A 118,522-nucleotide genomic window follows, 5' to 3' on the forward strand; every position below is an offset into this window, starting at 1 on the left:
TGACACTGCCGGTGTATCATGTGCTGTACTGCGCACCAGGCTTCCATGCGGGACATGTACAGAGGATCCGGAGTGGTAAGTATGGGGGTTTTGGGGGAGCACCGTGGCGGACTCCGCTGCGATATTCTGCTGGCGGAGACCGTCATGGCCGTGAGCATGAGCCCTTAATCAACTAGTAATAGTTACAGTCCACTTGATATCCACCAGCAGTTCAGTAGTGAAGAGCAACACATGATGTGACCGAGAGGACAACGCGGGAGAACAGAGAGACTTAGGCCTCCTGTCCACGGGCAAAAGAAGAATTAAAATCCGCAGCAGATTTTAAAGGAGATGTCCCGAGGTAGCAAGTGGGTCTATACACTTCTGTATGGCCATAATAATGCACTTTGTAATGTACATTGTGCATTAATTATGAGCCATACAGAAGTTATAAAAAGTTTTATACTTACCTGCTCCGTTGCTGGCGTCCTCGTCTCCATGGAGCCGACTAATTTTTGGCCTCCGATGGCCAAATTAGCCGCGCTTGCGCAGTCCGGGTCTTCAGCTTTCTTCTATGGAGCCGCTCGTGCCAGAGAGGGGCTCCGTGTAGCTCCGCCCCGTCACGTGCCGATTCCAGCCAATCAGGAGGCTGGAATCGGCAGTGGACCGCACAGAAGAGCTGCGGTCCACGAAGGTAGAAGATCCCGGCGGCCATCTTCAGCGGTAAGTATTGAAGACGCCGGACCGCCGGGATTCAGGTAAGCGCTGTGCGGGTGGTTTTTTTAACCCCTGCATCGGGGTTGTCTCGCGCCGAACGGGGGGGGGGGTTAAAAAAAAAAAAACCCGTTTCGGCGCGGGACATCTCCTTTAACTCTTCTCCTGCCCGCGGATCCGTGCCCCATAGGGATGCATTGACCACCCGCGGGGTAGATAAATACCCGCGGATGGTCAATAAAAGTGATTTTAAAAAAAATGGAGCATGAAAAAATCTGGACCATGCTCCATTTTCGTGCGGGTCTCCCGCGGGCTTCTATTGAAGCCTATAGAAGCCGTCCAGATCTGCGGGAGACAAAAATCAGATTTTACTCACCCGCTCCGTTTCTTCTCTTCGCCGCAGCGCCATCTTCTCTCAGTTGCGGCCGGATCATTTTGCTTCGGGCCGGCGCATGCGCGGGTCACGTCACCGACGTCATCCTGCGCATCCGCCGGGCCGAAGAAAGAAGATCCGGCCGCGACGCAGAGAAGATGACGCGGCAGCGAAGGAAGGATCCGGAGCGTGCGAGAGGTGAGTTAATTCTGATTTATTCTTATTTTCAGCGCTCATATCCGCGGGGCAGGAGGGACCCACTGCAGATTCTCCATGGAGAATCCGTAGCGGGCCTGATTTTCCCCGTGGACATGAGGCCTTACACAGGCCAAGTTATCTGCGGTTCTCTGGTCCCAGAAACGACTCTTGAACAACTCCATCAACACTCTACCGCTCCACTCTCACAGGATTTTGTAGAATTGCGCTTTACACCGCACAGCGGGAAACTCGCACTTATTGCGACACTTTTCATATACTCCACTCCACATGGGGAAAGAAGGAGGGATTAACGGCATTAGCAGTCTATCTCTTCAGCCACTTCCATCTCTTCTTGTACCTAGACTGAAGGTGTCTGAGTACAGGCCAAAGTCAGTCCAAGCTCACTTTCCAACTCTCACTGGCTTCTACTCCTGACTTCCACCATGACACAACAAACACTCACATGCAACTCACATCCACATATATATAAAACAAGGTCACATGACAGACAAAGAGATACTTTTCCAGACATATCCCAGACAGTAACCTATTCAGTGCTGCAAAGGTGCAATACACATCATATTCATACACATAGGAGACAGTGGAAATACACATAAGCACAAGACTACATCGATCATTCAGACACTTACAGAACATATGCACATCATCTTCTGTACACTACAGTGATGCTGGGCAGGTGAGGCCACTACAGGCTGCTGGGAACTGGAAACCAGTGTAGTGACCCAATACAAGCTTTCCTGGCCCCCTCCGTGTCATACATGTAATGTCTTGTCTTGATGCACTGTGCAAAATGTCTTGTCATTCTGTTCTGTTTATTGAAGAGCTGCAGTAAGTGATGGGTTAATGTCTGCAAAATATGAGCTGTCTGCCTGTGAATGTAATAATTCTATATGTGGCATGAGAGAAGGTATAAATGTGTGTGCTTGAGAGCGGGAAAAGGTTCCATCTTCCAGAGCTGCTAGGAGATACAGAGGCACATGGGGGCACCTTCAGCCCTCATGTGTTGAAGATGGAGGAAGAGGAGAGTTTCCCGGAATGCGTGTCTTCAGTTTCAATTGTAAGTGAGCCCCAAAGAGAGAGTGAGCAGAGAGCAAGTCTAGTCTGTCAAGGCCTAGTGCAGAGGAACGCAATCGTTTGTCTTATACACCCGCATGTTCTGAAGTCTGGGACCGCCGGTGGAGGTACTGTCCTGTCAGAGTGTCTGTGGAGTGACCCTACCCCCTTCCTTCTCTGGAGTGTTCCCCTTCCAGGAGCGGTACCTGACAGATAACTTGGACTGCAGGACTGGTGTTATCCTGAGTTTCCTCCCTGACCTCAAATCCTCTGTCTTACCTGCACTAGTGTATCTTGTGAATTTATGCCTTGTACTACTAAAGTAAAGTTTACAGTAAAGTAATTTCCAGGCCCTGGCCGTTCCCGTGGACCTGAGGTACTTAAACTGTCTGTGGCTCATTTATTTACTCCGCCGATCGTCATGCCAAGGGGTATCGGAATGGTGGCGTCACATGTGACAAATTCCTCTGCACCTGTTACCCTGTTTATTGCGCATCTCCATGCTGGGAAGAAGCCCAGCGCTGCCCTGGCCTTGGATATGTGCGACCCTCCGGGAGGGAGACAAATCCAGATGCTCTGCCGGAAACCAGCCTGGAAGCATGCCCAAAAAGTGTGTGTGAGAGCGCCCCTCTGTCCACAATTTCTGCAACATAGGCCATCCTCATTTCTAAGTCTACTAGCTAACAGAGCTCAGGTAAAATAGCATCTCATATTTATCTTCATCTGCACCTCTAAAACGCTCAGACCTTTAGTAGAACATCCAGCTGGGCGATACGATTTCTCCCACTTCTCTCCCAATTCCTTTCCTCAGCTTAACATATGCATCTTTTTAGATAACTGGTTATTACCCGTCAGGATATCATAAAAAGATCTAGTTTCTGATTTCCCTTCCATAGGTTCCAAAACGATCTTTTTTATCATTTCAACAGTTTTTGACTTTATATATAGGGACTTTTTTTTAAAGAATTCACTCTAGAGTAATTAAATATATCCTTTTGCGACAGTCTAAATTTCAAGCAGAGTTCATCAAAAGATAGTATATAGAGATGATCGAGCACGCTCGGATAAGGCAGTTACTCGAGCGAGCATCGCTCTTCTCAAGTAACTTCATTCGCATCCGAGCAGGCTCGGGGGGGGGCAGCGGGGGGGAGCTCTCTTTTCGAGTAACCTCCTTCCAAACTTTAAACGAAACTAGCATAGGAGGAGACATATTCATATCTAATGCCTTTAACTCCGGAGACCCCGACATTGCTTCCCATAATCGATCCATTTAAAAGGGCCTTTACTTAGTTGGACTGCTACTGGCAACTGCTCCAGATCTAACTCGGAATGCCTTGTGCCATACATATTATATATTGATCGGTGGGAGTGGCTGATTCTCCAATGTGTATCCAGGTCTCCTGACTACCCCCAAATGATAAATGTCAGAGGAGGTAAAGATCAGGAGGTTGGATTTCCAAAGCCCAGTCCTTTTGTTCTCCCAACACTACCTTCAAAACATATGTATGGGGGTGTCGGGTGAGAAAGCTGTTGTCCAAATAAGCATTCGTACGGCAGCTCTCTAGTGTGTATGGCCAGGCTTAGACCCCGCCATTTAGGGCTAGGGTGAAACGGAGTAGCCTGAGACCCACAGTAAAATTGTACTATTATGTTGGTGACCTACAAGTGTATTCCAGGCGCATTTATGTGTCCGTAATACAGACGAGTGTCCTGTTTGACTATGGGTCTTCTGACCCAAACTCTAAGCATCTAGCTTATCTGTTTTGGGAGTAGTTAAACGGAAATGATGAAAGGAAGCAAATAGATAGCTTTTCGTTTGTTTCTGTTTTCCATTAACATAGTATGTTAGGCTGAAAAAAGACAAATGTCCATCTAGTTCAGCCTATTACTCCCCTCAGCCACAGTGTTGATCCAGAGGAAGCCAAAAAAAATCTCAATGAGGTAGAAGCCAATTTTCCTAATTTAAGAAAAAAATTCCTTCCTGACTTCAAGTCTAGCAATCAGAATAATCTCCGGATGACTGACCCTTCTGAAGTAATCAGTGATATAACAAATAATATTGTAACCCTTGAGAAAGGCATCCAGGCCTCTCTTGTACTCTATTAGTGAGTTCGCCATCCCTACGTCCTCAGGCAGAGAGTTCCATAGTCTCACTGCTCTTACAGTAAAGAACCCCTTCTATGTCGATGTAGAAACCTTCTTTCCTCTAGATGTAGAGGTGCCCCCTTGTTACAGTCACAGTCCTGGTATAAACAGATCATGGGAGAGATCCCTGTATTGTCCCCTGATATATTTTTTTACCTAGTTATTAGGTCGCCGCTCAGCCATCTCTTTTTCTAAACAAAATAACCTCAATTTTGATAACCTCTCTGGGTATTGTAGCCCACCCATTCCATGTATTACTTTAGTTGCTGGCCTTTGTACCCGCTCAAGCTCTGATATGTCCTTCTTGAGTACCGCTGCCCAAAACTGTCCACAATATTTTATGTGTGGTCTGACCAGTGATTTGTAAAGAGGAAGAACAATGTTCTCATCATGCGCCCCTAGATCTCTTTTGATGCACCCTGTGATCTTATTTGCCTTGGCAGCAGCTGCCTGACACTGGTTGCTCTAGTTAAGCTCATAGTTAACTAAAATCCCCAGGTCCTTTTCCATGTCAGTGTTACCCAGTGGTTTCCCATTTAGTGTGTAATGGTGACATGTATTTCCTGCTTATGTGCAGAACCGCACATTTATCAGTGTTAAATCTCATTTGCCACTTTTCTGCCAAATCCCCTAATTTATCCAGATCCATTTGCAACCGCATTCTGTTCTCTCTTGTGTTAATTACTTTACATAGTTTTGTATCATCTGCAAATATTGATATTTTACTGTGTAATCCTTCTACCAGGTCATTAATAAATATATTAAAAAGAATAGGGCCCAGTACTGCCCCCTGTGGTACCCCACTAGTAATGGTGACCCCTGTAGTACCCCACTAGTAATGGTGACGCCTCCAGTACTTCTCCCTGTTGTACCTACCCCACTAGTAACGGTGATCCAATCAGAGTAGCTACCATTATTAACCACCCTCTGCTTTTAGGGTGCTGCTGCATCTTTGTGCTTGCTTGAGCATGAGGCAAAAGACTTTTCTAAACTTAGTGCTTAACATTTGGATTAGATCTCGTTTTTCTTCTTTCTCTTAGCACTTACTCACACGGGCAAATATCTCCCACAATTCGCGGTGCTAAAAGCCCATTGATTTCTGTTGGGCCACTCACAAGTGGGTTTTTTCACGTATAAAAAAACAGAGCATGCCCTATTTTGGCACATATTATGCCCCAATATAGGCTATGGGGATATAACATAGTCCATGTACATGCGTATTTGCTGTTTACTGCGTATTTTACGCTTGACACATACACCCCTGTGATCCCTAAGGGTGCCTTTACACTCTTCAGTAGTGCATAGTGACTAAATTTGATCATCATTCAAAGGAACTGGTCACGTCCAATAAGCACCACAAACTAAGTTATGGTGCTTATATGAAAGGAATGTGGAGTTTGGGGGTGTACTTACCTGGCTCCACATACCCTCACTGTCACCCCTGGAAATCAGAGCTCGTTACTCACACTTACTGAAGACAGGAGTTATGCTCATGGATCAAGCTCCGACTTCCAGAGGTGACAGCATGGGAACGGGGAGCTGGATAAGCATAAAAAGTACACAGCTGGACTTCATTCACCTGTACTATAAGTGCCATAACTTATAAGAAACAGTGTTTCTACCCCTATAGTTTACAGAATTGGTGACGAAATACCACTAAGAAATGACCAGACAGTAGAAGTCAATGTAGAAATCCACACGACCTTACAATAATAATAATACAGTCATCATATATTGCTTGTATATGTCACTGTGATCAGTGGGGTCCAACCTCTGGGAGACCCTCCAATTCTTAGAATGACGTGGACACAGGGCTGATGTAGCATTGCGTCCCTTTCACTCTTTTACCTGCATATTGGGACTCCCATCCACCCAGCTCTACAGGAGACTGTGGCCAGCCCTATTCACTTGAATGGGTACAGCTGCAGTTCCCTGCATAGTGGATGGCTGGGGCACTGCTATGCAGGAAAAACGTGAAGGGCACGCAGAGCTAAATCAATTTTGCATCCACTTCATTCTCTGGAGGTCCCAGAGGTCGTACCCTACTGATCAATAACGCTTTACATTTTCACATGCTTTAGGGTGAATGCACACCGGCGGATTAGAATTGCAGAATCCGGAGTGGGCGTCCAACTCCGCAGCTATTACCACCCCTAGCATGCAATGCAAAAATTATTCTTCATGCACATGAGCGGAAACCAATTGCTGTTTCCACTCACGGATGAAAAATCGCAGCTTGTTTCCTTTTCCTGTGGATTTCACACAGACGGCTTCCATTGAAGTCAATGGAAGCCGTTGGACCCGTAACCTGTCTGCAGTTGACATTGTGGACAGGCCGCGGATTCCGCAGCAAAAGCAGGAGTTTAAAAAAAAACCTGTACTGCACATGTCCGACATCTAGCTGTGTGGACCATCCGAAGTACAGAAAAGAAGAAAATACAGATATGTGCGGATGCCAGCTGGGCACAGGGTCGGATTCTGCTGCGGGCTCCCGCATGCGGAATCTGACCCGCCCGTGTGCATACGGCCTAAGGCAGTGTGCGGCTGTATCCAGTGTATGTATGCGGATAGTACTAAGGGGTTTTTCCCATCTTTGCTAATCATGGCTGAGTTGGCAATACATCTCTGTATGGTAGCCCACTCGTTCGTTTCTGTACTCCTAACCCCCCCTAGCCACTGCATACACCCAGGCCAAGGGTCAGTTCCTGACATAGGTTCGGGTGTCATAGGTGGGACCCACATTTATTAAACCTTTATGCCCTTTTAAGTGTGTCTCCACTTGTAAAATGATTTTTCTCATTAAGAGAAACTAAGTAATTTTGTAGATAGGATACATCATTTCTTTTTGTTAACCATTAAAATGTAACAACAAGCATTCAAATCTACTTATGAGTCTTCATCAGGTAATACTAACATATATCTGACGAAGCATATATACAGTGGATATAAAAAGGCTACAAACCCCTGTTAAAATGCCATGTTTGAAAATCTGACGAAGATGAAATGTTTTTTCACCTTCAATGTGACTAAAATAACGTGGTTGCATAAATATGCACACCCAAAAGATCCACAGATCTTCAATGGGGTTCAGGTCCGGGATCTGGCTGGGCCATTCCAAAACTGTGATTTTCTTTTGGTGAAGCCATTCTTTTGTTGATTTGGAGGTCTGCTTTGTCTTGTGCTGAAAGGTGAAATTCCTCTTCATCTTCAGCATTGTTACCGAGGCCTGAAGGTTTTGTGCCATAATGGACTGATATTTGGGACTGTTCATAATTCCCTTCACCTTGACTAAAGCCCAAGTTCCAGTAGCAGAAAAGCAGCCCCATACATCATGCTGCCTCCACCATCCTCACTGTGGGTATGGGGGTCTTTGGGTTATGTGCAGCGTTGGCTTTGTGCCCTAACATATTTTTTTGAATTATAGCCTAAAAGTCCAACCTTGGTCCCATCAGACATAACACGTTCTCCCACATACTTTTGGCAGAGTTAATGAAGGTTTTGGTAAAACATAGCCGGGCTTGAATGTTTTTCTTTGTTAGTAAAGGCTACCATCTTGCCAACCTACCCCACAGCCCAGATATATAAAGAATACGGGAGATGGTTGTTACATGCACTACACAACTAATACTTGCCAGAAACTTTTGCAGCTCCTTTAATGGTGCTGTAGGCCTCTTGGTAGCCTCCTAGACCAATTTTCTTGTGGTCTTTTCATCAGTTTTTGAGTGACATCCAGTTCTTGCAATGTCACTGTTGTGCCAAATTTAATCCATTTCTTGATCACCATTTTTATTGTGTTCCATGGTATATGTAATGCCTTGGAAGTGTTTTGTTCCCCTTCTCCCGATTGATACCTTTCAACAATTGGATCCCTTTGATGTGCTGTAAGTAGAGATGAGCGAACCTACTCGTTTCGAGTAATTACTCGATCGAGCACCGCGATTTTCGAGTTCTTCCGTACTCGGGTGAAAAGATTCGGGGGGCACCGGGGGGAGGCGTGGTGAAGCGGGGGGTAGCCCTCTCTCTCTCCCTCTCCCCCCCACTCACCCACGGCGCCCCCCGAATCTTTTCGCCCGAGTACGGCAGTACTCGAAAATCGCGGCGCTCGGGCGAAAAAGGGGCGTGGCCGAGTAGGTTCGCTCATCTCTAGCTGTAAGCTCTTTACGGCTTTTCCTGAAAATGTGAGGAAAATCCTCCTGGAAGAGCTGAACTTTATATGGGGTAAATCAGAATCACTGTAAATAATGGGAGCAGAGTACTGATCACTATGTAACATGAGTTTAAATGTGATTGGCTAATTCTGAACACAACTGTAGTGGCCCAGAGTTAACGGGGCCCCTCCATAAGTATGAATTTGTTTGTCATGTGCAATTGTATTGTCAGCATCTTCAATGTGTGTGCATTTGATGTGTATTGCACCTCTGCAGTACTGAATGGGTTAACGTCTGGGTTATGTCTGGAAAATGTATCTTGTTGCATATCACATGATCATGTTTCATATATGTGTATGCTAGGATGCTAAGTTGGGGAGTAAGCCAGAGTCAGTCTAAGAGAGAGTTTTGCCAAGGGTCTTCTTGCCAAGACAAGACTGCAAGAGTCTGAGTTGGAGTCTGTAGAAGAGGAAGCTCTTTAGTGAGTAGGAGAGCTTGTGCTTTGTCCTTCGAGGAGCTCCAGGATGGAAGAGGCTGAACGATGGCTTGAGGTGTGCCCTGGGCCCAATTCACTCAGACCTCCTTACTTTTAATATGGAGGACTGTGAGAACGAGAGGAACTGCCAGGCAGCGCTGAGTGCCCTTCCAAATGTGAGTGTTGACCGGTAGAGAGCTGGAGAAAGAAAGAGGGTGGCCGGGAACAGAACCTCGCAGATAATTAGGACTGTGGACTCGTCTGTCATCCTGTGAATCCTACATGTCACACCACTATTGTGTCTGCAACGATGTCCTGCTGGCTTATGTAAAGTTTTGGACTGTAACAATTTATTTGAGTAAATGAGCTTTACCAGTTCCCGGTTTTGCTCAACAAAGTTATCCCCGAGTGTGGACTATTTATTTCCTAACTTCTGGATTCACCACAGAGGATGGAACTGTGGCGTCACGAGTGACAAGGACTTAAGGTACACCTCAAACTAGGTTTTCCCCCATGAAACTCCACCAGCAGTAACTTAGTTGGGTCTCATGCTATCCCCCAGGGGAGGAGATGGTAGAGCCCTGTGACAAGGCCTCAATCTACCCCATTATCTCCTCGGTTGTGGGCCCGCTCCTCGGACGCTGCACAACCACATCCCCAAATATAAGAGGGCATTACCATTAATGTAACCACATTATTTTTATTTTTGCACCCTAAAATAGTCAGTTTGTTTTTTTCATGGAAATGTACAGATAATGGGTCACACTAAAGGTGGAAATAAATCTGAAATGATTCATCATCTGTTACCATGCGGCGGCTGCGGGTCCTTCCGGGGCGCTGGGTCCCACGGTTGGGGCACGTCCCCTCGGCTTTTTGTCCGGCTGCCGGGGGCATGGGTGGCTGGTTTGTGCTGTACGCACACGAGCTCGTGGGTCTGGGCGGCGCCGTGCGTGCGTGCACGCGCCTGAGATTGCGGATCCATGCACTAGCTCCTGTGTATTGGATCCTGCTGGGAGGTAGCGCCTCCCTCTCTCCACCCCTGGACGGAGGCTTCTGTTTATAAGGCTGACAGTGAGGTGCATTCACTGCCAGTTATAGGTTTCTGTCAGTGTGCTTGCATCTTGCCTGTGTCAGTCTCCTGTTTATCAGCTTGTTTGCTTGATCTGCCAGGTTATCCCATCTGCCTCGGTCAGCGGGTATTTTCTGTTGGTTTTGTTCATCTGCCCTTCCTGTCGGCATTCTACCCTGTTCCATCTTGGTACGCCAGTCCTCCCTCTCGGTCCCTAGCTAGAGTAGGGACCACCGCCCAGTTGCCCGCCTGGGGTTAGCCAGGAGTGGAGACAAGTAGGCAGGGACAGGGGTTGCGGGTAAGTTCTAGGGCAACCCGGGCTGGCGTATCATTGGGTAGGATACCGTAACATAATAACTGGCCCTTAACATTGCCCAGCGGGTTTTGTTTTTTGCTCTCCAATGGAGGCCATGAGTACCCTCGCAAGTCAGTTGCAGGATCTAGTGGTCGTGATCCAAGACCTGTCCGGTCGTATGGTGGCCCAGGAGCAGCGGGTGTTGGCGCAGGTTTCTGCCGCCCTGTCTACCCCTGAGCCCAAGTGTCCTCTCCCTGAGGTGTTTTCCGGGGGGAGATGTAAGTTTTTTGTTTTTCAGCAGGCATGTAGACTATATTTCTGGATGCGGCCCAGATCCTCCGGTTCAGAGTCCCAGAAGGTGGGATTGATTATGTCCCTACTGCATATTATTGATTATGTCCCCCCCAGACATGGGCCTACTCCTTACCCGAGAGTTCGGCTTGCCTGCAGTCTGTTGATTTGTTTTTTCGGGAACTAGGAGTTATTTTTGATGTGCCGAACCAGGCGGGGTTAGCAGTATCTCATCTCATGGCGTTACATCAGGGGCAGCAGTGTGCTGAAGACTATTGCTCTAAGTTTAGACAGTATGCCGGTGAAACCTCCTGGAACGATAGCGCCCTCAAAGATGTGTTTTTGTTGGGTCTTTCTGAGGCTGTCAAGGACCTACTTATTTCCCATCCCGCTCCTGCAACACTTAATGAGGCGATGGAATTGTCAGTAAAAGCTGACAGGAGGCTGAGATCTAGAAAAAAGGAACGTCAGGACTGTAAAACTAGGGAGTCCTGCAGACCCGCTCCCACTTCTCCCATGCCAACTCCTGGTGCCGAGCCTATGGAAGTGGACCAGCTAAGTCCCATGGAACGGCGACGGTTCCGGATGACTCACCGTCTTTGCGTCTACTGTGGGGAAGCCGGACATCGGGTAGTGACCTGTCCACAGAAGCAACAGCAACATCAATCTGAACCGGCGGAAAACTACAGATCCTAGGCAATTGTCAGGAGGATCGCCTAGGATCACAGGTACTCCCTAAGTTGTTGGTGCCTTGTCAGGTTGGCTTCCGGAATTTTAATCGGTCCGGTCAAGCCTTTATTGATTCGGGCGCGGCCACCAGTCTGATTAATTTAAATTTTGTCAGACCTCTGATGACCAAATTCTCCAGGCTAAAGTCCCCCATACACTTTACTAGTATTGATTCAACCCCCCTGTCCATAGGTGTTGTCCAATGGAGGACTCCCATTCTACAGTTCACTGTGAGTGTTCTCCATTCTGAGAATCTGTCCTTCGTGGTTATGGAAAAGATGTCTGTTGATGTGGTGCTTGGTATGCCCTGGTTGGCACTGCACAACCCCCAATTTGATTGGTCCACCCGGGAATTGACACATTGGGGGGTCATCCTGCCATAATCACTTAACTACTATATCCATGTGCTCAGCAGATACCATGCTTGTCCCGGAGTATTTGTCGGATTTTCAGGACGTATTCTCTAAGAAACTGTCTGAGAATTTGTCTCCCTATAGGGAGTGGGACTGTGGTATTGATTTGATTCCCAACAGTCCCATCCATAAAGGAGCCATTTTCAATTTGTCGGGGTGTGAGCACGAAGCCCTTAAGTCCTATATCTCAGAGTCTCTGGCCAAATGACATATCCGGCCGTCCAGGTCCCCTGCTGGAGCAGGTCTCTTCTTTGCAGAGAAGAAGGATGGGTCATTGAGGACTTGTGTGGATTATCGGGCTTTGAATAAAATGATAGTGAAGAACCAGTGCTCCTTGCCCCTGATTGCGGACTTGTTGAATCAGGTGGTAGAAGCCCACTGGTTTTCCAAATTGGAGTTAACGGGGGCTTACAATTTAATTTGCATTGGAGAAGGAGATGAATGGAAGACCACGTTCAACACCCTGTTAGGACATTTTGAATGTCTGGCTTTGCCCTTCGGACTCAGGGATTTATGAACGCGGTCTTCCATGACTTCCTGGGGGTATTTCTGGTCATACATCTTGATGACATTCTGGTGTATTCTCCAGACTGGGATTCACATGTGCGGCCCCTGAGGTTGGTTCTGACCTGTTTGCGTGAGTACCAACTTTTTGTCAAGTTGGAGAAATGTTTATTTGGTACCAAACAAGTATCTTTCCTGGGTTATGTGATTTCACCCACAGAGATTCAGATGAAGTCTGATAAAGTAGCAGCAATCTCCCAATGGGTCAGACCAGACAACCTTAAAGCTCTCCAGTGGTTTTGGGGTTTCGCAAATTTTTACCGTTAAGTTCATTAAGAATGATTGCGTTATTGCTCAACCCTTAACCGATCTTACAAAGAAGAGGGCCGACGTGGTAAGATGGTCATCTGAGGCCCTAGAGGCTGTTAGTCGTCTAAAAAGAGCGTTTACTACTGCCCCTGTGTTAGTACAGCCGGACGCACGGCGACCATTTTTCGTTGAGGTACAGTTAGGGCCAGAAATATTTGGACAGTAACACAATTTTCGCGAGTTGGGCTCTGCATGCCACCGCATTGGATTTGAAATGAAGCCTCTACAACAGAATTCAAGTGCAGATTGTAAGGTTTAATTTAAAGGGTTGAACAAAAATATCTGATAGAAAATGTAGGAATTGTACACATTTCTTTACAAACACTCCACATTTTAGGAGCTCAAAAGTAATTGGACAAATAAACATAACCCAAACAAAATATTTTTTTTTCAATATTTTGTTGCGAATCCTTTGGAGACAATCACTGCCTTAAGTCTGGAACCCATGGACATCACCAAACGCTGGGTTTCCTCCTTCTTAATGCTTTGCCAGGCCTTTACAGCCGCAGCCTTCAGGTCTTGCTTGTTTGTGGGTCTTTCCGTCTGAAGTCTGGATTTGAGCAAGTAAAATGCATGCTCAATTGGGTTAAGATCTGGTGATTGACTTGGCCATTGCAGAATGTTCCACTTTTTTGCACTCATGAACTCCTGGGTAGCTTTGGCTGTATGCTTGGGGTCATTGTCCATCTGTACTGTGAAGCGCCGTCCGATCAACTTTGCAGCATTTGGCTGAATCTGGGCTGAAAGTATATCCCGGTACACTTCAGAATTCATCCGGCTACTCTTGTCTGCTGTTATGTCATCAATAAACACAAGTGACCCAGTGCCATTGAAAGCCATGCATGCCCATGCCATCACGTTGCCTCCACCATGTTTTACAGAGGATGTGGTGTGCCTTGGATCATGTGCCGTTCCCTTTCTTCTCCAAACTTTTTTCTTCCCATCATTCTGGTACAGGTTGATCTTTGTCTCATCTGTCCATAGAATACTTTTCCAGAACTGGGCTGGCTTCTTGAGGTGTTTTTCGACAAATTTAACTCTGGCCTGTCTATTTTTGGAATTGATGAATGGTTTGCATCTAGATGTGAACCCTTTGTATTTACTTTCATGGAGTCTTCTCTTTACTGTTGACTTAGAGACAGATACACCTACTTCCCTGAGAGTGTTCTGGACTTCAGTTGATGTTGTGAACGGGTTCTTCTTCACCAAAGAAAGTATGCGGCGATCATCCACCACCGTTGTCTTCCGTGGACGCCCAGGCCTTTTTGAGTTCCCAAGCTCACCAGTGAATTCCTTTTTTCTCAGAATGTACCCGACTGTTGATTTTGCTACTCCAAGCATGTCTGCTATCTCTCTGATGGATTTTTTCTTTTTTTTCAGCCTCAGGATGTTCTGCTTCACCTCAATTGAGAGTTCCTTTGACCGCATGTTGTCTGGTCACAGCAACAGCTTCCAAATCCAAAACCACACACCTGGAATCAACCCCAGACCTTTTAACTACTTAATTGATTACAGGTTAACGAGGGAGACGCCTTCTGAGTTAATTGCAGCCCTTAGAGTCCATTGTCCAATTACTTTTGGTCCCTTGAAAAAGAGGAGGCTATGCATTACAGAGCTATGATTCCTAAACCCTTTCTCCGATTTGGATGTGGAAACTCTCATATTGCAGCTGGGAGTGTGCACTTTCAGCCCATATTATATATATAATTGTATTTCTGAACATGTTTTTGTAAACAGCTAAAATAACAAAACTGTCCAAATATTTCTGGCCCTAACTGTAGATGCATTTGAGGTGGGGGCAGGAGCTGTATTGTCTGAGGAAGTCAGTGGGAGGTCCAGGCATTGCCCATGTGCGTTCTTTTCATGGAAGTTTAGTTCGGCAGAACGTAACTACGACCTGGGTAACCGTGAGTTACTGGCGATTAAATGGGCCCTAAAAGAGTGGTGACACCAACTTGAGGGGGCTAGACACCCCATTACCGTGTATACCGATCACAAAAACTTGGTATATCTCGCCAATGCTAAAAGACTCACAGCTCGTCAAGCAGAGGGGCGTTGTTTTTCGCCAGGTTTAATTTTGTTGTGACTTATATTCCAGGAGAGAAGAACGTGAAGGTAGATGCCCTCTCACGGAGTTTCGGGTCACCGGAAAGTGAGAAAGTTACTCCTGAGAATATCTTGGCAGCTGTAGAATCTAACCTCGTCCCTCAACTACAGAACTGTCAGCAGAATGCTCCTTCAGGGGCGCCAGAGGGCAGATGGTTTGTGCCAGAAACCTTACGACTCAGAGTTATTGAAGAATCTCACTCATCGGTTTTCGCTGGTCATCCGGGGGTACAGGGGACTCTGGATCTTTGTTCTAGATCTGGTGGCCAGGCATGCCTCAGGAGATCCTCGAATTTGTTAAGGGATGCTCTGTCTGTGCACGCAATAAAAGTTGTCGGCATCCTCCGGAGGGTCCTCTGAGACCGTTACCGGTACCTTCTCGCTTGTGGTCGCAGGTATCGGTAGATTTTATCACCGATCTACCGGAATCTCAGAAGTTCACCACTATTTTAGTGGTTGTCAATCAGTTCTCTAAATTGGCACATTTTGTGGAGTTAGAGAAGCTACCTTCGGCAATAAAATTTTCTAAGATTTTTGTAAAAGAAATCATTCGCCTACATGGGGTTCCCGAAAACATTGTATCTGATCGTGGGGTTCAGTTTGTTGCGCAGTTTTGACGAGCCTTCTGCAGAAACCTGGGAACGTCGCTTTCCTTCTCATCAGCATTCCACCCGCAAACCAATGGTCAGACTGAGTGGAAGAACCAAGATTTAGTGCAATATCTACGGTTGTTTGCTAGCGTAAGAGCTCATCAGTGGGCAGATTTCCTGCCGTTGGCAGAGTTTGCGCTAAACAACCGCACTTGTTCCTCCACTGGGGTATCTCCATTCTTTTGTGTATATGGGCAGCATCCTCACTTCCTTACAGCGATTCCTTCTCCGTCTGACTGTCCTGCAGCTGAGGTCACCACAGATACGCTGCAGGGAGTATGGAAAGAAGTACAGAAAAACTTGGAAGCAACGGGGGCTCATATGCAGTTGCGTAGTGGGAGGAGTCTGTTAGTATCTGAACCTTACAGGGTGGGGCAGAAGGTGTATCTGTCTTCTAAAAATCTCAAATTAAAGGTCCCGTCCTTGAAGTTGGCGCCACGTTACGTGGGGCCCTTTGTCGTCACACGTGTTGTGAATCCTCTCCCCTATGAACTGGACTTACCAGCTACATGGAGGGTTCACAGGGTTTTTCATAAGTCTTTATTGAAACCTTTTGTCCCTTCGGTGACTAAAATGTCTCGGGTGCACCTCGCAGCAGTCAAGACAAGGACATATGCTATTCTCATCAGAAAATTGGACAAGAATAGGACATGCTGCGATTTATTTTCTTTCTTGGACTATTCATCCGAGTAAAATAAAGCCCCCGTGCATACACACATATGGCTGGCTGCCATTTCTGATTTTGAACTAAATTTGCTGGTACAAAAATCTGACAGAAATCTCGTCCATGTGCAAGTAGCCTTACATGTGGATTTTGACTTGGATAGTGTTAAAATACCCAACTGCACCTTTGGGCCCATGCCCATGATCTTAGATCCTAGCAATGCACCGGTTCTGGGTTCACCAATATAATGGTTATGGTCATTCTGAATTGACCAGAGGGACAATACTTGGCAACTGCTGAGACCTAAAAGGATAGTGTTCTGGCCTTTAAGGCTACAGGGCTTGGCTGTAACAGGACTGCTGATATTGTTCTGGGATTTCCAGAAAATCTACTTTGGGCTGCTGGTTAGTCACACAGTGGAAGTCAATATAGTGTTCAAACAATTATTGTTAAAAAGGAGCTGTCAGACTTCTGGGACTTCCACCATTATCAAGACGATGGGTTCCAAGTTCTTATTCCTGGCTTGCGGTGAGTAATTAACACTCTATACAAATATATGGGACCATTGGGAACAGCCCCATTAGGGTATGCCCACATAGGGTGGATTTGCTGCGGACCTTTCACATTGAAAATCTACAGCATTTACTTTAGCAGCAATGTGAATGAGATTTCCAAAATCTCGTTCTCAAACCGCAGAGAAAATCCACCCCAAATCCATGTGGAAATCGACATGTAGTGTTGAATTTAAAAAGCATGTCAATTAGCTGTAGCAGATTTCCAGTGCCGATTCCACCGCTTCAAATGTGGGGGTGAACTAGACATTAACCCTTTCCAATCCACCGTCTGATGTCTAAAGACATTCTGATTGAAGGCTGTACAGTTTCTGATGTCGGAAGACATCCGGCAGGGTATTCTTACTGTATATTACTGGCCGCTCTGTTGTCGGGGGCCTCTCCAGCATGTCTAATACCACAGTACTGGTTCTAGCCAGCAGATGGTGCCATTGTATAATGGCAGAAGGAGAAAACCCCCTAGGAAACCCTGAATCCAAAATTGGATTGCAAAGGGTTAAAAGTAGTGCAGATCCACTGTGGACTCCGCAGTAAATCCGCCCCATATTTCTTTCAGGATGACAGACACACTAAAGATACGTACCCTTAACTATTTCCAAAGATTGCATACATTTCTGTGGAGGGGCAACTTGTACCAGTAACCTATAATACTTACATTACTGTGACATAAAAAGGCTGCAATATAAAGGGTGCGCTCCCACATAACAGGTACCGCCTGTGGCTGCCAATGGAAGCGGGATCCTACCGATAAGGTCGACAGGTTCATGTGGTTATTAGTAGCAGTGGAACCTGTTATGAAAGTGCAATAAGCACTGTAAAAATAAGCCAATGCGCGCTTAAAAAAGTATGAATTATTCTGCAAAAACAGTATTCAGGTGTGTGCAAATATACTTACCCTCATGTAAAGCCGGCCTAAGGGCGACTTCTCAAAAAATGACAAGTGCGGTTTCCAAAATAAAAAAAAAAAAAAAAATTGTGTGTGGTTATTTGAGTCAAAGCCAGAAGTGCATCCAGCAGGAAGGAGGAGTAAAAGTCCTTACTTTATAATCATTTGTAATCCATTTCTGACTTTAGTTAATAGAGATGAGCGAGCACCAAAATGCTCGGGTGCTCGTTACTCGAGTTGAACTTTCAGTGATGCTCGAGAGTTCGTTTCGAGTAACGAACCCCATTGAAGTTAATGGGCGACTTGAGCATTTTTGTATATGACTAATGCTCCGCTAAGGTTTTCATTTCTGAAAATCTTAGTAAATCACCAAAGTCATGTAAAAAACACAGAAATGGATAGGGCAGGCGAAGAGCAACATGCAGGGCTGCATTTCGGGCTCCGAGGTCTCACTATTAAGCCACAATAGTGGCAAGAGTGAGACCCCCCCACACACACACACACACTGTCAGCATAACGATCGTTCTCCTCTGCCACAGCTGTAACAGCTGTGGCAGAGAAGAACGATGTTAGCCCATTGAATTCAATGGAGCCGGCAATACAGCCGGCTCCATTGAAAGCAATGGGCTGCCGGCGAGCGCGGGATGAATTTTCGGGAAGGGCTTAAAAATATAAGCCCTTACCTGAAAAAGAAAGATTTTAGTGTAAAAAAGAATAAAAATGCAGGCACTCTCTTCAATGGAGCCGCTGCTGCTGCCGGCGACTCCATTGAAGACAATGGTCCGCTGGCACACCTGAATTCTTTTTCAGGGAAGGGCTTTACGTATAAGCCATTCCCTGGAAATGAATTAAAAGTGATTTAAAAAACAAAAAAAATAGATACTCACCTCCCTTCAGCTGCCGGGGCACAGCCGCATCTTCTCCTGCTGTCCCCTGCACTGTGGTGCTGAACTGCTGTCATTCAGCTGAGTGCTGCGCTGAGCCAATCAGAGGCAACACTCACCCATTCATGAATGGGTGTGAGTGAGATCTGCCTCTGATTAGCTCAGCGCTTAGCCAATCAGGGGCATGTCTGACTGACACCCCCTTCACACCCACTGCAGGCCGGCCGCGCTGAACTCCGTCTGCCGGGACCAGGTGAGTATATATATTTTTTTTATTTTTACACATTTCTGGATGAATTGCAGGGAAGGGCTTATATATTTAAGCCCTTCCCGACAATTCATCCCGCGATCGCCGGCAGCCCATTGCTTTCAATGCTGTATTGCTGGCTCCATTGAATTCAATGGGCTAACATCGTTCTGTCGGGACAAGGTGAGTATATATTTTTTTTATTTTTACACATTTCTGGATGAATTGCAGGGAAGGGCTTATATATTTAAGCCCTTCCCGACAATTCATCCTGCGATCGCCGGCAGCCCATTGCTTTCAATGGAGCCGGCTGTATTGCCGGCTCCATTGAATTCAATGGTCAGTGCTCGTTTAATCGAGATGAGTACCGCGTGGTGCTCGTCTCGAGTAACGAGCATCTCGAGCACCCTAATACTCGAACGAGCATCAAGCTCGGACGAGTATGCTCGCTCATCTCTATTAGTTAACAAAACAAAAAAAAAACCCACCAAAACCTGCGTGAAAAACTGCAAATGCGTTTTAAAAGCCACCCTCACAATGGCCTTGTGTAAACGCATGCAGCGATTGAATAAGAATTGTTTAGTTGTCCATTTTCTGCATGTAGAAAACCAAATGATGCGCCGTTCAGTGTAAACAGCAGTCGGTCACTTCTAAATTTCGGTCTGCTTACTATGAAGGGAGGCGAGCGGGGTGAGAATGCTGCGCAGCCCACGGTTTTCTATTCTGGCGATACTTGCTCACATGTAATACCACAGGAGCGAGCATCACTGGGACAAGTGTCAGTCAGGGGCTAACTATAGGGGATGCAGAGGATGCGGTTGCACCCGGATTCAGGAGCCATAAGGCCTCTCTTCTCCATATAGGGAGCCCGATATTATGAATAAAGCATTATATTTGCGGGCCCAGTTATAGATTTTTGCATTGGGGGCCAGATGCTTCAAGTTACGCCTCTAGTGTCAGTCATTGCATGTCCAACAGCTCGTTCCATGTAAATGGCCCACAAAGCAGTGTGTTGTCAGTGCCTGAGAAAGCTGACTGTTACACCTATAGTTAGTGCCCATGGAGGCAGGAATGTATTTGGACACTGCAGAAAATCAGCAAATATGCAAATACTGGAGTTTGCCGAACAGCATGCTGGGAAGAGCATGGGTAAAATAAAGAGCTGCTCATTTTGTAATAACTATTCATTCATCCAATCGAACCCTTGTGGGACGAACTGGAGCGACGGGTACGACACCGCAACCCACGCCCATCTTCACAACAATCTCTTCTCACAGCCTTGTATGAGGAATGGCGAGCTATTCCTGCCCGGACTTACAGAGAACTTGTGGAAAGTATGCCTCGCCGTGTTACCGCTGTAATACAAGCAAAAGGAGGGCCGATATGTTACTAAATAGGATAATAAAGCACTTTCTAAAAAACATGCAGTGTCCAAAATACTTTTGTCCATGTAGTGTATGGGCTGTACCTGGCGGTATACCACAGACTGTCTGTTTATGGTCAAAATACAGCCAAGCTGAACTTTACCCGGACTGTCATTTGCCATATGGCACCCCCATTGCGACATCGTGCAAATGTATTCATTTTCCCATAGTACCGTAAATCTGAAGATTAAAGGTGTTGTCCCGCGCCGAAACGGGGTTTTTTTTTTCAACCCCCCCCCCCCCGTTCGGCGCGAGACAACCCCGATGCAGGGGTTAAAAAAGAACACCGCACAGCGCTTACCTGAATCCCCGCGCTCCGGTGACTTCTTACTTACCGGTGGAAGATGGCCGCCGGGATCTTCTACCTCCGTGGACCGCAGCTCTTCTGTGCGGTCCATTGCCGATTCCAGCCTCCTGATTGGCTGGAATCGGTATGTGACGGGGCGGAGCTACACGGAGCCCCATTGAGAAGAGAAGAAGACCCGGACTGCGCAAGCGCGTCTAATTTGGCCATTAGACGGCGAAAATTAGACGGCAACCATGGAGACGAGGACGCTAGCAACGGAGCAGGTAAGTGAATAACTTCTGATAACTTCTGCATGGCTCATAATTAATGCACAATGTACATTACAAAGTGCATTAATATGGCCATACAGAAGTGTATAACCCCACTTGCTTTCGCGGGACAACCCCTTTAAGAGTAGGGATCTGCTGGGTGTTCTGGACAGCAGGAAGGTTTTCCTTTTGATACAAATTAAATACAGCCTGTGTGTATTATAGAAAATAGTTTAATAGTATTATTTCCATAGCACAGCAGGGATTCGGTGGACACATACCCTCACATAGTCTACAGTTTGTACAGTACTTGGCACTTTCAATATACCAAACCATTTTTATAATGAATATATAGAATATTTCCAGCAAAAATATACAATAAAGTGTTATATAGTTTACATAAAATGTATGAAGTGCAATGGAGAACACAGATGCAGGCTAGAAAAGGACAAAATACAGTAAACCTTTGTGCTCTCATTAAGAAATCTTTGAGATGTTCCTCACACACGTATGTTACATATATGTGAATGACTGCAGTGTAACAAACAAAGTGCAGCGACAGAAGTGTCCAGCATGTATGCTGAGAGGTTTGCTCATTGTAGACCAAATGCCATCATAATAGCGGCTGGAACATCAGGTGAAGAATAAAACCATTTATCTCTTGAGTTCTCTTCAGGCAACTTCTTCTAACACCCCTTCAGACATTTTAAGGGGATTCCATAAAGTAAAACTGTCTGGAAGACCGGCCATGTGCATTGGCAACCCATGTAATGGTTCAGCACTGTAGCTCATAGCAGCATTTAGTACTCGTTTCATACCATTATTGCAATTCATTGGAGCAGGACTAAAGAGTAAGACACCCCTTCCCATGATCAGCTAGAAGTTGGGACTAGTCGGAGGAAGGGCTAGCCCTGTAATACATAGATATGGGGCGATCTGCCGAAGCAACTCTATTTTGGATCATAGAAAAAGGGTTCCGAGTGAGGGATACTCTGACATCCATATTTCCTTAATCTATATCTATTTATCCATCGTCTATCATGAATTTGTCTTTTCTTTATGCATGGCCAAATGACTGGACCAATTTGCAACACAGTTTCGCACATGTATAAATTGGGTGCGTCCAAAGCTTATAGACCAGGGTTTCAGCTTTCTAGGACCTAATATTTGACAAATTTCACAAATTAAAAAAAAAAAAGTTATATATACTGGAAGCCAGTCTAAAACCTTCTCAAGCACCTAATTTACCCATGTGGCTGATCTGGTGCAGATTGGTCCAATCAGATATCTTTTGTGAATGTCGTGAACAGTAGTTCCTAGAGAGCTGAAACCGGGTCCAAAACCCTCGGAAGCACCCAGTTTACCTATGTGGCTAATTTGGTGTTATAAAGATGTTGGCTTCATATCAGTTCCAAAGTTTTTAAGCACACAAAGAGTTAAATAAAGTAGTCCCGTGCAATGCTAGTAGGGCATATAAAACAGTGATTGTCTTTAGCCAGTTTTCTAATTCTCATAATTGAAAAAGGGTGATCCTACAAAAAGTAGAGTATTCATGCTAACTGACTAGAGCATTACGAAATACGTCTATTTACAATACAGATGTATTAAACAGGGTTGCATTGTTTAGATTGCTTACACTGCAGTCTGTGGTAGCAACAGCTATTGTTACATCTGTGCCCAAAATGCGTGGCCAGCCTTCAGTGGTGTCCATTCATTGGCAGTAGCTTACCAGGTCTCTAGCATGAAGGAGAGCCCAATATTGACAGCTATGGGAAGAGGGTGTCGAGAGCGCCAAATCACTCTTTGGAGATGTAAGGGGATTGAATGTCATGCAGCGTGTGCGGGTGGCCACCCACAGAAAGCCGATGGGCAGAAAGAAGGGTGGATAAAAATTTATTGCTGCATGGCATTTTTTTTTTTTACATTAAGGGTAGGGCTACCCAGACTTTGGCTAGGACACAGGGCCTGCGGCCAGAGATCACAGTATAGAGCCACATCATCGCATACTAATGGAAGCGACGGCAGTCATGGTCTGGCTTGCAAGTTACTGTGACCTCCCAATTGCAAGAAATTGAGCAAGCTTGAATGTCTTGGGAATTTTGGATTACTGTAACCTACAACCCAACTGCAGTCATATCCATTAATGTGCAACGTCACGGGACTATACTGGGATTTTTAGCTGCCCAACACTGGGTTGTATGCATGGTCCAAAGGCTGGGATGCATTAAGGTATATTTATACAGAGATTTTTTTATTAGTTTTATCATTTTTAATGTATTTCCAATATAGTTAATACTAGGACAATAGAATTTAGAACAGTCCCGGTAGCACAACTGTGCAGCTAGGATAGTGACCCACAGATCAGTGATTCATAACCTTAACCCTTTCCAATCCAATTTGTATCCTGGTTTTCCTAGGGTGCTTACTCTTTCTGCCATTATACAACGGCGCCATCTGCTGGCTAAAGCCAGTACTGCATGAGGTAATTCATTGGATAGGCTCTGACAGCAGAGAGGCTGGCAATATACAGTAAGAGAACCCCGACGGACGTCTTCCAAAATCAGAGTTATACAGCCTTAAATTATAATGTCTTTAGCTGTCAGACAGTGAATTGGAAAGGGTTAATGCCTAAAAATGATTTCCTTTCCTGGGTATCTCTCCAGACGCTTTCCTTAATGAATACCTGCATTCTCACGCTGGAGTGCTCTAGCTCCATAGGTAGTTTTTAGCTCCTTCCAGCAGCTGAAGATGGCCCCATATAGTGAAAGTGCAGGTACTCTTTAACCAATGATGCTGTGAGCAGATATTTGTTGTTAGTTCATATGTTCCTATCTACACATGCAATGTGTTCGTCTGTGTCGTTTTTTAAAGGTCAATGGCTTTTATTTCACAATGGAGTATGCTCTAGGGATGGAGTTCTGCTCCAATGACTTCTAAAAGGCATAAAAAAAAACAACTTACAAAAACACACCATGTAACAATACAATACCTGTAGAATGCTAGCAAACACAAGTTTAGAAAGATGCAGCGATTTGTGCATTTTTGGTGTAGGTATTAAATAAGAACAAAAACCCAGTGTGAAATGGCCTAACGGGGGATTTAACCCTTTCCAATACAATTTGTATCCTGGTTTTCCTAGGGGGCTTACTCTTTTTCTGCCGTAATACAATGGCGCTATACGTTGGCTAAAGCCAGTACTGCATGAGGTGACACGTTCGATAGCCTCCGACAGCAGAGAGGCTGGCAATATACAGTAAGAGAACCCTGACGGACGTCTTCCAACATCAGAGCTGTACAGCCTTAAATCATGATGTCTTTAGACGTCAGACAGTGGATTGGAAAGGGTTAAAGAAAAAAAAAAGTTTATTAAAGGGATGTGTTCCTACTTTGTAATGTACAGTATGTTCCATACCTGTTGGCAATAGCCGTATAATAGACACGCAATACTGGCAACACCTATAAATTGACAGTCAACAAATAAGATAGCAATAGGGTTTTTTCATCACAGGCGTTACATATTCAGACATGGGGTTTGACTAGAAAACAAACATTCTAATCAACAGTGCAGTCTTATGGCTATTTGTTAAAAAAAAAATAATAAAATTAGTAAAAATCTAGTACCGATCTATAAATATATATCTGTTTTTCTTTCCTCTGCACTCAGCTCTTTAAAGATGGATTCCTGTTTGCAAAATTCTTATGTCTTAAAAACTTTCGCAGCTCCTCCAGTTCTCGGGGTCCGAGGCTCTGATCCACCCCCGGGGTCAGCTGGTTACTCAACGGGGAAACAATGTAACCATTTCGGTATAGAAAGAACCTCTTGCTGCCCTCAAACATGGTAAACATCAAACCGAAATAAGGAACAACCTGCCAGGACAAAAAGAATTGAGCATTAATGGAGAATACCATACAAGAAATACAGAAAATTAGACAAAAGCTTACAAAAAGTATAATTACAGGTCAATTTTCAGCCCATTGCAAACTGATCAAAATTTGATATGCTGTAGCCTAAAATCACAGATTTATTGGACCTGGAGAAGAAAATAGTCTGTGGCACATTGAATCAAGTGCAGGGGTTTTCTAGGGAAATAACTGACCTATCCTCAGGATCGGTCATCAATAGGTGATTGGCTGGAGTCCGCCGCTTGGGACCCCAGCTGATCGGGCACCTGCTGTTGGTGCTACTGCACACAAGGGTAAAGGTGCAGAAGCTACAACTCAGACTCCTGTGTAGTGGCCAGAACAACTCCTGTTGATTTAAATGAAAGGTGTGCCTGCAGTTACAAGCGCCGACCACTACACAGGTCAGAGCAGCATCTTACTCTCCATCCCCGTGTATAGCAGTTTGTAACAATGGGTGTCCGAATAGCTGGGATCCTGAGCGCCAGACCCCAGCCAGATCAATAGTATTTCCCTGGAAAAGCCCTTAAAACTAAATGCTTATGGATGGAGTTACTTTTAAACAAAATTTGACAGGGCACCCCCCCCCCCCCCCCCCCCATGTATTATTAGGACAGGAGAGAACTACAGCAATTTGGGAACAAAATTTACCTTAAGCAAATTTGCAGTCAGTCCATTCCAAAGACTGAAAACACCTTTTGTTTTCACAATTTGTCTAAAGCAATCAATCATGCCATTGAAGTGGACATCAACTCCCCCATAATGTGGAAGAATTGGGCTTTGTGCCTGTGAAGATAAAAAGGATAACGAGGTTTACAATCAAAGGCTTGGGGTCTTCAATCCAAACACTCATTAATGGCAAGGATGCACTAAACAGCTTCACTGATCCAATGGACAATGGGCAGTGAAGTCCTATTTGATGCTTGTACATTGAAAGGAGTCCCAAGGATGAGGACTACATCCCAATTTTTCCAATTTTCTAAGAGGGACACCTAAAGTCTAGTTTCTTGCACATTTTTTTTTTTTAATAGCAACTGATCCCAAAAGGGAAAAACAAAGGAATGCATTATCCAACCCCTTCTGACATTCATTACACTTTCCTCAAAAAAAAAAGTGGTGTTGACACCAAGATTCCCGAGAATATCTATGTTCTTCAGGAGTCTACATAGTGAAATGGACACACATCTCAGAATAATGCAACTATATATAGTAGGGAGCCAATATTCTTTAGGAACCAGAAGAACTTTCTTGAGCGCTATGAAAACATTTAAAGAAAACCTGTCAGGTACACCGACAAGTGGGAGGAGCTTCATATCCATCATTCCTGGCAGTTCCATTATTGTTTGTATTCTGGTCGCACCCCCAAGTTGACTAACAATGGCTCCTATTACACGAAGCCGGACACCAGGTCAATGTCAATTAAATGTGAGGTCAACCATTGACACCGAGCTGCAGAGACCACCCAATTGACAGTAGTCCAGTGTCGGGCTCCATTTTTGATGGAAGCCATTTTAGGCAAAAATGCAGCTGCAAAACGGCATCTGGCCAATTCAAGGGCAACAAATCATGACCAGTCAAAACTGCACAATATTTTCTGTGTCTCTTGGACTAGTACCAGTTTGGAGAACAGATAAAGGAAGATTACAGCGGACTCCTATTGATGAGATTGCGATAGTCCTTAGCCAAGCTTCCTGCCTCACCCACCATTGACAAGTGTGAATACGTACCAACAACCAGTGCAGATCTAAACAATACTCCATTTAGGTCAGTGCACACAGCAAATCAGAAGTATTTGGGGCAAGCTCAAACGAGTTTTCACGAAGAAATTGTGATCGTAGCACAAGAGTTTTACGCACATGGAACTTTTATCCGACTATTGGGATTTCGGATCACTTGTCTGAAGTGACCAACTGTAAGGCGACCTTGATGGGTCGGTGTAGTAGGATGCACCCATTACGCCAGTCTAATTAAATCCATTGCTTTTGGTATTTCACAGAACACAAGGAAGTGGCATTATTTACATAATGCCACCTATAAAATAATAAACCGGATGAAGGATTGGACACTATACATAGATGTAATGCTGCAAAGAGCTCCGCTGTATTGTCTCTAGTCTTTATTCAAATACCTGGTTCATCTACTACACCTAGAACAAGTAATTCCTGTTTAAAACCAGAAGGGCACATATACAGGCCTAGATAGCCTCTTCGGGAGCTCCAACCAAAGTAGTCAGCAGCAAAATAGAAGAATGGTGATGAGATGTAGCTTTGTAAACCTATTGCTTAGGATGGCTTTACATGGACAACCACCGTCTGAATAGTTGCTTGATAGCCATTTTGTGTAAACATGGCCACCAACAGGGTAACAGAGTGAAAAGTTGTTCACTAGTCGCTTTGTTTCAGCTCACCTAGAAATAGTCACTGGTTGATCATCATCTGGTGTAAAACAGGCAGGCAAGCATCATTCAATTTTGCACACACCGTCCTGCAAAGTTATTGGCTCGTCATTGAAAGACCATCATTCCTATGTAAAAGCACACAATAGTAGTCATTTGTGTGGCTATAGTGACTAGTTCCAGCGACTCTTCGGAGGATGGTTGTCCAATGAAAAGCCACCATTAGTTATCAATTGTAGAAGCCAAAGAAGGTGCAGATAACTATATTCCTGTGCTAATAGGAAATACAAATCAATATCATCAAGCCCCTAGAAGTTGTTGTCGCTTTGCTGCAAAACTCTGATTACAGTTGTGGGGTGATTAGATGAATGGTCTTGTCACCTGAGGCCCTAAAGTAGTTCCACCCTTGGCCTATAAAAAGGCTCTCAGAGGCTGCTTGTGTAGAGCTTGTTGACAGCTAGACACCTCTACGACACAATTGAAAGAGATTTCGTCCAGTTAACAGAGTCTGAGATGGGGCGCATTATTGGAATGCGAGAAGCTGGATGGTCGTATTGACAAATTGCCCCCCACCGGCTGTTCTGACCAGATTGTTAGGAGGTGTTGGGACCAGTGGATGCGTGAGGGAACACAATGTGACTGTGCTCAGGATGGCCTCGACAGAGGACCGGTACAGAGGATTGCCCGACAAGCACAAGCATCTCCAACTGTTTTGTTGTCTGCCATCCAGAGATAGGTGGCACCATCGTTACAGGCCCGTGGTCTGTTGGAGCCATTTCTAGGCTCTTGGCTGAAGGACATTTGGTTTCATGGCCCCCATTACATATACTGCATTTGACATCCACCCACCCACTGTTCCTCTGTTTGAACTGGGGTCTTAAATAATGAAACTGGACTGCTACATACATTTCAACAGCCTATGAGTTTGCATGATCTAAAGGCTCAGGTACAGCAACTGTGGCGCGATATGCCGCAGGATACTATACGGAACCTGTATACCTCAATGCCCGCCCGTATCACATCTTGTATCCAAGCTAGAGATGATACAACAGAGTACTAGAGCCTCCATGCCCGCCCGTATCACATCTTGTATCCAAGCTAGAGGTGATACAATAGGATACTAGAGAATCCATGCCCACAGTATCACATCTTGTATCCAAGCTAGAGGCGGCACAACTGAGTACTAGAGCCTCCATGGCAGCCTGTATCACATCTTGTATCCAAGCTAGAGGCAGCGCAACAGGGTACTAGAGCCTCCATGCCCACAGTATCACATCTTGTATCCAAGCTAGAGGTGGCACAACAGGGTACTAGAGCCTCCATGCCCGCCCATATCATATCTTGTATCCAAGCTAGAGGTGGCCCAACAGAGTACGAGTCTCCCTTCACATGTTAAGTTCTCCTCAATAGATTATTCTTTTGCTTTGATATTGTAATCACACATAGAAAGTTTCATTTGATTCCAACAACTCCTTCTAGGGGATGGATTTTTTTTTTTATCCCCTGCCTGAATGGGTCCGTTTTATGATGGAACTGAACAGTCCATTCAGTTCTGCTCAGCATTTAACTGCTTGCAGGACTACTTATTTCAGTGTTTTGTGACAGATCTGGGATGGAACCTCCAACGCAGATATGAAGGAAGCCATACTGAAGGTGTATGGGTGCCTTAGGTTTCTATAAAGCTCAAAAACAAAGATTATTTGAGGATACATACAGTTACAAAAAAAATTCCAAGTTAGGCAGCCCGCAGACGGTCAGGTCGGATCCAGCTGCGAGAATTCTCGCAGCGGGACCCGACCCGAGCGTCTGCAGAGAGCAGCGTGACACTCACCTGCTCCCGCGGCCCCGGCTCTTTCATGTGGCGGCTGCCGAGCAGCTGGCGCATGCGCAGAGTGGAGCCGGCGGCCGGTGAGTGATCCTTCTGTGCAGGCCTCTGCGAGCCCCGCACAGAAATAGAGCATGCCGCGATTTGTTAGCCGTGCGAAATCGCGCGGCCGTCTGCATAGGATTGCGTTTGTTAACGCAATCCTATGGCAGCTTCCAGGGGCGGAAATTCCGCCGCAGAATTTCCACCCGTCTGCAGGCGGCCTTACTGTAAAAATAATTGCTTCGTGGAAAAACACAAAAATATATTTTCTAAATAATGTATCATGCATTGCAGCATCGGTAAATGTTGCTTGTCCAAGAGTTACAATATATATGTCAGCTGAAGGCAGCGTGCAGGGGGTGTTAGTAAACCTTCATGATTGGAGAAGACGAAATTCAGAGAATATTTGTGGTACTAAGGATAAGACAGATACTGAATAACTGCATATGGGAATTTTTATAGGAAAGCAGAGGGTCTATTTAATTTCGGGCCATTTGAATTTTAGCATGGATGTAAAGTGGAATTGGTCTATGCACCCCCCATCATCATCAGCAGAAATCACTCCAAAGTGTCAATCTCTGCTGGATTGTGGCTTTAAGCCGGTCTGTATTGAGCCCCATTGTATGTATTAGGAGACAGAGCAGGTATAGTGCATATGTTTTAGATGCAGACGTCTGCACGAGATAAGAATGCGGATGACATGTTATGTATATGCGCTACAAGACACTGTATTTCAATTTCAACTGTTCTGTATACAATTGGGACCAAGCAGGATACAAGTACCGGTATTCTTCTTTAATTAGTAAAATTTACCATTTCAAACAAAGGGTGTCAAATGCAAGAAATCTGTGGGAAAATTGGAAACATAAAATGTAGGTGGCGCATTTGCCTGGACAACCCCTTTTAAACATACTATGTCAAATAGGTCATCCATAGTGGATTGGCTGGTGTCCACCAATCAGGACCCCAGCTGACCAGGCGCCCAGCGTTTGCTTCCTCTCCGCATCCCTGGGTTGTGGTGCCTTTAGCTCTGACTCGTGTAGTGGCCCACACTGGTAACTGCAGGTGTAGCTCCCATTGATTTTAATGAGAGTCTGCAATTACCAGCACCAGAGAATTAGCTTTTACTCCGTATGTTGTGGCGCTGCCAGCAGATGTCTTATCAGCAAATTACCTGGGGATCCCAAGCGGTGGACCCCAGCTGACCAACTATTGATGACCATACTGAGGTATAGGTGTAATTTGTCAAACATGTGCAAACAAGAAGCCTTGCAGAAATAACTTTACAAATATTGGTTACAGTTTTGCATCCACAGCTACTATGCAGACCCACGTGTCTCTATGGTTACAGACTATAAACAAACCTCATGTAGTCCGATTCAACAGTCATACTCCCATCTGTAACTTACCAAATACGTATGAGACGAAGATCAGACTACACTTGGTTTGTGTGTAGTCTGTAACCATGGAGACGGATAACTTCATTAGACCTGCAGACGTAAAACTGTGGGATACTTCTTTTAATCAAGACTATTTGTAGAGTTGCTTCTTTGGTTTTATTTAGATGCATTAGGACAATATGAAATTGCTACAAAGGTGGACATCGGAATGTTACTTTAAAACCTATGCCACATGCCTACAAATCCTTAACAAGGAAGCAGTTAGGACCCTAAATGTTCCCCAGGTGCCACTTATACCGGTCGGTCAGGCAGTTTTGGAAAGCTTAAATTTCAAAGTTTGCAGCACCGCTGAGAAGAGTCTGATGCAGCTCATTACTACTCATATATTCACCGCACCCCTCAACTTTCAGCGACAAATCTATTACAGCACTTAAGGCAGCGATTCCAAACCGGGTGCCATGCCACACTGGTGTGCCGTGAGAACTTGCCAGCGGTGCCGCAATATCGGGGGGATATTGGCCATTCCATCCACTGGGAAAAATTCTAGTTTGCCGGTCCGGTCCTGAAGTGGAAGGAGCCAAGCAGCTTAGACAGCAAGGGAGACCATAATCTATCTATATACTTTTTTTTAGGAGGAGCACTATTACTGATAGAGGGGTAGAGGGGGAACAAAGGACAACAAGGGGCAGCATTTTAAATTATGGGGCAACATTAGGGAGCATTTTTAACAATAGGGAGATTTTTAAATGATTGGGCAATAAGGGGGGGGGGGAGCATTATTACTACTGGGGCCACATAGGGTGCCATTACTTTAGGGCCATTGGAACAACAGTGGCAAAAATCATACGTGGTGATAAGCTACACGTCTAGCCATGCCCCTTGACCACACCCTCTTTTTGTTAGGGGTGCCCTGCTATTAAAATTTTTTTTCAAGGAGTGCCTAAAGGCTGAAATGGTTGTGAAACCAAAAGGAGAGTTGTGTCAATCAGCAGCACAGGGAGGTGTACAGCAGGAAATATATGAAGGTTGCAGAGACGCATCCGACTGCTCTCTGCCGGACACTGGAAACTTTGAAATGGAAGTCTTTCCAAACTGTTAAACTGTTGGTATGAGTTACTGACTGCTGAAATCAGTGGGCCGGTCACTAGTGTCTGCAGTCCAGCAACCATAGGAAACCCAACAGGGAGCAAAACCTGGTTGCTAGGGTTGATTTTTTTTCTGTTGTCATGGCAACTGGGATATTTTTTTTCCCAGTCCTGCCTGAATGAACTGCTTGAACCCTACATATTACTGATTTAACTAGACTGTCTGATACTAGAAGTAGTTTTTAGATTACTAAAGACCTTTTCCAACGCAGACAAGACTTCCAGCCTGGTATTCCTATTCAAGTACACCGCAGTCAGGATTTTGCTGATGTGAAACTGATGGGGATGGGAATACTTTACCATCAGCCACTTTACTAAAATCAATGCAACATGATGTACTGCCAAGGTAGGAGCACCGCGCCCTTCGGTGCATTGTAATTTCATGTCTGCAGTACACGTGGCTGAAGGAAAAAAACTATTAGATTTCCATAAATAGTGCATGTTGCAATCACCACTTTTTATAACTTACATTAAAACCATTTTTTGGAGCATTTCCTATTATAAACATGCAATTTTTGGGTCAATACTCACAAGGACTTTTAGCTGCGCACATACAACGATGAAGGTCAGTTAAGATGGCCAACTTTGACCATATTAGACAATCATAATCATAGAGGATGGAAGCGGAAGTACTATAGCGGGCTTTACACCCACTGAAATCCATGGGAGCTGAAGCGGCTATTACACTTCTACATCGGACCTCTGTGTTGGAAGCAAGAGTTTCAGATTTCAATGGCAGTGAAGCCATCTACGGCACTTACTCTCCCATCTCCTAGGAAGGAGGAGGATAGGTCATCAATAGTTTTTGCCCTTTAACCCCTTAGATGTTTCAGTTGACCATCAAAGCAGGATCTAAGGTGTTTGATAGAGGAAGGCGGCTTCCATGGTCATTCCATTGGTGCCAAGCAATAAGACTGAAGGGTGTTGACAAGTTAGTTAATGAAGGCCAGACATTGGTATCTGCCTATTGAGCTAGGACTATATGGTAACTTTTGGCCATGTTCAAAACTTGCTGTGCAGCCCTTTGACCCCGTGCTCACATAGAAGACAACTGGGTAGCAGTGACAATTACAGGTTGCCAAAAAAAAAAAAAATCCAACCTGCAACTCGCACTTCAACCCTATTGACAACAAGGTTGCCAGGACTACAGATTCATTTTTGGTCATGTGACCAGAAGTAAGGTGACCAGATATCCCGACTTAAGCGGGACAGTCCTGCTTTGGGACCCCGTGTCTCACTTTCCCCAGGATCCCAAGCAGGACAGCCATTTGTCCCACTTTCAGGACATCTGGTCACCGTGAAGGGGATTACCAGCTGGGGTGCCGCAGCTGGTAATCACCGACGCCACTACGGGATGCACACACTGACGGCAGTGTGTACACCTGGGATATTCCTTTCCTGCCCTCTGCTCGTTGGTTCCGCAGGAGGAGAGGGGAGGAAGAGTGCAGGTGCATAAACTGTCGTCAGTGTGTGCATCCCGCAGCAGCACCAAACGAAGGAGCAATGACGCTCTGAAGACCAGGAAGAAGTATGTATATTGGTCTTGGGAAGGGGGCGGCGGGAGGTTTCTATTACTACCGAGGCCCCTGTGGGAGTCACTATTACTACTGGAGACCAATACAAGGGTTGCTATTACTACAGAGGCCCCTCTGCACGTGGTAGTGTACCTCAAGCCGACACGTAGTGGAAATTCCGCACCATTTCTGCAATGAAAAAAAGTCAAAATCTATACCATTGGTGCAAATTTTGACTAGAAATAAGCCATATACCCGCAGCTGATTTTATACTATGTGGCACTCCCCTCACCTTCTTTGAAGGCTTCTGGCTGTCAGGGTTCTCCGTCAAACTGTTCCCAGCAGCCGGGTCAGGCACGGCAATGCTGGTCAGGTATGAAATCAGCTGCTGATTCGGACGATTTCCAGTCAAAATCCGCAACGATGGTACAGATTTTGACTGTTTTTTGGTTGCAGAAATGCTGCAGAATTTGCTCCGCCTTTTTTTGAAACCGCCCTGCACTTTTTAGAATGAAAGAGATAAATGTATACGTTGTGATAAGCCCCGCCCCTGACCACACCTCTCTGTCCCGCTTTGACCCTGGGAAAATCTGGTCATCTTACCAACTCACTGTGTAGTCCTAGCCTCAAGCCACGTGAGGCATGGCCTAATAGATTACATGTCAGTGTTACACTGACACCGAATACGGCTTTTAAATACTACGCATGCCAAAGCATTATGCAAGCGATCAAAAGTTCACAGCTTCAGGTCCCCCTAGCAGGGAAGGGGACCAAAACAGCTGATCCTGCAAAAGAACAAGCCCTCATATGGCTGTGTCAACAGAAAGAAAGAAAAAGAAACCTTTACTGTTGGAATGCATCTTTACAACAATTATGTTCCCCCCAACAAGAAAGATTATCCAAAAGCACTAAAACATAATAAAAGAAAAATAACAAAAAAAGAAGGGAGGGGTGTAAAGTACGTGTCAACAGAAGGTCAAAGTTTTGATCAAAAGTGACCTTTTAGCTGTATGGGAACCATCTGCAACTTGCATGAGGAAGCCAATAGTGTCTTTGAAAGGAACAAAAGAGCAAGCAGATGAGCGTCCAGAACAAGTCCCAACTGTCATTGAGATTATATACGCTGCATACATATACAGAGATCAGGCATAACAGTGAAATCACCTGCCTAGAATTATGCAGATCCCCATGGTAGCATCAAAATAGCTGTGACCCATCGAGGCACAGACCTCTGAAGGTGCTCTGTGGTATCTGGCACCTAGATGTTAGCAACAACTATAGGCACACAATAAGGTGCAGCGAATGCAACATCAGTCTGGGAAACCTGGACCAATATTGTACTTGCAAACCCATGCATTCTGCAAGAAAAATTGCATCGCACTCGCATCACTGCACTTGTGATTTTTATATGCATGAGAAACGCGTGTGAAAAGTTATTATTATTATTTCTTATGGGAGTAAAAATGCATCGCACTTACATGTGAGCGCGATGTGATTTTTAATTTATTTTTTGCTTCCATAGGCCTCCTGCACACAAGCGGAAATCCTGCCGCGGGATTTCCCAGAGAATTTCCGCCTGTGCCAGCTGCCATAGGATTGCATTAGATAGTGCAATCCTATGCAGACAGCTGCAATTTGACTGCGTGAAAACTCGCGTGGTAAACAAATTGTGGCATGTCCTATTCCTGAGCGAGCCTCGCAGAGGCCCGCACAGAGATGTGACATGCCGGTTCTACACTGCCCACGTGGCACATCGCAGTGCAGAGAGAGAAAACGTCGGATGGGTGAGTATAAAATTAATGCCAGGGCACAATTCGCATCCCGGCCATGTGCAGGCGGGTGACTTCAAACAGAATCGTTAAAAAAAATAAAATAATTAAAAAAAAATAAATTATATTTATATATATATAATAAAAATTAAAAAAAGACAAATACATTTAGGACATGCCGCACTCTCTTTCCTGGACAGCTGCTCCTTGCAGCAAGAGAAAAATTGCACATGTAAACGCACCCAATAAAAACAATGGGTTCTTTCCCAACACATAGAAATCATGTGGGAAGGAGGGGACACCCCAAAAGGAGATTGCAAAAGTTAACATGATGCAAAATTGCGCCTGTAAACTGCTGTGAGCAAAGCTGGAAGCAACTGAAAGGACGCAGTACTCAAATGGGTGCTTCTGCCTGTTCATTTTAGCAATCGTGTGCCTCTCAGAACACAGACCCCACTGAGAAAACTTCTGACACATCATATAGTAACACGTCAGAAGTTCTGATAAAACTTTAGTTACACTTTAACTCCTGTTCGTTGTGAGGTCTACTCCTTCACAGATGGGATTTGTTTTTTCAGCACATCCCATGAGAATTGTATTGTAATCCGGGTAATGTGGAGGCAAACATTGTGAACTCTGCACAAACTGCTAAGGAATGGTTTGAGGAACATGACAATGGAGCAGCATGCATGATCCTTCTCAGTAGTATTGTCATACAGAGTGTACTTGAACTGCAATAACGTTTTTAGAGTGGATAGTATGTATCAAAGTAACAGCCACATGAATGCCAGGACCCAAGATTTCCCGCAGAACACTGCTCAGATCATCACACTTCCTCTACTGGATTGTCTTCTTCCCATAGTGCAGTGGTGGCGAACCTATGGCACGTTTGCCAGAGCTGGCACGCAGAGCCCTCCCTGCTGGCACGCGCCGCCGTCAGCCGCTCACCACGTTAGTGAATACTGGCAGGGGCCCACGGCTCCCCTGCCGGTATTCCCTCAGCTGCGCTGATCCCGGTGTACACTGCGAGTTCCGCGAGAGCAGGGGGAGAAGATATCTGGCAGTACAGTATACACCTGGGATTAGTGCTGCTAGCAGCACCGAGCAGAGGAGGAGCAGCAGCACTTTCACGAGGAGGGGGTAAGTATATGGGTCTCAGGGAGGCACTATTACCTCTGCGGCCGCCATGGGGGGTCACCATTACCACTGGGGTATGTTTACACGTGGCGGAAATGCTGCAATGTCCTCAGTGGAACTTTCCGTGGCAAATTCTGCAGCATTTCCACATTCAAAAAGTAGTCAAAATGTGCACCCTGTCTATTTTGAAGCGGCCCTGTCCTTTTCATAACAACGGAGTTTAAAAAAAAAAAATTAAAAAAAAAATCATACATCGTGATAAGCCCCGCCCCTTGATGTGCTGTCACTTTGCGATAAATAAGTAGGTTTTGGGTTGCAGTTTGTGCATGCGGTCTCGAAAAGGTTTGCCATCACTTCCATAGTGTATTCTAGTGCCATTGTCGCCAGGTACACAGTGTGACTGTTCTCAGTAAGAGAAATAAAGTAGTCTAGTCCAGGTCATCTTTTATTGCTCCACGGCGCAGTTTTGATGCTCGTGTGCCCACTTTCTGAAGGGGGTCAGCATGGGTACTTTGACAAGTCTGCAGCGGAGCAGGCTGTGATGCAATATGTATTCTAACACCTTTGTATCATAACCAGCAGTAACTATCAGCAATCTGCACTCCAGTAGCTCTTCTGTGGGATCAGACGGGACAGGTTGGCCTTTCATCTCCATACTCACCAACAAACCTGGGGCTACCATGACTGTTGCTGGTTCACCGGTTGTCCGTCATTGGTAGGTACTAGAGATGAGCGAACACCAAAATGTTCGGGTGTTCGTTATTCGTAACGAACTTCCCGTGATGCTCGAGGGTTCGTTTCGAACAACGAACCCCATTGAAGTCAATGGGCGACCAGAACATTTTTGTATTTCGCCGATGCTCGCTAAGGTTTTCATGTGTGAAAATCTGGGCAATTCAGGAAAGTGATGGGAATGACACAGTGACGGATAGGGCAGGCGAGGGGCTACATGTTGGGCTGCATCTCAAGTTCACAGGTCCCACTATTAAGCCACAATACCGGCAAGAGTGGGCCCCCCCCTCCCAACAACTTTTACTTCTGAAAAGCCCTCATTAGCATGGCATACCTTTGCTAAGCACCACACTACCTCCAACAAAGCACAATCACTGCCTGCATGACACTCCACTGACACTTCTCCTGGGTTACATGCTGCCCAACCGCCCCCCCTCCCCCCCACAGCGCACACCAAAGTGTCCCTGCGCAGCCTTCAGCTGCCCTCATGCCACACCACGCTCATGTCTATTTAGAATTGCGTCTGCCATGACGAGGGACCGCAGGCACACACTGCAGAGGTTGGCACGGCTAGGCAGCGACCCTCTTTAAAAGTGGCGGAGCGATAGCCCACAATGCTGTACAGAAGCAATGATAAATAGAATCCTGTGCCACCGCCATCAGGAGCTGCACACGTGGGCATAGCAATGGGGAACCTATGTGCCACACACTATTCATTCTGTCAAGGTGTCTGCATGCCCCAGTCAGACCGGGCTTTTTAATTCATAGACACAGGCAGGTACAACTCCCTATTGTGAAGTCCCTGTCGACCCACAGCATGGGTGGCTCCCTGGAACCCACCGGCGGTACACAGAAATATCCCATTGCATTGCCCAACACAGCTGAGGTAGTAATGTCGTGCTTAATGCAGGTGGGCTTCGGCCCACACTGCATGCCCCAGTCTGACTGGGGTTCTTTATAAGTGTACAGATGTAGTAAAAACTCCGTGTGCACCTACAGCATGGGTGGGTGCCAGGAAGCCACCGGCGGTACATAGAAATATCCCATTGCATTGCCCAACACAGCTGAGGTAGTAATGTTGTGCTTAACCCTTTCCAATCCAATTTGTATATGGTTTTCCTAGGGGGCTTACTCTTTTTCTGCTGTTATACAACGGCGCTATATGCTGGCTAAAGCCAGTACTGCATGAGCTGACACGTAGGATAGGCTCCGACAGCAGAGAGGCTGGCAATATACAGTAAGAGAACCCCGACGGACGTCTACCAACAACGGAGCTGTACAGCCTTAAACCCTAATGTCTTCACAGGTCACACAGTGGACTGGAAAGGGTTAATGCAGGTGGGTTTCGGCCCACACTGCATGCCCCAGTCAGACTGAGGTTCTTTACAAGTGGACACATGTAGGTTTAACTCCCTGTGGACCCACTGCCTGGGTGGGTGCCAGGAAGCCACCGGCGGTACATAGAAATATCCCATTGCATTGCCCAACACAGCTGAGGTAGTAATGTCGTGCGTAATACAGGTGGGCTTCGGCCCACACTGCATGCCCCAGTCAGACGGGTTCTTTAGAAGTGTACAGAAGTATTAAAAACTCAGTGTGCACCTACAGCATGGGTGGCTCCCTGGAACCCACCGGCGGTACACAAAAATATCCCATTGCATTGCCCAACACAGCTGAGGTAGTAATGTCGTGCGTAATGCAGGTGGGCTTCGGCCCACACTGCATGCCCCAGTCAGACTGGGGTTCTTTACAAGTGGACACTTGTAGGTTACACTCCGTGTGCACCTACAGCATGGGTGGCTCCCTGGAACCCACCGGCGGTACACAAAAATATCCCATTGCATTGCCCAACACAGCTGAGGTAGTAATGTCGTGCGTAATGCAGGTGGGCTTCGGCCCACACTGCATGCCCCAGTCAGACTGGGGTTCTTTACAAGTGGACACATGTAGGTTTAACTCCCTGTGGACCCACTGCCTGGGTGGGTGCCAGGAAGCCACCGGCGGTACATAGAAATATCCCATTGCATTGCCCAACACAGCTGAGGTAGTAATGTCGTGCGTAATACAGGTGGGCTTCGGCCCACACTGCATGCCCCAGTCAGACGGGTTCTTTAGAAGTGTACAGAAGTATTAAAAACTCAGTGTGCACCTACAGCATGGGTGGCTCCCTGGAACCCACCGGCGGTACACAAAAATATCCCATTGCATTGCCCAACACAGCTGAGGTAACGTCAGCTGTAATGCAGGTGGGCTAAAAATTAATTTGATTACACTGTAGGCGAGGGCCCACAAAAATTGCTGTATCAACAGTACTAATGTACATCCCAAAAATTGGCCATGGCCAGCCAAGAGGGCAGGTGAAACCCATTAATCGCTTTGGTTAATGTGGCTTAAGTGGTAACTAGGCCTGGAGGCAGCCCAGTGTAACGAAAAATTGGTTCAAGTTAAAGTTCCAATGCTTTTAAGCGCATTGAAACTTATAAAAATTGTTCAGAAAAATTATTTGAGTGAGCCTTGTGGCCCTAAGAAAAATTGCCCGTTCAGCGTGATTACGTGAGGTTTCACGAGGAGGAGCAGGAGGAGGAGGAGGAGGAATATTAGACACAGATTGATGAAGCACAAATGTCCCCGTTTTGGATGGTGAGAGAGAACGTAGCTTCCATCCGCGGGTGCAGCCTACGTATTGCTTACGTATCGCTGCTGTCCGCTGGTGGAGAACAGAAGTCTGGCGAAATCCAGCCTTTGTTCATCTTGATGAGTGTTAGCCTGTCGGCACTGTCGGTTGACAAGCGGCTACGCTTATCTGTGATGATTCCCCCAGCCGCACTAAACACCCTCTCCGACAACACGCTAGCCGCAGGACAAGCAAGCACCTCAAGGGCATACAGGGCTAGTTCAGGCCACGTGTCCAGCTTCGACACCCAGTAGTTGTAGGGGGCAGAGGCGTCACCAAGGATGGTCGTGCGATCCGCTACGTACTCCCTCACCATCCTTTTGCAGTGCTCCCGCCGACTCAGCCGTGACTGGGGAGCGGTGACACAGTCTTGGTGGGGAGCCATAAAGCTGGCCAGGCCCTTAAAGACTGTTGCACTGCCTGGGATGTACATGCTGCTCGATCTACGCACATCCCCTGCAACATGGCCCTCGGAACTGCGCCTTCTGCCACTAGCGCTGTCGGCTGGGAATTTTACCATCAGCTTGTCCGCAAGGGTCCTGTGGTATAGCAACACTCTCGAACCCCTTTCCTCTTCGGGAATCAGAGTGGGCAGGTTCTCCTTATACCGTGGATCGAGCAGTGTGTACACCCAGTAATCCGTAGTGGCCAGAATGCGTGCAACGCGAGGGTCACGAGAAAGGCATCCTAACATGAAGTCAGCCATGTGTGCCAGGGTACCTGTACGCAACACATGGCTGTCTTCACTAGGAAGATCACTTTCAGGATCCTCCTCCTCCTCCTCCTCCTCAGGCCATACACGCTGAAAGGATGACAGGCAATCAGCCGGTGTACCGTCAGCAGCGGACCAAGCTGTCTCTTCCCCCTCCTCCTCATCCTCCTCATGCTCCTCCTCCTCCTCCTGTACGCGCTGAGAAATAGACAGGAGGGTGCCCTGACTATCCAGCGGCATACTGTCTTCCCCCGCCCCCGTTTCCGAGCGCAAAGCAGCTGCCTTTATGGTTTGCAGGGAATTTCTCAAGATGCATAGCAGAGGAATGGTGACGCTAATGATTGTAGCATCGCCGCTCACCACCTGGGTAGACTCCTCAAAATTACCAAGGACATGGCAGATGTCTGCCAACCAGGCCCACTCTTCTGAAAGGAATTGAGGAGGCTGACTCCCACTGCGCCGCCCATGTTGGAGTTGGTATTCGACTATAGCTCTACGCTGTTCATAGAGCCTGGCCAACATGTGGAGCGTAGAGTTCCACCGTGTGGGCACGTCGCACAGCAGTCGGTGCACTGGCAGCTTAAAGTGATGTTGCAGGGTGCGCAGGGTGGCAGCGTCCGTGTGGGACTTGCGGAAATGTGCGCAGAGCCGGCGCGCCTTTACGAGCAGGTCTGACAAGCGTGGGTAGCTTTTCAGAAACCGCTGAACCACCAAATTAAAGACGTGGGCCAGGCATGGCACGTGCGTGAGGCTGCCGAGCTGCAGAGCCGCCACCAGGTTACGGCCGTTGTCACACACGACCATGCCCGGTTGGAGGCTCAGCGGCGCAAGCCAGCGGTCGGTCTGCTGTGTCAGACCCTGCAGCAGTTCGTGGGCCGTGTGCCTCTTATCGCCTAAGCTGAGTAGTTTCAGCACGGCCTGCTGACGCTTGCCCACCGCTGTGCTGCCACACCGCGCGACACCGACTGCTGGCGACATGCTGCTGCTAACACATCTTGATTGTGAGACAGAGGAGGAGGAGGAGGAGGAGGGTGCTTTAGTGGAGGAAGCATACACCTCCGCAGATACCACCACCGAGCTGGGGCCCGCAATTCTGGGGGTGGGTAGGACGTGAGCGGTCCCAGGCTCTGACTCTGTCCCAGCCTCCACTAAATTCACCCAATGTGCCGTCAGGGAGATGTAGTGGCCCTGCCCGCCTGTGCTTGTCCACGTGTCCGTAGTTAAGTGGACCGTGGCAGTAACCGCGTTGGTGAGGGCGCGCACAATGTTGCGGGAGACGTGGTCGTGCAGGGCTGGGACGGCACATCGGGAAAAGTAGTGGCGACTGGGAACTGAGTAGCGCGGGGCCGCCGCCTCCATGATACTTTTGAAGGACTCCGTTTCCACAACCCTATACGGCAGCATCTCAAGGCTGATGAATTTTGCGATGCGGACGGTTAACGTTTGAGCGTGCGGGTGCGTGGCGGCGTACTTGCGCTTGCGCTCGAACACTTGCGCAAGCGACGGCTGAACGGTGCGCTGAACTACACTGCTGGATGGGGCCGAGGACAGCGGAGATGAGGGTGTGGGTGCAGGCCATGAGGCGGTAGTGCCTGTGTCCTGAGAGGGGGGTTGCATCTCAGTGGCAGGTTGGGGCACAGGGGGAGAGGCAGGGGTGCAAACCGGAGGCGGTGAACGGCCTTTGTCCCACCTTGCGGGGTGCTTGGCCATCATATGTCTGCGCATGGTGGTGGTGGTGAGGCTGTTGGTGTTGGCTCCCCGGCTGAGCTTTGCGCGACAAAGGTTGCACACCACTGTTCGTCGGTCGTCAGGCGTCTCTGTGAAAAACTGCCAGACCTTAGAGCACCTCGGCCTCCGCAGGGTGGCATGGCGCGAGGGGGCGCTTTGGGAAACACTTGGTGGATTATTCGGTCTGGCCCTGCCTCTACCCCTGGCCACTGCACTGCCTCTTGCAACCTGCCCTGCTGATGCCCTTGACTCCCCCTCTGAAGACCTGTCCTCCTGAGTAAGCGTTGCACACCAGGTGGGGTCAGTCACCTCATCGTCCTGCTGCTCTTCCTCCGAATCCTCTGTGCGCTGCTCCCTGGGACTTACTGCCCTTACTACTACCTCACTGCAAGACAACTGTGTCTGATCGTCATCGTCCTCCTCACCCACAGAAAGTTGTTGAGACAGTTGGCGGAAGTCCCCAGCCTCTTCCCCCGGACCCCGGGAACTTTCGAATGGTTGGGCATCAGTGACGATAAACTCCTCTGGTGGGAGAGGAACCGCTGCTGCCCAATCTAAGCAGGGGCCCGAGAACAGTTCCTGGGAGTGTTCCCGCTCCTGAGCAGGTGTCATTGTAGTGGAGTGAGGAGGCTGGGAGGAAGGAGGAGCAGCAGACAGAGGATTCGGATTGGCAGCAGTGGACGGCGCAGAACTGCGGGTAGACGATAGGTTGCTCGAAGCACTTTCTGCCATCCAGGACAGGACCTGCTCACACTGCTCATTTTCTAATAACCGTCTCCCGCGTGGACCCATTAATTGGGCGATGAATGTGGGGACGCCAGAAACGTGCCTCTCTCCTAATCGCGCAGCAGACAGCTGCGACACACCTGGATCAGGAGCTTGGCCTGTGCCCACACCCTCACTTGGCCCTCCGCGTCCTCGGCCACGTCCACGTCCACGTCCTCTAGGCTTACCCCTACCCCTCAGCATGCTGTATTACCAGTGATTAGATTTCCCAGGCAGGAAATAAATTGGCGCAAGACTGCAGGCCAAATATAATTTTTGCCCTTTTTGGAAAACGAAAGGCCCCACTGCCTCTAGTGAATGAATTATCTAAGTTTAATAACTGTGCTGTGTCCCTGCTTATGTGTCACAGAACGTGAGGGTAGCAGAGTTATTATAACTCTTGGAGAGCAGGTATTTTTTTTCCCAATTAAGGAAAGCAAATGGCGAACCCAGCAGTAAAGCGTAGCTGGCTGCGTATGATTTAGCAATGTTTTTCACGCAGCTCACACGTCTCCACAGGCGTAAGGACGGACACAGGCTGGACAAATAGATTTGTTTTCAGTTTTTTCCCACCAACAGGCAGCACTGCGTATATTCAATGAACCTGAGAAGTTTAATAACTGTGCTGTGTCCCTGCTTATGTGTCACAGAACGTGAGGGTAGCAGAGTTATTATAACTCTTGGAGAGCAGGTATTTTTTTTCCCAATTAAGGAAAGCAAATGGCGAACCCAGCAGTAAAGCGTAGCTGGCTGCGTATGATTTAGCAATGTTTTTCACGCAGCTCACACGTGTCCACCGCCCGTAAGGACGGACAGAGGCTGGACAAATAGATTTGTTTTCAGTTTTTTCCCACCAAAAGGCAGCACTGCGTATATTCTATGAACCTGAGAAGTTTAATAACTGTGCTGTGTCCCTGCTTATGTGTCACAGAACGTGAGGGTAGCAGAGTTATTATAACTCTTGGAGAGCAGGTATTTCTTTTCCCAATTAAGGAAAGCAAATGGCGAACCCAGCAGTAAAGCGTAGCTGGCTGCGTATGATTTAGCAATGTTTTTCACGCAGCTCACACGTCTCCACAGGCGTAAGGACGGACACAGGCTGGACAAATAGATTTGTTTTCAGTTTTTTCCCACCAACAGGCAGCACTGCGTATATTCAATGAACCTGAGAAGTTTAATAACTGTGCTGTGTCCCTGCTTATGTGTCACAGAACGTGAGGGTAGCAGAGTTATTATAACTCTTGGAGAGCAGGTATTTTTTTTCCCAATTAAGGAAAGCAAATGGCGAACCCAGCAGTAAAGCGTAGCTGGCTGCGTATGATTTAGCAATGTTTTTCACGCAGCTCACACGTGTCCACCGCCCGTAAGGACGGACAGAGGCTGGACAAATAGATTTGTTTTCAGTTTTTTCCCACCAACAGGCAGCACTGCGTATATTCTATGAACCTGAGAAGTTTAATAACTGTGCTGTGTCCCTGCTTATGTGTCACAGAACGTGAGGGTAGCAGAGTTATTATAACTCTTGGAGAGCAGGTATTTTTTTTCCCAATTAAGGAAAGCAAATGGCGAACCCAGCAGTAAAGCGTAGCTGGCTGCGTATGATTTAGCAATGTTTTTCACGCAGCTCACACGTCTCCACAGGCGTAAGGACGGACACAGGCTGGACAAATAGATTTGTTTTCAGTTTTTTCCCACCAACAGGCAGCACTGCGTATATTCAATGAACCTGAGAAGTTTAATAACTGTGCTGTGTCCCTGCTTATGTGTCACAGAACGTGAGGGTAGCAGAGTTATTATAACTCTTGGAGAGCAGGTATTTTTTTTCCCAATTAAGGAAAGCAAATGGCGAAGCCAGCAGTAAAGCGTAGCTGGCTGCGTATGATTTAGCAATGTTTTTCACGCAGCTCACACGTGTCCACCGCCCGTAAGGACGGACAGAGGCTGGACAAATAGATTTGTTTTCAGTTTTTTCCCACCAACAGGCAGCACTGCGTATATTCTATGAACCTGAGAAGTTTAATAACTGTGCTGTGTCCCTGCTTATGTGTCACAGAACGTGAGGGTAGCAGAGTTATTATAACTCTTGGAGAGCAGGTATTTTTTTTCCCAATTAAGGAAAGCAAATGGCGAACCCAGCAGTAAAGCGTAGCTGGCTGCGTATGATTTAGCAATGTTTTTCACGCAGCTCACACGTCTCCACAGGCGTAAGGACGGACACAGGCTGGACAAATAGATTTGTTTTCAGTTTTTTCCCACCAACAGGCAGCACTGCGTATATTCAATGAACCTGAGAAGTTTAATAACTGTGCTGTGTCCCTGCTTATGTGTCACAGAACGTGAGGGTAGCAGAGTTATTATAACTCTTGGAGAGCAGGTATTTTTTTTCCCAATTAAGGAAAGCAAATGGCGAACCCAGCAGTAAAGCGTAGCTGGCTGCGTATGATTTAGCAATGTTTTTCACGCAGCTCACACGTGTCCACCGCCCGTAAGGACGGACAGAGGCTGGACAAATAGATTTGTTTTCAGTTTTTTCCCACCAACAGGCAGCACTGCGTATATTCTATGAACCTGAGAAGTTTAATAACTGTGCTGTGTCCCTGCTTATGTGTCACAGAACGTGAGGGTAGCAGAGTTATTATAACTCTTGGAGAGCAGGTATTTTTTTTCCCAATTAAGGAAAGCAAATGGCGAACCCAGCAGTAAAGCGTAGCTGGCTGCGTATGATTTAGCAATGTTTTTCACGCAGCTCACACGTCTCCACAGGCGTAAGGACGGACACAGGCTGGACAAATAGATTTGTTTTCAGTTTTTTCCCACCAACAGGCAGCACTGCGTATATTCAATGAACCTGAGAAGTTTAATAACTGTGCTGTGTCCCTGCTTATGTGTCACAGAACGTGAGGGTAGCAGAGTTATTATAACTCTTGGAGAGCAGGTATTTTTTTTCCCAATTAAGGAAAGCAAATGGCGAACCCAGCAGTAAAGCGTAGCTGGCTGCGTATGATTTAGCAATGTTTTTCACGCAGCTCACACGTGTCCACCGCCCGTAAGGACGGACAGAGGCTGGACAAATAGATTTGTTTTCAGTTTTTTCCCACCAACAGGCAGCACTGCGTATATTCTATGAACCTGAGAAGTTTAATAACTGTGCTGTGTCCCTGCTTATGTGTCACAGAACGTGAGGGTAGCAGAGTTATTATAACTCTTGGAGAGCAGGTATTTTTTTTCCCAATTAAGGAAAGCAAATGGCGAACCCAGCAGTAAAGCGTAGCTGGCTGCGTATGATTTAGCAATGTTTTTCACGCAGCTCACACGTCTCCACAGGCGTAAGGACGGACACAGGCTGGACAAATAGATTTGTTTTCAGTTTTTTCCCACCAACAGGCAGCACTGCGTATATTCAATGAACCTGAGAAGTTTAATAACTGTGCTGTGTCCCTGCTTATGTGTCACAGAACGTGAGGGTAGCAGAGTTATTATAACTCTTGGAGAGCAGGTATTTTTTTTCCCAATTAAGGAAAGCAAATGGCGAACCCAGCAGTAAAGCGTAGCTGGCTGCGTATGATTTAGCAATGTTTTTCACGCAGCTCACACGTGTCCACCGCCCGTAAGGACGGACAGAGGCTGGACAAATAGATTTGTTTTCAGTTTTTTCCCACCAACAGGCAGCACTGCGTATATTCTATGAACCTGAGAAGTTTAATAACTGTGCTGTGTCCCTGCTTATGTGTCACAGAACGTGAGGGTAGCAGAGTTATTATAACTCTTGGAGAGCAGGTATTTTTTTTCCCAATTAAGGAAAGCAAATGGCGAACCCAGCAGTAAAGCGTAGCTGGCTGCGTATGATTTAGCAATGTTTTTCACGCAGCTCACACGTCTCCACAGGCGTAAGGACGGACACAGGCTGGACAAATAGATTTGTTTTCAGTTTTTTCCCACCAACAGGCAGCACTGCGTATATTCAATGAACCTGAGAAGTTTAATAACTGTGCTGTGTCCCTGCTTATGTGTCACAGAACGTGAGGGTAGCAGAGTTATTATAACTCTTGGAGAGCAGGTATTTTTTTTCCCAATTAAGGAAAGCAAATGGCGAACCCAGCAGTAAAGCGTAGCTGGCTGCGTATGATTTAGCAATGTTTTTCACGCAGCTCACACGTGTCCACCGCCCGTAAGGACGGACAGAGGCTGGACAAATAGATTTGTTTTCAGTTTTTTCCCACCAACAGGCAGCACTGCGTATATTCTATGAACCTGAGAAGTTTAATAACTGTGCTGTGTCCCTGCTTATGTGTCACAGAACGTGAGGGTAGCAGAGTTATTATAACTCTTGGAGAGCAGGTATTTCTTTTCCCAATTAAGGAAAGCAAATGGCGAACCCAGCAGTAAAGCGTAGCTGGCTGCGTATGATTTAGCAATGTTTTTCACGCAGCTCACACGTCTCCACAGGCGTAAGGACGGACACAGGCTGGACAAATAGATTTGTTTTCAGTTTTTTCCCACCAACAGGCAGCACTGCGTATATTCAATGAACCTGAGAAGTTTAATAACTGTGCTGTGTCCCTGCTTATGTGTCACAGAACGTGAGGGTAGCAGAGTTATTATAACTCTTGGAGAGCAGGTATTTTTTTTCCCAATTAAGGAAAGCAAATGGCGAACCCAGCAGTAAAGCGTAGCTGGCTGCGTATGATTTAGCAATGTTTTTCACGCAGCTCACACGTGTCCACCGCCCGTAAGGACGGACAGAGGCTGGACAAATAGATTTGTTTTCAGTTTTTTCCCACCAACAGGCAGCACTGCGTATATTCAATGAACCTGAGAAGTTTAATAACTGTGCTGTGTCCCTGCTTATGTGTCACAGAACGTGAGGGTAGCAGAGTTATTATAACTCTTGGAGAGCAGGTATTTTTTTTCCCAATTAAGGAAAGCAAATGGTGAACCCAGCAGTAAAGCGTAGCTGGCTGCGTATGATTTAGCAATGTTTTTCACGCAGCTCACACGTGTCCACCGCCCGTAAGGACGGACAGAGGCTGGACAAATAGATTTGTTTTCAGTTTTTTCCCACCAACAGGCAGCACTGCGTATATTCTATGAATAATAACTGTGTTGTGGCCCTGCCTATACAATTCTTTCCCTGCAGTATCAATGGAGGGTGGAATGCTCTGCAGAGGCGATTTTGAGAAGCCCCAAAAAAATGCAGCACAGCCAACAGCAGCCTGGACAGTACTGCACACGGATAAATATGGCCCTAGAAAGGACCGTTGAGGTTCTTGAAGGCTACACTCACTCCTAACACTCTCCCTGCCTATGCAGCACTTCTGTCCCTAATGCCAGGTGCAACGGTCTGCAGAGGCGATTTTGAGAAAAAAAAAAATCCCACTGCTAACAGCAGCCAACACACAGCTATCAGTGGCCCTAATAAGGACCTTTGGGGGGTCTTGAAGCCTACACTAACTACCAATTCTTTCCCTACAGCAGCTCCGGTATAAACAGCACTGTCCCTCATCTAACTCACACCGCATCTGAGGCGAGCCGCGGGAGGGGCCGACTTTTATATTAGGCGAACACCTGATCTCGCCAGCCACTCACAGCAGGGGGGTGGTATAGGGCTTAAACGTTGCAGGGGGAAGTTGTAATGCCTTCCCTGTCTTTCAATTGGCCAGAAAAGCGCGCTAACGTCTCAGGGAAGGAAGTGAAAGTAACCAGAACACCGCATGGTGTTCGTCACGAATAACGAACATCCCGAACACCCTAATATTCGCACGAATATCAAGCTCGGACGAACACGTTCGCTCATCTCTAGTAGGTACTAATCACTACATACCAGGAACACCCCACAAGACCTGCCATTCTGGTGATGCTCTGACCCAGTCACATAGTCACTACAATTTGGTGTACAAAACGGAAGAGCTTTATACAAACAGGAACAACATTATAGTCTCAGGCCCAATATCCTACCGTAAGTCATAACTACACAAGTCCATTCCAAAGTATAAATAAAATATACCGCATTATTTCCATTCGATTTGTAGCGCATTCAACAGTTTGAGATGGAATTTAATTTGTACATCAAGCGATACTGTAGATATAACATCATGGGTCTTATATGTTGGAACAAGACATAAATCTTCACAGGAGGAGAGGTATAAACACATCTCATAAATGTAATCAATGAGCAACATTATATTGGGATGTTCCACCATTCTAGTATCATTTCCAGCACAGGTGTGCCTTGGATACATATAACCGGAGGTGATATTCAGCAAGTAGGGATCTATCTGGCAGGAGGGATGGTCTGTAAACAGTACATGGGAAAAGCAGGCGTCTGTCCTGGGCAAAGTCTACAATGGCTTCACGTTCCCAGAAGACTTGTGAAATGTCAGACCTGCTCAATGTGTGTTTGTAAACAGCCCGACTTATTATACAGGTACTGCCCAATAACCACAGGCAGCCACTTTATAGTGTCCAATATATTAAACGGGGAGAGAAAGAAGGAAAAAGACATTAAAAGGTCAACTTACACATAATTATAGTTTAGAGTGAATGCAGGGAAGAAAAAAAAAGAAAAAAGAAAAAATTGCTCACTTACCACGTGTTCAATAAAAAATTGTTTAAAAAAATAAATAAATAAACAAACACTTTGCTGGCTTTTTATCCTGTGTAAATGCTCCCCGCTTCCCATAGGAGGTCAAGCACTTAGCGAGAAGCGGACAAGAAGCCTTCGAGCCAGCAGCAGGACTTTCTGATTGAATGCTCTGCATAAGCGCCGACGACCTCAGTGGTGACTAAAAAGTGACCAAAAGACTGTCGGCCCGTGTAAAAGGGCCTTAACACATACTGATCAGCTAAGCACATCGATCGGCTTTGTGACTCACAAATACTAATACAAAAACACTGACAGGCGAGAGTGATCTTACAGGGGCGGAAAGGAGGAGGTATCGCAATAACAAACTCATCTTTCCAAGCAAACAAACGTCACAGGTAACACGTGCTCCTCGCTATACACCTTCAGACCAGAAAAAAAAATCATCCAAGGGGCAACAGTACAAATAGTATATGCTCACCATCCAAGCATTAACAGCCTATCTGTACTGGAAAAGGGAAGAGAAAAGGGACTTTTATTTCATTTAGGCCTCATGTCCACGGGCGGATTGGATTCCACATGCGGGATCCCACAGCGGAATCAGACCCTGAGGTTACCTGCCCGGGTCCTCGGATGCGTGCAGTACTTTTTTTTCCTTTCTTTGAACTCCTGCTTTCCCGTGGAATCTGCGGCCCGTTCGCAATTCAATTGTGGACAGTCCGCGGATCGGACGGCTTTCATTGACTTCAAGGGAAGCCATCCTTGTGAGACCTGCACTGAAATGGAGCATTGCTGCGATATATATATTTTTTTCCTGGACCAAGAGGTCCGCAAATCAAATCTGCATGCTAATTTCGTTTGTGGACGTCCATGTATCCCTATGGGCAACTTGATTTGCGGATCTCCCGCACGGGATTTCTTATTTGCAACGCTTTGGAGCACTTTTCTTGTTTTTCCCCAATATTGTTCTATGTGTTCCCTTCAGCTTGTCCTGAATCCCTTATCGCAGAATCCTCAGTTTCATATTATTCTATATGGCAGATTTGTTGTAGAAATTCATGCAACTCAAAAGCTGTTCCATGTAAATGGGGGCAGTTTTAGCAGGAAGTGCACGGATTTCTGCAAGCTCCATTCAGATGAATGGGACAATCACACATATTTACAGCCCTATGTAGGAACATACCCCTCTGTACAGCGATCTAGTAGTATAGACAAGTCCAGCTGTATCTTACCATGGTGCTTAGTGGAATCTCAGTTCAGGGGTTGAATCTCCACTACATGTACTTTATACATTTTGCCATGTCCTTTCGCATGCATTGTAATACCTCATTTCGGTAACAGTCTCTACCAAACGTTTGCATTTTGGCCATTTTTGTTTGTGCTTACTTAATGCAGATATAGCCACTGTTAGCTAGAGCATTTATTCCACCATTCTCACAAGTTCACATTAAGGGCACAGGAAGAAGCAGCACTGACTGTAAGGTCAACTTGACAGCTGTCAAGGGCATTGGGAATGACACACAACTTACTTTTCCATTAGCCCCATCTAGTGGCCGATTAAAGTTCTACACCAAGCTGTCAAATGACCTCTGTATAGTCAGAGATTAGAGGATTAAATCCCTGAGCCGAGGCACTGAATACACAAACTGCAGCGACATCATGTGTGCCATACCTGACATTTACTACTCATACACAAGGCACAGAGCAATAGGACTCAGTGAGGTTGTTACCACTGACTTAGTAAAAACAAGATTTTTACATATATTTAAAGGGCCACTCTGGTCTTAAAAAAAAAAAATTAATTATGTAGAAATAATTACCTTCCCTCCCCCCAGTCTATAAAAGTGAGCAAGTGTTACCTTGGTTAACTATTACTGTCTGAAACTCCCAGAATCTTTCTCCTCAGATGGTCATGTGATCTCAATTCTGACCAGCTCAGATCTGCTTGGGGTTATGATCTCTAAAACTAGTCAGATTCTCCGTTTGTGTGATCCCTACCATAGAAACAGACACTGACATGCCTATCACAGTTACTAATGATCACACAGCAATAATAGAGCAGATCACAGCTCATCCACCTGACTGTATACTTAGGCTGGGGTCACACGGGACGAAATTTCAGCAGAATTCTCGTGGAATGGCTGCACCGAAAAAACGTGAGAATTCTGCTGGAAAAGTGCAGCTTCAAAACCCAGGGGCCTTTAGAGCGGTTTCGCGACGGCATTCCACTGCGGCTTTCTCTCCTCATAGAGAGGAGAGAGACCGCTCCGGAAAAGAGAAAAGAATTGACATGCTGCGGAATTGAATTCCGCGCTACATGTCAGTTTTCATGCCACTTGGCCACACCGTGTGGACGAGATTTTTGCAAAAGCTCATCCACTGTGCCGGCTAATCTCAGGAATAGGAGACGCGGTTGCAATGCCGTAGGGCCTGGGGGGGGCATTTCCCCTTCCCTCTCTGGCTATTTGCAAAGGGAGCGGGCAGGGTGGGGGCCAAGCTAAGCTCCCGCCGCTTGTCCGCAGCCAGCAATGAGAGGGGCAGAGCTTAGCTCAGTCCCCGGCCCACCCCCTCCCATTGCAAACTGTAGCAAGGGGTGGAGAGGAGAAGGGGGAGGGACTTAAGCAGTCAAGCTGCTAAACTCCCTCCCACCTCCCTTCTCCGGCAGCTAGCATAGGCTCTCACAGTAATCTATGCAGCTGCAGCGAGAGCGCCCAATCGGGCGCTTTGACGCTGCGGAAATACGCCCCTGTGCACTGATGCATTGTAAGCCAACGCATCAGAGTGGCAGCGTATATTAGCCGGGCGTGAAAACCCGGCCGATATAAGCCCTCAAGATGATGCCTGATAAGCATCAGTCATCGCTGCACTGCATGGAGGTGGCTGCAATACACAGAGGAGACCTGCAGACTGTGACAGGCAAGCAATCAAAAGAAGGGGGCAGGCATGCAGAAGTGAAGTAACCACGACGCAATAAAATTTTCTGTGCAAACATTAAACACCTGCACCAAATTAACTCGGGCGAAGCCGGGTATATCAGCTAGTCTATAATATGTGGGAAATTTTTGAGTCACAATTATATAAGATGCAAGAAGAAAACTTTTTTTCTTTTTACCTGCATTTTTCTCTTGACTGTTTCAAAGGGAAAAGACAAGGTCTGCGCCACTCCTGCAGCGAAGCATCCATTTATAAAGTTTTGGACTGGAGATAAACGGGCACCCGGCACCTGCCAAATCTTATCCAAACTCATATTCATGAAGAACAGACCAGCTGAAAACGGAACGGCTCCTGAAAAGGACAAGCGTTTTATATCCTTTATCATCAATGTATTCTTTCTGTAGTAGAATATATAGTAATGATATTATTAACCCTTTCCAAATCCACTGTCTAACGTCTGAAGACATTATAATTTAAGGCTGGATTCAGACGGACGTATATCGGCTCGGTTTTCACGCCCAGCCAATATACGTCGTCTCTCTCTGCGGGAGGGGTGGGAGGATGGAAGAGCCAGGAGCAGTGCTCTGAGCTCCCGCCCCCTCTCTGCCTCCTCTCCACCCCCTGCACTATTTGCAATGGGGAGAGGCGGGATGGGGCTAATCCTCAGAATTTAGCCCCGCCCCCGTCCCACCTCCTTTCATTGCAAATAGTGCAGAGGGGGCGGATGAGGAGGCAGAGAGGGGGCGGAAGCTCAATTCCTGCTCCTGGCTCTTCCATCCCCCCCCCCCTGCAGACAAGGACACCGTATATCGGCTCGGCGTGAAAACCGAGCCGATATACGGTCGTCTGAATTCAGGCCTAACGCTGGATTCAGACGAACGTATAGCAGCTGGGTTTTCACGCCCAGCCGATATACGTCGTCTCTCTCTGCGGGGGGGGGGGGGCTGAAGAGCCGGGAGCAGGAGCTGAGCTCCCACCCCCTCTCTGCCTCCTCTCCGCCCCTCTGCACTATTTGCAATGAGGAGAGGAGGGACGGCGGCGGGGCTAATTTTCTGCCCTTAGCCCTGCCTCCTTTCATTGCAAATAGTGCAGAGGGGCGGAGAGAGGGTGGAGAGGAGGCAGAGAGGGGGCGGGAGCACAGTTTCTGCTCCTGGCTCTTCCATCCCCCTCCCCCTGCAGATGAGGACATTGTATATCGGCTCGGCGTGAAAACCCAGCCGATATATGTTCGTCTGAATCCAGCCTAAGGCTGTACAGCTCCGATGTTGGAAGACGTCTATCGGGGTTCTCCAATTGCACATAGCCAGCCTCTCTGCTGCCGGAGCCTATCCAATGTGACACCCCATGCAGTACTGGCTTTAGCCAGCAGATAGCACCGTTGTATAACGGCAGAAAAAGAGTAAGCCCCCTAGCAAAACCAGGATACAAATTGGATTGGAAAGGGTTAAGAATGATTGTAGACTATAGCCAATCCTATTGCTATATTTCAAGGTGTCCTAGAATAAAGGAAGCAAAAGAAGAGCAGATCATCATTTTTGTGGATGATACTTTTGTACAACCAACCAACATGATCTCTAGACATACTGAAAGGCAGATAATCACTGGCTGTATTCAGTAATGGACCTGCTCTTACACACCATCTGTCTCTTGCCAAAATCCTGTTCTGGCTGCAAGCCTAGAAGTGTTGTATTGGCAAATACAACATTTCAGGGGTTAAATAATTCGCTGTAGTGAACAGATTAGTAAAACATTCCCTGCATTGTAGTCTGGATTATTACAGATGAAATATCCCAAAACACAAATTTATAGTTGCACTGCAAGATATATATAAGGCTGGATTCAGACGAACGTATGTCGGCTCGGTTTTCACGCCCAGCCGATATACGGCGTCTCTCTCTGCAGGGCGGGAGGCTGGAAGAGCCAGCAGCAGTGCTCTGAGCTCCCGCCCCCTCTCCGCCACTCTGCACTATTTGCAATGAGGAGAGGCGAGATGTGGGCGGGGCTAATTATCGGAACTTAGCCCCGCCCCTTTTATTGCAAATAGTGCAGAGGGGCAGAGAGGGGGTGGAGAGGAGGCAGAGAGAGGGCGGGAGCTCAGCTCCTACTCCTGGCTCTTCCATCCCCCCCCCCCCCCCGCAGATGAGGACACCGTATATCGGCTCGACCTGAAAACCGAGCCGATATACGGTCGTCTGAAACCACCCTAAGGAATTGTGTGGGCTGTACATAGTAAAAATCCCTACTGTGGCAAGGTAGTTCACAAGATGGCCTGTAGAGGGCATGAAAGCAGACATTCTGTATGTTAATCAGCAGGGACAGCTGTACGGGTGTGTCAGGAGGAGTTAAAACCTCCAGACACATTCAGTTCCCTGCTGAAAGCCTGAGGCACTGAGGCACTGAGGCGGACCAGACTGGACCTGTTATGTATCTGACAGGGGAGGACGACCCCTAGACACCACAGGTGGGGGATAGTGACAGGGTCTCTGCAGGTTGCGAACCCTGAAGCTGTTATATGTTCCAGTGTATTGATGCTGTACCCATTTTGCTGTGTGAAATAAAACAAACAGGAGCCAGAATTTCAAGTCATCCGGGTCTCCTGAGTCTCTATGAGTGTGATGCCGACCGACTTAGATGGAGATCCTTGTAAGCGAGTAACCCCTGAGTTGCCACACTATCTAGTCACTTTACATTACGGTAGTTTACAGAAGCAATTATAACCATTTAGAGCCATTAACTGAGGGGAGGGAGTTTAGCTGGGTCCAACACTGGGAAAAGTTTACAGGTGCCTCTATTTAGGCATTAGAAGGATAACAAGGATTTCTGCTGACCGAGGGAATTCTAATCAGCAGCAGATTTTTTTTGGCAATATGTCGGCCGTGTGAATGGAGGAGAAAACAATAAACGCTTAGAACTTGTTCGCAGGAAAACGTCCATCTATGCAATTTTACAGAGCAATCTGCTAAGTGTTAAATGGCAACGCTTGTGTGAAAGAGGCCTTAGTGAGCGAGAACGACTGAACGAGCGCTATTAAAACCGAACGATAAGTAAACAAGCCGATGATGGAAACTTGGCCCTACTTCGTGCTAGTGAACATGCGATGTCCCCGGGGTTGTGAAGAGATTTTCTGTCAAAAACGCCTCCCATCACTTCTGTGAGTTCGCAATCCTCCAGTGCGACTCTTAGCCGCGTCAAAGGTTTGGCAAGCGTTTCCCATTGTTTCCAATGAGACACCTCGCATCGCACTCTGTGTGCAACGCGTTTTCCTGTCCCATTGAAAGAAAAAAAATATGGGTGATGCGTTCCGAGAAACGCAAATAGGTAGGACTTGCAGAGATTCTCCCCCCCCCCCCCTCCCCCGCAGTGTGTTGCGGGAAAAAAAAAAATTGCTCGTGTGTGTCTGTATATATATATATGACTTCATTCAAAAGAATAGGGTGCATATTAGTGCGTCTCAATGCACAAATCATGCGCGATTTTCTCAGCCTTGTGAAAGCAGTCTTATTTAACAATCGGCGGCGTTTACACTGAATAATTATCATTCATTTGCCCTTTAACGATATTGTTCCGTGTAAAAGGGCATTAATAGCGAGCTCATTGGGCAAAAATTCTACGTTTGTTTAAGCTTGCTGAATTGGTGGGAGTTTACAGCATCACAATATTAAGGCTGGGTTCACACAGGGCGGATTCCCATCGGAAATCTCGCGGTTTGGCCGCAGCAAAAACCGCAAGATTTCCGCCGGGAGAACCGCCACAGAAAAAGCCGCAGCGGCTTTGAAGCGGCCCGGCCGCTTGCTCTTTCGCTGCGGCCGGCGCTCCCATAGAGGAGAGCGCGGCCGCAGCGGAATGAAAAAAAGAATGGACATGCTGCATATCCTGAAACCGCGGCCGCGGTTCCAGCCGGACTTACCGCAGCGGATTGGCCGTCCCGTGTGGACGAGATTTCTGAGAATCCTGAGATTAGCGGCCGCGGGTGGATTCACCACGGCGAAATTCCGCCCGGCAAAACCGCCCTGTGTGAACCCAGCCTTATTGTTACAATGTTTGTAAATGAAGCTTAATCCCTTAGTGACGGCCCTATAGGGTTTTTACATCCTGCCGTTGCAGGACGTGTATGGAGGGAGATAGCGGCGCTATCTCCCTCAATACAGCGCAGGCGTCAGCTGATTATTACAGCTGACACCCGCGGCAATACCCGCAATCAGCTGTACGGCTGATCATAGCTATTACCCTTTAAATGCCGCTGTCAATTTTGACAGCGGCATTTAAATCCCCCGAACGAGGTTCTGGGGTCCCGTACCCCCCCGCGGTGAGATTAGGGGAGCCGTGCAGGTGTCATAGCAGCCGGGGGCCTTCTAAAAGGCTGCCTTGGGAGACTGCCCATCAAGCCATCCCCGTGGGGTGGCTTGGTCGTCTGCCTGCCAGAATGCAGTATGATGTAATGCTATGGCATTACATCATACTGCAGGAGCGATCAAGGCATCACTGGTTGTAGTCCCTTAGGAGGACTAAAAGACTATTAAAAAAAAAAAAAGTAGTAAAAAAGTTTAAAAAAAAAACTTTTGCCATATTTGCAATAAAAAAATAAAAAAAAAAATAAAGCAAAAATACGTGTTTTGTATCGTTGTGTTAGAACAGTCCGTTCTATCAATGTAATGCATTGTTTTCCCCCCACAGTAAACGTGGTCCAAAAAGATAGAAAGAATGCCAGAGAATAAAATGTAATAAAAAGCGATCAAAAAGTCAATTGTACGCAAAAATGGTACCAACGGAAACGACAGGACGTACCGCACAAAACGAGCCCTCACACAACTATGTCGACAGAAAAATAAAAAAGGTATTGTGCGCAGAAAATAATTTTTAAAAATATATTAGTACAGCAAAAAAAAACAAAAAACAAAAACAAAAAAACATATACGTTTGGTATCGGAGTAATCGTACTGACCCATAGAATAAAGTTATCGGGTCACTTTTATTGCAGCTTGTGCGCCGCAGAAACAGGATGCACCGAAAGATGGTGGAATGTCTTTTTTTCATTTCTCTCCACTTAGAATTTTTTTTCAAGTTTTGCAGTACATTATATGGTACAATAAATGATACGATTGAAAAATCAACTCGTCCCGCAAAAAACAAGCCCTCATACAGCGACGTAGATGGATAAATAAAGGAGCTACGATCTTTTAAAAGGGAGGAGGAAAAAAAAACAGCAAAAATTCTGTCACTAAGGGGTTAAAAACATTGTATAGCATAGCGTGCTGCTCATTCACCTTGTACGATAATGGCAGCATTGCACACGGAGTGCCAGAGCTGTATAGCGAACACTTATATAACTGTTATATACTGTATATTTCACCTTAGTGCTGCTTACAGCTGATGAGCTCTTTACAATGTATCCAGGCTAGGCATACACACATCTCTCTACTGTCCTGTAATACAGGCTGATTGTCAGTGTAGGCAAGAGCAATGTTCCAAATGGCAACAGTTTTCAGCCTCTAAATGTAGACAAGAATATTTCAATTCACTGACAGCAAGCGGAGATCTTGAAAATGCTGAGGTATGGATCTCAGTTCTGAAAGTACTCAGTGGCAAGAAAACGAATAAAGCAATGAAGAGTAGCAGGCCTGCTTTTATATCTTACCAAGGATGGAAAGGGAAACCCCTCGATACAAAGATCGGAATCCTTCCTGGTAATACACGCAGCACAGAGTATGAACTAGGCCTCTATACGTGGGCGCCATGCTGTTCTGAACAATGAGGCGGGTCTTGACGACATCAGTTGGGTAGATGACAACAGCCGCCAACATTCCAGCCACGCTCCCAGCAACAATAGCTTGCCATTGTCTTATTTGTCCCAAGTCATCCATGAACATTACAGTTAACCTAGAAAAGAAGAAGCCAGAGAAAAACAAGAAAAAGTAAACAATGCAATGGGTTGTCTGACCATTTTTTTTTTTGTCCACTGAAGACCTATCCTCCAGATAGGTAAATAGTAGTTGGTAATTGGGGGCCCGCCAGCAGTGACCCTCGTCCATCAGCCGATTGTCCAGCCTAGTGCAGATGCTGTCGTCAGCGGACAGGTAAGGAAGTGGTGGCACTGGCTTCACTCCCATTGAAGTCAATGTGAGAGCCGTGCTACTACCGCAGATCCTGTCCTGACCAGCAGGAAGTGCCATAGCAGCGCTGTTCTTCTATTGGCTTCAATGGGAGTGAAGCCATAAACTACTGCTGACCTATCCACAGCACAGGTCATCCGTGAAAAAAAAAATTGGAAGGCAAACCCCTTTAAGTACAGTAAGAGTATGCTCACATGTATCAGTGCTCACTGCAATTTAGCAGTTGTACTATTCAATTTCTACTAAGTTAAGGGGCTCGAAAGGTGAGGGAACGGGGAGTCTGGAGCTGTATTTTTTACTCACCGGGTGCCCCATTCCAGCACCCTTTCGCCATGTGCCAGCAGCTTGACACTTTTTATATACATTTCTTTCATTCATCTGTATAGCAGATGTTTTATCAGCCTATTCTGTACCTTTTTTCAGCTATGCAGCTATGCTATACCCCTTTTCAGCTATGCAGCTATGCTATACCCCTTTTCAGCTATGCAGCTATGCTAAACCCCTTTTCAGTTATGCAGCTAGCTAAAGACTGGTCTGAGAAATCTGCCTTCGGCCTCCTGCAGACGGCTGAGTCAGAGCCCACTGCAAAAGTTCTCGCAGATGCGAGCTGTGCCCATACAGTCACCATCGCGGCTCACATGCTCCGCCGTCTCCTTTGCTCTGCTATGTGCCGGCTGCCACCCACCTGACATGCGCAGAGCAGAGCCGGCGCGTGAGAGGTGATGTTACTGTGCAGGCCTTTGCGAGGCTCACATAAAAAAAAAAAAAGGACATGCCGCGATTTGTTTACCGCGCAAGTTTTCACACGGTCAAATCGCGGCTGTCTGCATAGGATTGCATAATCTAATGCAATCCTATGGCAGCGGGTGCGGGCCCGAACTCTGCGGGAAATCCCACTGCAGAATTTTCGCTCGTGTGCAGGAGGCCTTCAGCTAGCTTGCTTGATAGGTGAAAAGGGAGCTCCAGCTGTACCTGCACCATTACCTCTAGTGCAGGCCCAGATGTTTCATAGAACAGTTTATTATTAAAGCCAGTTTTATATTTTATTGATTTTAAAGTGAATCGGTCATCTCCAAAAACAGTACAGAAGAAATTGAAAGTAAGCAGGTACGCAAGGTTGTGAGCTGCTGTTAGGGCCGGATTCCGCTGCAGGCTGCTGCATGTGGAATCCAGCTCTGCTGTGTGCAGCTGGCCATAATCTTGCCCGATAAGATTATATATCAATCTGCTCACCTTCTCCGCTCTATAGCATGTTGCCTGCATTTTTGACAGCTTTTTCAATTTGACATATTCTATTTAAAATATCCTGTGCTGCCATGATTTGTCCCGCAGTGCTGTTATTAGTCTCCTCTCTCCGCTCATCTGTCCCCCAACATTGTTTGAGAAGACGCCGTTCTGTGCTGCAGACGGCTTCTCCCCCGTACAGCGCCCTTTCCCAGCTGGAGCAGATGCACTGTCAGGATCTCAGTGCATCAGATGTACAGTACTGTATGTCACAACCTGATGCAATGCTTATTATTGTCCATTCTGTACATTTTAGAAAAAAAAAAAAAAGTAGAGTGCAGCAGTATTCTTGTATCTTGTCACCACCGGAAGTGTGGGTGGTGAGAAGATACAGGCTGCTTGACAGGCCGGCCACGCCCTACTCTCAGGTCCTGGCAGTCACTAACAGCGGCTTACCCGTCGCGGACTCCCTGCAGTGGGCAGCGGCTCCGGACAACAGCAGCTTACCCAGTGCGGATTCCCTGCAGTGGGCAGCGACACCGGACAGAGAGGGACGGCGGCGACAGAGTGGCTTTTCCACTGGCCTGCCTGTACTGGGCAGCAGCAAGGGACAGTGAGGCAGCGGCTCCGGACAGTGAGGGAATGGTGGCAGCAGAGCGGCTTCCCTGCCAGCCTGCCTGCACTGGGCAATGGCGGGGGACAGCAGACTGGCTTTCCTGGGGATTGGGGCGAATGACAGTGAGGAAGCGGCAGTGGTAGGGCAGCTTTCCTCCACTGGGCAGCTGCGGACGACACCGAGGGAGCGGCAGAGCGGCTTCCTCGGTGGACCCCCTGCAGTGGCCAGCGCCGGCGGACACTGAGGGAGCGGGGGACCTGCGGCACTGGCAGCATAGCGCTGGGTAACAGTGAGTCAGGGAGGTAGGGGGTGCGGAGGCTGGAGGGGAGCGGGGACACCAATCAAACTCCAGGGACAGCGCTGGGTGACAGTGTGGTTGGCATGGGGGGGTTAGGGTGAGAGTTCGTTTCAGTATTAGGGTGACTACCCACTACAGTTTTTTTTCACTGCGAAATTCACAGCTTTTTTTTTCTGCAGGGGTCTATGGGACTTGTAATGTTAAAAATCGTGATTGGACAAAATCGCGATTTCGCCGCGGCAAATCCGCATGCGGCCGCTAATCCTGGGATTAGCCAGCCAAGTGGACGAGATTTCTGAGAAATCTCGTCCACACGAGACGGCAAATCCGCTGCGGCTAATCCGGCGGAAACCGCTGCTGCGGCGCGGCTTTGCTGACCGCAGCCGCGGATTAGCCGACCGCAGCATGTCCATTCTTTTTTTCTTTCCGCTGCGGCCGCGCTCTCCTCTATGGGAGCGCTGGCCACAGCGGAAGAGCGAGCGGCCGGGCCTCTTCAAAGCCACCGCGGGTTTTTCCGTGGCAGTTCTCCCGGCGGAAATCTCGCTGGTTTTGCTGCGGCCAAACCGCGGGATTTGCATCGGGAATCCGCCCTGTGGGAACCCAGCCTTAGGGTTAATACTGAAACCAGCTCTAAGCGTAAGCCTCCATCCCAGCATGAAGTAAATCCCCACACTGCTAGGATCTTCAAGCCTTGACCCAATCGGGAGCTACGAGTGTGACAGGGGCGTTCTTCCTGTCAAACCCTTAGCTTCTGGTGGCGTCAAGATACAATAATACCGAGTGCAGCTACTCTTTAAAGTTAAAGGCGTTTTCCATAACTTTAATATTGATGACCCGTCTTTAAAATAGCTCATCAGTATCAGATCGGTGAGGGTCCAATTCTTGACACCTCTGTTGATCTGCTTCTGTAGGGGTTGTGATCCGACCCCCACTTCTTTTGCTACGATGTCCCATTCATGGGTCACATGGCCTTTCTGCAGCTCCGTGCCATTCAAGTGAATGTGAATGAGCTGTAATACCAGGCAGCTCAGCTATACAGAGCCGTGCCAGTAAACAAAGAGGATGCAGTTCTTGTTGAAGTGCTAGGCTGCAGCACCTTCAATGGGTGAGGGTACTGGGATTTGGACCCTATGGATCTGATATTGATGACCCATCTTAGCTATAGGTCAGTAATATATTAAAGTGCTGGAAAATCCCTTTAAGCGTGTCTATTCACACCCCATTTTCATGAGGCAGGTCTCTATTCACTATCTTTACAGTCACAGCATTCTCTTCACTTGCATTGAACTTGCTAACATCACTGGGTGAGGTCAGTGATTGGCTGTAGTGTTCACATGGCTGATAATTGCTGCAGCAAAGTAAATAAAGACTAGCGCCCCCTAGGAGTAGCAGGGGATTTAACATGCAAGTATTCAAATTTAAAAATATTCTATAACAATACATTTCCTGTTTGCCAGTTTTTAAAAATTCCAGGTCAATCCCTTTAACCCTTTCCAACCCGCTGTCTGACGTCTAAAGACATTATGATTTAAGGCTGTACAGCTCCGATGTTGGAAGACGTCTGTCGGGGCTCTCTTACTGTATATCGCCTGCCTCTCTGCCGTTGGAGCCTATCCAACGTGTCACCTCATGCAGTACTGGCTTTAGCCAGCAGATAGTGCCGTTGTTAACGGCAGAAAAAGAGTAAGCCCCCCTAGGAAAACCAGGATACAAATTGGATTGGAAAGGGTTAAAATATAATTAATAAGAACTGCAAGGTGGAAGGAGAAATGTTGTTCTACTACTCGCAGCACAGTTTTAGTCCTTTCACTGCATAACCTTCTAGGTCAATAATAATAATCCCCAGCTGCATACAGCATTGGAAGGCTTGACTCAGATCACAATGCCTTCATGTGAGCTCTGTGCCTGCGGTTCACATGCAGATACGGAGATACAGTAACAATTGTATTTCCTCACATTGTAACATAACTGTAACAATTATTTGACACGCCGACATGAGCAGGAAGAAAGCCTGCAAGCTTGGGGTCACATTGGGTGGGCGATGCCTCCCTCACATGACAGGGCTGGGATCAGGATTGGGGGAGATAAAGGCGTTCTGAGTTCTGTCCCTCCCCTCCTGGCACACAGGCTTGTAGCCTACAGTAACCCTGAAGATGGGGAAGTACAGGGAACTGACAAGAATAAACCCATGCCCGCCCAGAATCTGCAAACAGCGGCACAAACCTCAGCAAAATAATGGAGAACATGTCAACCTCTACTGAATCATTACTATAGGAAGTGAAACAGCGATCCAAACTAGTAAGGGAATGGAGTTCTAGAGATATATGGCTGACGGAGTTTAGGCTGTACGCACGGGGGCGCTCTTTTTTTCCTGCAGTACTGAAAAATTGGTGCGATTTTCAGCAGTTTTGCATCCGATTTTTACTCATGTTTTAAAAAACAAAACAAAACAAAAAAACACAATGTGCAATTTTGAAACTTCCAGGTTAACTTGGTCACCATGGTTACATACAGTAAAAATAAAAAAAATTTAAAAACACACAAACAAGTGCAATATAAGACTTTTTTTTTACTGTACCCACTGACTTGGGCTAATGCCCACAGCCGGATTTCTGCCGCGTGCAATCCGCGGCGTTTCACTGCAGCTATGAGGTTCTGTTGAACCTGATAGCGCAATGCTCACACTGCAGAATTCCATTGTAGTCCGGATCCGGAGGTGAGTATGGGGTCTTTGGGGGGGCGCTATGACGGACTCTGCTGCGGTATTCCGTTTGCGGAGCCCTTCACGGCCGTGGGCATGAGCCCTAAAATGGGCAATTTGTATCCGGCAATAAGTAAATAAATCACAAATTTGGGCACGCTATGATTTTTTTTCTCTCCCTCCCGGAACGTCTGTCCAATTAGAAAAAAAAAGGGAATGCCAGTGTGACTATACCCTAAACTTTGTAGCCTTGCTAGGACAACAGCTGCAGAGAGTGCCTTGAGTGAATAGATACATGTCTGTAAACAAACATTTTGTCTGTATTATAACAGGATAGACAGCCATGTGTGTGTGTATATATATATACACATACATACATACGTGTATGTATGTATATATATATATATATATATATATGTGTGTGTGTTTTTTTCATGTATGGCATGGTATGTGCGTGCCAGTACAGAGATGTATGTATCACAGTTACACATAATCCCACATGGATGGGCATAGATAAAGGAGACCCAGTGCCCAGCTTGCACTAGCCTGTATACAGTCCCAGATCTAGGACCCCTGATGTGAGTTACATTACATGTTACATGCAGGATGATCGCACATGATCACTTCCCTGCACACGTCATTAACCCCCTGCACTCTGATGCTAGCTTAGACTACAGTACAACATTAGAGCAGCACTCACTTGTGGTAGGCGGTCAGCTGCACAGCACTGTAGGGGAACAGGCGCACACAGGCAGTTAGGTTCCCCTTCCAAAAAGCTTTGAGCCCCTCCTGCCTGTACAGCACTGGGAAGGCATTCAGGAAGCCTTGCTTAGAGTGGAAAGTGCCCACTTGTGTGAGGATCTTCACCACGTCCAGGGGAGCAGTGGCGGAGCGGCTCAGCACCCCGGCTAGTCCTCCGCATAGTGTGCTCTGCCAGGAGGTGAGTCTGGAGTCCCGCTTCAAGGTAGCCATATACTAAGAAGCCACTATAAACAGTTCCGGCACATGCGCACAACTGCTGACACCCCCAACCGAACGCATAATAACTTTTTCCACCCCACTTCTGCCCTAATCGACAATTCCAGTATCCTGATTGGTTGTTTGGGTTGGCTGGATGTGCACGAGGATAGAGTTACAGAGATGTGCATGTGAAGCACTGAGCCATCAGTGGCAGTGATCGGAGCTCGGTGCTCATGTCTATGCAGTACATATGGTGTGTTGTGTGAATATGGTGCGTATTAGTGTGTGGATATGTGTGTATGCAGGTATTACTGCATAGTGGTGGTGTGCTAGCATGTGTTCATGGGTGTATGTAGTTAGCGTGTATGTGTTGTGTTAGTATACAGTACATGTGGTGTGGTCATGTGTATGTGGTACATATTAGAGTGTGTAGGCTGTGTGTGCTGTAGCCAGAGCATATAAGCGTGTGGTTCTCTGTGTGTTAAGAAAATTGTAGATCAATGTATCAGTTAATTGTTCTTTTATTGCATTGTAGACTGGAAAGATATAGCATGAGGCTATTGTAAATAGTGAAGGGGTTAAACGAAAGCTTTCTATAGCCAAGATAAGAGTCTCCCAGACCCCCCCTTGCATTCCTTTTCACTGAATTCATAACGGTTTCATTGTATGTTATAGTAACACCTTAAAAGGTGTCACTTATGTTAATCATTTTAGTTGTACCCTATCATGTATTATTATTAATCTTGGAGGTATGTACTTTTCCTGTGATGTCATTTATGGTATATAAACCCCATACACTTTAGAATAAATTAGAAATCATCTGATACCGCACAGGCTGCTGTGATTTGTATTTCTCCCGGGTCCAGACTGCTGTACGAGATCTGGGATCATCTTCTCTTTGATAAATGCATAAATTCTCCCTATACTGTGTATGCGGTATGTGTGGTGTACTACCCTGTTTCTCTGAAAATAAGACATACCCTGAAAATAAGACATAGCATGATTTTCTAGAATTTTTGAGGATGCAAAATGATTTTTCAGGCTTTTTGAGGATGCTTGAAATATAAGCCCTACTCCAAAATTAGGCCCTGCTAACAGTTAATTCAAAAAGTCAATTTAAATAGTGTCCAGGCAGCTATACATGTAAAAAAGTTAAACCTTTTTGAACAAAAATTAATATAAGACACTGTCTTATTTTCGGGGAAACACGGTAGCATGTTCTTGTGTGTATTCAGTACGTTGAAGCATGTGTAGACTGTGTATGTGTTGTGCAATTGCGTGGTCCTGTTTATGCAGTATGTGTGTTTGTGTGTTGTGTGAATATAGCACATATTTGTATGCGCGATGCATATTAGCGCATGTGTTTGCATACGCACATTAGCGCGTGTTTTTGCGCGCACTTTAGCGTGTGTACATTAGTGCGCACATTAGCATGCGTGTTTGCGCACGTTTGTGCGCACAGTGCATATTAGGGTGTGTGCGTGCGTGGAGTACGTATTAACGTGTGCTTGTGTGTGTGCGAGTGAGGTGGGGTGCCACACATACACAGAGAACCACACGCTTATATGCTCTGGCTACAATACATACACGTGACCATACCACATGTACTGTATACTAACACAACACATACACGCAAACTACATACACCCATGACCACATGCTTGCACACCACCACGCAGTGGCCTAACACATATCCACACACTAATATACACCACATGCTAATCTGCACCATATTCACACAACACACCACATGTACTGCATTAACATGAGCACGGAGCTTCCGATCACTGCCATTGACGGCTGGGCACGGGTTTCACATGCACATCTCTGTAACTCTATCCTCGTGCACATCCAGCCAACCCAAACAACCAATCAGGATGCTGGAATTGCCGATTAGGGCAGAAGTGGGGTGGAAAAAGTTAATATGCCAACCGAACACTCAGTATCGGAATAGAATGTCAGCTGTCAGCGCAGCCTCTCACACACGCGTCTGATTGGCTGTTAGCGCTCTGCGTTCTCTTACTTGTGATTGGACATTACTCGTATAAGCACCGCCCCTTCTACTAACATCCACCAATTACACGCGGCTCTGGCAGCATCATTGACAAGTGAACGTGTGCCAGATGCTGCTGAGTGGTGGAGCTGTCTTAATCCTGCACAGCTACTGTGCTGGAGCCCACAGAGCGGTCAGACTAAAAACAATCACAGAAAACAGCCATTACTTACTGAGTGAGGAGTGCATATAGATGCATCCTCCTCTCACCATGCAGGTAGCTGACTACCAAATGAGGGAGCTAATTACACCTGTGCAGGACACCGATGAGACAGCCACTCACACTGCCTCTTGATATAGAGGGGGATGGCCTCTTGGTGTATACTCCCACACATAGTGGATACAGGGTGCCAGACCATGACGCCATAATAATTCGGCAGGTTGCCCTGCACTTCCATTAGTGAACCACATTGGTACTGACACCCTGGAGTCTTAAAGCCACACTGCATGTGAATGATAGATAATAAATGCAAGGCATTGGTTGGATGTTGGCCAAGATACATGAGCCCACTAACCACTTCACGGTTCCTTGCGTTATAGTGGGTCCCTACACTAATATAAATACATCACAGAAGGGGAAATATTGGTGGCAGTACCAATGTGGACTTTGTAGCGCTACAAAATTGCGGTATTGCCACGAAGAGACGCAGCGGCATTGCACGGTGCAGCGATGCGATATCGCTGCGATTTTCTTGCTGCGATGCCGTGTCGTCCGTGTGAAGGTGGCCTTACTGACGCTGCAGGGCAGCCTGTACTCTGCTGACAGCAAGCTGACTACACTCAAGTCTTTCCCTTCCAGTTTCTGGACTTCAGGTTTCCACCTTTTTCCTTCGTCCTGAGTGTGATTTATAGTGCGCAGTGGGAGGGGAGACGGGATGGGTCAGCAGCAGCCGAGCTAAATGACTAGCTGCCTTCCCTCTAATCCCCACCGTAGACCGAACATCACCGGCTGCTACAACACCTCTGTGAGGGAAATACACATCACAAGTGTCAGACAGGCAGGGACTTACTCTCAGGGACCTTCACATGGGACGGACTAGGCCGCATGACGCACCGCAAGTCACGGAAAATTCTGCAGATTACCTGCAGATTGTGATGCAGAATTGAAAATGGCGCAAAACCTGCCTGCAATTCTGCATCAAAATTCACAGACCTAAAGATTTGCTGCGTCCTGCTGTGTAATTCCGTCCTGCATGGAAGGTCCCTCTGTAGTCTTACTTTACCTCCTTGTAAATCTGATCCCCTGGTAAAGAAAATGTGTACAAGCTTTTTGGGAAGTTAATCACGGGTTTCCTCATAGTGCGCTGGAAGCTGTCTTTGGCTGCGTTCACACATGGATTTTTTTGTTTCGGTCTTCAACTGCAGTTAAAAGCCACATCGAAAAACCACAAGCGTTTCTCAGCAGTGAATGCAATTTTCAAAAAAATACATGCAATTTTTTTAATGCGATTTGAATTAAAGAACAACTGCAACTGAAAACTGTAACATAAAGCGCCACGTGTGAACGCAGCTTTATAGTTTTCCTTGAAGAACTTTGCTATATCTGTAAGTACTTTGTCAAAAAAATCCAGCCCCTAGAAGTTGTTGTCGTTTTAATGCAAAACTCGTCATGCAGTTACATTTCGGGCAGATATGCTAATGATTAGAGTTGTGGCGTAATTAGATGAACGGTCTTGCCACCTGGGGCCCTAAAAGAGGTAACACCCTTAGCCTATAAAGTCTCTCAGAGACTCCTTGTATGTATTGGACCTCTTTTTCCGCTTGTGTAGATCTTGTTAACCACTAGACGCCTCTACGGCGCAATCAAAGAGATTTCACCGAGTTAGCAGAGTTTGAGAATGGTCGTATTATCGGAATGCAAGAAGCTGGATGGTCCTATCAACAAATTGGCCACCACCTGGACTGTTCTTACCAGACTGTTAAAAAGTGTTGGGACTGGTGGATGCGTGATGGGTATGCACATAAGGCAACCGGGTTCAGGCACCACCAATAGAGAGGATCGTCTGATTGTTGGACAAGCACAAGCTGCTCCAACTGTTTCGTTGATCGCCATCCAGAGACAGGTGGCAACATTGTTAAAAGCCCCTGTGTGTGTCAAAACAATTTCCAGGTTCTTGGTTGAAGGACATTTGGTCTCACGCCACCAAGTACGTGTACTGCTATGATACCCTCTGGCCCCTTCATTTGCAGTGGTGTTGTGCACGACGAAACTGGACTGCTATGGAGTGCAACAAAGTTGTCTACAGCTATGAATCCACGTTTAGTTTGGGCACTGATGATCGCTGTTTTCGTGTCTAGAGATCTAGGGGTGAGCGCCTCAATCCTGCCTTTGCTGTGGAGTGGCACACTGCCCCCTGCTGGTATGATGGTCTGGGAGCCATCGCATACAACAGTTGCTCACCCCTAGTAGTGGTACGAAGGACAATGGCAGCTCAGCGATATGTTCAGGACATCCTGTAGCCACATGTGTTGTCTCTCATGGCGGCTTCCAAGAGGTATTTTGCTCGGCCGCACATGGCAAGGGTGTCACAGGAATGCCTTCACAACTTCGCCACACTTTTGTGGCCTGTCTGGTCGCCAGATCTATCACTAATAAACATGTATGGGACTATCTGGGATACCAAATTCGACAACCTACAAGTTTGCATGATCTAGAGGCTCCGTTATAGCAAATGTGGACAGATATAACAGAACCTGTATGCCTCCATGCCCACCCATATCACATCTTGTATCCAAACTAGAGGTGGCCCAATGGGGTACTAGAGCCTCCATGCCTGCCCCCATCACATCTTGTATCTCAGCTAGAGGCGGTAAAACAAGGTACTAGAGCCTCCATGCCCACCCGTACCGCATCTTGTATACAAGCTTGAGGCGACACAACAGGGTACTAGAGCCTCCATGCCCACCCGTATCACATCTTGTATCCAAGCTAGAGGTGGCCCAATGGGGTACTAGAGCCTCCATGCCTGCCCCCATCACATCTTGTATCTCAGCTGGAGGCGGTAAAACAAGGTACTAGAGCCTCCATGCCCACCCGTACCGTATCTTGTATACAAGCTTGAGGCGACACAACAGGGTACTAGAGCCTCCATGCCCAAGCATATCTTGTATCCAAGCTGGAGCTGGTGCAACAGGGTACTAGAGCCTCCATGCCCGCCCGTATCACATCTCGTATACAAGCTAGAGGCAAAACAACAGGATACTAGAGCCTCCATGCCCTCAGAGTCACATCTTTTATCCAAGCAGGAGTGGGTACAACAGCTTCCTTTTAAGGGGTTAAGTTTTCCACAATAAGGCCACTGTCACACATGTGCTTTTTACCGTGATTACTATGACATTTTAAAAGCCACAGTAATTGCAGTAGAACATTCCCATTAATTTCAATGGGGTCTTGCAGACGTGCGCATTGAGTGACTGGCCACTAATTCTCCAACTTCCCGGTGTCATACAAATGTGAAATTTGGCAGGAGCATTCTTTAGGTCCTAAATAGGAAAAGTAAAGGGGTCACAACTTGATTATTTAATGCTAAGTGTAAAAGTATTAGCACCCCTTTGTAATGTACCAAATCTAATTCTCTAACTTTCCAGTGTTGTACAAAGATGAAATTTGGCACAACCTGTTATGATCATGTGGGCTAATAAACACAGGGCCCACACGATCGTGACCAAAGAATACACACGGGTTTCAGACAGTTGGCCCTGTGCTACAGGGAGGATGACATGGCCCTCCCTGAGCGGGGACATTGCCCTGATAAAGGGTGGCCCAGCGGTCTTCAGAACTGGGCCCTGGCTGCACCTAGAAACCACGCCACCAGAACCAGACACATACACATGCCACATGACTGGGACAGAACAGGACATACAGAACCAGAAAACAGCATACAAGAGCCAAAATGCAACTACTAGTAACAGGTGATAAGCTATATATAAATACCGGGTATTAGTTGAAATTTTGATCAAAACGTGGAAGCTAGCGGGCCACTTCACGGCTCCTGGCTATACCGCTAGTCCCTACACCAACCAGGAGTCCAGTGGCACTGGACACAGTTCACACCACAAGCTGCAACAGCACAGACAACAAAACACAAATCACACAGCAAGCTGCATAGGACAGACAACAGGATACTACCTTACAGGGACTGGCTTTACAGGCACTGGCTAACAGACTACAACATATAGTGCAAACCACACGAACTTCACCCAGAGCTCAGATGCACACAGATGAAACTCACAGAAAGTCAAAAAGTGTCCTCATCACAGGGGGATAGACAATCAGCCACCGAGCTGACATAGGGAACTGTGTCAGGGATCCACCAACTGACAAACAGACGAGACATAAGACGTTTGGAGGCCGCACCTGCCAGGGGAAGGAAAAAGGGGTTCTGCATGTGCTACAGACAAGGAAGACAGGTGTCCAAACAGTCTTTAGGTAAGCTGAGAGACACAACAGACCTACATGCAAACACAGATCTGAGTGGGAACAAAACAGATACATCCAAATAGTACAAGACCAGCATCAACTACTGACAGGAGCTGGGTTTATATGTGCTGCAGGCTAAAGGGGATTGGCTGCGGGAGAATACCACAACCAGCCAGCTCAATTAACCCCAACCTGTGGAGCTGTGCTGCTAGGAACCTTAGTACTATAGATCCCAGCAGCACACCCTGACACAACCATTCTTTAAATCCTAAGTAGGAAACTAAAGGAGTCGCAACTTGATTTTCAATTCTAAGTGCAAACTTAAGTGACCCCCCCCCCCCATGTTATGTACTTAATCTAATTCTCTAACTTACCGGTGTTGCACAAACATGAAATTTGGCACGAACATTCTTTAGGTCCGAAGTAGGAAAAGTAAAGGGTTCACAACTTGATTATTCAATTCTAATTGTGAAAGTAAGTGACCCCATATGTAATGTAACTAACAACACACATGAAATTTGCCATGAATATTCTTTACATTCTAACAGGAAAAGTAAAGGGGTTGCAACTTCAATATTCAATTCTAAGCATGAAAAATCACCATACATGACATAGTTCTTTTCTCAGTAACCATAAAGCCTAGGGAAATGATTTATATACTGAGGAGAATCTACCTCACCTCTATCTGTATATACTGAAAAGAATCTAATGCTCCTCTGTGTGTATATACTGAGGAGAGTCTACGTCACCTCTATGTGTATATACTGAGGAGAATATAACTGACCTCTGTGCATATATACTGAAAGGCTGTAAAGTACATAAGGAAGCAGCCATGGACTGCAGGGATGGAGCATGCCTTTAAGGTTAAGAAGGGGCTGCAACCTCCAGTCTGGGGTTAAATTTGAATAAAAAGGGGCATTACCTTTAAGGGTAAAAATTGAGGAGAGTGGGAGGAGTGGCAACTTCTGCAGAGGGACATCGGAACATGCAGTCTGAGGAGAATCTAATGCTCCTCTATGTGTATACATGTTTTATTTCAATATTCCTCTGAAGTGATCACGACTTCATAAAATTTTCTGTGCCAACAACCGGCAAACAGCTGTACCAAATTAACTCGGGCGAAGTCTGGGTATAACAGCTAGTTATGGATATAGCCAAGATAGCCACCATGACATTACACAGGAACAGGGCTTAGTCCATATTTACAGTCCCAGCAGAGAAGCAGTCCTAGTGAGTTTGAAGACCTTTCTGTGGGACAGGGCCAAAGGACTGTTAACTCCACAATCACAGAATCACTGTAAATAATCATGTGACCTCTGTCTCTGAGGGTGCTTAATCATATAGAAGTCTACCCATGTACAGGCACATCAAAAGGGGTTAAACCCCTATGTTCCCCCCTTACACACAGCAGTCTTTCTATGGCTGATCTTTCTTGCTGTGTATAATCTTGAAGTTTTTGTTCATCCACTGACTCGCTGCTGTTAATTTCCACAACAATTGGTGCATCAGCTGCTAAAGAAAGACATAAGATGAAGAAAATGGTCTAGGCAGACATTCCTATAAAATGTCCTAGACGTATAACTAGAATACCAATAAATATTATTACAACACGGAACATAACAGCCAATATAGTCTTTTATGTCTGCCTTGGCCGACCTGAACGTTTATAGTGTATGAGCAATCATGAACTGGCTACAGGGACACTGCTGTAAAAACATACTTTTCCATTCCTGCAACCCTCGCCTGATTGCCTGTCACACTCTGGAGGTCTACTCTGTGTATTGCAGTCACATCCATGCAGGGCAGGCCCCTTTCTTATGCTTACCAAGCACAAGAGAGATAAATACTAAATCAGTCCAGGCCATCAGATACAACTAGATCTGCTCCAACCCAACATATGGATCCCCAACACAGAGCAAGACTATAAGATCCCTGGGACATTCAAATGTTCCACGTCCAATGTTGTGTACCTGATCCTGTGCGGTAAGTGTCCTGTAGGGGGGCTTTATGTCGGGGAAACTGGACAAAAACTGAGAGCCAGGATGAGAGCTCATCGCCACTCAATTGTAGAGGAAAAGACGGAATTACCTGTGGCAAAACAATTTTGTGGTCAGGGACACAGCATAGAGCAGGTGAGAGTTATCATACTGAAGGGCAACTTCAAGTCACAACATCACAGAAGAATTTGGGAGTATAAGTTTATGGCCATGTTTGACACCCTCAAGACTGGAATGAACCCCAGCCCGGGATTCGTGCATAAGTGGGGAATATGAAAGGTCTGAAGCAGGTCATGACGGTTGTCCTCTTCCCAATCATTTTTTTTTAATGTTTTTCTCATAAAAATTCAGAAATTGATTGTAATAATGTTTCCATCCAATAGGTGGTGCTGCTGAGGTAGTATTTTCATCTTCTATCTCTTTCTATATGCATTAGAGATAAGAGACATCATAAAACTATCAATCCTCAGCTCAGTGGACTGATTTAGTATTTATCTCTCTGCTCAGACTGTCTTGTGTTTTTTTTAAGTCTCAAATTTCTGTGTGAACATTTATTTATATCAAGAGGGGTGTCCCCCCTCCTCACTGCATCTATATGTTATAATTATGTGCATCCAAACTAGTTTCATTCATAAGCCTGACAAAGGGGGTGATATCCCCAAAGCTTGCTATACCATCATGTATTTTTGTTAGCTATTAAAAGAAATCATACCTACAAAATTACTTGGTTTCTCTTACTGGGGACAATCACACTGTAATCATTTATCTGCGCATAATGCTGCTATCCTGCAGATATCTCATTGGCTCAGGTCCGTGGCACCATCAGCATATTCTTCAGGGACAAGTCATTTTTGGAAAGGGAGCCTCCCTCTCCTTCCACGCAGCATGTCATTTTCAGCCCCAAGTCATCAGGCCCTTTCACCATCTTTTTTGGCACTCTGGTTATCAGGCCACTCAAGAGTCTTGCCTGTGTTGCTCCCCAGCTGTGAAACAGTGCTACTCATGCTGCTGTATTTGCAAATGGCTGCTGCCACCTCCTATCTGCCTCTATGCTGATGCTCCTGGACTGATGTTGCTTACACACTCCACAGAAGTTGCACCACCAAGCACTCCTGTGAGCTTTCCCATGTAACATCCTACCGGATGCTATCATCCTATGCTTGATAGGAGCTGCGGGTGTCGCAGCCATGCAGGTCACTAGAGAGTAGTGAGGATAGCCAGGAGTCATTATCAGAAATTCTTGATTGCACTACAAATGGATGAGGCAGAAAGTGTAGTCAGATGGAAAGCCAGAGGTCAGCAATAAGTAATCACGATTTACAGTACAATGGATGAGGTAATGTAGTCAGGAGGGAAGCCAGAAGACGGTATCCAGAAGTCTTGTAGCAATAGCAGGCAGAAGAGAAGCTGGATCAAATGCTGTGGAGCAGAATAACCACACAATTGAGGAGTGTCAGGGCCAGGCTTTTATAGGAAGCACAATGAAGACAGAGGTGGGGTCAAGACCAGGAGGCAGGAACTAGGTAAATAGAAACAAGGCTAGGGTATGCAGGAGAATTTGTCCAGAGGCCTGTATGGCTCAACAAGGAGAGCCACTGGTCTGGTAACAGGAGGTCCTGGGCTTGAGTCCTGATATCACGTGTTGCAGCTACCTTTTTTTTCATACATCAGTAGAAGCACCGAGAATCTTTGGCTGGTGGATGGGGTATAGGTGAGGCCTAGCCATGTCCTGTACCCTGTCGACAATGTGGTTCGTTCTTCTGGGTGGGTGATGCACTAGGCGAGGCCCTGCCCACATCATGAAGGGGGTAAAACCCCCTCTCCACCGCACCTCTGACTGCCCTAAACATAGCACCTCCCTACTCTCTGATGCTGAGCTCTGATAGGACAGTGGGGCCCCTTCACATCAAAATTACTTTAAAAAAAAACTATTGTATTTGCATCTTCCATGACACATAACATTTTTAATTTTTCCACTAAAGGAGCTGTGCAAGATCTGTTTTTTTTGCGAGATGAGTCGTAGTTTCCATTGGTGTCATTCTGGGGTGCATGTGACATTATGTTCATTTTTTATTGCATGTTTTTCACCATCCCAATGAACAAAAGCAGCGATTCTGGCATTGTATTCTTTTTCCTGTACGTCATTGACTGTTGGGGTAAATGACAATATTTTATAGTTCCAGTGATTACAATAGTGGTGATACCTATTATGGATATATGTTTTCCATAAAAAGTGGGTTTGTGAGAAATACATTTTTTTTTCCTGCTCTTCAGCCGTCTGCCCACCAGAGGGCAGCATGACTACCCTGTAGTGCAGGAGATGTCAGACTGCAGGGAAGCCGAGATGCTTGTGGGTAATGCCTTGTTACTACAGATGTAGGCGCTATTCTTCTTGTCTCTCCGTGCGCACTGCGGCTGTGTGTGAAAAGGCATTTACACGGGAGAATTTTCATGTAAAATCCGTTCAAATTAACAAAATGCGCAATGATCGTTACGTCTAAATGCAAACCCATTGTTTACTGTTAGTTTACTTCTCATTTGTCGCTCACTTTCAACCAGCATACAAATCATTGCTGGTTTGCTGACTTCTCGCTGCGTCTAAACGCTCACATAGAATGTAAAGCGCTGAGCCAGAAGTCAGCGATACTCAGCAGTGATCTGCCCGAGCGCTAATGATTAGTCGTGACATCACCCGCTCGTACAGATCGTTTAGCGGATAGTCGTCCCGTGTAAATGGGGCATAAGTGAAGGAGGACTCACAGCCTGCACACTGATGCTATTGGGGAAAGTATGGCACTAGCAGTATTAGCGGACAAAAACACACTGCCGTAGGCGCAACTATGCTCGCCACTTCGGTGCGAAGTTGCATCTGACTGAGGGGAATTTCTTCGCCTTTGCCGGCCTTTTAAACTCTGCGCCAGAGTTCACGAGTTTGAAAAAAGCCCCGGGAAGATAGATGCCAACTAGAGATGAGCAAGCACCCAAATGCTCGGGTCCGCGTTATTTGAGTTGAGCTTGAAATTACCCGTGGCATGTCCTATTTGCCGCGGAAATACACGCGGACGGCTTCCATTGTAGTAAACGGAAGCCGCCCATCATGCTATATTTCCGCTGGGTTCACACTGGGCGGATTTGCCGCGGAAATTCCGTCCGGAATTTCGCTGCGGCAAATCCGCTTGTAGCCGCTAATCACGGGATTAGCCAGCCATGTGGACAAGATTTCTCAGAAATCTCGTCCACACAGGACAGCGAATCCGCCGCGGCAAAGCCGGTAGAAGCCGGTGCTGCGGCGCGGTTTCGCCGGCCGCAGCATGTTCATTTTTTTTCTTCTTCCGCTGTGGCCACCCTCTCCTCTATGGGAGCGTCAGCTGCAGCGGAAGAGCGTGCGGCCGGGTTGCGGGTTTTGAAGCAGCGGATTCCCAGCGGAAATCTCGCATTTTTTCACTGCGGCCAAACCCCGACATTTCCGCCCGGAATCCGCCCAGTGAGAACCCAGCCTTACAGTGTAAAAAATACTAAACAAGAGAAACCCATCAAAAACAGCAAAGAATGTATTTGGTATAGGGCTGTGCCCCCTTTATTATGCGGATGAACCAATTGGATTTATTTTGGATTTTGCCGCCCCCCCTCCCCCCCCCCCCCATTGAACCCCACAGGAAAAATTCATAACTAATCTGCCACCATTCCACATCATAATGTGACATACTGCGGATGTAACTGCTTAGTGCCGATGTCTGTCTGCGCCTTGATGACCAAATCATTTTCAGTTTTTTTCATCATCGCGTTGCAGGAGCCATCAGTTTTATCAGTTTTATTTTTCCCATCCACATCGCCGTATGAGGGTTTGGTTTTTGTGGGACTTGTTGTACTTTTTAATGCCATTATTTTTGGGTATATATAATGTACTGCATAACGTTTAGGAATTTTTTTAGGGGTTGGGGGGAAAAAAAATTCTGCCATTTATTTTTTGGATTTCATTTTTACATATTTGTGTTCCCTCTGCTTTAACCCCTTAGTGAGGGCGCTATCGTAAAACTACGTCCTGCTGTTGCAGGACGTGTATGGAGGGAGGTAGCGCCGCTATCTCCCTACATACAGCACGGGCGTCAGCTGTTTATTACAGCTGACACCCGCGGGCAATAGCCGTGCTCGGCCGTTCGCGGCTATTAACCCTTTAAATGCCGCTGCCAATTCTGACAGCGGCATTTAAATCCCCCAAACGCTGTTTGGGGGTCCCGCACGCCCCCCCCCCCACGGTGAGATTGGGGGAGCCGTGCAGGTGTCATGGCAGCCGGGGGCCTAATGAATGGCCCCAGGGCTGCCTTAGCAGACTGCCCATCAAGCCATCCACACAGGGTGGCTTGATAGACTGCCTGTAAAAAAGCAGTATGACGCTATAGCATTACGTCATACTGCAGGAGCGATCAAAGCATCGCATGTTAAAGGCCCCCAGGGGGACTTCAAAGTAAAGTAAGAAAAAAGATCAATAAAGTTTTTTAAATTGTAAAAAAAAAAAAAAAGTTTTAAAAGTTTAAATCACCCCCGTTTTGCCATATCAATTATTAAAAAATCTAAATCATAAAATAAAAATATATATTTGATATCGCCGCGTCCGTAAAAGTCCGATCTATCAAAGTAGTGCATTATTTTTCCTGCACGGTGAACGTCGTCCGAAAAAAAAAATAAAGAACGCCAGAAATACACTTTTTTAGTTACCCTGTCTTCCAGAAAAAATGCAATAAAAAGCGATCAAAAAGTCGTATGTATTCCAAATTGATACTATCGGAAACTACAGGACATCCCGCAAAAATTGAGCTCTTGCACAACTCCGTCGACAGAAAAATAAAAAAGTCATTGCGCACACAAAATGACCGCAGAAAATTATTGAAAAAAATTAAATATCTTAAAAAAAAAAATACAAGTACTACAGCAAAAAAAAAACTATATAAGTTTGGTATCGTAGTAATCGTACTGACCCATAGAATAAAAATATCAGGTTGTTTTTGTTGCAGTTTGTGCGCTGTAGAAACAGGACGCACCGAAAGATGGTGGAATGTCGTTTTTTTTCCATTTCTCTCCACTTAGAATTTTTTTAAAGTTTTTCAGTCAATTATATGGTACAATAAATAGTGCCATTGAAAAATACAACTCGTCCCGCAAAAAACAACAAGCCCTCATACAGCGACGTCGATGGATAAATAAAGGAGCTACGATTTTTTAAAAGGGAGTAGGAAAAAACAAAAATGGAAAAAAGCAAAAAAGCTCCGTCACTAAGGGGTTAAAGCGCTGCAGAATAACTTTAGCGCTATATAAATATAGATTATTATTATTACAGCGTTAAATGCGCAAAATAAATCATGTGACAACAATGTTCTCTACATCAGCATGATTCAGGCGAAACCAAGTTTATACAGCTCTTTATGTTTTGCTATTTTTGTACACTAAAATCGCTTTTTTTTTTTAAGATTTGCTTTTGTGTCGCCGCATTCCAGAACTTAGCTCCGCCCCATCCCGCTCCTGCCATTGCAAATAGTGGTGAGGTGGCGGGAGCTCAGAACACTGCTCCCGGCTCTTCCAGCCTCCTCCCCCTGCAGAGAGCAATACTGTATATCGGCCAGGCGTGAAAACCCGGCCAATATACGGTCGTCTGAATAAGCCCATAGGCTGATCCTCGTAGGCTACCGTAGCTGGCAGACCCAGAGGCCATATTCAAGCCTCTAGGTGCCATAGCAACTCATCAGGACCCTGCAATCACATCACCTCTGATGGGTGAGAGAGGGAGCCCCCTTCCTCAGTCAGCCTTTTACGGTCGCGCTGACTGTAAAGGGTTAAATAGCGGAGATCAGAGGTTTCTGTGGTTCCTGCTGTTTGAGCAGGTGCTGGCTGTTATCCAACTGTTATGCAACGGTCAAACACTCGCTCTCCCTGGCATGGCAGACCTGTGCCAGGCTTCTGATGCAGCTGCAGTAAAAAAAAATTGCAACAAAATAAAGCCCCTTAACGGCCGCATTCAAGACGTATGGGCAGTCGTTAAGGGGTTAAACTCTACACCAGGCAGTTTTTGAAGCATGTGGATAAGATTTTTTTGCTTGATACTGTCAAAGCTGATACTGGCATGGATATCACACAACTGAAAGAAGCCGTGCAAACCCCAAAAACATGGAGGCAGCTCGCCTTTAGGGCCACTGAGGGTCGTGAACGACTAAATGGCTAACGACAATAACAAGATTTCTTGCACCCTTATTCAGGCTACCCACACAGCCGAGCGTGATATTGGGCTCGTGCGATGCACTGGCTAATGTGTGGTGTTTTTCTGTAAAAACCGCCTCCCATCAGTCCGGTGAGGTTGGGATCCTCTGACGCGGCCGATCGTCAAGTGTTTCCAATTATCTCAATGGGTAACCTTGCATCGCAGTCGTGTGCACATCGCACACTGTGCAATGTGTTTTCCTGTCCCATTGAAAACAATGGGCAATGCATTGATCGTCTGGCGTCCGTCGCTCAGGACCCCCACCGATCAGCTGAGCGTGGCGCATGCTGTCAGCGCCGAAATAATACAGAGGTCGGAGCGGAAGCCTCTGCGCCAACCTCCCTATAGTGGCCGGTGCTTGTAACTGCCCAGCTGATCGGTCGGGGTCACGAACGGTGGATCCCAGCTGATCAACTATTAACCCTTTCCAATCCATTTATTTTTTCTCACCCATTCTCCCCAGCTCCAATAAATTGGAGCTGGGGAGAATGGGTGAGAAAAAATGCATTTTCCTTGCACCCTCCTGAACTGACAGCGTTCAGGAGGGTGCAGGGAGGGACCTGCTTACCTGTCCGGCGTCTTCCGCATTCTCCTTCTGCCTCCCGGCTCGGCGTTCATGTGACCGCCGGGGGTCAGGTAACACCAGCAGTCACATGATTGCCGGCCGGAATCTCTATGCATTACATAGCGCTTATTGAGCGCTATGTAATGTGTAAATGAGAAGGCAGAAAGGGTTACAAACCCTTTCTGCCTTCTCTTCGGGAGTCCTCGATGAGGACCAGTGCAGGAGTGTATCTGCACCTGATGTGTCTGATGATCGGGTGCAGATCCACTCCTGCACTGCAATGTCGGGCCTGCCCCGACATCGGAGCTGTGGAGGGAAATTATGTTGTCGGGGCAGGCCCGACATTGGACTGGAAAGGGTTAATGACCTATCCTGAGGATAAGTCATCAATAGTATTTAAGTGGAAAACCCCTTTAACTACATGTGGGAAGGATAGCGCAAGTCCTATCTTTTCTCACCCGTACTATTAACGGCGTGGTAAAAACGAAATTAATGCTTTTATTTAGTCTCGTTATGCGACCGCGATCATCATGGCCACATAACCGGACAAGAATACACCCATGTGTTGAAGCCCTCATTCTGAAAGTACACAGCGCTCACAAACGCACATACGGTCATGTCTAGGGGGCCTTGATCATCAGTAGTATTCTCCACGGAAAACCCCTTTAATTCTACGTGCAGGAAAGATGGGGCAGGACCTATCTTCCCGCTGGCGTGGAGTTTGAACAGCCGGAGAAAAAAGAACCGTTAAGGCTGCCTGTCCACGGGCGAGTTTGCATTGCGTTCCCCGCGGCGATAATCCGGCCGCGGGGAACGCAGTGAAAGCTCTCCATAGCGTTGCTATGGAGAGCACAGCCGCCCTGTCCACGAGCGGAGAATCATTGCGATCTGTCAGATAGGCTGACCGGCGGAGATCCGTCTGCCGGCTCCTGCTCCAGGGCGGCAGAATACGGCTACGCCCGTAGACAGGCAGACTAATGCACAACTATGGTCCATAGCGGCGAGCGTAGTTGCGCAAATGGCTCTGTGAAACCGCCCGGTATGATGCTTTTTTGTTTGCGTGTGCATCGACATAGTTTACTGCACTTTTTATGTTCATTTGCATGTGGAAGACAAGGATGTGCCGACTGAAATGGCTAATTAATAGAGATGAGCGAACGTACTCGTTTAGGGCGTTTTTGCACTCGAGCACCGCTTTTTCCGAGTGACTACTCGGGCGAAAAGATTCGGGAGGCGCCGTGGGTGAGTGGGGGGGTTGCAGAGGGGAGTGGGGGGGGGGGGGTAGAGAGAGAGAGCTCCCTCCTGTACCACACTGCTACCCCCCGCTCCACCATGCCGCCCTCTGCCCCCCGAATCTTTTTGTCCGAGTAGTCGGTTACTCGGAAAAAGCGGTGCTCGAGTGCAAAAACGCCCTAAACGAGTACGTTCGCTCATCTCTACTAATTAAGTCTAATGAGTTTCAAATGTGCTCTTTGACCTGCGCAACGACGCAGTGCTGGCGTATATTTACGCACACTTGTGCCCCCCCCCCCCTCCCATTGACTTCTATGTAGAATTTTGGCGCAAAAAAATAGAGCGTGCTGCGTTTTATTTGCGTGACCAAAATGCGCAGGTGAAATACGCAGGTTAGCTAACCCGCTGATGCCATTGGGTTGTAGTCACCGCATATTGGGCACTCAACATTGGCCTGTGTGAAGGGAGCCTGAGGTGGTGCTGAGGAGGAGGGATGGGGGTTTGGGACCCCCATTCTAGTGGTATTTGTGGAAGCCCCATACAATAATGAGGATGTGATAAATGTTCTTACTGAAGAAGATATCTAATTAATGGTAGAAACCCAGAAGTCAGACTTTTATGGCATTTTATTCAGTCACGTCATATGAAGAGGTGAGGAAACCCCTTAAACATATATAACGTCCACTATAACAGGCGAACACCTGCTCGTACGGCAGTGTGGCCCCTCAGACAGGCAGTGTGCCCCTCAGACAGGCAGTGTGGCCCCTCAGACAGGCAGTGTGGCCCCTCAGGCAGGCAGTGCCCGCTCTGTGAGGCGACATTTGACCTGGAACATGACGGGAGATGAAAAGAGCGGGAAGCAGCCGCCTCTTCCTGTGCGCATGCGCTGCTGGCCAACCCCGCGAGCAGAGGGAGGGGGCGCAGTGTGCAGGACGGCGGCGCTGGTGAGTGGATGCGCCGCGCGGGTCTCCGGGGGGTTGTGTAGATACATGTGTGATATTCTATTATTGTATGCAGGGTTGTGGCTGGTGTGAGTATTATATGACTGCAGGAGGGTCCGTGTGTAAAGTGCATGATGTGAGGGACCTGCAACAATGTATCCTTCTCTCTGCAGGTATCCGTGTGAGAACTTGTAACAGTAGCCATCATGTCTGAGGAGGGCATTCTGCACGAGATCTTCACCTCCCCCCTCAATATCTGCCTGCTGTGCCTGTGCCTCTACCTGCTCTACAAGATCCTGCGGGGCGACAGACCCCCCGAGTCCGAGGAGCCGGAGGAGCGGCTGCCCAAGATGAAGAGGCGAGACTTCACCCTGACGCAGCTGAAGGAGTACGACGGCACACAGAACCCCCGCATCCTGATGGCCATCAACGGCAAGGTGTTCGATGTCACCCAGGGGAAGAAGTTCTATGGACCAGGTGAGACGCGCTGCAGGGAATAGTCTGCGGGCTCCGCCACAGGGCTGTAATATCATGTCCGCTGCCGTACTGTCCGGCTGCAATCGGCGCTGGGATTCTGGACAGTCGGGTTAACCCCTTCATTACGGTGCGTCATTGATGCGTCCAGGTCACATTCTGCAGTTCTGGTTTCCCCACTTGAAAGTTTTGTTTTTTTTTGTTTTTTTTTTTCTTTTTAACTTTTCCGGTGATGTTTTATACAGGAGTTCTTGTATTTGTGAGACGAGTTGTAACATTCAATGTATTGGAAAACTTTATAAAAATCTCTTAGGGCTCATGTCCACGGGCAAAATGACATTTAAAATCCGCAGCGGATCTCCCGCGCGCGGATCCGCACCCCATAGGGATGCATTGACCACCCGCGGGTAGATAAATACCCGCGGATCGTCAATAAAAGGGATTTAAAAAAAAATGGAGCATGAAAAAATCTGGACCATGCTCCATTTTCATGCGGGTCTCCCGCGGGCACGGCTCCCGCGGGCTTCTATTGAAGCCTATGGAAGCCGTCCGGATCCGCGGGAGACCTAAAATAGGAATTTAAAGCATTTACTCACCCGCAGCGGGCCGCGAAGCTCTGCTCTTCCTCACGGCTGCATCTCCCTTGCTTCGGCTCGGCGGATGTGCCCGGCGCATGCGCGCGGCACGTCGACGACGTGCCGGCGATGTGCCGCCGGCGTCAGGAATTCATCCGCCGGCCGAAAATGAAGATCCGGCCGTGAGGAACAGCTGATCTTCGCCGTCCGCTACGGAAAGGTAAATGCTTTTAAATTGCTATTTTCAGCGCTCATGTCCGCGGGGCAGGAGGGGCCCGCTGCAGATTCTACATGTAGAATCTGCAGCGGATCTGATTTTCCCCGTGGACATGAGGCCTTAAGGCTGGGTTCACACAGGACTGATTTGTCGCGGTTTTGCCGCGGTTTTTCCGTTGCTGTTTTGACGCAGAAGAACTGCTTCTGCGGCAAAACCGCTTCAAAGGTTAATTTGGGCTTGCGGATTTTCATGCGGAAAAATCCGCAAGCGCTTTTTTACTTTTGTATTTGGTGCGGTTTTGGCTGCGTCCATAGAGGTCTATGGACAAAAAAGCGCTGCGGAAAAGACCAAAGAATGAACATGCTGCATCTTTTAAAACCACGACGCAGTTGCATTTCCGCACTGCGGCTGTGCGGAAAAAATCCGTCCTGTGAGAACAGCTTTTTGGCAAATCTCATTTGTGCTGCATTGCACTGCAAACGCAGCGGTTTTGCCGCAGTGCGGAGATGCAACGGCAATCCGCGGCAAATCCGCCCTGTGTGAACCCAGGCTTAGTGAAGTGAAATGGGTAAAAAATCAACAATTGCACCATTTTTATGAGGGCTGGTATCATTTTGGGGAGCATACAACTTTTTGATAGCTTTCTTCCTTTTTAAATTTTTTTTTTTTCTTGGGAGAGGGGGGTGACCGGAAAAGTGCAGTTCTGCTATTGTGTTTTTTTTGTTTGCCCCCCCCCCCCTCACGGAATTAATCATGTGCGATTAATAATGTAATATTTTAATGAAATGGACTTGTAGCGATACCAATTATTTAAAAATTATGAAAAAATATGAAATCCAAAAAATCTCTGTCACTTATTTTTATTTATTTTATATTGGTCCCCATAAGGATTTGAACCGGCAATTGTTTGATCACTTCTAGTATAATGCAATCGCATTGTATTGTGCTGTATTTTAATAGGCCACAAGCGCATCTTTACTAGGTAGGCGCCATGACCATCAGACGCCAACCCCACAGTCTTATTTTGGTGGACGCTTAAGACTCCTTCAGACGGCGTATATATTTTTGCGCACGCCTCAGCGCCACATATTGGTGCTGTGTATTAGGCATTTTACGCCCTGATTTTACATCTGGATTCCAGATGTGTTTTTTTTCACATAATTGCGCAGTATATCGCGCGTCTGTGCGCACATTCTGCGTGCGTATGCGCACCTTCCATAGCAAAAAATACATTTTCTCTGCGTATTGCATACGTAAACTCTGGCGCACAGATACGCCCGTGTGGAGCCCGTAAGTCACAATCGGAACTCTTCAATGCCGCTGTCAGAACGCACCATGCACGGTGTATGCAGTGGGCGGCTATACACAAATGGGCAGTTAGGATGCATATAGCATGTCATGAAGGGGTTAAGGAGTCTTGTTGGACGTCAGTCTATGACTATTTCCTTGACTGCATCGGTATGTGTAGGATAGGATCTCGTAGAGCGCGGTCCATGACGCCCGCACGTTCTTGGAGAAGCTACTTAGTCATGGCTGGTTGCTGGTCTGTGCCCACTGTACTCGTGGTTCTGCTGGCACATCACCAGCTCCAGCCTTGAACTTTCAGACTAGTCTCACATGTCTGCTGAAAGGCACAGCCCATTAAACCGGAATCTCGGGTAGTAAAGGGGTCAGTTGAGGCTGTACGGGATTTGCAAATGCTTTTGGGAGGGGGGGGGGCAATTTTGGCAGCTTTGTAGCGGTGACTTAAAAACAAACTTTTTTTTTTTTTTCCAAACAATTTTGCAAAAATCCATACTGAAAGCATGCCAAAATATGAATGACTGCACCTTACAAATTATATCGGAAAGCAGTGTGCATGCTGGGCCGCGCCTGAATGGGGTTGTGCAGTTGCCTAGCAACAAGCGCCGCTATCGGCAGTCCTATGGAAACCAGCATAGCTGCCCAGCATATAGCAGAAGAGCTAGTGGTGGCACGCATGAGGAGAATGTCTAACCCCTGGCACGGTGTGGTGCGTCACCATTGCTGCCTGTCAGATCCGGCAGAAACTGCTGTAAACAGGCTTGTAGTTGGACGCCGGCTGATAAGAGGCCCTGCTTGTTTTTCTCCTTTTGCATATACTGATAATCAGCAGTTAAAGTTGTTGAACCACAATTGCAAGTTTTGTTTGGAGTCTATCTTCAAAGTATGTAACTTGCTGATCGGGGGGGGGGGGTCACCACTGAGGACCCTGCCGAACTGCAACGGGAGCCCTGTGTCCTCCGTACTGCGGAGCGCTGAATGGAGCGCTGGTCGCACAAGTGCACTAACACTCCATTCACTTTCAGTGGGACTGCGGAGATGGACGAGCGGGTGCTATGTGGGTATGACTGAATGGCCCCCCTAACTGTGTGCTCAGTGAGCTGCCTTCACAGTAATGCCACTGCAGGGGGTGAAGCAACCCCCACATTGGTACGCTGAGTCCCGTTCTGGAGATCGGCGCAAGTCTCTGCAATGGAACCCCTATCGATCAGCAAGTTACACGCTATCCTCTGGATGGGGAATAACGTTCACTTGTATTACCACCCCTTTAAGATTAGGCCTCACTTTGCTAAAAGCTACACTTATTAGGGCCCTCGCGGAATCGGTTCAGGAAACACCGCAGAATTTGCTGATTTTTTTCAATTCTGTATCAAAGCCTGCACATTGGAGATGTGGATTTCAGGGTAAACGTTTTTCCGCACGATGGCAAATTCTGCCGCTGATTCCATCCCATGTCGGACGTCCCTTAGAGTGTTGGCGCTCAATCATTAATGAAGACAGATTTGCACTTCTATTTTAGGGAGTCGCATCTGTAATAATTCCTTAACGTACCCCTGTTTTTATAAACCTTCCCTTTATGAACTGGAGTGACCAACTGATAAAACCAGGCAGCATCTTCCGTGTGACATCCCTGCCGCACACATGGCAATATGCCAGCTGTCATTTGTGGCGGCCGGGGACTTCCCGTCACCCTCCCAAACAGCACCATAACTTTGTTTCTGGTGAAGTTCGGAGGCAACAGGTTCCCTTTAAGTAGCAAATGCTGTTAGTGGAGCTTTTAAACTACTCCTGGTGAGAGGACTTTGTCCGGGTGTTTAGTTTGTTTTGTGTTTTTAATCTTCAGATTATTATTCTTTAATTTCTGAAGATGGATGCTGGCAGGGATAATTCTTGCTGGTATTACTTGCCAGAAGCTATAATACTACTTAACAAATACTTAAGTGTCATATTTCACGGTCTTGGAATAACTGGTTCATCCTGTTTAGATATGTGCTGATGCGTAGAGGCATTCTCCAGTAACTGGGTCGGGAAGGATATCCCTCCTTAAGGAGAGCACCTAGAAGGTGTGAGGAGACTTATAAGGCCATTCATTGTTCGTCTGTAAAAGCTTTTAAAGTGAATGGGATTTAGGCCTAGTTCACATGGGCGACAGTCGCGTTGCTACAAATCGCATGTATGAGAAGCCCATGCTTTCCTATGGCTTAATTCACACATGCGATGTTTTGTAGCATGCAACAACCCGACACAAAAACCTCATGGGTCCCGTGACATGCACGCGACTCGTGAGGTTTTGTAGCCCATGTTTCCCTATGGAGCCTTCCCCTCTGTTGCATTGCACAAAAACACTGTTTTTGTCAATGCAACTTTGACAGTAGGAAATCCTTCTATCTAAGCCCTAACTGCAGGAAAAAAAAAGTATACATCACCTTAGAAGCGCTGTCAGCCCAGCTACATCTTCTCCCTGGCACTATTCTCCTTCATCTCTTCTGGCCGAAGATTAAAAAATCTCCGCCTCCTGGAAGCGCTGCCTCTGATTGGCTGAGCATCGGCGAATCACAGTCGGCGCTTCCAGGAGGCGGGATTTTTCAATTCCCGGCCAGAAGAGATGAAAAACAGTGTCGGGGTCTGGTGAGAAGATGCAGCGGAGCCCCGGACAGCGCTTCTAAGGTGATGTATACTTTTTTTTCCCCCCTGCTTATTTTAGTGGTAAGGCTTATATTTAGCCCATGCAGATCACCATATGTATGTGAAGCCCATGGTTTCCAATAGGCTCTTTCACATGAGTGATGTTTTGTAGGCCGCTACATTGCAAGACTACAAAATCGCGGCATGGTCTATACAGCCGCAATTTTCTATGTTTTTTTTTTTTTTTGTAGCCCATGGCTCCCTATGGAGCCTCCTTGTTTATCGCATCGCACAAACTTGCGATTTTTGTCTAATGCAATTTTAATATTAGAAATTCCTACGGTATTAACTTTCTCGCTATAAAATCGCAGGTAGCAGCGACGCTCTATTTTTCCCAAGAAAAATCATCACTGACGCTACAAAATCGTGTGCATATGGCAGCTATTTTGTAGTAGCGATATCGCTATCGCCTGTATGAAAGAGGCTTAAAGCAAATCCTGCTTACATCTAGAGGCAAAAACCGCGTCCGATTTTTCTCTTGTAAGGCCCCCTGCACACGGGCGGAAATTCTGCGGCGGGATTTCCCTCAGAATTTCCACCCGTGGAAGCTGCCATAGGATTGCATTAAAAAACGCAATCCTATGCAGACGGACGCGATTTGTCCGCGTGTAATCACACGCGGAAAACAAATCACGGCATGTTCTATTTCTGTGCGGGTCTCGCAGAGCCCCCACAGAGATGTCACTCACTGGCCGCCGGCTCCACTCTGCGCATGAGCCGGCTCATCAGAGAGCCGGAGCCGCGGGAGAAGGTGAGACCCGCGCTGGTCCGTGCAGGGGCATGGGCCGGGCTCTCGCAGCAGGATCCGACCCGCCCGTCTGCAGGCGGCCTAACTGTACTGTAACTCTAACTTTCGGATCCACTGGGAAAGTTCCGCAGCATTTCCACAAGAAGTGACCACATCCTAAAGATACCCGTAAACTCTCATCATTTGTCGAACAAATGCTTGTTCAATTGACAGATTTCCTCTGATTTGCCAAAACATATGAATGCTCAGTTCAGCCACATGGGAACAGGAGAAAAAGTTGCAGTCAATTCAGACAATTCCTTCATCTTATCTCCATGGGGGACTAAAGGGTTGGGTAATGAAAGTCGAATTGCTGTATCTATTTTCCCCTCACATACCGCCCCTCCTTTCTGACATTACTTGTTGGAGGAAAGTTTTGGGGGGGATGCTATAGACATTCAAGAGCCATCTCGTCCTGCCTAAGATGGTAGGTATAGATGACTGTGTGGGGGCTTTAAAGAAGTATTTCCATCACTCTGTACACCACAGGCTGGGTGGCTGTGAGAATGGGAACAGCTGAACTGCTCTATGATGTTTCTTTAGCTCCCATAGAAGTGAATGGGTGATTCTGAATCTGCATAGTACAGTGTGCTGTACGGGAGCGTTGTCCTATTCACTTATATGGGAGTTACAAAAACTGCATAATAGAGCCTGCTTGGCATGCCATCACCCACAGCCAGGAGTGGTCTGGCCTCATTCTTGAGATACATGTGAGTCCCACTACTGGGACACGCACCCACCAGACTTCTATGGCATGTTCTGTGGATATCTTTTCATAGGAATGTCTTGAAACTGACCTTTGAACATGATTTGTTAGTCGTGCAGGTTCTGCTTTCCTCCTAGATCACCTGGGAAATGGTGACCATAATATAATACATTTCTACTTAGCTTTAAGGAGAGAATTTTGTAGGGGTGCTACAAAAATACTAAACTTTAGGAAAGCCAAGTTCAATCAGCTCCACAGTGGCCCCACCAGTAATAGTGACATACCCCCCTTCCCCACAGTAGCCTCAGTAGTAATAGTGAACCCCTCCTCTGCAGCAGCCCCAGCAGTAATGGTGACTAACACACGCATTGGCCCCATTAGTAATGGTGGACCCCTGCAATGGCCCCAGCAGTAATATTGATACCCCCCCCCCCTTCCTTTCTCACTACAGCGGCCCCAGCAGTAGTAGTGGCGCACACACACACACGCACACACACACACACCCCTTCCCACTGCAGTGGTCCCAGCAGGAATAGTGACACCCCTTTCCTCCCCCACAGTACGCCCTAGTAGTAATTTTATTATCACTGGGGCCGATAAAGGAAACACTATTACTAATAGTATCCCCTATATCAGCCACCGGGGATAATAGTGCCCCCCTGAGACCCATATTACCTCCTCCTCAAAGCGCCGCTGCTCTCCTGCTCAACGCTGCTGCAGACGTAAGTTTGTGCGTCCAGACACCTCCTCCCCTGTCCTCTCGTAAAACCTAGGAGGAGACGTTGGGGTAGGAGGATCCCGGTTGCACACTGACGTCAGTGTGCGCCTGGGATCAGTGCCGCTGAGTGAATACCGGCTGGGGAGCTGCGGCACCCTGACCGGTATTCACTACCGTGGTGAGCAGCCGCCGTCATGCATGCCAGCAGAGGGCTCTGCGTGCCGCCTCTGGCATGCGTGCCATAGGTTCGCCAGCATTGAACTAGATGAACATGGGTCTTTTTCAGCTTAACAGACTGTTTCTATGTTAGCCATTGCAAAGATACTGTGGATGGTGCAATACATAGTGAGTACAATATATGGGGCTCCTGTCAGTAGGGGTACTTGGTAATCACTCTTATCTTTTACATATAACATTTTAAAGATGCTCTAATGTAAAGGACTATGCCATATTATATCCTAATATGTTATTTTGTGTTCATGTCAATTACATATCCGTATATGCTGCTTCCAGAAATAGTTCAGAAAAGGTCTCCTGGCATGGTTCAGACTCGTGGCCCTGATAGCAACCACAGAGATAAGAACAAGCAATGTCATACTATTTAGACATTGAAGTGATTTGCGAAACAGAGACCTTAGACCTTTGTACTTTGCAATATAACATTGGTTCAGGTATTATGTGGGTATTTACTTATCTGAATTGTCTGGGCGGTTAATGGTTAACAGAATTTAACAGAAACTAAAAAAAAAAAAAAAAAAAAAAATACCCTTTTTTTTTTTTTTTTAAATATATTTTTTTAATTTTTATGGAGTCCATAAATTCATAAGATATTCATTAGTCTGTATTATAAGTCTTTTTTTCAGTGTCCCCCACCAACCACATTAATTTGTGATCAGAGCATAAAATTCTCACTCGTCTGGGGCATGTTTTTGAAGGCAATGGCTGTATTGCGGAACAGGAAGACTGGGTATTGCAGTGTTTATTCATACAGCATGTTCACACAACTGTATGTTTCTCCACTTACTGTCTCCGGTTGTTCCCTTGAAGTGAATGAAGTGGAGGCATACATGCACAGCCTAAGCTTTCTACTCTTTGGAGCGGATATCTCGCTGACCATGGGGGTTCCAGGGATCATACCTCCACCAATCATCAACCTTTTCCCTATCTTGTGGATACTGGATAACTTGCTGTGATTAGAATAAGGGCCCATTTAGACGGGACGCGTGTTGGGCAAACGATGCCCGACACTCGTCCCTGTGTGTCCTCGCTCCCGTGCTGTTGCACAGGAGCTAGTATCGTTGGCTCGCTCACAACACGGCTAGCAGGGGGGCAGGGAGGCTGCAGGAGATTTCACTCCTCGTTCTTCCCCACCCATCTTCATTGACATAACATAGCAGCTGTTCAGTACTGAAAGGCTGCTATTTACACTGAACGAGGAGCGATCAGCTCATCGTCCATGCTGCATAAACCATGGGCGAAAAGCTAATTGCTCAGTATAAATAGCAGCCATTCAGTACTGAACGGCTGCTATCTTATGTCAATGGAGAGGTGTGGGGGAGAGCGAGGAGTGAAATCTGCTGCTGCCGCCCCTCTGTGAGCCAGCGATGCCAGCTCCCATGCAGGTGGACGGGCATCGTTCACCCAACACTCGTCCCGTCTAAATGGGCCTTAACTCTTTAAAGGGAATCTGACCCACAGGTAGCATGTTATAGAGCAGGCGAAGTTGCGCAGATTGATCTAGCGTTTTGATGCTTAATATTTGATAATGTGTCCTTTATTTACATTTCTACTTGTCTTGGACTTGGGAGTCCAGCGGGCGGCCCTACTTGATGAATGACTGCTCTCTTTGTTTGACACCCTAGCCTATATGAGTGTGCAATCGCTAGGTAGGACCGCCTACTGGACTCCCAAGCCCAGACAAGGGTTATAATGAAGAAATTACAGGTTATGCTGAATCTTTTCTCACAAAACTACAGTATATATCAATCTGCTCATTTTCTATGTGATATACTTTTGAATTGGCACAAAGTCATTCTAGCATATAAATTTTATTCTGTAACTTGCACAACCCTGGACAAACTTATTATAACTAATCGTTCAAAAGTCTTTGGAAGGCATGATAACGAAGGCCAGAAGGCAAGGCATTGTCCTATCTAGCAGTAACCAGATTACTTGTCGTATTATGTGCCAAGGTTGTATAGATGGGTGTGGCCCTCGTACTGTATTACTACTACCTTGCTCCACAAGCCCACAGTCTGTTAAGGCCCTTTTACTTGCAACAATTATCGCTAATACATCTGAACAAATTGACAACATTTTTGCATAGAATTACACGTACAGATAATAGCTTTTAATCTTTTGCATTTCCTCCATTTGCTAAAGTAAACTAAGTATGAGTTGTTTGCTCAGCTGAGCGTGTGTTTATGCGAGGATTATCTGTCGGCAAGATTCCACTGTCTCTTCCCAGCAGAGTTAACAGTGGGTATAATTGTATCTTGTCACCACCGGAAGTGTGGGTGGTGACAAGATACAGGCTGTTTGACAGCCTGGCCATGCTCCTGGTATTTCATTGGTTACAGCCCCCCCTTCCCCAGGTGATAGCGAGGGAGGGGGAGGCAGAGGGTAAGGCTAGAGGGGAACGGGGACACTGCAAGAGCGGCGGTAGACAGTGATGGAGCGGCGGTGCGGCATCTCGGACTGGAGAGCGCTGGGTGAGAGTTAGGGAGGGGGATAGGGAGGTAGTGGGTAAGGCTAGAGGGGAGCAGGGACACTGCACACAACAGCGCAGGGTGACAGTGAGGGAGGGGAACGTTGTGGGGAAGGCTAGAGGGGGGACAGCGGTGGGTGACGGTGAGGGAGGGGGACTGCGGGAAAGGCTAGAGGGGGGACAGCGGTGGGTGATAGGAAGGGGGGGCCCAGGAAGGCTGCAGGGGGGGTAGCGGGGAGAGTGCAAGAACACTCCGGGGACAGCTCTGCATGACACCGAGGGTGTGGCGGGGTGGAAGGCTGGAGGGAAGTTGAAGTTAGCAGCGTCAAATCCTCTCCATGAATGACTTATGGCTGCTATGGAGGGTTAGGGTTCGTTTCAGTGTTACGGTTACATTATTGGCCTAACACTGAAATAACCCCTAAGCCTAACTGTCAATCACAGCATTAAGTAAATCCCCACGCTGCTAGGACCTTTGAGGGCCTGGCTGCACACAACTAATCAGCAGCGCGTGGGCTTACACTGGGCGGCTATAGCCCATCACTATGTCTCCACCCATTCTGCTGGTGGTGACAAGATACAATAATACCTAAACAGTTTACTCATGTATGAAAGGGGAACAAAAAACATCCTGCAGCTGCTCAAGACTGGATGAATTTCATTCAAATGGAACGGAATAGTTTTTATGTGGGATAAAAAAACAGCACTAAACGACAGTTGAGCGAATAGTGCACGACTGCCCGCGTTTACGTGTGACTCTTATTGCTCACTTTCGACCATTTGAACGAATGAGCGATAATTGTTACATGTAAAAGGGCCTTCACAGTGCTGATATTTAGCTTTTTTAATTTGTGACCTTATATGAAAAAATCATGTGTGGCTGAATTGGAAGAGGCTTTAGATTTATGACTGTCTAATCGGACTTAACTCTACTGTTTTCAGAGGGACCATACGGTGTATTTGCTGGACGTGACGCTTCACGAGGTCTGGCCACCTTCTGCCTTGACAAAGAAGCCTTGTGTGACACCTATGATGATCTGTCAGATCTGAACGCCTCCCAGAGAGAGACGCTGAGTGACTGGGAATCACAGTTTACCTGTAAGTTGGAATTGTGCTTATTTATGAGTTTAGTCTATGTGAAAACAAAAACGGCAATAATAAAGGGGTCATTTAAGTTATATAAAGGGCATCTCATAAAATAAAGCCGCTGATACTCCTCTATCCCCGCACGTCCCCTGCTGGCGGCTCTGGGTCTTCCTGCTGAAGTCCTCTGGCTGCAGTCAGCCTGATCTGTCTACAAGCCTGCTGCTGTAGTCAATGACAGTACTTGGCAATAATCGCTGAGCGCTGTCATCGGCGGCCAGATCCGCTGGCAGGGATAGATCAGTATCTGCTGCTTTAGTTTACACCATGGTGACCTGATGATCTTTATATAACACAGACAACCCCTTTAACAATGTTATGTTTGGTTCCAACCAATTGCTCCAGTACAGGAAATGTCTTCTATTTCTCATGGTGGTTGTTGATTTTATAATGCGATCATAGAATTGAATCCCCTACTGCCGGTGACAAATATTGGTATGCAAATTGGACATAATACTATGCCACTGCAATACTCACTAGGTGGACTCCACAAGGAAAAACTAGACTCCTAATGACAGAAGTATTAGGCCTCCTGTCCACGGCCACAACGGAATATCAATAGCGATATTCTGCTGCGGGGCAGGATGGTGGAAGCACTGAAAGGTCTCCGCAATGAGCCCATATTAAAGATTGGGTCCAATTTTTCGGTGAGCCTTTCATTTAAAGAGTGATAGTCTGAGAAAAATAAAAAAAATATTGTCTACTTTGCAGCCATTCCCCGATTCATTTGCTGTTACTTAGATTGCCAACGTTTCACACAGCGCTGTACAATGACATATATTTATGGCATGGCAAAGTACCTCCACGGTGCCACCTACTGGAAAGTAACTTGACAACGTCACTAAAGATATGAGTCGGGGCAAACGCTGCTAAACCGCCTGTTTGCAATGAGCACCTTTTTTCTTCTGGAATAGACTTTTTTTGGCTTACGGTTAAAATCTGCATCTGATAGATTTGTGTGTGTGTGAACCTCGTCTAAGCGATACCATAATAACTACTAATAAACCTTCTTATGCTGGTCAATAAAGCCGCCTGCACATGGGTGGGTCAGACCCCCGCATGTGGCATTCCCATAACAGAGTTCGACCTGGTGACCCCAGCGCACCTCTCTGCCGTCTTCTCTGCTGCTAATGTGCTGGCCGGCGCACATGCACAGTGCAGAGAATGCTGAGCCGTCGGTATGGTGATGGTCGTGGTAGTCGTGTCATTCTGCAGAATGGCCGCGGGACTGACAGCTTCCATTGACTTTAATGGAAGCCAGCTGAGCGTAGCCTGCACAACATTGCAGCATGCTGCGATTTCTCCCCTGTGAGCAGAAAATCACTATCTTTTTCCGCTCATGGGCAGGAAAAAGCGTATTGTCATACCATGCTATAGGCTGTATTTGCTGTGGAATCCCACTCCGGATTTCGCAGTACATATCTGCCCGTGTGCAGGAGGCCTTAGGGACCATATTCAACAGCATTTAATTTATCTTTTACGGCTCTGCTCAGATGTCATGGGGTGAGTGCTTGGCTGTTTAATGTGGAATTAACATGATTGGGGACTAGTGAACCACTGTGCAGGATCTGAACAGGACCCCAGAGTTTGTACAATCAGCTTCTCATAATGAGGCCTGCACACACATTCACGGCCCAAAATCGCTCTCGCAAACCTTCTAAAACCCCTGGATGTGAGGTGTTTTCATGTAAAAACAGCCTTGCATCACTCCAGGGGTTCCCTTCATCCCATTGCTTTCAATGTAGCAGCAGCGCCAGCCTCATTGAAAGCAATTGGAGATGATTGCGATCCTCTGCTACTGCTGTGACGGCAGGGGATTCCTTCATCCCCACAGGGAGTCCCCTCATCACTGAACACAGTGTTTAGGGATGAGAGGACTCCCCGCGGGGATGAAGGAGTCTCCTGCCGCCGCAGTCACAGAAGCCGCAGAGGATTGCGATCATCTCCCATTGCTTTCAATGAGGCTGGTGCTGCTGCTGCCGGCCCTGTTGGAAACAATGGGCGATATCGCCAAAAGATTAGACATGCTGCGGTGCCATGCAGGGACACCGCAAGTGTGAATGAACCCATGAGTTTCACATTCGTGCGTCTCGTAACGCACCACTATCGCACTATTTTATCACCAGTGTGAAGGAGCCCTGACACAGATCAAAATATATGTGTGTACAGAAGTATGACAATACATAAGTTTAAAATAAACACGTAAAACAATAATACCTTAATGGGATTAAGGCCAGCCTCACACCAGTTAATTTAGGCCTCCTGTCCACAGGGGATATGTCACTGCGTTATCCGTGGCGATAATCTGGCTGCGGGTAATGCAGTGAATGTTTCCCATAGATTTGACTATGAAAAGCGTAGCCCGACGTCCACGGACAGAGAATCGTAACGATTCTCCGTGTGTGGGATTCAAATCACGGCACCCTGCGATTTGCCGTGATTCTCCGCAGTGAGCCTATAACCCCCCCCCCCCCCCCAGTCTATCCGTAAAGGCCTCTCTCATGCACGACAATGATATCGCCGCTACAAAATCACAGTGATACCGCGGCTTTGTTACTGTGATTTTGTAGCGATGCAAGAAAAAGTGCAATGCTTTTTCTTGAGAATAATCTCGCATCGGTGCCGCGCGTCAAAAAATTGTGTTACTTTTTTATCGCGAACGTCAATAGGAGTTTCTAATGTTAAAATCTCATCGCACAAAAATCACAAATTCATGCGATGCGTAAACAAGGAGGCCCCATAGGAAACACTGGGCTACAAAAAATAGCACATCGCAGAAAAAACACGCTGTGATTTTGTATGGTTTTTTTTCTAGCAACAGTGAAAACATCGCTAATGTGAAGGAACCTATTGAAAAGCATGGGTCTCAGTAACATGCCTTTTGAAGTGCTGTCAGCCTTGGCAGAGAATCGCGGGGGTTTTCTCATTGTTTTCAATGGGAAACGTCGCACCGCCTGCACCTAACACGTGGTGCATCACTGCCGCCGGCCCCACTGAAAACAATAGGAGATGCGATTCGAGGGCACGCAGAAAGATAAAACGTGCTGCGATTTGTTTCCCAGATTGTGCTGCCATGTGGGGAAAACCTCGCTCATGTGTGTGACCCCATTCAAAAGAATGGGGTACATGTTTGTGCTTCTCGCAATGCACAAATCTCATGTCCACGGGCGGAATTGACTTGTGGGAGATCCGCAAAGATCGGGCAAACACCCTGAAACGCCTGTCTGTGTATGGTCTTGTGGCTTGGCTTTCAATTCCGAGTCCTTGTTACAAGGCTTGTCTAAAGAGTCTAACATTGACTTGTAGGAATGCTGCCTTCCAATAGGTGGCGCTGCAGAGGTATTGTTCCATTATTTCGGTATGTGTTTCACATAGATGTTTGTGCATGATCATGTATCGCCTGTTCTTTTTCTCGTATGCTTTGCTTGATGGGACATACAGATGTGGTAGCGATGCAATCTTTAGCAACATTCTATGGAAGAAATGTTTTTGTTTTTAATGTGAACGCTTTGTTTTATTTCTGCTGAACTTGCGTTATGATGTAGGCCTCATCACGGTGTACTTACTTACACAGGCCACTTCTTTTTCTCTCATCGATGCTGCGAAATAGAAAAAATTGCAGTCTGTCCTATTTTGGGGCGGCTCTGTTTAAAAATTGCCGATTCTTGCCTATGGGAGCTAAAAAAAAAAATGAAGTCGCATTCTGTTGTGATAGCGGATACAGCACTCTGGTATACCAAAATATCATTGCCTGTCAGTAAAAAGAAGAAAATAGCTGCCAGTCAGCCCAAAGGCACAACGTAATAGGCATAGAACCATGGCAGGCCTGGGGAGCCTCTGTTAAACTGTTAGCTGCCATCACAACCCTTCATCACCTCGCTCATGGAGTGACAGCGGAAGCCTTGTTCCTTTCTGTAAATGCTTAGATGCTGTGGTCAACAGCTACCACAGCTTGTTTTATTTTCTTCTGGCAACGTTCACCGTGCGGGGTAAATAATGCGTTACTTTGATCAGAATTTTACGGATGTAGTGATACTAAATGTTTTTTGGTTTAATTTAGATTTCATACTATAGATTGGAAAAAGTGTTTGTTTTTTTTTTCTTTTTCTTATTACTTTTAATAATAGTTTAAACTAATTTTATTATTTTTTTCTTTAGCCCCCCTGGAGGACCACAACTAGCGATGCTTTAATCACTCCTGCAGTATGATGTAATACCACAGCATTACATCATACCGCAATCTGACAGGCCTGTGGCGTGGCTTGATAGGCAATCTGCCATTGCAGCTCTGAAGGTCCCCAACTACCATGGCAACCGTACGGCAACCTGCAATCTCATCACGGGGGGCATTGCAGGACCCCCAAACCTCAATCAGGGCATTTAAATGCCGCTGTGAGAATTGACTGCGGCATTTAAAAGGTTATGAGCTCCGATGAGCCGCACAGCTTATCGGAGCTGTTGCAGGCGGATGTCAGCTGTAAGAAACCGTTGGCACCCGCATTGTTTGGGGCGGGATCGACTCCTGGTCCCCCTCCACACATACCCCGAACTTGCAGGACATAACTGTACATCCTGTAGCATTGCAGTTAGGGAGTGTCTTCTGTATGTGTTACACGTGGATGTCTGTGTGCTCATCTATCATCTGGTGTTTTTCTGATGTGGTTTGCTTGACGGAATGTACAGATGTACAGGCGGTGGTTTATAAAACCTTAAACAAATCACGTCTTTACATCCCCACGGTAACTCGTTACCGTGCTTTCCATGTGTGCTGCGTTGCAAATACGGACAACATGGATGTGGTGATCGCTCTTATTCTGCTGCAGTTAATCCACTGTGAACGCTATGGTGTTTTTTACATGGGCGACTTTTCTCTCATCAATGTTGCAAAATAGAAAAATTGCAACGTGTCCTTTTTTGGGGTGATACTAAGACTTGCCAGTTCCCTATGAGAGCAAAAAAGAATCCCATTGTACATGCTTGGAGTAACGCGAATTATTATTATTATTTTTTTTTCATGCACGTTTTTCGGACACCTAAAATCCGCAAGTGCAGCGATGCATTTCTCGCAAAACACATTTGGACTCGCGTGACAATTTGTAGGTTTGCAAGTGCTATATTAGTCTTTGGTTTCTCAGACCGATATTGCACTCACCTGTGTAAATGCTCCCTGAGGGAGGGGGTTCACAGTGTAATCTCGTGATGGCTGATACAACACTTAGGCACTACTATGTTGGTATACCAGTCAGTTAAAAAAAAATTACAATAGCTGCCAGTCAGCCTAACAAGGATATAACGATGGCAGGCCTGGGGGCTGTTGTTAGATAGTTGGCTGCCATAGCAAGCTATTGTTATCCCGCTGATGGGGTGACAGCGAAGCCTTGTTCCTTTCTGTAAATGCTTAGATGCTGCAGTCTGCAGCTACCACAGCATATAAGAGGTTAAACAGCTGGGTCTAAGTTACCTGCAATCTTGCACTTGGCTGTCATTGGCTCCCATAGGAGTCTACGGCGGCGGACATAGTCCGGCCAGGAAGATAGTTCCAGGGCTATCTTTCCTGCTCGGCATAAAAACACCGTCCGGGCTCTTTTACACCGTGGGAATACGCCTGTGTGATCTGATGCATTGGAATCGGCCGGCTGTGAAAACGGCGGATGATATACGCTCGTGTGAATAAGCCCTATGGCTGTATTTACACAGGTGGGTGTGATATTGGTATATCGCACTATAAACCTGCAGTTTCGCTGCGGCCCTGTAAATATAGCCTGACCCCAATACTTCCTGCTAACAAGCTATACGAAGTCTTCTGGACCCTGTTGTGTAGGCTTATATTGAATATATTTGTATAATGACATATCACACACTTTAATAGGGGTTGTCAGAGTTTCTTCGCACAACTTCTGTGAACTTTTTTTTCTTCCTATTGACTCTTTTGCTCTGTCTTCCAGTTAAATACCATCATGTCGGGAAGCTTCTGAGGGACGGAGAGGAACCCACAGAATACACCGATGAGGAGGACGTGAAAGATTCTTCAGACCAAAAGAAGACAAACTAGAGGAAAAGCTTTAAAATTAACCTCTAATATTCCAGAGCACGCATTATCGCTTCAACTGGTCCACAATATTGTGTGCAGATGTAAACGCAAGCAATCGTGATCCAGAATGTTATCCTACTGTGCACAACTTTAATGATATCCCCTTTGTTAGGAGCCGTGTTTAATTACATGGCTCTCTATGATAAAAATGCTAAATCCCTAATGTAAAGTGTTCTACGGTTGACCAAGAGAAGCACAATCCTCAAGAATACAAATTCTTTAACTCTAATCTCTTGTTAGCAATAACCTGAAAAGTACCAGGCCGTCTGCAGTGTTTATTAAGATCTAGAAGTCAATACTTTTTTTTTTCAACATGTTTTTAAAGGGGTTATCCAGAAAGAGATACTTTCCAGAATCCAGTCTAGGTCCAGCATTGCAGGCAGCTCTTCCTTGCCCCGCTTGCAGTGCTGGGTCACATTGTATTGCTCTTCTTTGCCCCCTCCCAGGGTTGGTGGTGGTATTGCACGGAGCTCTTGGACTTCTTTCCGTAACTAAGCCAGCTGCCTTCTCTGTCATAGCCCAGTGCAGAGGAGGAGGATGATGGCTTAGTTATTGAAATGTGTTAGTTGGCCTGCAACAATGCGACTAACTGGGGTGCGGAAGAGCTTATACCACTTGACCTGATTTCGGAACCACACCCAAAGTGGACGTACTCTCTGAATAGCCACTTTTAAGGGGAGTTAAAAGAACTTCAAATTAATAAAAATTGAATACGCTTCTTTTCCGGCGTTTCCACGTACAATGCTGCAGCCCTGGTGCCTGCTACACGGAACCTTGAAGAAGCAGCAAATGGTCGCATGCTATGTAGTGTGCACCTGACCACTCAGCCACTTACAGGCTTCAGCAATCTTCTCTATGGTCACTGAAGCCCGTAAGTGGCTAAATAGTCTCCTACACAATGATTAACACATACCGCCTGCCGCTTCTTCCGCGTTCCGTGCGGCATGCATCGGGGCTGCAGCGCTGGACAGTGAGCGACCGGGTTAGGTGAGTTTTCAATTTTTATTTTTAGGCCCTAAACTTTTTTTTTTCTTCTTTTTTTCTCATTTCCGGAAAACCTCTGCAAAAAAAAAAAAAAAATATTCAACAGGTTCTTACTTGTTCCTGGGAGAACCGATGATAGACCTGCCCTGCGGCAGCCATCGGAGGTTGCCTCCCAGCTGTTTAAGACTTGGGCCATGGTTAGGCATTTATTAAAAATCTTGTATATAATTTTTTTCTACTATCTAAAAGTCAAATATGTTACATAACCTGCCTGACATATTCCTAAAAGCTGCTGAATCCTTGGGAAATTTCATCCTATAATTTTACATTTTAAAAGCTAAAATTGTGTAAAGTGAGAGAATATTTTTTGTAATAAGGAATTGCATCCAATACAAGGCCTCACGTCGCGCCCCCAAGAATTACGGTCGGCGGTCAGTTTTTGGTGCCTTACTACTTTTCTGGTTTGTATCCTGTGCCGGTTTCATACTCATCCAAAAATTTTGTTTTCAAGTCTGGTGTTTGAAATACTTTCTCACTTTACCTGCAGCTCACATTGGTATGACACAATACTATGCACCTTATTTGCAGCGTTGCATCACTTTTTTAACAAGTTCAGTCGTTAAAACAAATAATCCCCGTAACGTGCTCCCGCACATGGCGGTGTGTCTCACATGGATGTTGTGCTGCAGCAGAGCCTTAACGTGTTGAATTACGAAATGCCTACAAAACGTCACACCGTAGGAATCCGTTTAAAATACCAGTTTTATACAGAGCTGCACGGACATCCTGTATGGGCCATGGCAGACTGCATGCTGTGTTAGACGTTGTACATGGCAGAAGTACAGGACTGCATTGCACATGAGGCTCTCTTACATTGGTTTACTTGTCACATTGGATAAAGCAGCCATTTTTGTTTCTTATATGGAGCTTTTTGTATGGGAGCCCACGACGTTATAGATATAATGATCCTTTAGGAAACTTCCAGGTTTAAGGGGGAAAAAAATCATCCGCCATTCCCCCCATAAACAGCACCAGGGGCAATAACTGGTATTGTAGTTCATTCCCACCCAAGTGAATGGGGCTGAAGTAAAAGTCATAGCGCATGGATAAACGTGACGCTGTTTATGGGGAAAAAAATGGGTGTGCCCCCAATAATCCTGAAAACCCCTTTAAGGAGATCAGGATAGGGATTTCAAGAAAAAAGATTAAAGTGCTGGCCATACAAGGGTGCCTTTTCAGACATTGACTGTAAATTTGTGGCGCAAAGGCTGAAAATCCAGGTAATTGCAGCAAAAAGAAACAAAACTTTTCCTGCGCCACCGGGGTACGTTCACACGGTCCAACTACTACAGTCCTCCCAATGTAGACATGGGCCATGCATTGATTTTCCTTTTTCTTAGTCATGGCAACAGTCAATAACTGCTGTAATTGACCTGCCTGTAATCAGAATATTGTGGTTTGATGATCCTGCTACATTTTGGGGACATTCACGCTCTCATCTGTCTTTTACCAACACTAATCCAAGAAAATGGGTAAAGTTCTCGACACTTAAGATTCTTTGTCTTTCTTTTTCTGGAATCCATTCCTGTTTTTGATGAAAACAAACACACAAACCTTAGTTATATAGCAACTATTTTGTTTTTACTTCCTGATGGCATTGCTGAACCAAATTTTTGTGGCCTTTTTTTTGGTTTTAATCTTTTTCTTTTTTTAGACTTTTTTTTTTCTATTGTGTTAGTAGAAGTAGATGTTCGGAAATCTTCGTATCATTCCAGCTAATAGAATTACTTAATTTCCCTCAGTTATAGTTCACTGGGGAGTTTAGCACTTTGCGACTAACTTGTCTAAACCCCTTTTGAAATCTACTATGGAAAGCGTTCTCACAGCCTTTTTGACTACCCTTTGGGATTCTGCCTTGGCTTTTTGTTGCAAAATTCCAAAAACTGTATTGAGGTGTAACTCCTGGACAGAACCGGTTTCAGTACAGTTTTTGGTATTTTGTGACGGTAATCGGAGACCGACTCTCCTGCAGTGCGGTCAGAAACTCTTTGTGAATGCTCCCTTACTCTGATATTTTGGCTTGATACAAATTGATAAGTTGTATAATGTGGTCTACACTTCTGGGAGTGGGATGTATGTTTGTATAGAAGATGCAGGAAAGGAGATAAAAGCCATCGTCCCTGATGTGAAGTAGTAAGATGACGAGCACAACGTGTAAATTCCTCTGCATGTTCGGTTAATAAAATGCTCTTTCATAACTCGTTGGATGTTTTCATCAGAGCGACGGCGGTATTCTGGTCCTCCATTGCTCATTCACACAGACAGTGTTTTCAGACCAAAGCGGTTTAGTCCCTGCGTAGTAACTGAGTGCACATTATACTGTCTGTCAAAAAATGAAACATTTGCACTTAGAAATCACCCTTTTGATTAACTAAGAAAGAAATACTCTGGAGAAATCTGCCATGGAAAATTTGCACCCAAATCTGCATATTTTATTTGGTTTTTTTTATGCTAATTTGCTGTGGATTTTGCCCTCTGCAACTCCCCACTAATTCTGTTGTAAAATCTCTGGATTTTGGTGCAGAATTGTCCATGGCTGACTTTTTTTCCAACATGTGTGAAGGCACTGCAAGAGAACAGCAAACCTAGAAAGAATGAAATTACATTAAGGAGACCTGTAAATAACCTTGTAGAAATATCAGGAGTGGATTCACAAGTGGTGTAAAGAAAATACGCAGTAAAATCCATGTTTTTTGGAAATAAATTTTATGACAATTTGCAAAAAAAACCAAAAAACACACATGACCTGGTTTCAGATCGGTGGCATTTAGATAGGAATGCTTTGGATAGAAAAAAATCTAACATTCCTACAATATGTGGCCACAGGTTAAATGCCTGGCTGGCCACAACTTGTTCTAGCTGTTTGGTGGCCCTGGTTTTCCTTTTGACAGAGAAAAGGCCTACTGTTCTCCATTTTTAGCAATGGTAGGGCTTATAACAAGGGGATGAGGCTTAGCATGCGCAGCCTCTGCTGAAGCACTGTACTTACCAGCTAAATACAAAAGTGTGTGTATCCTTTTTCCAATGTGTTTTTCATATGAACCCTGCCTTTGAGTGGAGAAAAAAAACTATACTGGGCACCTAGATTTTTAACCCTGAAGTATGGTAAAATAAAATTAAAGGGGCACTAACTTTTTCAGCCAACTTATGCTAATGTAACAGACAGCTCTGTGTCTTATCAATTTTGTAATATACTTTTTATTAATTATTTTACCACTATAAATCAAGTTTAAAGTGGCTGCCGCTCGCATTCTTGCTTCCAGCCACTCTTCAATCCCCTGCCTGTCGTTTGGTATTGAGATTCTGTAGTGACTGGGCCACTGTAAAATTAGCTTATCTGTGGAGGAGGGGCTGTCTTTACAGTCTGTAGAAATGGTGTCTACAATCTCTACCTCTCCTGAATGTCTCTGAATGCCCGTCTCCTACAGTCGCCCTGGGAAAGCAGAGGGGTGGGTATTCGATACTGCCTCCCTGCTGAGTGGACCAGAACAATGCAGCATGGGAAGTAAGGGAAAGGAAGTACAAGACAGAGAACTACTGCTGGAATGCCGTACACCACGTGTCTGAAAGTGGATTGTAAATGGCAGAAAATTGGGGACCACCATCTGTGAACAGCGTCATAAACTACATTTTGGTGCTGTTCAGGGAGGTGAAATCTGAATCTTCAAATGGCCATGCACATGCTCCCCTATAGACTTCTATGGAACAGTCAGCTTTTCGTGTGGCTCGTGAACTTTACCTGGTGCTAGCTTAGGATGGTGAGAGTGGTTGAGTATATATTATAAAAAAAAATTAAGAATCACCTGGCTTTCCGTCATCTCCCCCTACAACACCTTAACGTAGGGTCCGTTTATGCCAAACTATTATTTGAATGATGTCAGAGGGCTTGTACAGCCTGTTTATACAGGCAGATACATTGTTGGCTTGTTCAAACGAGAAATCGTTCACATTTGCTATATTAGTGAAGGACAATGACTTACTGATCACTTTTTTAACTGATTGAGAAGTGAATGAGCTAGTCAATGAAAAGTGGATGATTTATCATCTGTTGTTGGCTGTGTTTAGGCTGAATTATACACTTTTGCTCATTTGCACGATAATTGTTTCGTGTAAAAGGACCTTTAGTTTATGGTGCTGTTTGCAGGTGACCGATTCCATTTAAAAGCATGAAACTGGGTGCGAACAGCAGCAAATGAGTAGCTAAGAGAACCTGTTATGTTAGAAAGCTTCTTGAAAACTCAGGTATGCTTTAGGTCAGAAGAGGATATCGTGGTAAGCGTTGCCAAAATGTGTTTTATAACTGCTTTTTTTTTTTCGGTCTTGGCTAAAAACATGAGCAGGGTGCTAATGCTAGGGTTGCAATGACAATAGGACACATGACACTTCGCACACAGCTAATTAATATTGATAATGCACAGCTAAGAATAGCTACAGTCAATAGGAGGTTTTCATATGCTAATATCTGCTTATCTGTAAATATGTAGCAAAAACCATTATCAAACACACAGATTCCCTTCTGGCATTGCACTTGCCTTTTTTTAGAACCTTTGCAAATGTCTGTTTTGTTACATGGAACAAGGCTTAAGTTTGGAAACTGTTTTAAAGTGAATAAGACAATATTGAAGGTTTAACTATAATTAATTCAAAGCAAGTGATCAAGCCTAGTGATAATTAACCTTTTTGTAAATTATTATATCTATATGCAAATGATAAAGGTTGCAAATCTGAGCAACAAAAAATTCAAACACACATACAAAATGGGAGGAATTGAGCTAAGCAGCACATGTAAAAAGACGGGTATAAAAATAGATCACAAACTGAACATGAGTTAACAGTGTGGTGCAGTAGCACAAAAGGCACACAGTTCTGGGATGTATTAAGAGAAGCATAGAGTCTAGAGCACGTGAAGTAATTATCCCCCTCTACTCTTCCTTAGTCAGACCTCATCTGGAATACTGTGTCCACTTCTGTGCACCCTGATTTAAAAAAAACACACATAGATATATTGTAGCAAGTTCAGAGAAGAGTTACCAAGATGGTTAGCGGTCTGCAAATCATGTCCTATGAGGAATGGGACCCCTGAACATTGTTCTAGGGATTTAAATGCCGCCGTTAGAATTGACAGCGGCATTTAAAGGGTTAATGGCTGCGATCGGCCGATTGCAGCTATTGCCCGCGGGTGTCAGCTGTAATAAACAGCTGATGCCCGCGTGTATGGAGGGAGATAGCGGTGCTATCTCCCGCCATACATGTCCTGCAATGGTAGGACGTAAGAACACTATTGGGCTGTTACTAAGGGGTTAAGGGATCTAAGAATGTTTAGCTTGCAAAAAAGAAGGCTGAAAGGAGACTTAATAGCTGCCTACAACTAGCTGAAGGTTTGTCACAGTCCAGAAGTATCAGCCATATTCTTTTTTGCACAAGATAAGACTAGAAGTAGTGAGATGCAACTGAAAAGGAGGGGACACAGATTAGATATTAGAAAAAACTTTCTGACAGTGAGGGTAAACAATGAGTGGCATAGGTTGCCATAGGAGGTGGTGAGTTCTTCAATGGAAGTCTTCAAACAGCGACTGAACAGACATCTGTCTGAGATGATTTAGTGAATTCTGCACTGAGCAGGGGGTTGGACCCGATGACCCTGGAGTCCCTTTCCAACTCTACTATACTATGCTTCTACCTCATTGGGGTTCTTTTGCCATCCTCTTGATCAACAGTGGGGGAAGGGGTGGGGCTGGGGGGGGGGGATAGGCTGAACTGGATGGATGTGGCTGTTTTTCAGTCCTACATACTATGTTACTATGAAATTACATCACATTCGGTGGTGGCTCCATCATCTGACTTGTATAACAGTAGCCAAGAAGCCCACTTTCAACAGCACCAAGACAAAGGACCTTTTTTTAGGAATTGGCTCAACAGGTAGGGCGCCCCCTCACCTGTCTGAAGAGCTTCTGTCTTGGCTCCAGAAAGTAACATTTTTATACACTATCTTGGCACAAATGCCTACAGGATAGAATGATGCTAGCATATTTTGTTATGAGGCAGAAAATAAACATTGTGTGCACGCTCTGTTATACAACCATAAATGCCTTCTCCTGGACTCACAATATTCATGACTCGTCATTGTGTGCTAACTTAATCCTAAAAAAATACACCTCTACACTTTGTTATACAACCATAACTGCTACAGCACAGGACAAGAAGTGTTACCAATGGGATCTTGACATAAGTCTCCAAGGGAGACAGACTCTGTATTCAGTTACGCAGTAGTCCAACCTATTCAGCTACTCGGGGGCCAGGCATTCAAGGAAGCCCGCCCCTGCGTTAAACCACTACAGTTTCTCACAATTGTTAATGAATGAGCACACTTGTTATTTTCTAGAGAGCCGTGATGGAGGTGATCTGTGAGATTTGGTAGTTGGAGAGCAAGGGGCCCGTACCATGTTCTTGTGCAGGGGCCTTGATACTTGTGTTTGCCCCTTCTTGGCCCACTAGGCTAAAGGCCTCAGGCTGTTTGTAGCATCAAAGACCAGTTAGATGATAGACTTGCCCTGTTTAGCGTGTGCTTCCTGTTGTCTTCCCAGTCAGCGGCCAATCATCATGCCCAAGTGCTTCCTCAGGGCCCCTTTCTGCAACTGATACATTCCCTAATACAAAGTGAGCAATCTCTCATAGCAATTAGATGTAAATGAGTTACAGGATAGTTTCTTCTTGTTAACGGCTTATTTACACGGGCGCGAAAAACGGGTAATTTCTGTGCAATGGCGCAATACACAGAACACTTGCATTGTAATAACCCGTTATTTCCAATGGGTTTATTTACACTGGCATGTTTTCTCTTGCATTGATAGTGCAAGACAAAAAAACTGAAGCTGGCTATTTTCATGCAGTTCTCACGGTTAGGACTTCAATGTGCGGCGCCTTGTACATTACACAACACGGACAATGTGCCCCAGTGCTGTATGATGGAAGTTGTGCTTGGGATTCTCGAGGGCAACTCACTGTCAGCTGTGTAAATACGGCCTTAGGCTGTGCAGGTTTTTGATTACATTTTTAAAGTCAAAATCAGGTGAGGATCGTAAACTGACAAAGTATAAAACTAAGCTGCAACTTTTTTTTTTGTAAATACACTCCTAGTTTTAGCTTTAAAAACTGCATCAAGAAACCTGGAACAAAACTTGCACCCTAAGGCTTCTCTCCCATGAGCGTATATCGGCCCGCCGTTTTCACGGTATACGCTCTGATCTGATGCATTGGATTCCAATGCATCAGATCACATGGTCGTATTACCGTGATGTAAAACCGCCCGGACGGCCAATATAGCACTGGACGTTTTTACGTCAGGCCCAAAAGATAGTCCTGGAACTATCTTTTGGGCCAGAATACGTCGGCCGCTGCATGGGCTACTATGGGAGCCCATGACAGCGGCTGCTAAACTCCCTCCTTCTGCTCTCCTTCCCGCTCTCTCTTTGCAATGGAGGGAGGCTCCGCTCCTTGCCCGCAGCAAGCAATGGGAGGAGGCAGGACGGGGCGGAGCTAAGTGCAAAGAGCGAACGGGGAAGAGAGCAGAGGTGAGCCTGTGAGGGGGAGGGAGGGGAAAGGGGCGATGGCATTGCAGCCTCGGCGTATATGCGCTGGTGCCCTTCCCATATGAACGGGCGCACAAATCTAACGTGTTCACTAGCTTTAACACTACAGATAGTAGCGTATATCGGCCAACCATTAAAACGGCGGACGATATACGCTCGTGGGAAAGAAGCCTAAGGGTGGTTGCACATGGGCGAGAAAATAGCGCGATTTTCGCCTGATACGATAGTAAAAAAGCAGATTATGAAATCAATGATTTCAATGGTTTCCTTCCCATTAGCGATGTTTTTACTGATGCGATATTGAGAGAACAAAAAATCGCGGCGTGCTCGATGTGCGATTTTTTTTTTTTTTTTTTTTTAATCTCCAATGTTTCCCTTCTTTTTATCACATTGCAATGCAACAAACTTGTTTTGCAATGCGATTCTAACATTAAAAAGTCCCATAGACTTTTGCGGGCGGCAGTGATGAGAGATTATTCTAAAAAAAAAAAAACCTATTACTGACGTTCAAAAATCGCAGGAACAAAGAGGCGATGTTGCCTCTTTTTTTTCGCGGTGCAATTGCGATCGCCCGTCTAAAACTAGCCTAAAGATGGCTATGAAAATGCATGAAGAGTTCTGACTTTTCTCAGTTTTTTCTGTGAGCGTATGCCAGGTAAGGGGAAAATGTGCACGTTTACAGGATTCTAAGATGTCGGAAAATTTCTTTACAGCTAGAAAAGGTGAAGGAAGAGCTGCCCCTCCTCAATACTTTGGATAGGTAATAAAAGTTTGATCGATGAGGGTCTCATCACCGAGATCCCAAAACAGGAGTCCCGCTTTCCCCTTCTCCTCATTACTGCATTTCCGCAGCCCCCATAGTGGGGAGGAGATTGGAGTTGCGGGTATGCATGTGCGAGGCCACTCAATTCAACTCCAATGGGACGGGCATCTTTGTGCTCTTCTTCAGATGTCTGTTGTACCATACTCCTTTGTATAGTTTGACGAATGTGCTGCTTGTCTGTGCCAGTTTGGTGTCAATCTCTTTTTCTTCAATGTTGGCATCTGAGGAGATGGACAACCTATAGTTCTGTCTCGCCAATGGTGATACAGGGAGAACAGTAGTCTTCCTGAGGTGCGGGCAGATAAAGAACTTCTGTTTTCTTCAAACTTATCTCCAGCCCAAGCAGACTGTTGTATAATGCGGCGCTGCCACAGAGCGGGACTCAAGCACAGCATTGTCAGCAAAAAGTAACTCTTGGATGAGCTGCTACATTGTCAGAGTATGGGCCTTCTAGACTCCACATGGTAACAATGTATCAAATGTAAATACTATCCCAGTCATCCAGATCTGCTGTAGCATTCTGATGCATTATATTGAAGAAGATAATGAAGAGGTCTTACTTGCTTTACTCCGTTGTGTATTGGAAAGGCCTCTGAGAGTTCATTCTTGGAACTGACTTGACCACGCTGGTCTTCATGCAGTTGGATGAACATATTGAGGAATTTTAAAGAGCATCCCAATTCTGCCAAAATTTGCCACAGGCCTTTCCTACTAACCTAACCTTTTTACATCAATGTTAAATTCAGATTTTGATGACAAATTTTGAAGCATATCTACATCAAAATCCATAGAGGATTGTTTACAGCAGAAAATATGCTCTGTACGAGTGTAGACTTACCAGAATTCCCTCACCATTACTAATGCCCGATCTAGAACTCAAGACCTGCCCTCAAATCTTCAGTTCCCACCAACTGGTCTCCGCCCTGTACCTTTAGCTGACAATCAAGACCCCAACTTATAACAGCCGCTGAGGACCTCTATGTAGAACAGCACTTGTCCATGCCACCACTAGATCCCTATAGGGGTCCGGGAGAGTGTCTGGGGGAAACTCCAGGATACGCCGTTACCTTGGCTGCAAATCAGGAAAAAGGCAGGTTACAAAAACCCTACGCTTAAAAGTGTGTAAGTAGGTGATCGGTAGAGAATATAAGTAATATCTTATAGTGTTAACATGTTATATGCTTGAGAAAGGATCCAAATTTGTCAGTAAGCCTCCTAATTTAGAGCCCAACTTGGATTTTTGAGGATGTTTCCCAGTAGGCGCAAACCCATTGAAGTCAATGGAAGCCGTCCGTCCAGCGGTCCCTCGGCGGAATCGCCTAGTAACGGGGCGGTCACATCTGTACTGCACATGTGCGCTGGTCAGCACATCCGCAGCATAGACGAAAACCATCTGGACAGGTACACAGGGGTTACAGGCCGGGTACCAGCTTGGATTCCGCTGCAGGGTCCCGCATGCAGAATCCGACCCGGTCGTGTGCATGCGGACTAATATTTCCTGCAGCTGGAGGTTTGTTACATTCTATGCAGTCTAGACAATCCAGTGAGCTAGACACACCAGCAGGACAAATCACTCTGCTGTCTAGTTTGTTACACTATATCAGTGTAGGCACAATGTATGGAGTCCAGGCTGTATATGTCACAGAGGACAGGCTAGACTCGATACAACTGTAACAAACCCTCAGATATCAGAAGTATTAGGTCTATAATACTAGATTACTTTTCTGCCTCTGGGTATAAACAAAAATGTTCTTCTGCACTAAGAAGCAGCAATTATTTTGAAAATTGCGAGGAAATGAAAAACAAAGTACATTAAGGGGTTGTCCAGTTGTAAACTACTGATGGCCTTTGTGTATGATAATTGATGATCAACTATTCTCCGGACCAGTGTGTTCATGCATTGAGCTGATTTCTGCAGGAAACAGACAGCTCCATTCCCACTGCAGTGACCAGTCTTGGTATTGCAGGCCAAATTCCTATTAAAGTGAATGGGAACTTTGCTGCAATGCCAAGCTTGGACTTCCTAACCATTGACGTAATTGGCACATGCTGATTGGCAAGCAAAGCAGTGCACCCACCGTGAGGGTGCACAAGGGTTCCATTGGGTCAGGAAAAATTGAGTTCATTAAGATGTACACAGTGTATAATACTTTCTATGATCGTGCATAATGTGTGCAGGCGGGGCGTTCTGTCTATGAGGCGAGTTGAGTACTCTGCCTCAGGCAGCGCCCCTTCCCTACTGCAAGGGGCAGCAATTTATAGCTGCTTCCTACATACAGGCCCATACTTTCCCTATGGGCCGTGCTGCTGTCTGGGATTCCTTGAGAGGGAGATTGATGCTAGTAACTTGTAGGACTTGTGAGCAGAGCTACAGCGCTGGCCCGTATACTAGCTCTCTGCCTGCTTGTAGGTAACAGTCTGTTGTTCTGTTTACTGCAGCAGTGATGAATGAAAACACAGCAGCAGATCTGCAGCTGTATGGAATGAAGAAGAATGTCCAGAGCGGCAGATAAAAGGTACAGGTTGCCGCTACTTAGCTGTACCTCCCAGATTTCAGCATTTTCAGAATTTCCGTTTTGTGACCGGAAAACCCTTTTAAGCATCTGACAGTCTTCCCAACGATTATTGTTCCTGTGCTTGAGGCCTGCTTCACATGGGTAACACGATATAACTGCAAGAAAATCGCAGCGATATGGCATTGATGGTCCGTGCGATATCGCTGCGCTTTCTCGCGGCGATACTGTGGGTTTGTGGCGCTACAAAGTTGCGCGAGTTTGTAGCACCACTTACAAGGATTTTTTTTGGGGGGGGGGGTGGAGAAGGGAGGGGCTTAAAGTATAAGCCCTAGCCGCAGGGAAAAAAATGTAAAAAAAAAAAAAGAATACATCACCTTGGAAGCGCTCTCATCTCTGCTGCATCTTCTTCCCGATCCCTAGCACTGGTCTTCAGCATCTCTTCTAGCCGGCGATTGAAAAATCTCCGCCTCCTGGAAGCGCTGCCTCTGATTGGCTGAATACTGAGATGCTTAGCCAATCAGAGCCAGCGTTTCATGAACCAATCACAGCCATTCAATGATTCATCGAGAACTGGCTCTGATTGGCTAAGCATCACAGCGCTCAGCCAATAAGAGGCGGCGCTTCCAGGTGGCAGGGAGTTTTCAATCTCCGGCCAGAAAAGATGATGGGGACCAGGGAGTAGATGCAGTCGAACTGGACAGCGCTTCTAAGGTCATGTACTACTGTCAAAGTTGCATCGCACTGCACGAAAATTGCGTTTTTGTGCGATGCAACAGAGAGAAAGGCTCTATAGGGAAACATGGGCTACAAAACCGTGCGAGTTGCATACATATTGCGAAACCCGCAAGGTTTTTCGATTTTCAATGTCACATGCTACAAAACATTGGAAATGTGAAGGAACCCATAGGAAAGCATGGGCTTCACATGCATGCGATTTGTAGCATTGTCGCAACGCATGAAAATCGCGCGACCTTGTTGCCTGTGTGAAGGAGGCCTTAACATAGGAGCGATAATCACTCAATGAACAGAGGTGGAGCACACCGGAGATCTCTTCCAGCTGCCCACTTCCATTCAGAGTAAACAGGCAGTTGTTCATAGACGAATGACTACCTGTTTACACTTGCCAATTATATTCAGATTTTTATGACTACATAAAAACGAATGATAAGCGAATAAATTATCATTCAATCATTGGCCATATTTACCCTGAACGATTATTATTCAGTTTTGCGCAATCCAGAAATTACCTGATAGTTCTGCGTATAAGGGCCCTTAATTAAAGCCCTGACCTCTAAACAATTGATCACCTTTGAGATGAACTGAAATATAGACCTTCTCCAATGTTAGTGCCCGACCTCACAAATGCTCCTTAGCACACCCCACAGACACACTCCAAATTCTTTTGGACAGCCTCCCCAAAAGAGTAGAGGGTCTTATAGCTGTAAAATGGGGCCCAACTGCATATTAACCCCTTCGTCACCGGCCTATCTTGTGCCTTAAAGACCAAGCGATTTTCGTTGTTGCATTACAAGAACTATAACTTGTTGGCATAGCCGTAAGAGGGCTTGGTTTTTGGGGGGCGAGTTGTATATTTTAATAGCAGCCCTCTCGGGTACACACAGTGTATTGTAGAGCTTTTATTACATTTTTTTTTTGCAGGGGAGTGATGAAAAGAATGTCCCCAAAATTCTGCCATTGTTTTTAGACTTTGTTTTTACAGCGTTCAGCATTTGAAATAAATAACATGATAACTTAATCTGGATCAGCACAATTACTGCGATACCAAGTTTATCAACTTTTTTATTTTCTACTATTTTTGTGCAATAAAAACATGTTTTTAAATTAAAACAATTGAACCTGCATCGCCGCTGCATTCTAAGACCCATTGCATTTTTATTTTTCTGGAAATGGTGCTATGTGAAGTCTTGTTTTTTGGGAGAAAAGTTGTACTTTTTATTGGTACCATTTTGGGGTGACTTTTGGATTTCTTATAATTTTTTTTTTTTGAGGGGGGTGGGGCTGGTTGAAGAAAAGAAAAAAAATGGATTATACCTACCTGATAATCGGGTTTCCAGTAGTCTCCACGACAGCACCAATTGAGATTGCCTCCTCCTGATAGGACAGGAACACACTGAGAGGTTAAAAGCTCCCCCCCTTCCCCACTTTCCTCAGTGGATTCTAACGAATTGCCGGGGTAGGAGCTCAACTTAAATTTTTTTCTTTTAACCGGGGTTTTTTTTTTTTTTTTTTTAATAAAATTATATTATATATATGTTTTTTTATATTATATTATATATTTTCTTTTCTATCAATTTAGGGGGGGGGGGGGGGAAGATACGGGTGCTGTCGTGGAGACTACTGGAAACCCGATTATCAGGTAGGTATAATCCATTTTTTCCCCAGTCGTCTCCACGACAGCACCAATTGAGACATACCAACTAAAGTTTCCCTAGGGTGGGATTGCTGCCGAGAGGACTTTGCAGCCGAAGGCCATGTCCTCGTCCTGCTGCACTTTTACCCTATGGTGTTTAACAAACATGTGGGGTTTCTTCCAGACTGCGGCTTTGCATATCTGCTCGACCGAGGCCAAGCTATGTTCGGCCCATGAGGATGCTACTGCCCTTGTAGAATGGGCTTTAAGAGCTAAAAGGATTTCCTTCCCGAGGGCTTTATAGGACTCTATGATGGCCAGGCGGATCCACCTGGCTATGGAGCTTTTTGCTGCTTTGCTCTCTTTATTTGGGCCACTGAACTGGACAAACAGGTTGTCGTCCCGTCTCCAGTGGCTTGTCGCCTCTATGTAGCCTAGGACTGCTCTCCTAACGTCCAGGCAGCTTAGGGTTTTTCCTTCCTCGTTTTTAGGTTTACTAAAAAATGAGGGGATTATTATGTCTTGGGACCTATGAAAAGGTAATACTACTTTTGGCATAAATGCCGGGTCCGTTTTAAATACTAATTTGGTGTCCGAGATTTTCAGGAACGGGTGGCGAATGGACAAGGCCTGCAGCTCGCTAACCCGTCTTGCGGAGGTGATGGCTACTAAGAAAATGGTCTTGATAGTAAGCATTTTTATGGGTAGTGCTTCGATCGGCTCGAATGGTACCGTTGTCATGGCCCTTAGGGCCCAATTAAGGTTCCAGTCTGGAAAAAGATTTATGGGCCTAGGCCGTAATCTAGTTGCTGCTGCTAGGAACCTGTTGACCCATCTGTTGTCTGCGAACTTTGTGTCACATATGGCACTGAGGGCTGCGACCTGGACCTTCAGGGTGCTTGGAGAAAGGCCCATCTCTAGGCCCTCCTGCAAGAACTCTAAGATTAGAGGGATGTCCGGGATAGAATCCCCGCGATCCCTTCCCTGTCTCCATGAGGAAAACCTTCTCCAAACTTTCTGGTAGATAAGGTGGGTAGTCTTTTTTCTGCTGGACATTAACGTTTCTACTACTCTCTCTGAGAATCCCTTCTCTTTTAGTGAGGATTCCTCAAGAGCCATGCTGTTAAGTGGAGCTTGTCTAGGCTCGGATGGCTCAGTGGCCCCTGCGATAGAAGATCTGTCCAGGTAGGGAAGATGACTGGGTCCTGGACGCTCAATGTTGCTACAAGACCGAACCAGCTTCTTTTGGGCCAGAAGGGGGTCACCAGGATTAGTGTGCATACCTGGGTTCTGAAATGTTGTAAGACTCTGGGGATCAACGGTATAGGAGGAAAGGCGTACACCAGCCCCTCTCCCCAGTCTTGGCCTAGGGCGTCTACTGCTGTCGGAAGATCTCCTGGCCGGAGGGAGAAGAAATTGCTTACTTTGGCATTTTCCCTGGTTGCGAACAGGTCCAATTGTGGGGTCCCCCACTGGTTGATCAGGATTCTGAATGCTTTCAGTGAGAGAGACCATTCTCCTGGGTCTATTTGCCTCCTGCTGAGAAAGCCCGCTTTTTGGTTTAGCGTCTCCTTCAAATGGGTTGCAGTGATCGAGAGGATCCGGCCCTCTGCCCAGTGGAAAATTTTCTGTGCGATGTTTTGCAGAGCGGGAGATCTTGTGCCCCCTTGGTGTCGTATATGGGCGACCGCGGTGATATTGTCTGACAGTATCTTTATATGCTGGTCCCGTAGCGAGTTCCCTAACTGCTGTAGGACCTGCCATACAGCCTGTAGTTCCCTGTAATTTGAGGACTGTTTTTTTGTCCTTTGAGGCCATGGGCCCTGAAAGAACTGGTTCCCCACATGCGCTCCCCATCCCCAGGCGCTTGCATCCGTTGTGATGCGAGTGGCTGGGTTTTGTAGCCAATGAACCCCTCTCCGCAGGTTCTCTGGGGATGCCCACCAACGCAGGCATGTTTTCACCGCGCTTGGAATGTACATTCTTGTCCCTAGAGAGGACTGCTTTTTGTCCCACGTGGATAGGACTGAGGCTTGCAGGGCTCTGGTGTGAGCCTGGGCCCATGCCACTCCTGGAATGCATGAAGTCAAGCTTCCCAGGAGAGACATGGCTTCCCGAATTGTGCATAATGGTCTCCGTAAAAAGGTTTTGACTAGCCGTCGGATTTTTTGTATTTTCTCCTCGGGTAGGCAGGAGCATTGCGATTCTGAGTCGAGCGTTATACCCAGAAACGTTTTCTGTTTGTCGGGATCTAGGCTGGATTTTTCCCAGTTTATGATCCATCCTAAGGATTGGAGAAGTTCTAGCACTATCCTCAGGTGTTTCGTTAGGAGTTCTCTTAGGAGTACTATTAGGACCGACTTCTTCCTCAGGTAGGCGGCTACCTCTGCCATAATTTTGGTGAAGATTCTGGGTGCTGAGGAGATCCCGAAGGGCAGGCATCTGAATTGATGGTGCTCTATTCCTTTGCCCATATCCACTGCGAACCTTAGGTATTTCCGGGACCCCTCGTGGATCGGTACGTGGAGATAAGCATCCTTTAAATTGATGGATGCCATGTAGGCTCCTTTGGGAATCAACTTTATCGTTGACCTCTTCTTTCACCAGCTTCCTAACATCCTCCCGATTCCTCTTTAACTAGCCTAGCTACGCATGCCTTGCATAGAGGCCTCTGGTACGTAGCTGGCAGTTTTATCCCACATTTTCTGAGTTTTGTTCTGGGGGGGGGGGGGGTCTTTTTTATCCCCCTAGCAAATAAAGCATTTTTGCGGGTAAATATGCAATTTTCCATACACAATACACTGGATATTTGCATTGTATTTTTTGCCGCACTGGCTACTTACGGCCGCTGAGGCTGAGGTTTCAGCTGTCTCTGGGGCTGGAGCACTCATTACTATACCGGTGCTGCAGACACCCTGCGACCTGTAGTGCTGGTTTGTTCTGGCTTCTCTCAGGTTCCTATTTTTAAAAAAATTTCGCGCTCCTGCGCTAAGCCCCGCCCCCTCCACTCCTGATGCAGACGTGATGACGTCATCGCGCTGGACATGTGACGCGGCGCCACGCCCCCCGCCGTCGGAGGGCTTCCTGGAGCACCGCGCTCTAACTTCTGCAGGGAGGACGAGGGGGACTGAGGCTCCCGCTTTGTACCCCCCACGGGCCGCCGCGGGAGGAACCTGGCCCGGGGGTTACCACCCCATGTGGCGTCCCGGGAGTCGTCTGGCTTGGAAGGGAGGACAGGCTGAGCCACTGCCCTCCGATCCGCCTGTAAGTAATCCTGGCTGGCTTCTCCACCAGCTCCTCTCAGAGATCCTGCCTCCTGGCAGGACAGGAAGACACTGAGGAAAGTGGGGAAGGGGGGGAGCTTTTAACCTCTGTGTGTTCCTGTCCTATCAGGAGGAGGCAATCTCAATTGGTGCTGTCGTGGAGACGACTGGGAAAAATAGCAATTCTAGCCCTACTTTTTAAAATTATTTTTTATAGTGTTCACCATACAAGATAAATAACACAATATTTACATTGTCTGGGTTGTTACTAACGTGGTAATATCCATTATGTGTTACCTAAAAAAAGGCAAAAAAAGGGGGTATTTTATCCATTTAAAACATGTTTTTGTGGGGTAAAATGGACATTTTTTTCCTATCAATTTAATGCTATTGTACTTTTTTAATGCAATTAAAATGTGATTGCTAGGATAGTACATTGTATTACTTATGCAGTGCACTTTACAAAGCCTATGATAGCAGCTTATTAGACTCTGCGTAAGGTGGGGTCCTATAGACTGAGTTGCATGGCAGACATAGAGGCCTTTATCAGACTTCCAGCTGCTATGGTAACTCATTGGTGCCCTACAATCGCGCTGCAAAGTGCCAATAGGTGATAGATCGAATCCCCTTCCCCTGGCATCTGCTTATATGCTGCAGTTGCTATTGATTGTGGCATGTAAGGGGTTAAACTGCCAGGATCCGAGGTTTCTTCATTCCTGGCTGTTAGAGCAGGAGCCGGGCTGTCGGTAGTCAGTCAAGCCACCGCCTTAAAAGGATGTATGTGCACCTTTAAAGCCCATTAAGTGAGGTCAGTAAAAAAGGGTATAATGGTCATGAAGGGGTTAATCTCCATGGTTTGGGGATAGGATGCTGAACAAGCTCGCACAGGTGTAATAATCAGGTGTCCAGGTCCCTTTGACCATACAGTGTATAACTGTGGACGCGATCTGAAGCGGAGCCCAATTTTCTTTCCCTTGCATTAGATTGGTATTCTATGCTGTGCCCTATTTTAGGAAGCGTTTGATAAATATAGCGGTACAAGGATGGGGGGGGGGGGCATTTCCAGGGCAATAAGGATTTTTACAAGTGTTGGAGACAGGGTTATTTAGCGTCTAATAGGATATGTCACAATTTAGGACTGTTAGAATAAGATCAGAAATGCTTCAGGTGCAGCAAAGACAGACCCCAAATCCCCTCAATATCATAGTCATTTAATATACAAATGAGAGTAAGACAAACCGGTAATCAGGTAAATGCAGGCAATGTTACTCCTGTCTCCCATGATTGGTTTTCAATAGAGATGAGCGAGTAGTGCCTTAGCAGAGTATCTCCCCGCTTGTCTCTAAAGATTCGGGGTCCGGCGGGGGGGGGGGGGGGGGGGGGGGGAACGGAGGGGAGATCTCTCTCTCCCTCTCTCCACCCCGCAACTCACCTGTCACCCGCGCTGGCCCCCCAATCTTTAGAGACAAGCGGGGAGATACTCGGCTAAGGCACTACTCGCTCGAGTAATGTGCCTTAGCGAGTATACTCACTCATCTCTAGTTTTCAATATGCTCTATAATGAGATTAGGTATGGTTTTTCTAACAGGTAATATAACATCTATGCTTCTCGTAGGGCCCATTCAGACTGCTGTAGTTTTTGATCCCACACAGGTGCTTTTCGCACTTGACTGATCGCTGTGTGAATAACATTGCAGCATGTCCTATTTTTGTCCATATTACAGGAGAGAATTGGACATGCAATGCGCACTACTTGAAGGGATCAGACAGTACACGGACACGTGTCGATCCCAGTTGTGCCTGAGAATCCTGGCTATGAATCTGGTCTTACAACCAATTTAAAATAATCAATCCATCTAAAATAAATAATGAAACAACTCTGCCAATAGTCTGGTGAAAACTCAACCGTTTTGTGTATACAGCTTCTATGCAGTATATTGCCTGATCCAGCAATCATAATGTTCCTCTGTTCTATCTGCGAGTCGTGCCTATAAGTTTTGAGACGGACACAGATTTTGGTTTTCACAAAATTTGTTGCTTCTATTTTTTCAGATATTTTAGTCAGATGTTTCTATGGTTACTGAAGTACAATTAGAAGCACTTCATAAGTTTTTAAACTTTTATTTA

The 118,522-nt window shown here is 46.3% G+C and overlaps 2 protein-coding genes across 4 annotated transcripts; one reads left to right on the forward strand and one right to left on the reverse strand.

Moving 5' to 3' along the window:
* Nucleotides 1-21,001: 21,001 nt before the first annotated feature.
* Nucleotides 21,002-63,966, reverse strand: SLC25A43 (solute carrier family 25 member 43). Of its 2 annotated transcripts, XM_066581758.1 has the most exons (5): nt 63,666-63,965; nt 57,652-57,893; nt 52,195-52,367; nt 25,316-25,450; nt 21,002-24,631 (listed from the first exon to the last, which is right to left on the reverse strand). In XM_066581758.1, exons 1-5 carry the CDS (start codon nt 63,935-63,937, stop codon nt 24,425-24,427), a joined length of 1,029 nt encoding a protein of 342 aa, XP_066437855.1. In that variant the 5' UTR covers nt 63,938-63,965; the 3' UTR covers nt 21,002-24,424. The 2 variants fall into 2 exon arrangements, with proteins under 2 accessions (XP_066437855.1, XP_066437856.1); XM_066581759.1 differs by lacking the exon at nt 25,316-25,450 and having other exon boundaries at nt 63,666-63,966.
* A 17,360-nt stretch (nt 63,967-81,326) lies between these two features.
* PGRMC1 (progesterone receptor membrane component 1) lies at nt 81,327-102,031 on the forward strand. 2 transcript variants are annotated; one of them, XM_066581760.1, is made up of 4 exons: nt 81,327-81,387; nt 81,558-81,861; nt 92,498-92,653; nt 98,644-102,031. In XM_066581760.1, exons 2-4 carry the CDS (start codon nt 81,591-81,593, stop codon nt 98,748-98,750), a joined length of 534 nt encoding a protein of 177 aa, XP_066437857.1. In that variant the 5' UTR covers nt 81,327-81,387; nt 81,558-81,590; the 3' UTR covers nt 98,751-102,031. The 2 variants fall into 2 exon arrangements, with proteins under 2 accessions (XP_066437857.1, XP_066437858.1); XM_066581761.1 differs by having other exon boundaries at nt 81,341-81,473.
* Nucleotides 102,032-118,522: the final 16,491 nt, after the last annotated feature.

This window comes from Eleutherodactylus coqui, chromosome 10, assembly GCF_035609145.1.
Source record: "Eleutherodactylus coqui strain aEleCoq1 chromosome 10, aEleCoq1.hap1, whole genome shotgun sequence".
NCBI classification, from domain to species: domain Eukaryota; kingdom Metazoa; phylum Chordata; class Amphibia; order Anura; family Eleutherodactylidae; genus Eleutherodactylus; species Eleutherodactylus coqui.

Excerpts from the sequence above, each read along its gene's own strand:
- SLC25A43 (XM_066581758.1), bottom strand. The coding sequence starts at position 63,937 with ATGGCTACCTTGAAGCGGGACTCCAGACTCACCTCCTGGCAGAGCACA. Across the intron at positions 57,894-63,665 it reads CAGCTGACCGCCTACCACAA|GTTAACTGTAATGTTCATGG; the intron begins GTGAGTGCTGCT and ends CTTCTTTTCTAG. Across the intron at positions 24,632-25,315 it reads TGACTGCAAATTTGCTTAAG|GTTGTTCCTTATTTCGGTTT; the intron begins GTAAATTTTGTT and ends TTGTCCTGGCAG.
- PGRMC1 (XM_066581760.1), top strand. The coding sequence starts at position 81,591 with ATGTCTGAGGAGGGCATTCTGCACGAGATCTTCACCTCCCCCCTCAAT. Across the intron at positions 81,862-92,497 it reads GAAGAAGTTCTATGGACCAG|AGGGACCATACGGTGTATTT; the intron begins GTGAGACGCGCT and ends TACTGTTTTCAG. Across the intron at positions 92,654-98,643 it reads CTGGGAATCACAGTTTACCT|TTAAATACCATCATGTCGGG; the intron begins GTAAGTTGGAAT and ends TCTGTCTTCCAG.